This window comes from Bufo gargarizans, chromosome 3, assembly GCF_014858855.1.
Source record: "Bufo gargarizans isolate SCDJY-AF-19 chromosome 3, ASM1485885v1, whole genome shotgun sequence".
Classification (NCBI taxonomy): Eukaryota; Metazoa; Chordata; class Amphibia; order Anura; family Bufonidae; genus Bufo; species Bufo gargarizans.
The window spans coordinates 308,958,312-309,102,490 of NC_058082.1; the positions used below are offsets into that span (position 1 = coordinate 308,958,312).

General features: G+C 43.3%; 1 protein-coding gene across 1 annotated transcript; it reads right to left on the minus strand.

Annotated features, from left to right (window-relative positions):
* Window positions 1–21,388: 21,388 nt before the first annotated feature.
* LUZP1 (leucine zipper protein 1) lies at window positions 21,389–111,010 on the minus strand. Its single transcript, XM_044286766.1, has 5 exons — window positions 110,796–111,010; window positions 51,493–51,557; window positions 38,248–41,310; window positions 30,131–30,301; window positions 21,389–24,331 (listed from the first exon to the last, which is right to left on the minus strand). The coding sequence occupies exons 3-4, from the start codon at window positions 41,167–41,169 to the stop codon at window positions 30,158–30,160; spliced, it is 3,066 nt and encodes a 1,021-aa protein (XP_044142701.1). The 5' UTR covers window positions 41,170–41,310; window positions 51,493–51,557; window positions 110,796–111,010; the 3' UTR covers window positions 21,389–24,331; window positions 30,131–30,157.
* Between the last annotated feature and the right edge of the window lie 33,169 nt (window positions 111,011–144,179).

A 144,179-nucleotide genomic window follows, 5' to 3' on the forward strand; every position in this document is an offset into this window, starting at 1 on the left:
TACAGGGGGGGTGATCAGTGACAGGGGGGTGATCACCCTGATTACCCTGATCACCCCCTGTCATTGATAACCCCCCTGTAAGGCTCCATTCAGACGTCCGCATGCGTTCTGTGGATCCGATACATGTATCCATGGATCCGTAAAAAATCATGCGGATGTCTGAATGGAGCTTTACAGGGGGGGTGATCAGTGACAGGGGGGTGATCACCCTGATTACCCTGATCACCCCCTGTCATTGATAACCCCCCTGTAAGGCTCCATTCAGACGTCCGCATGCGTTTTGTGGATCCGATCCATGTATACATGGATCCGTAAAAAATCATGCGGATGTCTGAATGGAGCCTTACAGGGGGGGTGATCAGTGACAGGGGGGTGATCACCCTGATTACCCTGATCACCCCCTGTCATTGATAACCCCCCTGTAAGGCTCCATTCAGACGTCCGCATGCGTTCTGTGGATCCGATCCATGTATCCATGGATCCGTAAAAAATCATGCGGATGTCTGAATGGAGCTTTACAGGGGGGGTGATCAGTGACAGGGGGGTGATCACCCTGATTACCCTGATCACCCCCTGTCATTGATAACCCCCCTGTAAGGCTCCATTCAGACGTCCGCATGCGTTCTGTGGATCCGATACATGTATCCATGTATCCGTAAAAAATCATGCGGATGTCTGAATGGAGCCTTACAGGGGGGGTGATCAGTGACAGGGGGGTGATCAGGGAGTCTATATGGGTGATCACCCCCCTGTCATTGATCACCCCCCTGTCATTGATCACCCCCCCCCCCCCCCCCTGGTAAGGCTCCATTCAGACATTTTTTTTGGCACAAGTTAGCGGAAATTTTTTGTTTGTTTTTGTTTTTTCTTACAAAGTCTCATATTCCACTAACTTGTGTCAAAAAATAAAATCTCACATGGACGCACCATACCCCTCACGGAATCCAAATGCGTAAACATTTTTAGACATTTATATTCCAGACTTCTTCTCACGCTTTAGGGCCCCTAAAAAGCCAGGGCAGTATAAATACCCCACATGTGACCCCATTTCGGAAAGAAGACACCCCAAGGTATTCCGTGAGGGGCATATTGAGTCCATGAAAGATTGAAATTTTTGTCCTAAGTTAGCGGAAAGTGAGACTTTGTGAGGAAAAAAACAAAAAAAAATCAATATCCGCTAACTTATGCAAAAAAAAAAAAAATTCTAGGAACTCGCCAGGCCCCTCATTGAATACCTTGGGGTGTCTTCTTTCCAAAGTGGGGTCACATGTGGGGTATTTATACTGCCCTGGCTTTTTAGGGGCCCGAAAGTGTGAGAAGAAGTCTGGGATCCAAATGTCTAAAAATGCCCTCCTAAAAGGAATTTGGGCCCCTTTGCGCATCTAGGCTGCAAAAAAGTGTCACACATGTGGTATCGCCGTACTCAGGAGAAGTTGGGCAATGTGTTTTGGGGTGTCATTTTACATATACCCATGCTGGGTGAGAAAAATATCTTGGTCAAATGCCAACTTTGTATAAAAAAATGGGAAAAGTTGTCTTTTGCCAAGATATTTCTCTCACCCAGCATGGGTATATGTAAAATGACACCCCAAAACACATTCCCCAACTTCTCCTGAGTACGGCGATACCACATGTGTGACACTTTTTTGCTGCCAAGGTGGGCAAAGGGGCACATATTGCAAAGTGCACCTTTCGGATTTCACCGGCCATTTTTTACAGATTTTGATTGCAAGGTACTTCTTACACATTTGGGCCCCTAAATTGCCAGGGCAGTATAACTACGCCACAAGTGACCCCATTTTGGAAAGAAGACACCCCAAGGTATTCCGTGAGGGGCACGGCGAGTTCCTAGAATTTTTTATTTTTTGTCACAAGTTAGCGGAAAATGATGATTTTTCTTTTTTTTTCTTTTTTCCTTACAAAGTCTCATATTCCACTAACTTGCGACAAAAAATAAAAAATTCTAGGAACTCGCCATGCCCCTCACGGAATACCTTGGGGTGTCTTCTTTCCAAAATTGGGTCACTTGTGGCGTAGTTATACTGCCCTGGCAATTTAGGGGCCCAAATGTGTGAGAAGTACCTTGCAATCAAAATGTGTAAAAAATGGCCTGCAAAATCTGAAAGGTGCACTTTGGAATATGTGCCCCTTTGCCCACCTTGGCTGCAAAAAAGTGTGACACATCTGGTATCGCCGTACTCAGGAGAAGTTGGGGAATGTGTTTTGGGGTGTCATTTTACATATACCCATGCTGGGTGAGAGAAATATCTTGGCAAAAGACAACTTTTCCCATTTTTTTATACAAAGTTGGCATTTGACCAAGATATTTTTGTCACCCAGCATGGGTATATGTAAAATGACACCCCAAAACACATTCCCCAACTTCTCCTGAGTACGGCGATACCAGATGTGTGACACTTTTTTGCAGCCAAGGTGGGCAAAGGGGCACATATTCCAAAGTGCACCTTTTGGATTTCACCGGTCATTTTTTACACATTTTGATTGCAAAGTTCTTCTCACACATTTGGGCCCCTAAATTGCCAGGGCAGTATAACTACCCCACAAGTGACCCCATTTTGGAAAGAAGACACCCCAAGGTATTCCGTGAGGGGCATGGCAAGTTTTTAGAATTTTTTATTTTTTGTCGCAAGTTAGTGGAATATGAGACTTTGTAAGAAAAAAAATAAAAATAAAAATCATCATCATTTTCCGCTAACTTGTGACAAAAAATAAAAAGTTCTATGAACTCACTATGCCCATCAGCGAATACCTTAGGGTGTCTACTTTCCGAAATGGGGTCATTTGTGGGGGTTTTCTACTGTTTGGGCATTGTAGAACCTCAGGAAACATGACAGGTGCTCAGAAAGTCAGAGCTGTTTCAAAAAGCGGAAATTCACATTTTTGTACCATAGTTTGCAAATGCTATAACTTTTACCCAAACCATTTTTTTTTTTGCCCAAACATTTTTTTTTTATCAAAGACATGTAGAACAATAAATTTGGCGAAAAATGTATATATGGATGTCGTTTTTTTTGCAAAATTTTACAGCTGAAAGTGAAAAATGTCATTTTTTTGCAAAAAAATCGTTAAATTTCGATTAATAACAAAAAAAGTAAAAATGTCAGCGGCAATAAAATACCACCAAATGAAAGCTCCATTAGTGAGAAGAAAAGGAGGTAAAATTCATTTGGGTGGTAAGTTGCATGACCGTGCAATAAACCGCTAAAGTTGTGGAGTGCCGATTTGTAAAAAAGGGCCTGGTCACTAGGGGGGTATAAACCTGTGGTCCTTAAGTGGTTAAGCCATTTTGTTGTTGATTTACTTCTATGCTTTGGGTCGTTGTCCTGTTGCAACACCCATCTTCTGTTGAGCTTCAGCTGGTGGACAGATGGCCTTAAGTTCTCCTGCAAAATGTCTTGTTAAACTTGGGAATTCATTTTTCCTCCGATGATAGCAATCCGTCCAGGCCCTGACGCAGCAAAGCAGCCCCAAACCATGTTGCCCCCACCACCATACTTCACAGTTGGGATGAGGTTTTGATGTTGGTGTGCTGTGCCTCTTTTTCTCCACACATAGTGTTGTGTGTTTCTTCCAAACAACTCAACTTTGGTTTTATCTGTCCACAGAATATTTTGCCAGTACTGCTGTGGAACATCCAGGTGCTCTTGTACAAACTGTAAATGTGCAGCAATGTTTTTTTTTTGGGACAACAGTGGCTTCTTCTGTGGTATCCTCCCATGAAATCCATTCTTGTCTAGTGTTTTACGTATCATAGATTCGCTAACAGGGATGTTAGCATATGCCAGAGACTTTTGTAAGTCTTTAGCTGACACTCTAGGATTCTTCCTTACCTCATTGAGCAGTCTGCGCTGTGCTCTTGCAGTCATCTTTACAGGACGGTCACTCCTAGGGAGAGTAGCAGCATTGCTGAACTTTCTCCATTTATAGACAATTTGTCTTACCGTGGACTGAACAGCAAAGATTTTGGAGATACTTTTATAACCCTTTCCAGCTTTATGCAAGTCAACAATTCTTAATCGTAGGTCTTCTGAGCGCTCTTTTGTGCGAGGCATCATTCACATCAGGCAATGCTTCTTGTGAAAAGCAAACCCAGAACTGGTGATGTGTTTTTTATTGGGCAGGGCAACTGTAACCAACACCTCCAATCTCATCTCATTGATTGGACTCCAGTTGGCTGACACCTCACTCCAATTTGCTCTTGGAGATGTCATTAGTCTAGAGGTTCACATACTTTTTCCACCTGCACTGTGAATGTTTACATGGTGTGTTCAATAAAAACATGGTAACATTTAATTATTTGTGTTTTATTAGTTTAAGCAGACTGTGATTGTCTATTGTTGTGACTTAAATGAAGATCAGATCACATTTTATGACCAATTTGTGCAGAAATCCATATAATTCCAAAGGGTTCACATACTTTTTCTTGCAACTGTATGTGGTGAAAGTGTTCAGTGTCCTATTTCAGTACAAAAAGGAAAAATTATATGCACTTCACTGGTGCATTTATTTCTGCTAAAAGCATTTACTGGCCTTTTCCAGTACAAAAAGAAAAATATATACACATTTCACTTCTGCAGTTATTATTTAAGTACAAAAACAAAATATATTCAGCATTTTCAGTTATATGTGTAAAACCTTTAGTGACTTATTTCGGTAGAAAAAAATATATATATTCAGCGTTTACTGTTTGTTATATGTGGCAAAACCTTTAGTGATGTATTTCAGTCAAAAAACTAAATTTATTCAGCGGTCAGCGCTGCGGTTATATGCGGTAAAATCTCCATGATAAATCTGCAGCGTGGGGGTCCAGTGTGGCTTCTACACACTTTCAAAATAATCCTTCAGCGGGGCGAATAGATGCCGGATGACCGGGACGCTACGTGACCTTCCCAGGAGCTGCTTTTGGGAGCAGCGGTTCCTTTCTAAGACATACATATAGTGTGGGGAGAATCTGAAGACCCTCTCCATTTCCGTGCTCCGTTAGATGTTGTAAAATCTTTACTGACGTATCTCGGTCGAAGTTATACGTGGTAAAACCTTTTGGGACGTACTTTGGTCGGAAAACTAATTTTATTCAGTGTTCAGCGCTGCAGTTATATGCGACAAAATCTTTATTGACGTATTTCGGTTCGAAAAACTAATTTTATTTAGCGTTCAGCGCTGTGGTTATATGCAGTAAAATCTTCATTGAAGTATTTCTGTCGACAAACAAAATGTATTCAGCCGTCAGTGCTGCGGTTTTATGTAGTAAAATCTTTAGTGATGTATCTTGATGAACTTCGCGACTCTTCCGGGCTCAAAGCTATCTTGACGCTTTGTCTTCTCATTGTCTGTAGCTACTAGAGGTCTGTTCATGCCAGGCAGGTTCCCCCAGAAGTATCTGGGTCAATGAGCAGCAGATACTGCACTTGCATCAATCTTGACAGGATTCGTCTCCAGGTGGAGAGAAACAGTTTTTTGGAATGTTTTCTCCATCATAACCATGTCGTTGAATAAACAGAAGACTGGCGGATTCTCTCCTGTCTTAGGCAACACTTAAATAAAAATTTAGATATTGAATATTAAATTGAACCAAAACTTGATTAAAATTATAAGTAAACTTAAATTCGCCAATATATTATCCCAATCTTTGAGGACAATCAATTTGCCAAGCCTTTTCTGCCGGAGAACGTGTATTATTAAATCGTGTTTTAAGCAACACTTTATAAAGTTGAGAAATTTTAACCTTCTGTTCCATATTCCCTATAAATAAATAGACAAAGTGGCCTTCTCATGCTGCTGCCACCTCCACAATCTCTCGTCGTCGTGCCACTCTCTGACCCCCTCATGCCTTTCTGCCTGGCTGACATCATCATTTGTTTGACCCTTCTTCTGATCTGTCAGAAAGAAGGAAAATTGAGACGCACATCGGATCCTGTCTGTGTAGCAGCTGTAAGGCCTGTATAGTCCCATCAGAATTGGCTTATGATTTGGTAGCCAAAAGCAAGAGTGGGTACAAAACACAGAAGACATGCAAATATTTCATTCACGTGTCATCTCCGTTTTAGATCCAGTCCTTTTTTATTTGGCATTAGCAATACTGATGGATTATTAAGCAAATGCTGACCGAGTGAAGGCGTATGCTCCACAGACAGGATTAGTTTTTTGTGGGTTATTGTTCTGACGGATAAGAGGGAGGGCAAATTAATCAGTGACGTCAACACAAACTTACTGCTGACACCCTCTCCATGCTGTTGGGGGGGGGGGGGGGGGGGCTCTACTTGTATAAGCGTTTAATAGAACAGGTTCTAATAACATCGATGTGGAATCAGCTGGTGACAGTGTAAAAGGAGCGCGCGTCTTCTTGGCACCAATATCAACCTGTAAGATTGAGTTCATAGATATTTGGTCAGTTTTGGCCTCGTGTCTGCCCAAATAAGTGAAGTATACAGTCCGTATGACATGTCATCTGCATGTCATACGGACTCACAGTATTATTTCACTACCACAGCAGACTCCCTATTCATGTTACTACAAGGCACAGTGTTCTACATCACTATAAAGGCTCTTAGCAGCCAGGAAATAGACGTTTAACGTAATTCGCCACGAATATATTCGGATCAAAAAATTCGCTAATCTCTAATTGAGATCATTCTCTGTGTAATTATCTATAGAAAGATAGCCATTAGTCACTAATAGTTGTACACAGGGGAGGTGTTATCAGTAATTGATAGCATTCTCTGTGTAAGTGTGTATACATAGATAGCTGTCAGTCACTGATAGCTGTACGTGGGAGAGAGGTTATTAGTGACCGATAGCTGTGCATAAGTCTGTCTTAAAGCGGTTGTGTCACTTCAGCAATTATCTTCCTCTACATAATAAATGCTAATACAAGAAACTTACTAATGTATTGTGATTGTCCATATTGCATCCTTTGCTGACTGGATTCATTTTTCCATCACATTATACACAGATGGTTTCCAAGGTTACGACCAACTTGAAATTCATCAGTGGTGGTCGTGCTTGCACATTATAGGAAAAAGTGCTGGCCTATCTGGTGACCAGGACAGTGGTAGCACACACAAGCTAGTGCTTTTTCTTATAGTGTGCAAGCATGACCACCACTGATGGATTGTATCATGGAAACGTTTCTATGATCAGTGTATAATATGATGGAAAAATGAATCCAGCCAGCAAAGGAGGCAATATGGATAATCACAATACATTAGTAAGTGGCTTGTATTATCCTCCTCTACATAATGCTATTTGCTGAAGTGAAACCCCTTTAAATTACAAGTTTTGCTGAATCTTTTCCCACAAAACTATATATAAGTCTGCTGAGCTTTTCCTGCTCTATAACATGTTGCTTGCAGATTGCATTTTGTGGTGACAGCTCCTCTTTAAGGGCATGGCTACACAGCGACATTTCTCACGCAATAATAGGATTTTCGTCCAACTGTTGTGTCGCAGTGTGACACCATTGATTATGATTAGAAAAATGTCATGCAACAGTGCTACTATCGGGCGACGAGCCCTCATAGTAAACTTCCTGGCGACAGACTAATTTCAAAGGAGTTTTCCAGGACTTCCTTACTTAGGACATATCCTTAGGATAGTTCATCAATATCAGATAGGCAGAGATCCAACTCCCACACTCCTGCTGGGCAGCCATTTTCAGATACTTCAGCATCGGAAAGACACACCTCCATGCACGGTTTATTGGCTGTGCCTGGTCACTACAGCACTGCTTAAATTCAAACAGACAGACAGATCCGTTCTTGCAATGCATTTTTAAGATGGATCAGGATCCTCAGTAGTCTTAAAATGCAATCAGTTTGCATGCGTTTTGCCGGGGACGGAACTGCCTGCCGGATTCCTCTGCCGCAAGTGTGTAAGTAGCCTTAAATATCAATATATCATCCATTTTCAACAAACTTCTAACTTAAAGTCCACTCAACGGAGTGACTTAACCCCCATCAATAAGCAAGGCGACATTTTAGAACTGTTAGGGAGGGAAGGGAAATTTGTAAAATATACTTACGTGAATGCGCATTTACCATTGCCTCTTCTCTTTTATAGGTCCTGAACAGCAGTTATAAATTCATCCAATCAGGTTTCTTTATTCAGCCTCCTGCCAATTATTGCAGTTACCTTTGAAGCAGGTAAGTACAATTAATTTGAAATATTTTTTAATACAATGAGAGGTGTCATGACATCATGGCTCCCCTCATTGTATACACAATATGTGTCGCTCCATGATGTCATATTCTCCATATTATAAAATAAAATTCAAACACAACTCAATTAAGTTTAATTCAATTCTTTAATATTAAATGTTGGGATATATAGGCCGCGATGCTTATTATGTTACCTATATTAATTCACAAAATATCCAAATCCATTACTTTAAATATCAATATATCATCCATTTTCAACAAACTTCTAACTTTAACAGAGTGACCTAACCCCCACCGCCAAATCGCAAAGCCTAAAAATAAATATAATTGAAAGCTTTTTCAATCATATTTTGAATATCTGAATTAAATATGTTGTAACCTATATCAGATAACTGATCTTTCAACGGGTGGTAAAGACCTCTGGTGAATCCATTCAATTCCCAGTGCCTGTAAGAATTTTCCCTAATACTAAACATGAATTTTTTCATTTGTTTATTTATTCTTTTGCGTATTTTTTTCCATGAATGCAAGATCTTTGTAAGACCATGCAAATTTTGGTATAAGATCAGAAAAAATTACTTTAGGATTTCCAAGTAATTTACGAACTTGAATAATATTTTCTTTTAGCTCAAATATTATTTCAGGTGTTTTGATTTTTCCCATTTCATTTTAACCAAACTGCAAGATAACTAAAATTAGATCTAGACGATAGGATTTTGCATTCAGCTAATAAGTTGATACTTTTTAAAGGGCTTCTGTCACCCCACTAAAACTGTTTTTTTGTTTACTTATAATCCCTATAGTGCAATTTCTGCATACATAAGCTAAATAATCATTTCGGTTCAGTAGAATTTGTTAAAAACGTAATTTTAAAATATGCAAATTACCTTGCTACCAGCAAGTAGGGCGGCTACTTGCTGGTAGCAGCCGCATCCTCCGATCCTAAAGACGCCCCCTCCGCATATTGATTGACAGGGCCAGGGAACGGGATCGTCCTCTGCTGGCCCTGTTTGAATTCAAAATCTCGCGCCTGCGCCGTACCTGTCTTCAATGGCCGCAGGCGCACTGAGGCGGCCGCTCTATCCTCAATGCGCCTGCGCTGGGTGTAGATGTGACGTCATCGGCGGAGGCGCATTGAGGATGGAGCGGACGAGCGAGCGGCCGCCTCTCAATGCGCCTGCTGAATACAGTTACGGCGCAGGCGCGAGATCTTGATAGCAGACAGGGCCAGCAGAGGACGATCCCGTTCCCTGGCCCTGTCAATCAACATGCGGAGGGGGCGTCTTTAGGATCGGAGGATGCGGCTGCTACCAGCAAGTAGCCGCCCTACTTGCTGGTAGCAAGGTAATTTGCATATTTTAAAATTACGTTTTTAACAAATTCTACTGAACCGAAATGATTATTTAGCTTATGTATGCAGAAATTGCACTATAGGGATTATAAGTAAACAAAAAAAAAAAAAACACGTTTAGTGGGCTGACAGAAGCCCTTTAAACCTTGAACCGATCTCCATAAAATGGAATAGTTGTCTGGAAAACCCAAATTTATTGATAATTTTCTGACTGTTGATCTTCCTTATGCCAATTATACTGCTTGGTTTCCCAGGATCCAAATTATTTTCTTTGTTCCTACAATTTAATGAACAATTAAATTAGGACGAATGTAAAGCTTAAAATTTGGATTTCCATCTACCTACTGTAATTTTTTTTATAACGCTATGATCTAATCCAATTTGTACAGCGTAGGTAGCAGCTCCAATCCGGAAAGAATGTGCTGTTATTTTGAGTTCATTAAGGCCGATATTTTTCAAACACATTTTGAGAACATAATTAAATTGATATTGTCATTGGCATCCCATCCAAATGAATGAATAGGGGACTATTGATGTTCTAATTAAAAGTAATGTTTTCTACTAAGCAAACTGATTTAATATGGAACTTATTAAGATGAATAAAAGTTCCTTTACCCATTTGATCAGTTTTGGACTTTTTTTTATATAAAAGTATTGTTACAATTAACATCAGAAATGAATAAAGGTGAGTTTTTTTGCAGCCAATTCGCTTACTCTAAGAACTGCAAAAAGGCTAGAGAATAGGTCGAAGAAAAAAAAGGTACGTTTGGAATGACAAACTATAGGTAATTTAATTTTTTTTTTAATAGTTCTATAGAACTAGGCCTGGTTTTTTCCCTTCTCACTGATTTTTTTTACTGATACCTTTTATAATCTGTTTTATTTTGCAATTGTTAAAGTATAACTGTCATCTTTTTTTTTTTTCAAGTATTGGATTGTGGCGATTAATATCTCCTTGGTGGCCCTATTTCAACTTTTCACTGTGTACTCAATTACCCCTTAATTCCACATTCTTGTTCCCTGTACTGCCTACTTTTACCTCTGCTTAAAATCAGGTTGCTAGGCATGGTCCGTCTATGTGTTGAAGGACGGAGGACGCAGAAGCACGCAGCATGCAAGGTCAGATTACTGACAGCCAGGGACTGTAAGTAAATGATTAAAGCCAGGTCCTCCCCAGCAGCTGATAACAGTGCCTGGGCTGTGTGCACTTCTCCCTGTCCCTGTGCTTGACAGATGCTCCCTCACTCAGCAGACTGGGACAATGCAGAGTGGAAGCAGCGCAGAGCAGGGAAGGGAGATCTGCCATCTGCTCAGTGTATAAATGAAAGCAACATGTGGTAAGAGGACCCCTTTGTGCTGCAGGAGATTAACCCTTTAGGGGGGGAGGGCTCTGGTTACTGACACTTTTGGGGGGCTATTGTTACTGGCTAGTGAGGGCAGGTGGGATTAGCCTCAGGGTGAGGGCAGTGGCGGCCATCTTAACTGAATAGTGAAATTGCAGTTTTATGCAGACTGGTTGCTAAGGGCTGAATCTTATTAAATATGGGGTAAGTCAGTCTAATAGTAACGGATTCTGGAATATCATGTTATTAGTAACTACATATGAAAATTGAAATTAGGGTCTAAGTGTGACAGTTATCCTTTAATTAAAGAATTGAAACCTTCTAACTTAAAAAAATAAATAATTAAATGCCTGATAATTTTTTCAAAATGGCACCAGCTTGTAAACTTTTTCTGGAAAGATATAAAATAAAAGATATAATTTGATCTGTTTTGGGAACAGAATTGTCGATTTTTTTTTGATTTTTGCAAAAAAAGATCTCCATTCTAGCCATGCGGCTGAATATGAAGCCCATGTATTTACAGCTAATACATTTTTTATTAATTTATTAGTTAATTTTCTGTCAGATTCCATAGTTGAACAAGGCATGGTATTCCAATTTTCGGGGATTGAGGTACCATCGCAAAGAACTCTTTGAAACGCTGTAGAGATAAAGAATAACTATATTATATTTCCCCGGAATCCAGATGTTATTTTGTAAACAAATTAAAACCAATTTACCTAATAGTTTACTATGTCGGATTTGGAAGAAAGACAGTTAATAGCATATACTACACCCAAATTGTCGGAGTGTAGGAGAATTCTTCTATTTTGGAATTCATGAGACCAGATAAATAGTGAAACTAATACTGGAAATAATTCGATGAAAACTACATTTTGGGTGTAATTGTTGTTGATCCAATCTGTAGGGCAGTTTTCAGCTGACCAATTATAATTGTAAAAGGTCCCATAACCTGTAGCTTCTGCTGCGTCTGTGTATAAAGATAGTGTATCAGAATAGATGAATTCTTTTTGCCATATTGTGTGTCCATTCTTTTAAGAAATTGGGCCAAATACTGATGTAGTTTTTTTATATGTTTTGTTAATCTGATGTGAGAATTGCCGGCTGTAGCTGAATACATTCTTTTAGAAAAAAACTCTCCCCATGGAAATCACCCTTGTAATAAAATGTAAAGAACCTAGTAGTGATTGAAGTTTTCTGAGTGCTGTTTTTTTTCTTTAATAGTTTGAAGATTTTTTTTTATCAGGAATGCTGAATTCCATGGTGACAGTGTTTATATGAATACCCAGAAATTTCAACTGTGCAGTTGGATAAACTGTCTTGTCCATGGCCAGTAGAATATTAAAGAATTTTGCTATATTAAAAAAATTATTTAGCAGTGCTAAACAAGTATTAGATTCCTTTTGACCTATGAACAAGAAGTCATCCAAGTAATGTAGTATATAACCTTCATTTGAATGCAATTCCAACATCCAATGTGAAAATGTTGAGAATGCCTCAAAAGTAGTGGCAAGAAAAGGTGAAACCCATGGGAAGTGCCATATCATAAAATAACTTACCTAAAATTTGAAAACCTAAAAGAGTTGTAAGGAATTGGGTTAATTGGTAAAAGTCTGAAAAGCAGATTTGATGTCGGCTTTGGCAAGGAGAGCATTTTTCCCTGCCTGTTGAAGGTAGGACAATGCTTGATCAAATGAAGCATATTTTACGCTTGCTTTTTTTTCTTAACTATCAAATCATTTAAGGAATTATTTTTTGGGTAAGATAAGTTGTGAATTAGTCTGAAAGAAATTTTGTTCCTTTTTCGGCACTAATCCAAGTGGTGATATCCTGAAATTTTTTAATGGTGGTGTATTAAATGGGCCTGCCATTCTGCCGGCATGTATTTGATTGTATTTTTTATTTTACTGTGTCTAAACTGTTTCTTACAAAAAGAAGATTGTCTACCATAGTGTAGCCTGGACCCGAATATTCGGGTATGTAGAAATCATTGGAAAACCCATCAATTAATAGAGTGGACATCTGTTTGGGTACATTTTTAGCCACTGAATTATTCTTAAAGTATTGAGGAGTCACCTTGCTTATTTGATTGCTGTTCTTTAAATAAATAAGAAAAGTTAATGCCTTGTTTTCTGAAACATTTTGAAGCTGGATGTGCTCCAGAACAGTATGAGCATTCATGTCTGTATCTGCAGCTATTCTACCATTTGCAAAAATTGTCATTAAATGCAAAGCAGATTCCTTTTCTGAATGTGTTGTAATTGTTAGCGAAAGGAATGACTCCTCTGTGGTAGCATCACATTTAGCCAAGGTCCTACATCTTTACTACCCCAATTTAGATTTTTGTAAACCGATAATTTTTGTCTGAATAATTCATCGTAAAGAAACCATTCATATCCTCCAAAATTTTTGTAGGTTTTTAAAATTGTGTCTACGTGAAAAAACAACCCAGTACACAGATTGTTTTTCCCCTACGGCTGCATGTATGCAAAATGCTTGCATCAAGTTAAAAGTTGACTTTTGTGGGTTTCTTTTTATCTTAATCTGTTTTTTTCTCTTTTCTGAATCAATCCTTAAAATTTTCTCTAGCTGAAGGTAAAAGTGTAAAAAAGGTTTTTGTCTAATAAGAGTCATTATCAATGGCAATATGATCTGTAACAGTGCACTGTGGGATACAGTCACTTTGATTTAACATATGATATGTCACCTAGAGCAGGGGTTACCGTTGGAGAAGTGACTGTTAAAAGCTGTGATGACATCTTTTTTGCTGGACTGTTGATTAACGATATGTTCTGTCGCAGATGTGGCTGTAGAAATTACTTTGTTCTTCTTCCCATGTGGATTTGTGGTAAATTAAGACTGAGAATAACTATCTTTTCTACGGCGTTTCCTAGGTGGCAAAGTATCTTCAGTGTCACAGTGCAAGCGTGCGCCGGTGACAGAACAAAGATCGATGATCTCTGGGCTCGCGCTGGGGACTGCGCAGTGGACTGGATTAGTTGCTTGCAGATTCATCTCTTCTGTTTCCAGACTGAGTTGGAGGCAGCTGCAGAGCCATGCTTCACCTCCTTGTGATTCTGCTTTGAGAATCAGCTGTTTAAGAAGTTCTTCCATCCTGAAGGTTAGCGCAGGTCTTTGTGAAATACACTTATGTGAATGCGCATTTACCATTGCCTCTTCTCTTTTATAGGTCCTGAACAGCCGTTATAAATTCATCCAATCAAGTTTCTTTATTCAGCCTCCTGCCAAATATTGCAGTTACCTTGGAGCCGACCATTTCCACCTTTGAAGCAGGTAAGTACAATTAATTTGAAAGATTTTTTAATATAAGAGGTGTCATGACATCATGTCACTCCATGATAGCAGAATAGACCATCCCGGGACCCCAACAGATCTGATATTGATGACCTATCACTAAGTCCTGGCAAACCCCTTTAAAGCGGTTGTGTGCGCGCACTCTTCCCCATAATGCGACATCGGGAGTGGAGAAATGCAACAATGTTGGGAGGTTTGGTTGCTGAGGCAACCCTCCCAATGCCTATTGAGTATTGTGCATGGGTCCTATTCCAATTTATAGGACCTGTGCAAAAGATTTGCTAGGCTTTTAGTTGCCTTGGTAATGTTACCATCTAATGTGCAGTTGCCAAAATGTCAGATCAGGATGGAGTGTATACCTGCAAAATCCCTTTAATTTAATTGCTACAATATTAGCCCTAGTGCATGTATGTCTATTCTGGGATACAAAAGTTAATTAGACTAAGATCTAACGGAGACCATTTTAGGCCTTATGCACGTATTAACCACTTCAGCCCCGCTAGGTGAAACCCCCTTCATGACCAGAGCACTTTTTACACTTCGGCACTACACTACTTTCACCGTTTATCGCTCGGTCATGCAACTTACCACCCAAATGAATTTTACCTCCTTTTCTTCTCACTAATAGAGCTTTCATTTGGTGGTATTTTATTGCTGCTGACATTTTTACTTTTTTGTTATTAATCAAAATGTAACGATTTTTTTGCAAAAAAATGAAATTTTTCACTTTCAGCTGTAAAATTTTGCAAAAAAAAACGACATCCATATATAAATTTTTTGCCAAATTTATTGTTCTACATGTCTTTGATAAAAAAAAATGTTTGGGCAAAAAAAAAAATGGTTTGGGTAAAAGTTATAGCATTTACAAACTATGGTACAAAAATGTGAATTTCCGCTTTTTGAAGCAGCTCTGACTTTCTGAGCACCTGTCATGATTCCTGAGGTTCTACAATGCCCAAACAGTAGAAAACCCCCACAAATGACCCCATTTCGGAAAGTAGACACCCTAAGGTATTCGCTGATGGGCATAGTGAGTTCATAGAACTTTTTATTTTTTGTCACAAGTTAGCGGAAAATGATGATTTTTCTTTTTTTCTTACAAAGTCTCATATTCCACTAACTTGCGACAAAAAATAAAAAATTCTAGGAACTCGCCATGCCCCTTACGGAATACCTTGGGGTGTCTTCTTTCCAAAATGGGGTCACTTGTGGCGTAGTTATACTGCCCTGGCAATTTAGGGGCCCAAATGTGTGAGAAGAACTTTGCAATCAAAATGTGTAAAAAATGACCGGTGAAATCCGAAAGGTGCACTTTGGAATATGTGCCCCTTTGCCCACCTTGGCAGCAAAAAAGTGTGAGACATGGGGTATCGCCGTACTCAGGAGAAGTTGGGGAATGTGTTTTGGGGTGCCATTTTACATATAACCATGCTGGGTGAGAGAAATATCTTGGCAAAAGACAACTTTTCCCATTTTTTTATACAAAGTTGGCATTTGACCAAGATATTTTTCTCACCCAGCATGGGTATATGTAAAATGACACCCCAAAACACATTCCCCAACTTCTCCTGAGTACGGCGATACCAGATGTGTCACACTTTTTTGCTGCAAAGGTGGGCAAAGGGGCACATATTCCAAAGTGCACCTTTCGGATTTTGCAGGGCATTTTTTACACATTTTGATTGCAAAGTTCTTCTCACACATTTGGGCCCCTAAATTGCCAGGGCAGTATAACTACGCCACAAGTGACCCCATTTTGGAAAGAAGACACCCCAAGGTATTCCGTGAGGGGCACGGCGAGTTCCTAGAATTTTTTTTTTTTGTCGCAAGTTAGTGGAATATGAGACTTTGTAAGGAAAAAAGAAAAAAAAAGAAAAATCATCATTTTCTGCTAACTTGTGCCAAAAAATAAAAAATTCTAGGAACTCGCCGTGCCCCTCACGGAATACCTTGGGGTGTCTTCTTTCCAAAATGGGGTCACTTGTGGCGTAGTTATACTGCCCTGGCAATTTAGGGGCCCAAATGTGTAAGAAGTACCTTGCAATCAAAATGTGTAAAAAATGGCCTGCGAAATCCAAAAGGTGCACTTTGGAATATGTGCCCCTTTGCCCACCTTGGCTGCAAAAAAGTGTGACACATCTGGTATCGCCGTACTCAGGAGAAGTTGGGCAATGTGTTTTGGGGTGTCATTTTACATATACCCATGCTGGATGAGAGAAATATCTTGGCAAAAGACAACTTTTCCCATTTTTTGTATACAAAGTTGGCATTTGACCAAGATATTTTTCTCACCCAGCATGGGTATATGTAAAATGACACCCCAAAACACATTCCCCAACTTCTCCTGAGTACGGCGATACCAGATGTGTGACACCTTTTTGCAGCCTAGATGCGCAAAGGGGCCCAAATTCCTTTTAGGAGGGCATTTTTAGACATTTGGATCCCAGACTTCTTCTCACACTTTCGGGCCCCTAAAAAGCCAGGGCAGTATAAATACCCCACATGTGACCCCACTTTGGAAAGAAGACACCCCAAGGTATTCAATGAGGGGCCTGGCGAGTTCCTAGATTTTTTATTTTTTTTGCATAAGTTAGCGGATATTGATTTTTTTTTGTTTTTTTCTCACAAAGTCTCACTTTCCGCTAACTTAGGACAAAAATTTCAATCTTTCATGGACTCAATATGCCCCTCACGGAATACCTTGGGGTGTCTTCTTTCCGAAATGGGGTCACATGTGGGGTATTTATACTGCCCTGGCTTTTTAGGGGCCCTAAAGCGTGAGAAGAAGTCTGAAATATAAATGTCTAAAAATGTTTACGCATTTGGATTCCGTGAGGGGTATGGTGAGTTCACGTGAGATTTTATTTTTTGACACAAGTTAGTGGAATGAGACTTAGTAAGAAAAAACAAAAACAAAAAAAAACAAAAAATTTCCGCTAACTTGTGCCCAAAAAAATGTCTGAATGGAGCCTTACCGGGGGAGGGGGGGGGGGGGGTGGTGATCAATGACAGGGGGGTGATCAATGACAGGGGGGTGATCACCCATATAGACTCCCTGATCACCCCCCTGTCATTGATCACCCCCCCTGTAAGGCTCCATTCAGACATCCGCATGATTTTTTACGGATCCATGGATCGGATCCACAAAACGCATGCGGACGTCTGAATGGAGCCTTACAGGGGGGTTATCAATGACAGGGGGTGATCAGGGTAATCACCCCCCTGTCACTGATCACCCCCCCTGTAAGGCTCCATTCAGACATCCGCATGATTTTTTACGGATCCATGGATCGGATCCACAAAACGCATGTGGACGTCTGAATGGAGCCTTACAGGGGGGTTATCAATGACAGGGGGGTGATCAGGGAGTGTATATGGGTGATCACCCGCCTGTCATTGATCACCCCCTGTAAGGCTCCATTCAGACGTCCGCATGTGTTTTGCGGATCCGATCCATGTATCCGTAAAAATCATGCGGACGTCTGAATGGAGCCTTACAGGGGAGTGATCAATGACAGGGGGTGATCAGGGAGTGTATATGGGTGATCACCCGCCTGTCATTGATCACCCCCCTGTAAGGCTCCAATCAGACGTCCGTATGCTTTTTGCGGATCCGATCCATGTATCCGTGGATCCATAAAAATCATACGGACGTCTGAACGGAGCCTGACAGGGGGGTGATCAATGACAGGGCGGTGATCAGGGAGTTTATATGGGGTGATCAGGGGTTTATAAGGGGTTAATAAGTGACGGGGGGGGGGGGTGTAGTGTAGTGTGGTGTTTGGTGCGACTGTACTGACCTACCTGAGTCCTCTGGTGGTCGATCCTAACAAAAGGGACCACCAGAGGACCAGGTAGGAGGTATATTAGACGCTGTTATGAAAACAGCGTCTAATATACCTGTTAGGGGTTAAAAAATTCGGATCTCCAGCCTGCCAGCGAACGATCGCCGCTGGCATGCTGGAGATCCACTCGCTTACCTTCCGATCCTGTGAGCGCGCGCGCCTGTGTGCGCGCGTTCACAGGAAATCTCGCGTCTCGCGAGATGACGCATATATGCGTGACTGTGCACCAGCCTGCCACCTCCGGAACGCACATGTGCGTTAGGCGGTCCGGAGGTGGTTAAAAAACATTTTCTTTTTCCGTGTCCATTCTGTTTTTTTTTCATATATATGGAACCATTAACTTCAATGGGTCCGCAAAAAAAAAAAAAAAACTGAAGTTACTCCATGTGCATTCCGTTTCCGTATGTCCGTATTTGCGCTCTGCAAAAAAAATAAAAATAAATAGAACATGTCCCATTATTGTCCACATTTCGCAAGGATGGTACTGTTCTATTAGGGGCCAGCTGTTCCGCGACAGGATATTATATATACACACACACTACTCACAAAAGTTAGGGATATTTGGCTTGTGGGTGAAATTTCAGGATGAACCTAAAATGCACTCTTACCTTTACAGGTGAACTTAATGTGACTTTCTCTAAACTCTTTAATGCACATGTCTAACTGTTCAGTGTTTCACTACTTTTTGCACAACTTGCTGTTCTCTAACAGGGAGCTTAATGGCAAAATTCCCAATAGGTGTTTGATCCATGAAACGCCCAATACATTTCCTGGTTCAATTAGAATTGGTATTAAAACACTGCTGTTCACTGGTTAAAGTCAATTCATGCTGATCAGAAAGACCCTTTATGAATGGTGCAGTGGCAAGCCCATACTACTTGAATAACATCATTGTGCCGCTACATGAACAACACAGGCCTAATTTCATCTTCATGGTCGACAAAGTGCCAGCTCATCGAGGTTACATCATGAGGGAATGGCTGCTGGAGACTGAGGTACCTCAAATGGAGTGGCCTGAAAACCTATGGGATCAGCTGAGTCGCCGTATAGAGGCTCGTAACTCTGAACCCCAGAACCTCAATGACCTGAGGGCCGCCCTTCAAGAAGAGTGGGATGCCATGCCTCAGCAGACAATAAGTCGATTTGAGAACAGCATGAGACATCGTTGTCAAGCTGTAATTGTTACTCAAGGCCAAATGACAAGTTATTGAGACATTGACATGTTTTGTGGGGGTATACCCGCCACTGTTTGCTTTAGTTTCAATAAATTGAGATGAGGAAATCACCATTGCATGCTTTACGTAAAGCCTGACTTTCGTGATATAATATCACTGTAGCGTGACAACCAAATATCTCAAACTTTTTGTGAGTAATATATATAAAAGCTGCAGTATTTCTTTGGTTGTGACGATGCATGCCATTTTTGGAATAGTTTATTGAAAAAAAAAAAAATGTGTAATTTTTTTTAAAAATAAAAAACAGTGAATTATGCTACATGTCGATAAAGCCCAAGAAAAGAACTTCTGCACAATTTTTGTGAATTTAAAATCTACATCTTAAAATAAGTTATTTCTTTTTTAAGAAACCACTTTTTTAATAATGTAAAGTTAGCAGAATAAAACTAGACAGGCAGAAACTGCATCAAATTTATCACAGTGGTGCACGCTGTAAGATAAATTTGGTGCACTTTTCTGCATATATTAAGACAGTGTTGAACATTCACATGCGCCAATCTTTATTCACAAAGACGTCTAATTTATTAAGAGGCAGATGCCAGCAACTCAAATCTACGCCAGCCTGGGTCTGGTGTAAACTTGAGCTATAACTTATGCCAGTTTCTGGCAAAAATTATAGTAAATCCAGCAGGCTGTGATAGGCCTTGCCCCTCACTCTTAGTTTATGCACAAATTTAGAGTGCACCATAATTTGCGGCCTCTAATGCACATCAACATTTTGGGTGAAAATAATGGTAAACACAATTAATAAATCTAGAGCAATTTACAATTCTTCTTAGACACCCACATTCTTAGATACATTTTTAGACCCTTTTCAAATATGTCTAGTGAGGCATAACATTGCCCAAAACACAAATGTGGTACATGACTAGTATATCACTTTTTTTTTTTGCTAACTTGTGCTATAATTATGGCAATTTCTCAAGGTAGTTCAAAATTCTATGCAAGGCTTTATCTATAGGTGATGCTTACCCACCATTTCTCTGGATAGGTGAACAGTATCCGATCAGTAGGAGTCCGACCTGGGAACACCGCCGATCAGCTGTTTGATAAGGCACGAGCGCTGATACCTTCGTAAACGGCTGTATATTAGGGGTCATCGGTGTCTGACCCCCATTGATCAGATACCGATTAGCTATGCAGAGGATAGGTCTTCATTGTAAAAGTATCGTAAGACCCCTTTAAGATTAGCATTTTATACAAATAGACATGTAACACAAGCTCACAAGGAAATCAGTGCCGGTTGTTTTAGACGGCTTCGGAGACGCTTCCTGTTGATCACAGGTTCAAAATGCTACAAAAGGGCAGTTTCACTCAGTGGTGAAGAGTTGCCATGTATAGTAAATTGAGCTAAATTCATTACGTGTTTTAGACACTTGTGTTTACACAATCTCAAGATGTGAAAGAAACCTGAAAATTGAAGCCATGTGGTAGTATAGTATGGGCGCGATCTTATGGATTAGTACCTAATGCATCTATAAATGTCATGTACATGGAGCCTTAGGCCTCATGCACCAGCTGTAATTAGGATTCAATCATCATAAATATAAATCACTTATTACTATTTTACACAGAAGCAAACAAAAATAATCTACAAAACTATTGACATGTTAAAGAGAGCCTGTCAGCAGTTTTGACTGTGCTAAACTGCTGACAGCACTATGTAGGGCCTTGTGAGAGCTGGATAAATATATAACGTTTGTGGAGCTTTTGTCATCAGGATAGTGTATTTTTATTCTGTCAGGTTCTTCTTGGTGCACAAGAGGCCGATTTTTACTATGTAGTGCTCTCTGCATTAAAGCAGCTTCACAGCCGCTCTGAGTAACAGTTGTATTGATCTCCTGGTTGGATGTTACAGCTGTCACTCAGAGAGGAGGGGAGGGGCTGTGTGTCAGTTCAATGCGGAAAGCACTTCACAGCGGAGTACCACCTACTGGGCACTAGCAGGATCACCCGCTGGCAGAATAAGGCCGAATACTCATACTACTCCCGATAATAAACAAAAAGCTATTTTAGTCCTGCCCTCAGAGCCCCTACCTAATGCTGTCAGCAGTTTGGCATGGTCAAAACTGCTGACTTCCTTAAAGTCATTTATACCATACAAAATAGACAAAAACATACATATGTAAAAACATTTTTTTATTATCAAAGATTGATAATGGACAACTGTACAGGCAAATTCAAGTGAAACAAATGATAGGCAGAGCAACAACACAGGTTATTAGACATCTTATATGAAAATAGAGTTTTATTTTTTCCTACGTTATACATATGGCCATCCCAACATTGAGCTCCAGGATGCACTTGGATCAAACTATGAGTGCATGTGAAGTCAAAAGAGGATTTTTATTTATTTTTTATCCATGGAGATAAAGTTTCCTAGTCGATGCTTAGATACAAACCAGTTGGCAATAGTTTGATGTGAAGCATAACCAGACATATTGTGCATTAAGTCCAAGAAGGCAACTTTTAGGTCTCCTTCGGTAACGGTTAGTGGCGAACCACAGATTAAGTGTGCAGTACGCCGCTTAGTCCATAATACTTTTATGGATCAGAGATCATGTGCAAGAACAGGAATGATGTGGTTACATTGCTCAAATGCTGTGTGCCAACCAGTAGCATGACCGTTTAAGCAGACAACCATTATTTTAAGGAACGCCGCATAGTGGCAGAATAATGTACTGCAACAGTTTGTGACACAGATGCTATTGTTGTGCAGTCATTTTCCTGGTCCGAATTACATTCATGCACAATGTAACCATTTAAAAGCCATTCTTAAGCAAAGTGTTAACATTATTGTGATTTTCCACTGCGTTCACAGGTTTCTCGCAGCTTCCACTGCTGCAGTGTCTTCCCTCTTTCTTTTAAAGAAATCTGCTAGTTTCTATAGTCCTTATAAAAATATAGTGGAGATACAACTGTTCTATATGTACAGAGTAGACTGTAGCTTCCATATCCAGACTCACAAAAAATAAACTACTGCCCTGACATTATAAAGCAGCGGTACAGCATGTAACACGGTCAGCTGAAGGGGTCAAACCCCTCAAATATGATCGGGGAAGATTCCCCAACCCCCCCAGTTCTGGTTACAGCTGGAGATAAATTATACTTCTATACAATATAAAGGGTTGACATTAAGACATTACAACATTCGGAATGCACAGTTCTTATGCGAAATAGATTATGTTTAATGTTGGGCATAGCAGAAAATGCAAGCAACACCGATTCATGCATGCTACATTACTACTCCACGGTCACAAACCCCCATGTAGTTCACCCCATACCATTTGATGTTAATAGTCTAAAGGACTCACAAACAGATCGGCCAAACAATATACTGTAAGCTTCAGAAACATCTGCGAGAGCCAATCGTTTGGTGGCACAGGATAGAGTTTAAGTCATCAGGTAGTGACTTGGTCACATAAGGGAATCGGTCACCGCAACCGCTCCTGAATATTTTACACCTTTCACGTTTCCAAGGGGAACACATAAGGGATTATCCTCAATCTTGCTTTGGGTCATTTGAGACAGACTGGTTGCTAAGCAGACACTGTCTAAGCATCCCTAGTAACCAGACTGTCTCAATTCAAGGAGCAATGGCACTGCGATGAGAGGCGAGATGGGGCAAGAAGGCTTGCCACTGCCAGCGTTATACCCTGCTGCCTTTTAATTGGAATCTGTAATTATAACTTTAAAATTATGATTACAGTTATGGATAACGAAAGAAGAGAATTAGCGGCAACACGACAGGTATACCAGCCAAAAGTCCTCCTTCATAGGGACATCCTGTCACTTGTTCTCCTTAAGAAGTCATCTAACATCTGTAGTAAGAACAAGTCGACCAGTCCGATATTGCATTGCTAAATATAAGCCAGTGCTAAAAATGAAGCTTTAGAAAGCAATTTTGATAGGACTCAAATATGAAGTTGCCAATCTATATTTAATACAGTTAATAGAATTGATAATGTACAAATAAATACTGCATATATATATTTTTTAGCAAAAAAGTATGTAAATGACACTCAACGCTATCTGCTGGTGTAAGGGACAAGTCTTTGCTGGCCTTTGTACAAGACGACTCATCCATCAGCTACATGTCTGAAAAATATGGATTTCATATCTACATTCATGAGGATGTATGGAACCAGTGACATCATGGGGACTTTAATATATGAATGTTTACCAGCCACAAAACTGCTTGCCAATACCGAATATGTGCAGGTGACTAGTAGGTAAAAAATAAAAATATACCACTTTTAATATAAGTCACAATTTCTAAGTGCATATGATGCAAAATCATTTGATTCCTTTGGTTTCTCTTCCCACTGCGATAATCTTAAATATTAGTACATAAGACACAATACATTTTATTTAGTAGTCTTGTATACAATTTTGAATTTTAATAAAAATAAAACCATGTTTAAAAACAAAGAAAAAATCTGTTTTTAAAAACCTTTGCCGACAATAGGACCGCATCTATTGACAAATGCAAAAACGCTGGATGTGGAACAAATACAAGGGTGTTCACATGCTCCTATATACATACACAATGCGCTGCAAGAAACAATCTATTTACTGGTCATTTATACAAAGTTACATGCTTAGCGTTCACTTACACAACCAGACTGTACAGACAATATGCTCGCACAATTTCCTACTTGTCCTGCACATATTATAAGTTAAAGTGGATTTTATAACATTGTACTCTCAGTACCTACATAATTAGAAGCAGTAGCCATGCAAGCCAGTTTTCCAATATATAAAAATCTCTCTCTTTATATATATATATATTTATATATCCCACAAAAAAGCTATTTCACTACTTAGTATTATATACAGCTGCAGTATATGTGCCCTTGTTTTTACCCTGAGATCATGCATGCATTCCCTTGCCAATTTCATTGATAAAACTAAAAAAATAAAGAGGAGGGAGGGCACAAGCAAACAAGATGGCTGAGGTCCTTTCTTAGTACTAGGAAGTGCACATTGACGGGAACCCCAACAGGCATACACAGTGTCATCTTCAGAATTTCTGACAAAGTCCATTTTCTTCTAGAACACCGACCTGAAATCATAAGATGGGAAGGGTTAGATGAGACCTTTCAGAGTGCAACTGTACATAATACTCATTGTCTACCATGTGCATGACCACTGGCCCACTGTCAACCCAACTCAGGAAGGGTAGGCAGGTTTCTTGCTATGGGCAGAATACATTTTTTCCTTGAAAGTCTGTTCAATCATAGCAAAAGGATACCAAAATAAAACGGATTTCTATAAATCAATCATTCATGGTCATCAATAATTCGATTTTCAGAACCATCAGGGGAATCGGGCAGTGTCTCATTTCCCTTGCAGTGCATTTGCAGCAGTTCTCCAGTCTGGCTAGTGGATATAGGTTTCAAATAGGGGGACTGTCCACTCCGATAACCAATGTAACCCAGAGGATAACCTGTTTCTGGCAACAAATCCCTAGATAGACAACTTCATAGACCACATTGGTGTAATTTCTTTCGTAACTGCACCGGATAAACAACCCTCAAAGTGCCAATCAGTAGGTAGGCACTAGTAAAGCTCTTTCACCGATTAACCAAAACTAGTCTACTCACATTGCTTTTTTAATGACTGAAAGATACATGTCAAACAGCGACACAAATGCCAAATGGGAGAGTTTTAAATCAATTATATTGTATGTTCTTCTAGGTAACAAGTACACCCCAACAAGCCTTACAGCTACTGTTGTAAATGGCAATAAATACCAAAAAAGGGAATTTTGGAATATAAATCTGAGCAGCCATCTTTAGCTTTGGAAAATTACCACAAAAAGGTAATAAATCGGCTAAAATACAAAATGTATGGCAGGTAGACAAAGAAAGCACAACCTATCCCAAAAAAAGTATGTAAATGCTAAATAGGTTTGCCACCACTGATCTAGGACCTCCTAGATAATGGTAATGAGGAGTTGGTTGCTGGGGTTCAAGTGAAAGCTGAGCTACTAAATATGTTCTTTACAGAAGAGAGTAGCTGATGAGCTGATGAAGGTGGTGCCAGTGCTGTTAACCAGTAACATAGTTAATTGGCTGAATGTAGATGTGGCTGAAGCTAAGGCTGGGTTCACATATGAGTTGTGAACTCTGGTAAAGGAACAGACTACTGGAGTTCACCGTATAGGCATAGCCGGATACTGCCGTGCACCACTGGATACCATTGACTATAAAAAGGGATCAAAATGGGGATCTGGCCACATTCCAGCATAAATGCTGGCCAAAAATAGTACACGCAGTATTTTTTGATCAGCTGAAAGCCGGCATTTATACCGGATCCCTATTCAAATCACATTATAGTCAATGGGATCTGATGGTGCACGGCAGCATTCAGCTGTGCCAGATATAGTTCACTCTGGCAGTCTGTTTTTCTACTGGAACAGACTACTGGAGTTCACAACGCTTATGTCAACCCGGCTTAGGGCTCTTTCACACTTGCGTTGTCCGGATCCGGCGTGTACTCCACTTGCCGGAATTACACGCCGGATCCGGAAAAACACAAGTGAACTGAAAGCATTTGAAGACGGATCAGTCTTCAAAATGCGTTCAGTGTTCCTATGGCAGCCAGGACGCTATTAAAGTCCTGGTTGCCATAGTAGTAGTGGGGAGCGGGGGAGCAGTATACTTACAGTCCGTGCGGCTCCCGGGGCGCTCCAGAATGACGTCAGAGCGCCCCATGCGCAGCATGGCACGCATGGATGACGTGCCATGCTGCCCCGCTCCCCACTACACTTTACCATGGCTGCCAGGACTTTAGCGTCCCGGCAGCCATGGTAACCATTCAGAAAAAGCTAAACGTCGGATCCGTCAATGCGCCGAAACGACGTTTAGCTTAAGGCAGGATCAATTGGCATTAATTCTGGATTCGGCCTTGTGGCAAGTCTTCAGGATTTTTGGTCGGAGCAAAAAGCGCAGCATGCTGCGGTATTTTCTCCGACCAAAAAACGTTCCGGTCCGGAACTGAAGACATCCTGATGCATCCTGAACGGATTTCTCTCCATTCAGAATGCATTAGGATAAAACTGATCAGGATTCTTCCGGCATAGAGCCCCGACGACGGAACTCTATGCCGGAAGAAAAGAACGCAAGTGTGAAAAAGCCCTTAGGTTGAAGTAAATGTATACAAGGCTCCAGGTACAGATGGATTACACCCAAAAATCAACTCTGTTCAGTTATTGCTGTGACCCTGTTCATAATATTTATCGATTTTTTTTAATGAATGGTACAGTGCCAAGTGCCTGGCGTAAAATGCTCAATTTCAATAAGTGATTATTTTTTTCTGACTCCAAATCCTCTCTAGCCACCCTGCATGTTTCACTCAGTCTCACACAGTCCCTTTAAGGTCTATACAGTGGATATAACACGTCTACACATCCCTGTTAAAATGTCAGGTTTCTGTGCTGTAAAAAAATTAGACAAAAATCATTTTAGAACTTTTTCCACCTTTAATGTGACCTATAAACTGTACAACTCAATTCAAAAACAAACTGAAATCTTTTAGGTGGAGGGAAGAAGGGAAGAAAAAAAATATAACAATAAAATATGGTTGTACAAGTGTGCACACCCCTAAACTAATACTTTGTTGAAGCACCTTTTGATTTTATTACAGCACGTCCAGTTCTTGGTGATGTCACTGTTGTGCCATATTTTCTCCACTTGATGATGACTTCACTGTGTTCCATGGTATATCTAATGCCTTGGAAATTCTTTTGTACCCTTCTCCTGACTGATACCTTTTAACAATGAGATCCCTCTGATGCTTTGGAGCTCTCTGTGGGCCATGGCTTTTGCTGTGGGATGTGACTAAGAAAATTTCAGGAAAGACCAACTAGAGCAGCTGAACTTTATTTGGGGTTAATCAGAGGGACTTTAAATAATGGCAGGTGTATGCCGACTCCTATCTAACATGATTTTGAATATGATTGCTTAAAGGGGTTGTCCGGGTTCAGAGCTGAACCCGGACATACCCTTATTTTCACCCCGGCAGCCCTCCTGAGCCTGGCATCGGAGCATCTCATGCTCCGATGCGCTCCCGTGCCCTGCGCTAGATCGCGCAGGGCACAGGCTCTTGTGTTTTCAATAACACACTGCCGGGCGGTAACTTCCGCCCAGCAGTGTGTTCGGTGACGTCACCGCTCTGAGGGGCGGGCTTTAGCTCTGCCCTAGCCGTTTTACTGGCTAGGGAAGAGCCAAATCCCGCCCATCAGTGCCGGTGACGTCACCGGGGTTCCTGTCAGCCCCATAGAGAGCCCGGTACGTCACCGGAACTCAGAAAAATGCCTTTGCCCTGTGCGATTTAGCGCAGGGCAAAGGAGAGCATCGGAGCATGAACTGCTCCGATGCTCATGTCAGGGGGGCTGCCGGGGTGAAAATGGAGGGATGTCCAGGTTCAGCTCTGAACCTGGACAACCCCTTTAATTCTGAATACAGCTACATCCCCAGTTGCACACTTATGCAACCACATTATTTATTTCTTTATTTTTACTTCCCTCCACCTAAAATATTTCAGTTTGTTTTTCAATTGAGGTGTACAGTTTATAGGTCACATTAAAGGTGGAAAAAGTTCTGAAATGATTTATCTTTGTATAATTTTTTTACATCATAGAAAGCTGACATTTTAACAGGGGTGTGTAGACTTTTTATATCCACTGTAGGTTTAAAGATTTGTTTGTAAGTGGATTGAAAACAGGCTTAATGACTTTATCCTGAGAATTGAGGTAAATAATTCATACACTGAATGGTCCCCAGTGACAAGTGGTGTACCCCAAGGTTTAACATTTATTAAGGATACGCTGGATGGATAAATAGCACTGTTTCGGCTTTAGATGACACCAGGCCATATAGTACTGTGCAGCCTATGGATGACACTCAGATGTTACAGGTGCTTTGAATGCTCCACTTGGCAAACAAGGTTCAAACACAATGTGGATAAATGTAAAATTACGCATCTTGGTAGTAATAATGTCTGTGCATCATATGTCCTAGGGGGAGTACCACTGGAAAGGTTAGTTGTAGAGAAGGATTTGGTTGTCCTTGTAGATCATAGACTAAATAACAGCATACAATCTCAATTATTTGAATGCAGTCATGTAGTTCTTTTCTGGTTTGATGAAAAAGAAGCCCTTGAGTTAGAAAGTACAAAGACGACCAGTTAAACTGATAAGGAGCAAAGATCTTTGTAAAGAAGAAAGATTAGTCTTGGAAAGTGGGATCTAAGGGGAGGGACAAAAGTATACAGTGAAAAGCTTCACCTCCCCTCAAAAGACAAGGGGGGGCACTGCATTCATCTGTAGAGAAAAAAGGTTCAATCTCCAGAGGCGACAAGGCTTCTTCACCATAAGAACTGTGATTTTGTGGAATTGTCTCTTTTGGTATCTGGTTGCAGCAAGGATGGTTGATTGCTTCAAAAAAGGCTTAAAGAGGACCTTTCATGGGTCCAGACATAATGAAAAAAGTAGCAGGTTATGTAGGGCATAGTGCAGGGATGTAATATCGCTTACTAATTTGTCTGGGCGCCGCTCCGTTTGCCCCCTGGGCCCCCTATTCACTTTTCCCGCCTGGTATGCTAATTAATAGCATCTGTACAGGTAGGAGGAGACTGCCCTGTTTCTAAATGGGCGTCTCCTTCTCCCTGGCTGTAGCGCTGTCCAATCACAGGAGAGCATCACAGCTAGGGAGAAGCTGAGTTTTTTTTCCTCCCTGACTGTGACGCTCTCCGCTGTGATTGGACAGCGCTACAGCCAGGGAGAAGGAGACGCCTATTGAGAAACAGGGCAGTCTCCTCCTCCTTGTACCGATGCTATTCATTACCATACCAGGCGGGACAAACTAGTAAGTGATATTACATCCCTGCACTATGCCCTACATAACCCGCTAGTTATTTCATAATGGCTGGACCCATGAAAGGTCCTCTTTAAGGCCCCTTTAGAGTGCCCGATGTTCTAGCAGATTATCGCTAATGAGCATTCGTAGAAAGGTTTGCTAGCGATAATTTGCCCATTTAAAAGGTGTTGCCGATTATTCTTGACCATGATGAAAGTTAACCTCATAGACACGTCATTTCTTAAAGCCATACTAGGTATATTAAGCGATTTACTATTTTTTTGGGGTACCACAGGTAGATAACATTCTTCATTATTCTTTTAGCGCAGGGAGCCTGCAGTCAGCTTCAATACTCTGAGTTATACTAATTTGGGGCTAACCATTTCACTACCAAGGACGCATGTCAAACGATGCCTTAAAAAATGTAGGTGCAATATTTGGGTACAGCATCTCTCTCCTTGTAAAATTCTCTTTATGTTATCATCCCCCCCCCCCCCCCCCCCCAACAAAGAAGACGTATGTGTGCCCCCTCTGGTTGTCCCACTGAGTTCTGGATATAAAGATACGTGCAGGTGAATATTGACATAAGTAGCATGTATGAACTCTGCACACCCTGAGCTTTTATTTTTAGGGCGATCTGTGTGTCTCAGGCACTGCTTAGGTCAGTCTTTTAGCCACTAACATGAATTTTACACAATGTTATGCTTTGATACAAAACTGCATGAAGGCATCTACTCTGAAAAAAGTAACCTTATGGGGGAGTAGGGATATTATAATTTTTCTATTTCAGAATCCAGTTGAAAACTGTCCTGGCAGCGAAAGGGTTACATAAAAGACCAGAGGAAGAATTCCATTCTATTCACAATATCATGGCAAAAATGCTGGTCAGCCAGTTCATTTAACAATATAGCTTACAGGTCTTGGCAGACATTACAGTTTATACATAGGCTGGGACGACAGTCTAAGTATACCCTAACATTTACTGTGCTGGCGTTGTATACCTTATTATTCCAGTATACACTGACAATTTAGTGCTCTAACTGCCGGATCCGTTCCTCCACCATGCTCCTTTGATGCCTCTGGTTTGTACTTGCACTTTGCTTCCATCCTGTGGAGTCTGATCTATACATCTTTTCACTGGAATATTTTCTTCTGGAATTGAAATTATCATCCTGGGTGGAGAAAGAAAGCACCATTAGAAAAACAGCAAAAGGAGGGGTGTTGAGCGAAGCGGAATTCGGTCAGAAGTTTCACAACGAAGCCAAATTTCTTTGCGCTTTGTGGTAAAGAATAAGGTTTTCCTAAAATGGTTGCTGTTTCATACAGCACCCGTAGCTCATGTCAGGACATTTAACACTTCGGATACTGTGGTCAATCCTGACCACAGCATCAGAGCATGAGAAAACTGCACCGGCTCCCACTGGCAACGATCGGAGGAGCTGGAGTGTGTTTGCATCAGCCACTGCCAATGAGAATGACAGGACGCTGCTGCATAGTGTTTCCTATGGAGCTTCTGTCTGTAACAGGGCTCCATAAAGAAACTAGTACATTTCTCAGACTACAATGCTAAAAATGCTAATGCAAAGTATAAAAAATATATATATACCCTATATATGCCCTCATTGTCTAATAGGTGCGGGTCCCACCTCTGGGACCCGCACCTTCAATGCGAACAAAGCGGGGAAATGAATGGAGGGCGCACTGTGCATGCACCCTCCATTCATTTCTATGGGGCTGCTGAAAATAGCTGAGCGCTGGCTCAGCTATTCCGTCTGCCCCATAGAAATTAATGGGAGCAGGGGCCGCGCGTGGGAAATCTGGGGTCCTCAAGCCACAGTTCTCCCCACTCCGTTCTCGTTGTAGGTGCAGGTCCCAGAGGTGGGACCCGCACCTATCAGACAATGGGGGCATATCGTAGCGATATGCCCCCCATTGTCTGTGATGGAAATACCCCTTTAACCACTTCAGCCCCGCTAGCTAAAACCCCCTTCATGACCAGAGCACTTTTTACACTTCTGCACTACACTACTTTCACCGTTTATTGCTCGGTCATGCAACTTACCACCCAAATGAATTTTACCTCCTTTTCTTTTCACTAATAGAGCTTTCTTTGGTGGTATTTCATTGCTGCTGACATTTTTTGTTATTAATCGAAATGTAACGATTTTTTTGCAAAAAAATGAAATTTTTCACTTTCAGCTGTAAAATGATGCCAAAAAAACGACATCCATATATAAATTTTGCGCTAAATTTATTGTTCTACATGTCTTTGATAAAAAAAAAAATGTTTGGGCAAAAAAAAAAAAAATGGTTTGGGTAAAAGTTATAGCGTTTACAAACTATGGTACAAAAATGTGAATTTCCGCTTTTTGAAGCAGCTCTGACTTTCTGAGCACCTGTCATGATTCCTGAGGTTCTACAATGCCCAAACAGTAGAAAACCCCCACAAATGACCCCATTTCGGAAAGTAGACACCCTAAGGTATTCGCTGATGGGCATAGTGAGTTCATAGAACTTTTTATTTTTTGTCACAAGTTAGCGGAAAATGATGATTTTTAGTTAAATTTTTTTTTTTCTTACAAAGTCTCATATTCCACTAACTTGCGACAAAAAATAAAAAATTCTAGGAACTCACCAGGCCCCTCACGGAATACCTTGGGGTGTCTTCTTTCCAAAATGGGGTCACTTGTGGCGTAGTTATACTGCCCTGGCAATTTAGGGGCCCAAATGTGTGAGAAGTACTTTGCAATCAAAATGTGTAAAAAATGGCCTGCGAAATCCGAAAGGTGCACTTTGGAATATGTGCCCCTTTGCCCACCTTGGCTGCAAAAAAGTGTCACACATCTGGTATCGCCGTACTCAGGAGAAGTTGGGGAATGTGTTTTGGGGTGTCATTTTACATATACCCATGCTGGGTGAGAGAAATATCTTGGCAAAAGACAACTTTTCCCATTTTTTTATACAAAGTTGGCATTTGACCAAGATATTTTTCTCACCCAGCATGGGTATATGTAAAATGACACCCCAAAACACATTCCCCAACTTCTCCTGAGTACGGCGATACCACATGTGTGACACTTTTTTGCAGCCAAGGTGGGCAAAGGGGCACATATTCCAAAGTGCACCTTTCGGATTTCGCCGGCCATTTTTTACACATTTTGATTGCAAAGTTCTTCTCATACATTTGGGCCCCTAAATTGCCAGGGCAGTATAACTACGCCACAAGTGACCCCATTTTGGAAAGAAGACACCCCAAGGTATTCCGTGAGGGGCATGGCGAGTTCCTAGAAAAAAAAAAATCATCATTTTCCGCTAACTTGTGACAAAAAATAAAAAATTCTAGGAACTCGCCGTGCCCCTCACGGAATACCTTGGGGTGTCTTCTTTCCAAAATGGGGTCACTTGTGGCGTAGTTATACTGCCCTGGCAATTTAGGGGCCCAAATGTGTGAGAATTACCTTGCAATCAAAATCTGTAAAAAATGGCCTGTGAAATCCGAAAGGTGCACTTTGGAATGTGTGCCCCTTTGCTCACCTTGGCTGCAAAAAAGTGTACGGCGATACCAGATGTGTGACACTTTTTTGCAGCCTAGATGCGCAAAGGTGCCCAAATTCCTTTTAGGAGGGCATTTTTAGACATTTATATTCCAGACTTCTTCTCACACTTTCGGGCCCCTAAAAAGCCAGGGCAGTATAAATACCCCACATGTGACCCTACTTTGGAAAGAAGACACCCCAAGGTATTCAATGAGGGGCATGGCGAGTTCATAGAAATTTTTATTTTTTTTGCATAAGTTAGCGGAAATTGATTTTTTTTTTGTTTTTTTCTCACAAAGTCTCACTTTCCGCTAACTTAGGACAAAAATTTCAATCTTTCATGGACTCAATATGCCCCTCACGGAATACCTTGGGGTGTCTTCTTTCCGAAATGGGGTCACATGTGGGGTATTTATACTGCCCTGGCTTTTTAGGGGCCCTAAAGCGTGAGAAGAAGTCTGGAATATAAAGGTCTAAAAATGTTTACGCATTTGGATTCCGTGAGGGGTATGGTGAGTTCATGTGAGGGGGGGGGGGGGGGGGTGATCAATGACAGGGGGGGGGGGGGGGGTGATCACCCATATAGACTCCCTGATCATCCCCCTGTCATTGATCACCCCCCTGGTAAGGCTCCATTCAGACGTCCGTATGATTTTTACGGATCCACTGATACATGGATCGGATCCGCAAAACACATGCGGACGTCTGAATGGAGCCTTACAGGGGGGTGATCAATGACAGGGGGTGATCAGGGTGATCACCCCCCTGTCATTGATCACCCCCCCCCTGTAAGGCTCCATTCAGACGTCCGCATGGGTTTTGCGGATCCGATCCATGTATCCATGGATCTGTAAAAATCATACGGACGTCTGAATGGAGCCTTACAGGGGGGTGATCAATGACAGGGGGTGATCAGGGAGTGTATATGGGTGATCACCCGCCTGTCATTGATCACCCCCCTGTAAGGCTCCATTCAGACATCCGCATGTGTTTTGCGGATCCGATCCATGTATCCGTAAAAATCATACGGACGTCTGAACGGAGCCTGACAGGGGGGTGATCAATGACAGGGGGGTGATCAGGGAGTTTATATGGGGTGATCAGGGGTTTATAAGGGGTTAATAAGTGACGGGGGGGGGGGGGTGTGTAGTGTGGTGTTTAGTGCGACTGTACTGAGCTGCCTGTGTCCTCTGGTGGTCGATCCTAACAAAAGGGACCACCAGAGGACCAGGTAGCAGGTATATTAGACGCAGTTATCAAAACAGCGTCTAATATACCTGTTAGGGGTTAAAAAATTCGGATCTCCAGCCTGCCAGCGAGCGATCGCCGCTGGCAGGCTGGAGATCCACTCGCTTACCTTCTTTTCCTGTGAGCGCGCGCGCCTGTGTGCGCGCGTTCACAGGAAATCCCGGCCCTCGTGAGAGGACGCGTATATGCGTCATCGTGCGCAGGGCTGCCGCCTCCGGACCGCACATCTGCGTTAGGCGGTCCGGAGGCGGTTAAAGAGGACCGGTAACCACTCCTGACATGCCTGTTTTAATAGTTTCATGCATTCCCCATTGAACAACAAATCTGGAGCATCTATTCTTATTGCTCTATGTTGTGCCGCTCCTTTATTATTTCTTTTAGAAGTTGTGAATGAATTGCTAGCAGTCCGCAGTAAGGGTATAGAGGGGTGGTAACAGATTTGGGGTGTGTCCCTGCACAGACTCACTCTATCCAATTAGCACTGCTGGTGTCAGACTGTGCAGGTACACATCCCCAACTGGTTACCGCCCCTCTATACCCTTACTGCAGACTGCTAGCAATTCTTAAACATAGAGCCATAAGAACAGATGTCCAGAATTGTTATTACATGGGGAATACATGAAGCTATTAAAACAGGAATGTCAGGAGAGGTGAAAGGTCCTCTTTAAATAAAAGTGATCAAAAAGTCGTACACAATGGCATCAATGAAAAGTACAGATCGCCCTGCATAAAAATAGGCCCTCACACAGCGACATACACACACTACAAAGAAGTTATAGGGGTCAGAATACTGGTGCCGAAAAAATAAAACGGATTGTTTTCAAGGTTTTCATTATTTTATCATCAAAACGCAAGAAAAACTACACATAAAAAAAGGTATTGCTGGATTTGTACTGACCGGGAGAATGAAACTAACTGGACAGTTTTATCGTATATCGAACCTCTTAAATAAAAAATACCTGTAAAACTGTGGCAGAATTGCTTTCTTTTTTTTTACCCCATTTGGAATTTTTTCCTGCTTCCCACTATATCGTCTGGAATATTAAATTGTGTAATTGGAAAGTACAACTTGACCCACAAAAAACAAGCCCTCATACAGCTATGTGAACAGAAAAAAAAAAAAAAAAAAAAAAAAAAAAAAAAGTTATGGCTCTGGGAAGGTAGGGAGCACCAAAAAATGAAAAAACCTCCGGGTTAAAAGGGTTAATCAGCTGATTGGAGGGATGCCATGAGTTGGATTCTCATACATGGTACATTGGTGATCTAAGCATTTCAACATGCCTGATCTTTTTCTTCATCCTGGAAAGAACTGCTGCTGGGGGTAGCTGGCAATCTACTTTTCCCTACTGAACTGAATATGTACACTTAGATGAGACAAGTGATCCTGCTGAATCCTCGGCACGCTGAACTAACTAACTACCGTATATGCCGGCGTATAAGACGACTGGGCGTATAAGACTACCCCCAACTTTTACACTGAAAATATAGAGTTTGGGATATACTCGCCGTATAAGACTACCCCTTTTTCAACACACAGCAGTACATTACTGCATCCCACCACCATCCCTGGGTACCTCTGCCATCCCTGAATCCCACCACCATCCCTGGGTACCACTGCCATCCCTGCACCCCACCACCATCCCTGCACCCCACCACCATCCCTAGATACCACTGCCATCCCTAGATACCACCGCCATCCCCAGGTACCACCGCCATCCCATGGTATCACCACCATCCCTAGATACCACTGCCATCCCTGCATCCCACCGCCATCCCATGGTATCACCACCATCCCTGCATCCCACCACCTTCCTTGTCCTCCCTCCCTGCCTCCCAGACCCTAAACATGTTTCACCTATACCCTGAACATGTTTTTGTTATGTTATTCTTCATATTCACATATGCACATATGCGCCGCACTTAGATACGCCGCACGGAGATCTCGCACATGCGCAGGAGCGAGATGCGAGCGGCCGTGAGGATCTAGTGTATCCACGCTCGCCGCATGAAATCTCGCACATGCGTAGGAGCGAGATGCGAGCGGCCGGGAGGATGGCGGTACAAGGAGCATACAAGGTACAGAGCAGGGGGAGGCATACAAGGTACAGAGCAGGGGGCGGTATACAAGGTACAGCGCAGGGGGGGCATATGCCGTGGGTTACATCGCAGCTCTCAGCTGCTGGGGATACAAGGCAATAGCCCGGGCTCTCTCTGTTGATAATTCGGGCGTCCCGGCACTGCAGCGCCCGCCATACCCGGCGTATAAGACGACCCCCCACTCTATAAAATATTAGGGTGAATAGGATTTTGATACGCTTCCTGCTGAGCTGTGCCTCATGCATAGTTCAGCAGGGAGCCTACCATGGCAGGCTTTAGAAGCGTCCAGGCTGCCATGGTAACCAATCGGAGCCCCACGATTTCACTGCAGAGACTCTGATCGGAAGGCAGAGGGAGCCGCATCCCTCTGCCTTACCTCACAGATGCCACGATCAGTGTTGAACGCAGCATCTGAAGGGTTAAATGACAAGGTTCGGCACCATCGCTGTTCCCAGTCATTGCAGCAGCCTGCTCCATATAATTGCAGGCGCATGATGCTGTACATGTTCGGCATTATACATTAAGGGGTTAAGAAAAAAAACATAACTTATTTAAAAAATGGTGTAGGTTTTATTTATCTCTCTAACTTGACCAAATAAAACACTGAGTATTTCTAGGTAAGCATTAGAAAATATTTATATAGATATATGTACACCTGGCCAACAACGGGAATATACGCTAGTTAAAAAAATAAAGTCAAGAACAAACATCACTCATCTTAAACCAACATGATGCTGGTAATGCATACAATGTGTGGAGAAAAGAAAAAAAAAAAAAAAAAAAAAAAAAGAAGTATAGCGGCTCACCAGTCTCTAGTTATAGGTGCACTGTTGTAGGCTTACCCCACTGCCTTTTAATAATTTCTAAAATAAGAGATATTAACAGGCACTCAAATCACCCAGAGGACAATTATCACAGTAGATATAACTATCACAGCAGAAATAATCAATTGTCATATGTATATATAAACATTTCCTAATCAGGCACATGTCAACATGATTTATATAGCATAAATAAAATAAAAATATAAAATATTTACAAAATCAATATTAATATAATCCAGGTATTCAAATGATTAGTATTGTTAGGGGAAATTAATCGTGTTAGTTGATCCAGATAATTGATAGATGATGTTGTTCATAATTCATCTGATAATCAATGTTCATATTTAGGATAACAATAGATGGTTGATGATGTCACTTGATCCAGATTATTTCATTCAAGAATAAATGTTCATGATTATCCTTCCCCTATTAAAGTGCATACATATACATACATACATATATATAAAAAAAATTTCCTCATGACATTATAGATGGAAATTCCTTTGGGATAAATATTATCTTTATAAATATGGTTGTGCACATATACAACTTTTCTTTTGCTGATAACGGCTCAATTTCACCACATCCTCCAATAATCAAAGTTCATGATTAGAATAACAATAAATGGTCAGTGATGTTACTTGATCCAAATTATCCCATTCAAAAATCAATGTTCATGATTATCATCCCCCTCTTCAAAATGAGTATTATCAATATAATATATTTATTATATGTGGCTTTTACTGCCAGTAGCTTAACTTTACCAAATCGACGTCTTCACTGGGACAGGCCTCCCTCGTTAGCGGTGCTTCGCGCTTACAGTTAAGTCCCCTGGCTTCCCGTTTGTCAGCCAATACAAGTTGCCTTTCCCTTGGCATCCCACGTGAATCCCCTGATACAGCCAAGATATACAAGTGCAATCCCAAATCACTGGACATAACACGTGATACAGCTTGCAAAACAGCGCGCTACACCGGAGGACAGGCGAAGGTGTCAAAACACATGGGACGACACGTGTTTTGAATTGGGGGATGATAATCATGAACATTTGTTTTTGAATGGGATAATTTGGATCAAGTAACATCAATGACCATTTATTGTTATTCTAAACATTGATTATGTTGATATGCGCTTGATTAGGAAATGTGTTTATATATACATATGACAACTGATTAATTATTTTTGCTGGAATAGCTTTATCTACTGTGATAATTGACCTCAGTGTTTTTATATTATTTTTTTTTTACAATTTTAATCCTACTAATTGTTTTGTTTTTATTGTTTATTGTTGCATTAAATTATAAATTCTTAACGCAGTTCCGAGTGATTGAGTGCCTGTTAATATCTCTTATTTTAGAAATGTGTGAAAACTACTTTCAACCACAATAACAAAAAAACAACACCACCACCTACCTCAAAATTAGAACGAGTCCAAGAAGCTGGTCTTGTAGTTACAGATACATTTGGACTGTTTCTTCTTGTTAAAATTTCTGCTGCACTTAAACTACTTTGGCTCCTTTTAGAGATAAATTCGGGGGTAGTAGTATGACTGTTTCTACTTGAACTTTTATTTCTTGAATAAAACTCACTAGCACGTGATCTTGAAGGATTTTCTTCATCAAAACATGATTTTCGTCTAGTCTTGGAATCCATGTCATCCATTTCATTACCAAGTCTGTCAAGTTCCTCAGTGGAACCAAAACCTTCTTTCCTCCAAGAGCTTCTATTCGTTACACTCTTACTATCAAAATGGTTTGCTCCTCCAATTTCATGACTTTTCCAGGCGAAGGTGTCTATACTTACATCTTTTTCCTTGAATTTCTCGTTTTTATAGCTTTGGTCCAGATTCTTACTCACTTCCCTGTGATTTAATGCCATATCCTTATCTGCCACCTTTAAAATCAGATCATCTTTGTTTAAGGAGATTTCAAGTGGGATACTGATGCTGTTTTTTAGCAGTGGCTGATCATTTGCAGACAATCTAATATTACTTGTGGAAGTATGTCTTTCTTTTGTGATCTCATCTGTGTTCTTACGAGAAGACGTTTCAGATGGGTAAATTTTTATACTACTCACTTTGTTAGATGTTCTGTTCACATCGGAGCCTGACCTTCCTCTATAGTCACTCATAATTTCTTTCACTTCTTTTTCAATTATAATGGGCTTAATAACCACAGTGGACTGTAATGCCTCTCGTGGACTGCATGATCTTGGTGGCACTGCAGCGTGAGAATTTGTTTCTGTGTTTTCTAGACTATCAGAAGATATTTTCCTAGAACGTCTAGTCTCCTTTTCACTGGAGGAACTTTGATTCTCAAAAGAGGAATACCTGGTATTATCTAGACTGAACATTTTTTCTTGAGAACTTGACTGTCTTTTGGTGTGCAGTCCTAAAAGCCTAGTCCTTTTCTCAGGATCTTTGTGGTCTGGCATTTCTAAAATATGAGGTTTTTCGGGAATTTGTGGTTTTGAGGCTCTAGCTCTCGTTTTATCCCTACTATAGTAAGATCTGTGTGTACTTGAGTTCTGACTTGTTTGTGGATCGATTTCCTCATGATTTGAAATAGGTTTAGGGTTTTGTTCAACAATAACATTTATGACACTATCCTCACGTTCTAAAACACCTCCATATTTGGACAGTCTATCATAGGAGGATGTTTTTTCCACATCTCTTGCATTCATCTGCAGGTTTGAGTCAACTACCATATCAGGGTTTTCTTGAGCATTATTAAGTTCTGCGCTGAGGTTATGCATTTCTGGGTGCACTGCTAAGGTTAGCATGCTGTCCTCTGAAGTGTCACAAGTAGTTCCCTTTTCAACTTCACTTTCCAATGAAATCTCCTTTTTTGGGTAAGCTTTAACAGAATAATCCTCACCAAAAATCGGCTTTGATGTAGAACCTTTCCAGGACTTTTGTGGGGATTGTTCTTGAACAGCTGGTGGATATCGACTTAAAACTGATGGCTGATCTTTAGATTTTTTAGTGTCATTACGCACTATGCTAAAATCCTTACCAGTTAAAAAATTAGATGGCAGTAATTTGTCCTCTTTCTTCAGATTTCCAGTTGTATCAAGAGTTGACCTTGATTTTCTACTGTTTGAACTAGAGTTTGAAAGTTGTCTCCTAAGATCTGAATGTCGAACCCTTTCATTCCTCATCTGTTGAGGTGATAAATCTTGAGAAGTATATTTCGAAATGGGAGAATCAGTAGATGCAACTTTACCTCTTGTTCTGTCGTTTTTAATTCTACTTCGTGGAATTAGGTCTTCACTTTCAAGAGTCCCATTTTCAATCTCTTTATACTGACCAATTTGCCTTTGTGAAGTCTGTAATTCATTAACCAATTTGTTTTTATTCTGTTCACCAATATAGGTCTCTTGTAATTCACTGTGTTTTTCTTTAAGCCGTTTTAATTCTTGCTCAAGTCCCTCAAAGTGTTTGAGCTGATTTTTAAGTTTCTCAATTTCTTGGTTAAGTTCTTTTATTTTATTGTCTTCTTGGTACTTGTTTTTCTCATTTTCGTTGTTGCTGCTTGTCTGAATCTCAGACTGCATAATGTAATCAAATCCAACTCTTTGCAATGATTTAGAAGTTAGGCGGTTTTCAATTCTTAACTTGTTATGGTCTACATGTTGATCAGGAGATCTCTCCAAGGCATTGGATTCATTTCTACTTTGCTCTCCTGTAATTTTCCCTTTCAATTCCAATTGTTCTTTAAGTTCCAAAATTAATTTTTCATTTTGCTTTTCTCTTTCTAAAAATAGCTTCTTTTCATTAGCAAAACTAAGGCTCAAAGATTTTATTTTCTCCAGCTCACTTGTTAAAAACTGTTCAGCTTTGTCCAATTTGCTTTCAGAAGATTCCAGTTCTTTAACTCTGGTTTTAAGTACTTCCAGTTCAGAAGATAACTTCTTAGACATATTTTTTTCTTCATTCAAACTTAGGCTTAGTTGAGTACAATCACTTTTGCTCTTGTTGAAAGCCTCCTCTAGCTTCTCAAGCTCACCCATTCTTTTTTGGAGCTGCTCAATTTCCAGTTTGAGTTCTCGAGTAATATTTTCCTCATTTTCCAACTTTTCTTTTATCAGTCTACATAAATCTTCTGCTTTCTTCACTTCTTCATCTTTCCCCTCAATCTTTAGCACTCTTTTTCTCAAAGCTTCCACATCTGCTAACATGCTAGAATTACTCCCCTCTGCCTGTATAATTTTATCCTGGAGGTCGAGAACTTCATCCTCAGCTTTTTGTAAATTTCTCGTTGCTTCTTCCAAATCATCCAAACGTCGACTAAGACTTTGCAGTTTAAAACGTAGATGACGACTTGAATGCTCCATTTTATTTCCTCAACAAGAATTGAGACTCTTGAAAGAATCTTTAAGAAGTTCAACAAATTAGTTGAGGTGCCACTAGTTCCAAAATTATCATTTTTCTTCTTGATGAGCACACTCTGTAGGACATCCAGTGACCATCTTAATCTGCAGTACAAAGTAGAAAAAGCTATGTTACTTTACTTAATTCAGAATCATATAAAAAAAAAAAAAAAAAACAATATGTGTTGTGTGGTATCATATAACCAATTATACAAATATTAACATGGCATGTAAAATATTTATTTTAAAAAGTTAAATATATTTATGCTGCACCCTTTCAAATAATTATGCCGATTCTGCCACTGGCTCTCTGCAGTTGCGCCACTATGGCTCCTGTAGGGTGAGGGGGCTCTGAGTGGACTATGATGTTTATGTGCAATAATGTACAAGTTTACTCACAATCAACAAGGATTTTATACAAATACAATGTCTTTTGCAGGCCATGAGTAAAATGTCTTGAACTGTAAGAAACCTGAAGAAAATTAGTAAAAATTCATATATGTACCGTATTTTTCACTTTATAAGGTGTACCGAGTCTATAAAAGACGTACCCGAGGTTTAGAAAACAGAAAATTAGAAATTATATTTCATAGGTCCCCTTTGAAGGAAATGTGGTTTACTGAAGTTGAGGGTTCAAGGTCAGTGACTTTAGTGTGTACCAAGGAAAGGGGGGGGGGGGTTATAGTTTTGGTCAGCTCCTGCAAGTGGGTCATCTGCTGACCATTGTAACAACCAGCAATGGTGCATGTGGTCACCTCATTAAAAGTAGCTATCCAAATAAATGTGTCTCCTGTCATTGCTTTGTTGTGTCCTGCCATGCTTCTTGTTCAGCTAGATTATTTTTAAGTATTTGTCTGGGACACACACAGAGTTCTGGTACACACACAGCTTTGCTAAACACAGATAAAGCCCTACTACACACAGATACAAGCCTGCTACACCTATGCACATACTTATCTTTAAAAAATAACTCATATTTTCACTCAAAATAAAATTTTCATATAGGGTGTTGCTGCTGTGGTGATAATCCCTAATCACTAATTATTGTGTTCACATACCACTTGTTTAATAAGATTCCGTCCATAGCAACGCTCCTCACAAGACTTCTGACTATCTTCTCAAGATGGCCGCCAATGCCCTAACCCTGAGGCTAAGACTTCCCTCTCTAACTACCCAGAATTCATTTGGCGCATCTCGGGAACATGCAGCCTCACCCCAACCAATCGACTTTCTCCAGACTTAGGCTCCATTCACACGTCCGCAAAATGGGTCCGCATCCTTTCTGCAATTTTGCGGAAAGGGTGCGGACCCATTCATTCTCTATGGGGACGGAATGTGCTGTCCGCATCCACATTTGCGGATCCGCACTTCCGCATCCGTACTTCCATTTCCGCAAAAAAATAGAACATGTCCTATTCTTGTCCGCAATTGCGGACAAGAACAGGCATATTCTATTATGTCGGCAATGTGCGGTCCGCAAAATGCGGAACACACATTGCCGCTTTCCGTGTTTTGCGGATCCGTGTCTCCGTGCATCCGCAAAACACATTGCGGACGTGTGAATGGAGCCTTAGACACACCCTCTTCCGCCTGAGTAGTTGATCAATTTTTATCGCAAATATCAGCACTATCCTGATCCAATGAGTGTGCGCACGCAGCGTTCAGGACTGCCCGTCTTCAGTATATAGAAGATAGGAGACAGAGGACACCTGGCAACGCCGTTTTATCCGCACCACTGAAATGCCTGGGGGAGGAAAGGACATGCTGCAAGTACTAGGTAATGCAATACCTATACAAAAGTATTAACTAGGGAACTAAGGTAAACTTAGTCAGACCAATCCAATTACATTAAAAAAAAAAAAAAAAAAAAAAAAAAAAAAATAATATGAGTTACCCTTTAATAAAAACTCATATTTCCCTGCAATAGTGCCAGCTGTATAGTTCTTCTGTTCTGGCTCCTCCCATTGACGACATCAGAAGGTCCTTAAGCTGTACTTTGAGTTCTAATCTCCTTTCAGTACAGCGCAGGACCTTTTTCCCCCATGTGCCGAATGCAGCATTCTCCTGCTCAGTGTCGGCTGGAAGAGAGATGAGTGCAGATGCAAAGCTATCTCACCAATCCCAGCTGCTCTCAGCTGGATCAGGTCATCTCCCTTACTGCCATTTATAAAACTACAGGAACCTTTTAGCAGGATTTTTTCTTTCTTAAAAAAAAAAAAAAAAAAAAAGTGGTGTCTTATAAAGTGGAAAATACGGTGGGAACTTGAGATTTATCAAACTGGTGTAAAGTAGAACTGGCTTAGGTGCCTATAGCAACCAATCAGACTCCACCTTTCATTTTCCAAAGGAGCTGTGAAAAATGAAAGGCGATTGGTTGCTATGGACAACTAAATCAGTTCTACTTTGCACCAGTTTGATAAATATTCCACAGTATCCGATACCGTATGTCTTTTCCAAACAAAACATTTGGCGTAAATATATATGCTACCCAAAATTGTATTTTTATTGACTCTGCCTACAAATGTACATTTTGTTAAGTAATCAGAATTCTTAGTGCTCAAGCAAATAAACGCAGATGACTGCATGACCTGAATCAGCAATTATATGACACAGTAAACCCCATCTGTTAGACTGCTGCTGAGGAGATGAAAAAGAAAGGAGAAAAAAAATAAAAATAAAAAAATAGCTGATGCTTAGATATAGGCATAAATATGATAGCCTTTTTTCTTTACAAAAAAACTTGTTCAAACCAAACAGAAGGCGTCCGATGCAAGACAGATTCGAATAAGAGTTATCAAAACATGAAAAAATAAAAATATAATTACATACAATATATAGAGTATAAAACACATTTTACCATCTTAGTAGCTATAGACTGTATTTGGGGACCAGGCCATTTAAAAAAAAAAAAAAAAATCCCTTCCAAAAGCTTTTTTATTATTATTTTATTTTATTTTTTACTTTTCACTTCACAAAGCCATATGTGGACTCATTTTTTCTTAGATATTTTTAATTTACTATATCTTGTACTGAAAAAGTGGGAATCGAGACATCAGTTCTTACATAAATAGTAGTCTTTGCTAACTAATAGCCATTAGGTTATTAGACAGTTTTCTATGCCTTTTTATTTCCATTGCATTTTGATGTAATCTATATAGCTGAAACTAATACCATGATACCCGTAAATCACATGTTGGCTTATGTATACTTGATGGTATTTCATAAAAAACTCATGTTTACAAAAAAAAAAAAAAAAAAAAGAAGTACTGGTAATTTGCTTTTACACAACCCATGACAGCGCCAGAGCGAGATAGCTGCCCCCACAGCTGAATAGGAAGCCTTAGAGCAATTAGAAAGGCAACACACACTTCTTCCTTCAAAAGTATTCCAAAGTAGACCTGCATTCCTACAAATGCATTCTCATAATTAGAGATTATTTAACAATTAGATTTATACATATTTTTTTGAAACACGTACAAGTGAAAGCAAAAAAGACAGTTTCCATAAAAAAGGGTGCGGTCATGGGTTATAGAAAAATCAAAAATTACCGGTAAGGCTTCATGCACACGACAGTATTTTTTCACGGTCCGCAAAAACGGGGTCCGTAGGTTCGTCATCCGTGACCGTTTTTTCGTCCGTGGGTCTTCCTTGATTTTTGGAGGATCCACGGACATGAAAAAAAAAGTCGTTTTGGTGTCCGCCTGGCCGTGCGGAGCCAAACGGATCCGTCCTGAATTACAATGCAAGTCAATGGGGACGGATCCGTTTGACGTTGACACAATATGGTGCCATTTCAAACGGATCCGTCCCCATTGACTTTCAATGTAAAGTCTGGAGTCCCTTTTATACCATCGGATCGGAGTTTTCTCCAATCCGATGGTATATTTTAACTTGAAGCGTCCCCATCACCATGGGAACGCCTCTATGTTAGAATATACTGTCGGATATGAGTTAGAGCGTGAAAACTCATTTCCGACAGTATATTCTAACACAGAGGTGTTCCCATGGTGATGGGGACGCTTCTAGTTAGAATATACTACAAACTGTGTACAAGACTGCCCCCTGCTGCCTGGCAGCACCCGATCTCTTACAGGGGGCCATGATCAGCACAATTAACTCCTCAGGTGCCGCACCTGAAGGGGTTAATTGTACTATCATATCCCCCTGTAAGAGATCAGGGCTGCCAGGCAGCAGGGGGCAGCCCCCCCCCCCAGTTTGAATATCATTGGTGGCCAGTGCCCCCCCCCCCCCTATTGTAATAATTCGTTGGTGGCACAGTGTGCGCCCCCCCATCGGCCCCCCCTCCCTCCCTCCACAGCATTAACAACATTGGTGGCCAGTGTGCGGCCTCCCATCTCCCCCCCCCCCCCCCCGGTCATTGGTGGCAGCGGAGTTCCGATCGGAGTCCCAGTTTAATCGCTGGGGCTCCGGTCGGTAACCATGGCAACCAGGACGCTACTGCAGCCCTGGTTGCCATGGTTACTTAGCAATAGTACAATAGTAGAAGCATCATACTTACCTGCTGGCTGCTGCGATGTCTGTGACCGGCCGGGAGCTCCTCCTACTGGTAAGTGACAGTTCATTTAGCAATGCGCCGCACAGACCTGCCACTTACCAGTAGGAGGAGCTCCCGGCCGGACACTAACATCGCAGCAGCCAGCAGGTAAGTATGATGCTTCTATTATTGTACTAATGCTAAGTAACCATGGCAACCAGGACTGCAGTAGCGTACTGGTTGCCATGGTTACCGATCGGAGCCCCAGCGATTAAACTGGGACTCCGATCGGAACTCCGCAACCCCCGCAGATCTGATAATCATGACCTATCCTGAGGATAAGTCATTAATATCTTTTCCTGGATAACCCCTTTAAAGTTCTTGAAGAAGCAAAAAAGATGTCATCTAATAAATATATAATATATATATATATATATATATATATATATATATATATATATATTTCATAGCACAGAATTTTTATCTTTATAATAATCAAGATGTGAAAATAGGGCCAGTAGGTTTTAGATACATAGATATACAGGTCCTTCTAAAAAAATTAGCATATTGTGATAAAGTTCATTATTTTCTGTAATGTACTGATAAACATTATTTTAGATTCATTACACACAACTGAAGTAGTTCAAGCCTTTTATTGTTTTAATATTGATGATTTTGGCATACAGCTCATGAAAACCCAAAATTCCTATCTAAAAAATATTGCATATCATGAAAAGGTTCTCTAAACGAGCTATTAACCTAATCATCTGAATCGACTAATTAACTCTAAACACTTGCAAAAGATTCCTGAGGCTTTTAAAAACTCCCAGCCTGGTTCATTACTCAAAACCGCAATCATGGGTAAGACTGCCGACCTGACTGCTGTCCAGAAGGCCATCATTGACACCCTCAAGCAAGAGGGTAAGACACAAAGAAATTTCTGAACGAATAGGCTGTTCCCAGAGTGCTGTATCAAGGCACCTCAGTGGGAAGTCTGTGGGAAGGAAAAAGTGTGGCAGAAAACGCTGCACAACGAGAAGAGGTGACCGGACCCTGAGGAAGATTGTGGAGAAGGACCGATTCCAGACCTTGGGGGACCTGCGGAAGCAGTGGACTGAGTCTGGAGTAGAAACATCCAGAGCCACCGTGTACAGGCGTGTGCAGGAAATGGGCTACAGGTGCCGCATTCCCCAGGTCAAGCCACTTTTGAACCAGAAACAGCGGCAGAAGCGCCTGACCTGGGCTACAGAGAAGCAGCACTGGACTGTTGCATGTCATTCGGAAATCAAGGTGCCAGAGTCTGGAGGAAGACTGGGGAGAGGGAAATGCCAAAATGCCTGAAGTCCAGTGTCAAGTACCCACAGTCAGTGATGGTCTGGGGTGCCATGTCAGCTGCTGGTGTTGGTCCACTGTGTTTTATCAAGGGCAGGGTCAATGCAGCTAGCTATCAGGAGATTTTGGAGCACTTCATGCTTCCACCTGCTGAAAAGCTTTATGGAGATGAAGATTTCATTTTTCAGCACGACCTGGCACCTGCTCACAGTGCCAAAACCACTGGTAAATGGTTTACTGACCATGGTATTACTGGGCTCAATTGGCCTGCCAACTCTCCTGACCTGAACCCCATAGAGAATCTGTGGGATATTGGGAAGAGAAAGTTGAGACGCAAGACCCAACACTCTGGATGAGCTTAAGGCCGCTATCGAAGCATCCTGGGCCTCCATAACACCGCAGCAGTGCCACAGGCTGATTGCCTCCATGCCACGCCGCATTGAAGCAGTCATTTCTGCAAAAGGATTCCCAACCAAGTATTGAGTGCATAACTGAACATAATTATTTAAAGGTTGACTTTTTTTTGTATTAAAAACACTTTTCTTTTATTGGTCGGATAAAATATGCTAATTTTTTTAGATAGGAAATTTGGGTTTTCATGAGCTGTATGCCAAAATCATCAATATTAAAACAATAAAAGGCTTGAACTACTTCAGTTGGTGTGTAATGAATCTAAAATATATGAAAGTCTAATGTTTATCAGTACATTACAGAAAATAATGAACTTTATCACAATATGCTAACTTTTTGAGAAGGACCTGTATAGATAGATACATAGATAGAGGCAACGGCACATTTGGTGCAGTTGTGCCCTCAATAGATATGCGGTAGATACATAGATATGCGGTAGATATTACATAGATAGATATGCGGTAGATATTACATAGATAGATATGCGGTAGATATTACATAGATAGATATGCGGTAGATATTACATAGCTAGATATACGGTAGATATTACATAGCTAGATATGCGGTAGATATTACATAGCTAGATATGCGGTAGATATTACATAGCTAGATATGCGGTAGATATTACATAGCTAGATATGAGGTAGATATTACATAGATAGATATGAGGTAGATATTACATAGATAGATATGCGGTAGATATTACATAGATAGATATGCGGTAGATATTACATAGCTAGATATGAGGTAGATATTACATAGATAGATATGAGGTAGATATTACATAGATAGATATGCGGTAGATATTACATAGATAGATATGCGGTAGATATTACATAGATAGATATGCGGTAGATATTACATAGCTAGATATGAGGTAGATATTACATAGATAGATATGAGGTAGATATTACATAGATAGATATGAGGTAGATATTACATAGATAGATAGTACAGGGAACGGCACATTTGGTGCAGTTGTGCCCTCAATATTTTTTCAGCCACTCCACAAGTTTGTGCCATGCGTTCATCACTGATGTGCTGGTGAGTAATCCCCATTACCTGTACGCGGAGCTCTCATCTCGTGAGGGCAGCACGAACCGGCGGCAGCGTTTATTCGTCAGAACACAACATTAATTATCTCATACCAGCTATTTGCATCACACGTTGAATTCATGAAGTTGAACCTGTTTGTAATAACTAATCAAAGGGCTCACAACATTATTCCTTCCTACACAAATATCAGGAAGACCATCAGGTTGATAGCAAATTGCAGAAAAGTGTTTTTACAGGCAAAAAAAACATCATATAACTATTTCCAATATCCTTTAATACAACTGCTAGGCCCTTCGTTCATTAACCCATTAATGTGCCAGTGGATGTAAATTCATCATCTGCAGGCTTCTGCTGACAGCACTATTGGCAGGATTGGGTTTTCACGATTACAGCCTAAAGTACCTTTCATACGGCTAGATTATAGGCCACAATGAGCACCGATTGACACCTAAAAGCACTTGCTTGGCGACTTTACACAGGCCAATGAAAAGTGAATAGTAGATGAATGATCGGAGATGTGCTGCTGACCAGTGCGCATTTTCCAGCTCACACACAAGCCTGTGTGAGCTTGTCGGCTGACCGCCTACGCACCTCCTCCATCACTCATATTAAGGCTATGTGCACACGACCATATGTGTTTTGCAGTCCACAAAAAATAAATTAAAAAAATGGACGACATCTGTATGCCATCCATTTTTTTTGTGTGGATCCATTCTAACAATACCTAAAACGGACAAGAATAGGACATGTTGGGGCTACGGAACGGATATATTGATGCGGACAGCACACGGTGTGCTGTCTGCATTTTCGGACCCATTGAAAGGTCCGCATCCTAGCCGCCAAAAAAAAAAAACGGAACGGACACAGAAACAAACACAGAGGCGCAACAGTGAAAAAAAAAAATATATATATAAAAAAAAAAAAAAAATACTGAGGTGTCGTCTACTAATCACAAGTTACAGCCTGAGGTATTGATTTAATAAAGTATAAAGTGGTGAAAGGTTCATCTCTCAGCATTAGTTATTAAAAGCAGGAATATATGTATGTGTTACCACTATCTACACAAACTGCTGGCAGGCTTCCTGGTCTGGGTGCTGGCACAGCTGTTCCTGGGTAGCTCCAGCACTACACAACTCATCCATTTACTGGTTACTGCAGAGAAATGCACTGCAGTTACCAGCTCTGTCCACTGCACAATGGATGGCGCTGTGCAATTCCAGCACCTATTCCGGCGTCAGAGCTCTTGAGAACAGCTGATCAGTGGAGGTGTGGGGTGTTTTTTCATGTTGGTCTATAGGAAATTATATAGCATAAATCTTGTGTTTCTTGTAGTGACCGTTCCCTATCATTTTTCTGGTCCCTTGGCACTGCAAAATGCTCCAGGTGTGCGGTTCTTCAGGCATTTTTCCCATAGACTTCTCTGATGCAGTCATATCTAAGGCTATACTCATTAAGGTTCTGGAAAAAATTTAAGCTATGCTGATGTTTTAAAGGAGTTTTCGGGGGTTTATCATATTGATAACCTGTGCTCAGGATCGGTGATCAAGGTGAAATCAATAGGGGTCCGACTCCCAGGACCCCCTCCCATCAGCTGTATGAAGACGCTGCGGCGCTCGCTGAGCGCTTAGGTTTCTTCCTGGGCCATGTGATCTCACGTTCATCATCAGTCACATGGCCTAAATGCAGCTGAGTCCCATTCAAGTGAATGGACTGAGCTGAGATACCAAGTACATCCGCTATCAAATGGACAGGGCTGTGCTTGGTAAGCAGCGAGGAGGCAGCAGCACTCACCTGAGCGCTACAGTCTCCTCAAATGAATGGCGGGGTCATGGTACCCCAAACAATCTCATATTGATGATAATCCCAGAAAACTAATTTTCAACTCTTGAATTGCAGAGAACAACATGGAGCTCAGCAGCTTTCAATGAATGGACATAGGCCAGGATCTTCCAAAATTCTTTGCTTCGTTATGCAAGCACAACCCCCCCCCCCCCCCCCCAAAAAAAATATAAAAAGTACATGTATATAACAGTAGTCCTTTTAAGAAACATTGGTAAACGCCAACATTAGGTAGTAAAGAGTAAGTATTGGGTACAGTACTGCCCACTATGGTGGCCCAATATACCATATGTTCCAAATCTGCGCCACTGGCGTCCAGTTGCCAGAATGGCCGGGCCAGGCCTCCCTGTACAGGAGTGAGAATCAACCACAGCACTCGTTATTTAAAGTTGAATTAATTATGCTATTTTTTATCCATCCAGAAATGAATTATGAAAACTGGCCAACGTTTCGGTCTTCTCACAAGACCTTGATCACGTCCTTAGTTTAGGAGACATACTGTGTGTTGGATGGCATGGAAGGCCATGAGCAAGGTCTTGTGATAAGACCGAAACGTTGGTTAGTTAGTTTTAATTAACAAAAGCATAATTGAATCAACTTTAAATAACGAGTGCCATGGTTGATTCTCACTATATTTATCACAAATACCATCGAGCACCGCACTGAAGAACCGAGGAGTGACGTCCAATTAACTCTATCCTTGTACAGGAGAGCCGGCCAAAGGCCATGCTCGTACATCTTGCACCACGTGCCTGATGATGTGACATAACCAGTAAGCACAATAGGATGGCGTTACTTCACCACTCCATTCAGAAAGGAGATGGCGGCAGCAAGCTAGGTATTTAGAAGTTGGATTAGCTCTCACATTGGTGATCTGTTACTAATAAAAGTGAAGTTTTACACAGTAGAAAAGGACACGTCTCAAGCAAGGTAAAATAGTAGCCAAAGGCTAATGGAAAATAAGCAAATGCCAATACCTTACATTTGTCAGGGACTACAGATTTAGTAGTGAATATAGAACTATGGCAGGTGCTGAATCATGCAAGGACGGGTACATAGCAATGAACATATATAAAATACTTCAAATTTGTTTCAATGGTTCGAGGCATAAAAAAGGTTGACGAGCAAATCTAAAAACACCAAAGGGTACATACCAGTCAAGCGTTCCACATTCCGGGTAAGAGCGTGGCCAGTATACATCAGTTCTCTGTACCTCTATCTGCAGAAGAGAAATGAAGCATAGGTCAAATATACAGCACCGGGCGCCGACACCATGTAGACAAAGCTTCTAACAGTTACACCGCACATCATTATTGCCTCTGGAAGTATCCGCAAAATAAAAAACATTAGATATTCCGATAGCAGTATGGCCAAGCTACGAGCCCTTCCGTTTTATTCATGACACTGTGTGGGGACAGTGGAAACAAGAAAGACCCCAATCAGGGGTCACGCTACATTTTTCCAGAAAAGTAAAAATCCTCCAGTATTTTATTTTTTATTTTTTGGGAGGAGTATGAAATAAGACGCTTGGCAGCTGTTTTTTTGGGCGATAACTATTTCTGTTGAAGTGGCTGTATGAAGGCTTGTTTCGCAGGGCGAATTGTATTTTTTAGAAACACCATTTTGGGGTACATATAAAACTTATGAACTTTTCTTTTTTAAACTTTTTTTTTTAGGTAGTAATGGGAAAAAAACTGTTGCACATAGTTTTTTGCCTTGTGCAGCGCAACCAGTGTATTGTTATTCTATGGGTCAGTACAGTGATACAAAATAAGTATAGTTCTGTGTGTTTTTACTACTTTTGCACAACAACAGCTCGTCTCATTATGCTGCCTCATTTGGAGAGCCTGAACCCACTCATTTTTGCTCTGTTGCAGCCATATCAGGGCTTGTTTTTTGTGGGGTGAGAAGTTTTCATTGGTACTTGTATAAATATTTATTCATTTTTGGAGTTGGGATGAATAGGAAGACCGTTACATATGAGTTTTTTTTTTATTGTTCACAGGGAGGTCTAAATAACAGGTTATCTTTATTATTACACAGGTTGTGGTTTTTACCACTTTCACAATACAAAATGATTTTCACCCAAAAAGTTTTTTTTTTATATAAAAAAATAAAATAAATTATTTACCCTTATTTTTTTTTTAACTCTCACTAGGGAGGATTGCTTTTATAATGCAGTGGTTTACCTTGCATAACAATGCATTATGCCTAGGATTGTAACAGTGACAGGCAGTGTGTTAAGCTGTGTCTGCTGGGCAGTCTAACAGACATACACTAATATCAGGCATGGGGGCTGTTAGGCCCCCGGCTGCCATGGCTAATGGTGGCAGAGGAAGTCCTCTCTATCTAATTGCCTAGATGCCGCAGTCACTACTGACCACAGCATCTAGGGAGTTAAGCAACTGGCCTTGGCATTAATGCTGACCATTACAGCAGGAATTCAGCTTCTGTGTTGGGCTTCTGCAGTGATCCAGAGAGCTGTATCAGGGTGCCTGCCGCCTGCACCAGGATTAATGGTGTGGGCAGGGTCTGAACACAGCCCGCCCTGCGTAGAAATATGCTTGGGACTTTTTGTAAAGAGTAAAGTTGCCTGTACAGGCATTATTGCAACTGGTGCCAATATTTTTAATCTCGTTAAATAGCACACACAACCTCCCGGGACCAGAAGTGTGATGTCCGGTGATGGCGCTTCTGTTTCTTTAGCAGTCATGATCCGCTTAGGAACAAGTCACTGTTGAGGTCACATTTCAGGGCCACAGGGAAGCAGAAGCAGCAAGTTTGGGACCCTCAGTGCTGGCGAGCAGCTTTCCTTTCTTGTAAACACTTTATGGACAATAACTGATGGGAACTTGGGGATGGACAACCCCTTTAAAACAAAAGAAGGGTTGAACACTTGCATCAAACATCCCACATAGATCCATTCTACATGTTAGGAGGCAATCTTCCGCACACTTGTTTGGCCCCTCCTTTTTGTACTCTAAAGCCGCATTCACATGTCCACGATGAATCACTGACCATCTTATCACGGATTACATCTGTGCGTTCATTTTTTGCTCTCCATGTGTCATTCGTGTTTCACTGAGACCATACAGTTCAAAATTGTGTCATTAGAAAAAAAAAAAAACTATTATTTAACCCCTTTCTAACACTTGACATACATTTACAGCAGATGTAGGGACTTTCAATATATTACCCTCCCAGCAGCCGATTACAGACTTTAACTACTCAATTGCGACCATGGTATCTTTAAGGTCTTACATTAAAGGTGCTGCCCCAATGGCTCCCTCTGCACTGAGATCGGGGGAGCCGTTTAGTTACTATGGCAGGATCTGAGGCTTGCCACAGTGAAGTTCTTACGGAGCCCTCCCTTCTTCCCCCATATAAAAAAAAAAACAAAACACATGATATGCATCACCATGTCCCAAAGTGCTTGAACTATTAAAATATAGATGTATTTAACCTGTACAGTGAACGCAGTTAATGGCAAAAAAATTTGCCATTTTTTTTGTTGCTTCACCTCCACACACTGCAAAATGGCATCAATACAAATTGCAGATCACTCCGCAATAAATAAGCCCTCACACAACACCAAAGACGTAAATATGAAAAGTTATAGGGGTCAGAATATGGAGATGCAAAGAAAAAAAAAAAAAAAACTAGATTTTTTCCAAAGTATTAAAACTTAAGAAAAAAACGAATCTGTAACTGTACTGACCAGGAGAATTTATTTTACTCACTCACTTATATAGCATTGACACATTCCTCAGCGCTTTACAGACATCATCCCTCACTGCCCCTAGTGGGGCTCACAATCTAAGTTCCCCATCAGTACAGGGTGCACTAGGGTACTTTCGCACTAGCGTTATTCTTTTCCGGTGTCGAGTTCCGTCCTAGAGGCTCAATACCAGTTTTATCCTAATGCATTCTGAATGGAGAGTCACTGTACGGTTTTTGGATGAAGAAAATACCGCAGCATGCTGCAGTTTTTTCTCTGTCCAAAATTCCGGAACACTTGCCGAAATACCAGATCTGGCATTTTTTTTTACATTGAAATGCATTAATGCCGGATCTAGCCCTAAATGTTCTGAAAACGGATTTGGTGTTGTGGTCTACACATGTGCAGACCTTTAAAAGTGTGAAAAAGATAAATACGGGATCCGTTTTTTCGGGATGACAACCAGAGAGACGGATCCGGTATTGCAATACATTTGTGAGATGGATCCGCATCCGGATCAGTCTACAAATGGTATCGTTTGCATACAGATTGCCGGACAGAACTGCCTACCGGAATCCAGCGACGCTAGTGTGAAAGTACTCTTAGACGGGCAGATTTGTATGAACGCTTGTTAGAAATCTTGCAGTGCAATACTGCCGCCGACTGCACAATGAATGAGCAAAAGGTCGTTCATCGGGCAATCCAGATCATTCAGCATGCTGAAAGATCAGGATTCGCCGGCGACAGATTGTGCTGTCTAATTATGATCTGTCGCTGGCAAACCACTGTACAGTATGGGGATGAGCAATGGCATAGCAATCACTCCTCCCCATGTTGCTGAGGAGATCGCTGCATGTAATAACAGCTGTCTCCTCAGCAAGCAGGCAGGCGATTGCCAGCAGGGAACGCACGGGTCACAGAGCATGTTTAGAAAACTCTCCCATATTCACACGAACGTATGGCTTTTATAGTTTTTTACGGTCTGTTTTTCACGGATCCGTTGTTCCGTTTGAGTTCCGTTGTGTTTCCGTTTCAGTTCAGTTTTTCCGTTCCTTTTTCAGTATGGCATATACAGTATACAGTAATTACATAGCAAAAATTGGGCTGGGCATAACATTTTCAATAGATGGTTCCGCAAAAACGGAACGGATATGGAAGACATACAGATGCATTTCCGTATGTGTTCAGTTTTTTTTGCAGACCCATTGACTTGAATGGAGCCACGGAACGTGATTTGCGGGCAATAATAGGACATGTTCTATCTTTCAACGGAACGGAAACGGAATGCTTACGGAACACATTCCGTTTTTAATGTGGAACCATTGAAATGAATGGTTACATATACGGACTGTATACGGAACACCAAAAAAACGTCCCGTACACTCGCAAAAAAAAAAATTATGATCGTGTGAGCTAGGCCTAAGTCATTGAATCTATAGCCCATGGTGGCTGCTACGAAGTATACCTCTAAGTGCTGTTAAGAACAGTTCAGGAATGATGGCGACTCCATAATCATGTTCAGGAAACAGAATTAAAAAAACCTGATAAAGAAGCAAAACGCTCGTTCATGGGGTGATCCTGTTGTTGTCACCACCAATCATCATTTCTGGGAAGCAGATCGTGCTGCCTAAACAGCGATCTGCTGCCCATAAACAATGCTTCTGTATGAGGACGAGAGATCGCAAGAGCGATCCCTCGTCCTCATACTGTGAAGGAGATCGCTGCATGTAAATGCAGTGGTCTCCTTCACTGAGCGAGCAGCGGGAAGGAACCCTTCCATCCTGACAACTGGCGGCTCCATCTTCCCATCTAAACTCGCCTTAAATAGGTTACGTTTCTTCGCAAATGAAAAAGATGCAATGCGGGAACTTTTCCATCTAGAATTTTATCCTGTCCAAAAACGGCCTCAGCATTTACTACTCTTATGAGACGCCGTTTTACTTGCATACGTTTTGGCTTCAAAACTGAATAACGGTGTTTGCAGCATTCAGTCTTATGCCACATTTATTTTATTTTAATTTTTTTTACAAAAAATATATGAAGGCCATTTTGCACTCTCTCCCAATTTCTTCGACGGACTCTGTTTTAAATGAGAACACCACTTGTAATTATTTACTTTATTAACGAAAAGTATCCTGCCTAACACTATATTCGCCACTACCACGCAATTGGTTTGTGCAGACAAGCAGAATATGTGCACTGCTCGAAACAGTCTGGTAGAATAAAATAATGGCCGAACGTAGCTCATGTACACCAGTGCATTATGGTCCTACAAAACTTATTTTCCTTTTACACTTACATGTATATAGGAGGCCAAATACCAACTTAAAACCTGATTTTTTATTTAAACAGCCTAAATTAAGATAATTTTGCTTTAGGTCCAAGTGTCCAGAAATAAAACTGCTTCCCAAATGTTTTGTGTGGTAAGACATAGGGAGCAGCCCAATATCCTAATACTCGGAACTGCATACATTTAGCCCCCATCCTATACATTAGCACCAAGAAGATCTGATGCCACGAACAGACATTTTCAACAAGGCGGCCCTTAAAACACCAGTGTCACAGCACTGCTGCAGTAACGTTGACCACATTTGAACTTCAAGGCAGAACCTATTACCTCATAGCAGGCAAGAGGAGTCTCCTTCTCTACCTACTGACGTCTGGGTCACTCTTTTACTCCCATATTTCATAACTTTGTGTCACAATCAGTTCAGATCCATTGAATAAGAGGGTGGAGATGTGGAAGTAATTCATATATAACATGTGAGTCATCTAAAGATATCGCATCCCCTCTTCCAGTCACTGCATGTTAGAAGTAAATGGTCTAGAGAAGATAGGCTTTTGTTTCCAAGCTGTGATCTACAAGTCCAGGTATGCAAAGTCAGAATATGGTTCAGCATCACAGTAGTGTGCCATTAGTATCAGAGAACACTAAGGCTCCATTCACACGTCCGCAATGTGTTTTGCGGATACACGGAGCCACGGATCCGCAAAACACGGAAAGCGGCAATGTGCGTTCCGCACATTGCCGGCACTAATAGAATATGCCTGTTCTTGTCCGAAATTGCGGACAAGAATAGGACTTGTTCTATTTTTTTGCGGAAACGGAAGCACGGATGCGGAAGTGCGGATCCGCAAATGTGGATGCGGACAGCACATTCCAGCCCCATTGAAAATGAATGGGTCTGCACCCGTTCCCCAAAATTGCGGAACGGATGCGGATCCATTTTGCGGACGTGTGAATGGACCCTAAAGGGAATCTGTCAGCAGTTTTCTGCAGCCCTCACTTTCAAACCCTAAGGCCCCTTTCACACGGGCGAGTTTTCTGCGCGGATGCAATGTGTGAGGTGAACACATTGCACCCGCACTTTCAATGGGGCTGTGCTGATGAGCGGTAATTTTCATGCATCACTTGTGTGTTGCGTAAAAAAATAAAAAAAATAATCACAGCATGTTCTATATTCTGCGTTTTTCACGCAACGCAGGCCCCATAAAACAGAATGAGGCTGCAAGAAAAATCGCAAGCAAGTGCTAATGCAGTGCTTGTTTATAGTAGGAGGAGACTACCCTTGTTCTGCTGCAAGTCTTTTTCTCCCAGGCTGTAGCACTGGCCAATCGCAGCGCAGAGCTCACAGCCTGGGAGAAAAAGACGCCCAGGAGAACAAGGTCTCCTCCTACTATAACCCAGTGACCGAACATACCGGAGGGCATAGCAGGAGAACGGAGCGGCACCCAGGGATAATAGTAAGTGCAGTGAGATCCAGATCATGACACTTAGTTCACAAATGTTTTGCCAGATGAAAGGTCCTCTTTAATACAGAATGCTTACTAAAATGTCGATTGAGGGGTTAAAAAAATAAAATAAAATTAACTCACCTTATCCATTTGATCGCGCAGCCGGCATAGTCTTCTTTCGGAACCTGCAAAAGGACCTTTGACGTAATCGCGCTCACCACGTGATCCTTCTATCTTCCTTCAGCAGGACCTGCGCTGACGTCACCACGTGTTGAGCACGATTACGTCATCAAAGCTCCTTTTGTAGGTCCTGAAAGAAGACCATGTCGGCTGCGCGATCAAGTGTATAAGGGGGGTAATTTATTTTTTATCTTTTAACCCCTCAATCGACATTTTAGTAAGCATTCTGTATTAAGAATGCTATTATTTTCCCTTATAACCATGTTACAGAACACTTAACCCAAACTCGAACTTCAGTGAAGTAGTCTGGGTTCGGGTCTGGGTACCACATTTCGTTTTTCACGTGCGTGCAAAATGCATTGCACCCGCGTGATAAAAACTGAACAACGCAATCGCAGTCACACACAACGCTTCCGGAGCAAATCCGGGACCCCCGTGTGAAAGGGGCCTAACAGCTCCAGCCCAAGCTAATGAGTCCTCATATTAATGCGCTCACGGCTCTCCCCGCCCACCTGCCTCTGACTGATGAATTAGCAGCAGGTGTGTGAGGAAAGCCAGGAGCTCATGAATATTTGGTACTCATCATTATGTACTGGAGCTGTTAAACACAAGATTTTGGCAAAATGGCTGGAACAACTTAAAAAAAAAAAAATTAATAAATAAAGGCCCAGCATTTTGCTAAGGAGACTTGTCACTGTGTTGCCCTTAGTTAGGACACCATAAAAAACTGCTGACAGATTCCCTTAAAGCCATTTTGAGTCCTATCAGAATTTTGACATGTATTTGGGAATTTGAAACATTCTGAATGATGGCTAAAGCTGGCCATACATATTAATATTGGCTGAAGCTGCAAACCATCTAACATATACACGGGGACCTCCTGAATCTCCCTGTTGTGGAGAGAAGGATTGGACAGCTGGATTTCAAAATGCCATTACATGCAATGATCTCCTCCACAGTATGCAGGGGAGTGAACGCTAATGCCACCACTTGTCCCCGTAGAGAATCATTGTTTGCCGACAGCGGGCCGTGATTAGACGTCACAATGTTCCGCCAGCAAACAATAATTTTTCAGCCTGCTTAAAAATTGCGATTACCCGATGAACAAGCGTTTGCTCATTCACTGGGTAATTAGCGGCAGTATTACACAGGCAGATCACTGCTAAAAAGAGTTCATACAAACACACAACATCGATCTGCCCAACTATCTGCAGGTCTAATACAGGCCTTACGCTGTCCATACACATTCAATAGCTGTTGGCCAAATTATTGTTCGGCCGGCAGCTCTCTTCTGCCTCCCAGTCGGCTTTCTCATACACTTGGCCAAAATTGTATGTGTATTCTTAGATCCAAACTCTGCTTCGGTTCCGAGGTACCAGTCGGAACCGAAGCAGAGATTGGATCCAAGTTTTAAAGTGGTTTTCCAGTTAAAAAATAAAAATCACATACCGAAGTTATTCACTGAAGTCTCGCGAGACTTTGGCTTTGCCTCATAGCAGGCCGTACAGCGTTAAAGGGGTTGCCTCATCTCGCAGTCACGAAAACACAGTTACGACCACCTCCAGGCCGTAAAACAGCAGAGCGCTCTGGCGTTCTGCCGTTTCAGTAGATCTCATTGCCGTGCACAAGACCTACAGAGACAGTGTAGAACAGTAAGCTATGCCGTCTCCCCAACTTGTGCTACGCTGTTTCAGTAGCTCTCATGCATGGCAACGAGTTGTTTCCCGGCCTGGAGGTGGTCGAAACTGTGTCTCATCTCGACTTCGTAACGGAGAGATAGGGTTGGACGATATCAAAAATATACCCACGATAACGATATTAAGAAATTTATCGCGATAACGATATATATCGCGATAAATGCCCATTTAGAAGAAAAAAACACTTGGGGCCACAAGGAGACGTTACACTGTATGGGGGCAGCCAGGCAGCCACAGGGAGACATTACACTGTATGGGGGCAGCCACAAGGAGACGTTACACTGTATGGGGGCAGCCACAAGGAGACGTTACACTGTATGGGGGCAGCCACAAGGAGACGTTACACTGTATGGGGGCAGCCACAAGGAGACGTTACACTGTATGGGGGCAGCCACAAGGAGACGTTACACTGTATGGGGGCAGCCACAAGGAGACGTTACACTGTATGGGGGCAGCCACAAGGAGACGTTACACTGTATGGGGGCAGCCACAAGGAGACGTTACACTGTATGGGGGCAGCCACAAGGAGACGTTACACTGTATGGGGGCAGCCACAAGGAGACGTTACACTGTATGGGGGCAGCCGGGCAGCCACAAGGAGACGTTAATTGTATTATTGGCCACAGGGTCCCCCTCCCATCATTGGTGGCAGTTGGCCCCCCTCCCTCCCCAGTATTAATCATTGGAGGCCACAGGGTCATCCCCCCATCATTGGTGGCAGTGGGTAGTTCTGATCGGAGTCCCAGCAGTGTAATGCTGGGGCTCCGATCGGTTACCATGGCAGCCAGGAAGCTACTGAAACCCTGGCTGCTATGGTATGTTAGTAAGCAGCATTATACTCACGTGCGCCGTGGCCGCCGGGCGCTCCTTCTTCTGTCTGTGCGGCGCATTGCTAATGCTTATAGCATTAGCAATGCGCCGCACAGACCTATGAGAAAAAGAAGCGCCCGGCGGCCACTGCGCACGTGAGTATAATGCCGCTCACTAACATACCATAGCAGCCAGTGCTTCAGTAGCTTCCTGGCTGCCATGGTAACCGATCGGAGCCCCAGCATTACACTGCTGGGGCTTTGATCGGAACTGCCCACTGCTGCCACCAATGCAGGGACTTAAGAACATTCCCGGCACCCGACCTCAGAGGACGCTGTGATCACCGCGCTGGGATTAATTGCGCGGATCACAGAGTCCTCTCAGAGGTCGGGTGCCGGGAATGCGAGTCACAGTATTCCTTCCCTCCCTCACGCCGGCCGAATGGATAAGAGCGCCGCAAGTACTCTGTAAATGTGCCGTACGGTACTTCACGCTGGGGCGGGCGGCCGCGGATTTAGAAGCGGTCAGCGAACATGACCGCTTCTATGACATCACGAAATACCGCGATATTTAGGAAACGGCGATATCGCCATATCGCCGTTTTTTTAATACCGCGGTATATCGTGATACCGGTATATCGCCCAACCCTACGGAGAGATGAGACCACACCTTTAATCCAGAGTTTTGAGCAAATCGACTTTGGATCTAGGATCTGAAGTTCGCTTTGCTCATCACTACTCCATTACAATCAAGTGGAAAAGGCTGAGCTGCAATACCAAGTACGGCCACTATCCAATGGATGGCACTGTGCATGGAAAGCTGCCAAGGCACACACCATAGAGCGGCGGACCCCTCAAACAGCTGATCAGCACGATCCCTAGTGATGGGCCACAACCGATCCGATATCAGAAGCTTGGAAAACCCTTTTAAGCAATAGTGGATTTTAATGCAGCTACCCACCTCACAAATATCTGAATTTACACTGCATTTACCTAGCCCTCTCTTCTAATGGAGCAGAAATATCCCACACGTCCCATTATAGCTTGTGACATAGAAGTTTACGTTCATGATTCACATACTTCCCCCAATTCCTTTTTTGTCCATTTGTTAACAAGCCATTTCAATATCTTCGGAGGAGACTTGGCAGTACAGGAAGTTTCGAGGTCTGGTCAGAACGATTTGTCTGCATAGTTTTCCAGCTACTAAGCTTTGTTCTAGAAGTGATTAATTTCCTTTGAAAGAACTAAATGCATTATATTAACACTTGCAAGGCTAGTCAGGCAAGTAAAAGATAATGGGATCATAAAGACAGGCAGTGTGCTGCAAAACACATATTGCTCAAATCTGAACTATGTTCTATTAGAGGTGCCTGAGCTTTAGTGGAGCAGATCACGAAATCCCACGTCTACAAGCAATGAAAAGTCCATTGTCACTGATACCACGGGACAAAAAAGGGACTACTCCGGCCCATCGTGTCACAGTCAACACTGCATCTTACCAGTTTGCAGGTGGCTAGGATGCAATGCGTTTGGCTATACCAATGTGAATATCATGTACAATGTCATATTGTTGGGAATATTTGATATATTACGTCAGGCTTTAAGAAAACTGGCTGCAAAAGGAGCCTCCCCACAAACGTGGTGCCCTGTTGGCAGTAGGACATAAACAGTATAAAAGAACTGGCCTCCATACTTATTTTTGCACTTAAAGGCACTCATTATTGCTTACAGCCTGCTGGTCTAGTCCCAAAATGGCCACTGACATACAGGGTCCTGTGACCGGTCCCATCCATAGGTAGCCCCTATTGACCAACACTGTGCATGGGGTTAGAAACTAGGGATTAGCAACCTACAGCTGTTCGGAAACTACAAATCCCAGAATCCTCCTTTCACTTCTGTGGGAGTTACAAGAACAGCCAAGTAAGCTTGCATGCTGGGAGTTGTAGTTTCTCAGCAGCTGGAGTGCTGAAGGTTGCTGATCCCTGAACAGCGCGTGTGCAATGCTGTGCACACAGTGTTAGTCAATGGAGGCCACTGATGGACAGACTGGTCACATGACCCTCCATGAGCAGCCATTTTGGGATCGGAGAGGAGCAAGCATGGAACATACATAGACTGTGCCGGTTTAAAAAAAAAAAAAAAAAGTCTCACCTCAACTGCTGTTCCCAGAAATAGACCTATAATGGTCATCCCCTTTAAGCCCTATTCACTTTAGGAGAACCCAACCCTCAGAAAATCCTGCAGACTGCAATAGTGGAGGCAAAACCATCTCCTGGCGACTTATCCTTCATTTCCAGGTTTAGTGTCCGTTTAATGCCAATTATCTGAAGGCAAGGGTTGCTTGTTTACCCCTGCCCTAGATGGCTAGATAATCTGACGACAAGCCTTTGATCTGATAAAATGAAAGACAATGGATAGCAGGTAGAAAGAGAAAATAAAGGGCCCACCACCGCGGCACTGAACGGGGAGAGGCAGACAGGGAACTAGGCATTTGCTGTTAGAACAGAGACATCAGCATTCTGCATGCCATCTACGTTTGGCACCACAGCAAGAGGAGGCTGGTTCCTTCTAAGCCTTGCCCTGTGAACAGTAATAACTACCCACCCGCCACGCCCTTGGCAGGATAACATGACACAGGCCAGTTCACCTATTCCCATAGCAGAATGGTTCTTAGCGTGTAGACAGACATCGGCTGTGGGGCAGAGGAAGTCTGACCACTCCCAAGACTCATTGTTTGCACAGACATGAAGTGAAAAACAAGTAACTGTGTATGGTTTTAATTTAACAGTTTCATTAGAAAAACAGTGCGTCACAGGATAATGAGGAGTGGAGTCATTCCTTCACACCTTCATGACAGCATTGTTGTGTTATCTGCTCCTCTGTCCTTACACCTTACATACCCAGTGTGATGTAATGAGAGGTGAAACACATGTCTGACAACGGACCTGACTTCAAGGGTGTGTGCAGAAAATCTGCACCCAAACCCCACACACACACACACACACAAATCTGCACCATTTGTTGCATTTTTGGTGCGGATTTGATGTGGATTTTCCGCAGATCCTGCCATTCGTTAGAAAAGGGTGAAATCCGCACAAGAAAAAAAAATATAACCTGTCCTATTCTTGTCCGCGGTTTGCGGACAAGAATAGGCATTTATATTGCTGGCGCCCATTCCGTTTCGAAGGTTGCGGAAGGCATCACGGGCGGCTTCCGTTTTTGGCGGATCCGCGGTTTGCGGACCGCAAAAAACGGCACGGCTGTGTGCATGAGGCCTAACCTTTGCATTCCTTCAATATTAAAGTTTTTCCACCCTATTACCAACAAAACCTTTAGCCACGCTGTGCTCTGTGCCCTAGCAAATCACAAATAGCAATAATTTAGGTTAATAATGCACAATCGCTATAGCAAATACAAACTTATTTAATAAACGTCATTTTTGGGCCACTCGGTCAGGTTCTACTAAATACTGAAGCTTCACCAATTACATTTTTGTTTCAAACTGTTCACACCAACACAACATTACATTTTTGAAACAGACCAGAAAAATGGATGCCATAATGGAGAGCTTTCAGTAAAGAAACCAGACGGCCAAAGCATATTGTACTGCAGAAGGTCATTAAATATTTGTTGGCACACCCAAGCTAAGGTCTGTTGCACACTGCCGGCATTAGTTCTGGCACAGAACAGCCTGCCGGAGGAGCTCTCTGGGTCTGGATATTACCAGAATGCCCGCCAGCCGGACTACAATGGATTCTGGTGGAGATCAGTCCTCTTCTCGGCAAATATGCTGAGATTTGGCAGGACAAATACCACTATGTTCATTGTACTTTTTTTTTTTTTTTTTTTTTATATAAATAAAATCCGGAAAAAAGGCATAAAGAAAACAACTTTTTTTATTTTTTTTTTTAAATACACAGTGGCACAATTTAGCACATTTAGGGTTTCAATACACCCCCCCCCCCCCCCTTCCCGACAAGCTCGAAAAGAGGACAGGGTTTTGTGGAAAGTGGACAGAGCTTAACAGAAAAGAGGTTGTGCAAAAGATGTGCCACGATTCTGACATAAAGAGTCATTTAGCATTCAGCCTGAGCCCCTGTGATACATCTGGTGCAGATCTAGATAGCCAGTCTAAGCTTATGCCATCTTTAGGCCTCTTGCACACGACTGTATGTATTTTGCGGTCTGCATAAAATGGATCTGCAAAAAATACGGATGACGTCTTTTGCGGAAAAGAACAGCTGGTTCCTAATATAACAGTACTATCCTTGTCTGTACAATAAAATAGGATAGGTTCTATTTTTTTGTGGAACAGAAATACGGAAATGGAATGCACATGTACCTTCCTTTTTTTTTTTCCGGATCCATTGAAATGGATGGTTCCGTGTACAGTCCGAAAAAAAAAAAAAAAAAAAAAAAAAAAAAAAAAAAAATTTACAAAAACACCAGTAGTAGAGGGGAAAAAATAAAATAAAAAACACCACGTGTGTGTCTTGCATTTCCTATTTCTTTAGCCAACATCTGGAGTAGGGATGAGGGAATCGACTTCGGATGAAACCTCCAAATTCAATTTGCATAAAACTTTCTTTCAATACTGTACGGAGCAAGCGCTTCGTACAGTATTAGAATGTATTGGCTCCGATGAGCCGAAGTTATTACTTCGCGAATTCTCGCAAGACTTCGCACAATAACTTTAGAAATTGATTTAGACTGTATAAAACAATTACCCGAACTCAGGTTCGGTTCCAAGTGGTGTAAATGCTAGAAAAATAAAATTTGAAATGAAGTATTATATGGAGTATAATAAAAATTAAGAAAGTGATGGTGTCCTCATTAGCAGCCATCAAATCTAAACTGATTGGTGTAATGTTTGCAGTAATCTGAATTTCTTCTAAGGACACTAGATTCTCAAAAAAGATGGCCAGAGAGCTATTTAAGGTGTATGGCCAACTTGGTTTCCACTAAGGCAGAGCCACATACAGTGGTATACATCATGCACTGACTACTATCCTATTGGTATAAGTGATTCATTTTTATATGCATATACCGGTGGAGGATATTCCGAGACACTGGGTGCATGGAGCCCTATAGAGATGTTCAGAATAGGTCATATGCGTTCACAGAATATGTAAACAGGCCTGAACGGGACGAGCACTATACAGACGAGCCTGAGACGACGCGCAGTCTAATCCCGAACAGGAAGCAATGCTCACATGAGCACCACTGCCTGAAATTGGACTCCCACCGATCTGACATTGATTACCTATCCAGAGGACAGGTCATCAATATGTAACGCCTTTAAGATTACCTTAGTGTAATGCCTATGGGTAATAATTGTAATGATCTCGTGCACTCCACTATCAGACCCCTTCATGGTACAGTAACATGTATTGTGGAGCAGGCCCATAATGATTTAGAAGTGAGAATATTTGTTTCTATATGAAGGCTTAGAGGTTGTCCAAGATTTTTTTTCTCATTTGCATCCCAGTCTGAAATACCTGTGAGGAATCTATATTCTTCGCCTCGGCTTCCTGACACTCTTCACAGGCCTTCAGTTCCCATCTGTCAACTTCTGCACGGACAATAGCCACTGACTGTCAACGGCTAGATGTCTTCAAGCAGGATACCTCCGATGGAAGGCTCCAACGTATGTGTACAACAGTTACATGGAGCAGTACATATTGTGTGTTGGACAGCCAAAAAGGGCACCATTTTGTGCCTCCATCAAGTGAATGGATATATTTGGTATTTATGCTAAGAGCCATTTTTGGCATATATGCCAAATATAGGGCTCAAAGGTGGGCAGATCCTAGCACAATGTAGACACCAGAAGACTAAGCATTTCTATGGCAGAACACCATCATATAAAAGCCTGGGTGGGCAGAGCTCATTGCTTGGATATCAGGTTTAACTGTGGTCCACAGGTGTATACCAGTAATACTAGACCAAGTAGGCCTACATAGAAACCTAACATTTAATAGGAACTAGACCTGCAATCTGTGTGGCCACAGGAAGTAGGAGCCAGGTGGTGAACAGAGCTGCATTATTTTATCGTTATCTGAACAATCCTTCTTGTTTATGGCATGGCAATAACCAAAAGACATTATCTACTGATGTACTTGGACCTACAAGATCTTCATATATGACAGCGTTGCAGGCTAATCTTTAACGACCAGAAGGTGGGGGTGGGCAGTGACTCAGCAGACAATAGGATGTGCTGCAAATAGCGTGAAAACACAAGGACAAACCTTTCCGTGACATGTTCGCAGCCACATTATTAACAACGTAGAAAAGTTTTCTAGAACTTTGATATCCTTTTCCTCAAATTCAGACAGACACGTAAAGTGACAAAAATTTACTGCTGTGGAGAAAGAGGGCAGCAAATTGAATTCTGCTCTCAAAGCCGGCAACCAAATCAAGACATTTCCTTTTTCACAGACCAAAATAGAACAGTTTATCTGAATGAAAACAAAGTGAATATTCAGACGGAGCCAGACAAAGTCCAGACCTCCTTTGTGTTTTGGGGGTTTGGTTTAGCTCTTCATTTCATACATTTTTACAGGGAAAAAAAAAAAAAAGAAGGGAACTGGCTCTTATATCCCACTTCTATTATACAAACCCGGCATGGCAAGACGGCGGACTAGAGCACAGGTATAGTTTGGAGCCCATCCGGATAATGAGTACTGAAGACGTAAATTAGCACTTGAGCACCTGGGATGAAGTTATATTAGTCGAGATGAGGGGTTGACTCATATAATGAGTGGATTAGCTTCTATTAATACCTAAAAGGAAGTTAATATGGCTACAGAGAATATTTTACAAGCAAATTACACAGAGACAAGGCTGTGACAGTAAACAGCTGACCCAAGCGAAAGGTTGTAGGCCGACGAGCCTAGTCTCAAACTAGCAGACCTGGAATAGGACTATGGAGAGATACTCCCTTCTACATAACTACTGTAGATGGATCCTTCGGAAGAAAGTGGATGGCGAATCATCAATGGTTTGATAAAAAAAATAAAAAAAATAAAAATCAGATGATCACTGTTCGGCGCAATTGTTTTTCACAATTTCTCACCTTTTAGGTAATTTTGGAAGAGTCAACTTAGAGCTTAATATATTCACCAGTTTCTAAAAGCAATATATAGAGATGAGCGAATTTCATGTTATTAAATTCGTTCACTCTCCGTTTGGTAGTAAAAGCAGAATTGCGTAATGGATTCCGTTACCACGGACTATAACGCAATTCTATGACGGAATGCATAATGGAATGCCTTTAGAGGCATTCCGTCATAATAGACGTCTATGGCCTGCAAAATGGATCCGTCTGGGTTAAGTTATGCAGGAGAGGACTCCCCTGCATAACGGAAATGAGACGGATCCGTTTTGCAGCCCACAGACTTCTATTATGACGGAATTAATAACAAAATGCCTCTAAAGGCCGTCCGCAAAACACGGAAGTTGCAATTTGTGGAACGGAACGGGTGGCACACTGTAGACATGCCTATTCTTGTCCGCAAAACGGACAAGAATAGGACAGGTTATATTTTTTTTGCGGTGCAACCGAACAGAGCAACGGATGCGGACAGCACACGAAGTTCTGTCTGCATCTTTTGCGGACCCATTGAAGTGAATGGGTCCACACCCGAGCTGTAAAAACTGCGGCTCGGATGCGGACCCGAACAACGGTTGTGTGCATGAGGCCGTAACTGAATCCATAACGCAATTCTGCTTTTACCACCAAACGAAGCGTGAACGAATTTCAAAATATGAAATTTGCTTATCTCCAGTAATATACACAACTGCAATGCTTGCCATTTATGAAGCTTTAAGGTTTTCAGTGGTCATTAGGCACATATGGTTAGCCATACTGGACATGGAAGTTATGTACCTGTACTGCTGGACACTTCTATGGGCAGATATGTGTGTAACAAGTGCAGAGCAGCGATATGGCATGGAGCAACCATCGTCCCAATCGTTCATCCCTGTATAGCTTGCATTATTGTTTACACTGAATGTCATATCCGTATAACCATGGATTCCAGATGATATGCCATCAGTATTGTCATCCATATTGCTTCAAGATTTCATCAGGATTTACATGCGTATTCCTTCCTCCCTGCATAGATATGCTGAAAACTCAGACATGCTGTGGATTTCAAATACTGACGGAAATTATAAGCTGGTGTTAAAGTGGCCATTATTTGGGTTTTTGAAACCTAGATGCATGCTGGCCCAATAACAGAAAACAAAGGACCCACGCGGCTCAGAGCTGCATCTGAGCGTACCTACTATGTAGTGCATGGAGGAGTCTACTGATTAGCAACAGGTAAGGAAAGTCCTCAGACTTCAGATCCAGCTTCCCTCATCAATAATGAACCATTTAAGTCCTCTATTTTTAGACGGGTGTAAGAAAAGTCAGCAGCAGGAGGTAAGTAGGTGACGCCAACCCTCCACACATCCAGCGAGACTGTTTAGTAAACATGGACTCTAATACCTTGAAGAATGATGTGGCAGCACAAGGAGACGTTAACAGCAAACAGACGCTAACATAACTGAGAAAAGCAAACAGAGGAGACCCATGTGGATTTCACGGTATCATGTGTCAAGTCTGCACCTTACAGCCAGAAGGAATGGAAACTATGGAGTCCTGAGTATGTTAAATATTTTAGGAATTGGAACGCTCCCTTGCCAGCACTTGTAACGTATTTCCACTAATAAAACGTCCTAATAAAACTGCCATCTTTTACAGTAGTGCCCGGCAATTAATCTAATTAATTGGACTAATTCGCCCTTTTAGTGCCTGATGATATAGATTTTTTTAAAATTGTCACATTGATTTTTTTTCCTTCTACAGCGCTGTATTGTAATAATTTACAAAATTCCCTTTACATTCGAATTGACGTCTTTCGCTGTAGATTGAGAGTTACCACTGGTGTCGGGAGTAAGGGTACTTTCACACTAGCGTTTTTCTTTTCCGGCGCTGAGTTCCGTCCCTAGGGGGCTCAAATCCGGAAAATAACTGATCAGTTTTATCCCCATGCATTCTGAATGGAGAGCAATCCGTTCGGGATGCATCAGGATGTCTTCTGTTCAGTCTTTTTGACTGATCAGGCTTTTCAGAAAACCGTAGCATGTTGTATTTTTACCTTCGGCCAAAAATCCTGAACACTTTGACTGAACGCCTGATCAGGCTTTTTTCCCTATTGACTTGCATTAACGCCTGATCCGGCGCCGTGTGTTCAGTCAAACCGGATCCGGTTTTTGCATGTTAAACCCGAAAAATGTGAAAAAAAAAAGTTAAAGTCCATAAATGGCGGATCCGTTTTTTCCAATGCATTTTTTCCTGATCAGGATTCAAATGTAATCCGTTTTCACACGTTTTTCCGGATCCGGCGGGCAGTTCCCGGGTTGGAATTGAACGCCGGATTTAAACAACGCTAGTGTGAAAGTAGCCTAAGGGTTTTACTTTTCCGGCATAGAGTTCCGTCCTAGGGCTCAATACCGGAAAAGAACTGATCAGTTTTATCCCCATGCATTCTGAATGGAGAGCAATCTGTTCAGGATGCATCAGGATGTCTTCAGTTCAGTCATTTTGAAAAAGATAACTGCAGCATGCTACGGTTTTATCTCCGGCCCAAAAAAAACTTAAGACTTGCCTGAATGCCGGATCCGTGACCGAAAAGAAAAAAGAAAGGTGAAAAATATAAATGCTGGATCAGTTTTGCCGGATGACACCGAAAAGACGGATCCGGCATTTCAATGCATTTTTCCAAATGATTCGGATCCTGATCAGTCTTACAAATGCCATCAGTTGGCATACGTTTTTTCCGGATCCGGCAGGCAGTTCCGGCGATGGAACTGCTTGTCGGATCTCTCTGCCGCAAGTGTGAAAGTAGCCTAAGGTTGTGCACATGTGCAGCAGAAGGTCCTAGCAGCTTGAGGGCACTGTATGCAGCAAGGTGCTTAGAGCCGGGATTGATCTTCTCTGACAGTCACGATACGCAAGATGCAGAAGCTCTAGGCCGAGGAGAGGCAATTAGCAGGGTGTGCTGCTCTCGGACAGGTGGGAAAAGGCCTAAAGAATGGCGTCTCAGCTCCTGAGGTATGGGAGCACTGCTGTGAGGATAGATGCAGCATGTGGTGACCAGTGGCATCAGGTGCACCTTGTCGGCAGAGTCACCAGCTGCACCACAGTCGGCTATCAGTGTCAGAGGCCTGGCCTTTACCTTCTCTAGAGAGGCCTCATCCGTAGTTTTAGTTCCTGTACTATACTAGATGAACACATTGGTCTTAAAACTGTAGTTTTATTGATTAATCCTGCACACAAATGTGTTAAAGTTTTGAGCATGTGATTACTGTATGTTACCAGTCACTGAAAAATAAACATTAAAGCCAGAATAAAAAATATAAATCTTTGTTAATATGAAATTAATCAAGATTTTTTTTTTTTTTTGCAAAATTGCTCAGCCTTACTTCATAGGGAAAGTTTGGTCTATACAAAGGTGGGCTGGAAAATAACCAGTTCCGCAAATAGAATTAGGATATCCTTAAAGAGGCCTGGACAGCTCCCCCGACATAATTATTATATTATATGCTCATGTGAAAGAACCCTAAGCTTCACAAAGGAAGTTTTTGAGAAAGTTTCTCTCCTGTCCAGGAAGATGGGAACTCCTGAACACAAGTATGTATGCAGCATAAGGCCTCTTGCACACGGCCGTCCCATGCATTGGGGACCGCAATTTGCAGTCTCCAATGCACGGGCCCCATCCGTGCGGCAGCCGTGACAGATCCAGACCCATTCAACTTGATTGGGTCCGTGACCGGTTCTATTTTTTTTGTGGTGCGGAGGCACGGGCAGAAACACCACGGAAGCACTCTGTAGTGCTTCTGTGGGGTTCCATGCCTCCGCACCACAGCTCCCACAGACCCATTCAAGTGCTGTGTGCATGAGGCCTAAGATATATTAGGTTTCAAGGATTATTCCAGTATAAAAAAAAATATAATGTTGGATAAAAAAAGAAAACTTGTACTCCTTTAGCCGGTCCCCCACCGCTGTCATTCTGAGAGTGCCCATGTCCCTACTGTGCTCCATTTCCTGCCGACGTCTTGACACATGCACTGGCTGAGGCGGGTCATGGCCACCCAACAGCATTTTCTTTGTACTGAAATACCTTTTTAACTAGACTGGATCATCATCATGAGTTGGATCTTCTCATCCTAAGGCTTTTTTCACACGGCTGTTGTGCTCCCGTGGCCGCAATACACGGGGCACCGGCCGCGTGAATTCCGCATCACGAATGCAGACCCATTCACTTGAATGAGTCCGCAAATCCGGAGGTGTGGTGCGAACGGAAGCATGGAATTGAACCCTATGGAGTGCTTCCGATCTGTGCTTCCGTTCCGCAAAAAAAAAAACAAAAAAAAAAAAAACACAGAACTTGTTGTCTCTTTTTGCGGAACGGATGGATCACGGACCCATTTAAGTTAAATAGGTATGGATCCGTCCCGGCTCCCGCACGGACGCTGCAAATTGCTGTCCACAATGCACGGAACGGAAACAAAAAAAAATATGCATTTTATTGCAGCTGTAGTAAAAGGAAAACTGAAGCTTCTCCGAGCACATTTCTGGCCTCCATAGCCATTATTCAGAAAGGGAGACGTAAAGCAGCGAAAAAAACTATACTAGAAACACCACTATTTCAAATATATAGTTGGAGAAACTAAACTAGTACTACAGTGTCGTCCAGCAAGATTCTTACAATGCAAGTCGTTGGACAGATCTACATAAAATGTCCTCTGTACAAATATTAAGCAATGGAAAATCTGTGCATTCCTAGGCATCCCGCAGAAGCATCATAACCAGAAACATGTTCTTCTTAAACATCTGCTTATTCCCCAATTCCAGAGAGACACGTAAAAAAAAAAAAAAAAAAAAAAAAAAAAAAACTTCCACCACCAGATTATAAGACTACAAGGCTATAAAAAGACCTAGGTCGGTGGTGCCACACCTTCCCATTAAAGGGATTCTGTCACCTCCCCTAACCCAAAAAACGATTTTAAAGCAGCCATGAAGCACAGCTTACCTTGATTAGGCTGTGCTCTTTTATCTTGTAATTCGTCCAGCAGTTTCTGCAAAAAACGACTTATTGATCTGCAAATGAGTCCTGAATGTGCCCAGAGGGGCGTTTTGTTCCTCTTAGAGAGCCCAGTACCGCCCCTCTTACAGTGCCTAGCCCGCCTTCCTTGTACTGTCTAACCGCCGCCCCCAGCCTGCCACAGCCTCTCCTCCCTCTCCTCCCCCTCCCTCACGGCCGAACGAACTCTCGCACAGGCGCAGTACCCACTGAGGGCTGCGCCTGTGCGATCAGCAGGAGACTGAGGGCAGGAGCTTCATCCTCATCACTGGGCATGCGCCGAGCCCAGTGACGTCCGATGCTCGCTCTTCCCTCAGTCAGCAGGGAAGAGCGAGCATCGGACGTCACTGGGCTCGGCGCATGCCCAGTGATGAGGATGAAGCTCCTGCCCTCAGTCTCCTGCTGATCGCACAGGCGCAGCCCTCAGTGGGTACTGCGCCTGTGCGAGAGTTCGTTCGGCGTGAGGGAGGGGGAGGAGAGGCTGTGGCAGGCTGGGGGCGGTTAGACAGTGCAAGGAAGGCGGGCTGGGCACTGTAAGAGGGGCGGTACTGGGCTCTCTAAGGGGAACAAAACGCCCCTCTGGGCACATTCAGGACTCATTTGCAGATCAATAAAAGTCGTTTTTTGCAGAAACTGCTGGACGGATTACAAGATAAAAGAGCACAGCCTAATCAAGGTAAGCTGTGCTTCATGGCTGCTTTAAATCGTTTTTTGGGTTAGGGGAGGTGACAGAATCCCTTTAAGTGTCCAGGTACCAAAACAAGGTGGGGGGGGGGGGGGGGGGACATACACAAATTCAGGGTCAGGAAACACCATTTATTCCTTCATGGAGGGGTGGGGAGTTTCAGGCACCCTTATGAGCAGTGAACGGTCTAAACTTTCAGCTACACTTTTACACAAATTACAGTAGTAGCCAAAACCTAAATGATAGATATGAATCACTTGCCAAAAGACAGTTACAACCACAGTGCACCCAGTGGTAATGAAAGAGTACCCCGAGGGGGTGGAAGACTGTTAACCCTGGAAAACTGTGCGAATGCAACAGTAAGTGATGGCAGGACGGCACTCAATAGAACAGACCTTCCGGAAATCATAATATGGCAGGGATATTCCAACATGTGCCATGAATTCAGCACCCACTACCTAGGATGACCCTTTAGGCATTCTCAAACTACATTTCAGAAGTTATTGCCGAGTTTTGCCTTATCCTGTGCTTGAGGAAAATGCTCAAATGTTTTTTTTACAGAAATATAGGAGGAAGGAATTCTACTTCTCCTTCCTGCTGGATCCACACTTAGCCACAAAATCCTGTGTGGACCACCACCCTGTGTGTGACACAAGGCCCGTATCGACCTGCCAATTATTCAATGCTAAAATACAACTAAATAAGAAGATACCAATCCTGACATTGCAAGTACGTGACCATCAAGGCTGGCGCATTTCAAATCAAACTCCATATAGATTTCCTACTATACATGTGTGGGCAAAAGTGTGGTCCCAAATCTCCATTCAGTACACAAACGATGGTCTGTGGACTTGTAGAATGTCACCCACATGTTTTAGTGATAGGTAACCTCCAGCACTCCAGCTGTGGTGAAACTACTGCTCCCAGCATGCGCCATTAATTTCTATAGAGTTCTGAGAACAGCCAAGCAAGTGTACATCTTAGGAGTCCTAGAATCTAGGAGACCAGGACATAGCCACTCAATACAAAGGACAATCAGTCACAAAGAAAATGAGTTTGTAGATTAACTACACGTTGCAAATGAACTAGCATTTTTGTCAAGCCTTTTATAAGTGATAGCCTATCCTCAGGATAGGTCACCACCAGCCGATTGGCAGGGTGATGATGCCCCACAATCCGTCAGCTGTTCAAGTGTAGCTCTGTTGCCAGAACCACACAACACTGTCAACATTGCAATGGACAGCGGTCATTACTGCAGTGCTGGTCCTACTGACTTCAACAAGTGCCATCTATAAAATGTTGACAGGGCGGTGTAGTTCCGCCATGGAGCTACACCCAAACAGCTGATTGGCAGAGGTGCTGGATGTCGGACCCCTGATGATCAGCTAGTGAGGGCCTATCCTGAGGATAGGCCATCACTTAGAAAAGGATTAAGATATTTGTCCCTCTATAATAATGTTAAAGACGCTGTCTGGTATAAATAAAGCTCCAGGGGCAAGCAAAACTTTGCAAATGCATTGAGGGGCCAAAATTACATTAAGACAGCTGTTAGAGTCCTAATAATTCAGAAAATGACCATATAAGATGCAGTCTGCCTAAATCTACTATAGGAAGGCCAAGATGGAGATATAAAAGAACTAAGGATGGAGCAGCCATTGTAACAAACCAGGAGAACCCCCCAGAAAGTCAAAAGCTTTCACATTATACTCTATAGCATAACATAATGAACTTGACTTATTGCTGAACTGTGATTCTTAAGGGGATGCAAGAATCCCATCTAAAGCATACTTTCCATTCCATCCCGACCGTGAGGTTTACAATATAGACACTGGTTATTTCCTGAAGCGGTGCACACTGAAGCCTGACTATGTACTTCAAAAAGGTCATTTGTTTTATTTATCACTGAGTAATATTTAATCTATCCAATGATCAAGACAGAACCCAATGATGGATATCAGAGATCAAAGGCGAAACGTGGTCTTGACAGTTGAGGGAAGTGCCTGTTAAAGGAATAAAGACACTTTAGGAACTATGTAAATAACCACATTTTTGATATGTTCTAGATAAGTCCTCACTTTTCCTACCACAGTGTTAACATAAAAGCCACATGTTAAATGTAAACTGTAAGCTCTCGCCAAATACTTTACTCTACTTTTTCTAGCGGGTTCCAGTTTTTTTTACTCTGGGTATGTAAACTATGTTACCTTGAACGATCTACAGCTCTCCATTTCAAAAAATTACTCAAGAATATATTACTTGTACATGGAAAATCCACTCCGGGAAGGTCATCGCTTTTCAGTAGCTATAAAAGCGAACACAATAAAATCCAGAGAACAACGTCTTCAGTCATAAGAATTAATATGACCCCGATATTACATATTAAGCATTAATAAGTGTCGTTGTCAGGCATCTGGACAGACATGTGGACCTAATAGGTCACTACTGGAATCAGCGAGAGCTAAAATGGATGGCGGTGTCAAAGTTATTTAGAAATGTTCACCTTAAAAATGTCCCTTGTGGGAGTATAGACTTTTGGCATTTCTGAAGTGAGGTGTCAGAATCGATGACCAGAAGCAGACGTATATTAGTCTGTGGTTATGGCAGGCAGATTTTGGGCACCATGATAAGACAGAAACAGGTCAGGACAGGCAGCAATTCCAAGGCAGAGTTAGGAAACAGTCCAGGTCACAAATGAGCAGGATACAAAAGACCTTGCCGATCAGGGAAGGTGTGGCTGCTCTAAGCTGGCTTAGGCCTCATGCACATGAACATATATTCTTTCAGTGTCAGTTCCGGGGTTTTTTTGCGGACCGTATACAGAACCATTCATTTCAATGGGTCCACAAAAAAACCTGAAGTTACTCCGTGTGCATTCTGTTTCCGTATGTCCGTATTTCCGTTCTGCAAAAAAATAAAGAACATGTCCTATTATTGTCCGCATTACGGACAAGGATAGGACTGTTCTATTAGGGGCCAGCTGTTCCGTTCCGCAAAATACGGAATGCACACGGATGTCATCCGTATTTTTTGCCGATCCGTTTTTTGCGGACCGTAAACTACATACGGTCGTGTGCATGAGGCCTTACAGAGAACCTACCATTTAAATGCTGTTCAATCTACCAGCATGTTATGGAGCAGAAAGAGCCAAGACTGGTAGACTGATGTATAGTGTTATAGGAAATGATTCGGTATAAAGTATAACTTATACCTTATTGACCAAAATCCCTGCTCATTCTATGCCTAGAAGTCCAGTAGGTGGTCCTGCTCATTGATTAACAGCTGTCCCTGTATAGGTGTGACTACAGAGGTCAGTCATTATCTAGGACCACCCACTGGACTCCCAAGCATTGAAAGAGCAGGGCCTTCTATCAATAGTTAGACTGAATTACACATCTATACATCAACCTACTCTGCTACTCCTGCTCTATATCGTGCTGCTGGGATACTGGATGGCAATGTCACAGGTTCCCTTTAAATAATAAGGAGGTGATTAGCCAACCATCTAACAATGGCCGGTCTGAAAAATGTAGCAGAGCTTACACACTGCTATGAAGAGGTTGGCAGTGGCGAAAAAAAAATAAGTGGGGTGTCAGCTGTACAAGTATGCAAAATGCCCAATTTCCCATTATAGTAAGTTGGGACAACAGAAGAAGAAGTCCAGCGCCACACAGGAGTCCCATAAGAGCATTATTTTCAACACATGTCCAGAGGCTTCGAGAAATGCGTAGCTTTTTAAAATGCATCGAAAATAAGCTGGAAAGGTTTTATGGGACTCCTGTGTGGCACTGGACTACTTCTATTGTGTACAAGGCTGGACTCCCGGTCTATCGGTGCGCCCCGGGACTGCCATGCAGTGAAGTGGTATGCTGAATTTGCACAACCTCCGTTTTATTATAGTCATTTACAGTACATTTAAATTGTTGCGCCGAAATTTTACGCAAAAAAATAATATAATATTCAAATGTGTATGCAAACTTGTGCTCCATGCACTGTATACACTCACCTAAAGAATTATTAGGAACACCTGTTCTATTTCTCATCAATGCGATTATCTAGTCAACCAATCACATGGCAGTTGCTTCAATGCATGTAGGGTTGTGGTCCTGGTCAAGACAATCTCCTGAACTCCAAACTGAATGTCAGAATGGGAAATAAAGGTGGGCTACAACAGCAAAAGACCCCACCGGGTACCACTCCTCTCCACTACAAATAGGAAAAAGAGGAAAAAATATTGCCTGGTCTGACGAGTCTCGATTTCTGTTGAGACATTATAATGGTAGAGTCCGAATTTGGCGTAAACAGAATGAGAACATGTATCCATCATGCCTTGTTACCACTGTGCAGGCTGGTGGTGGTGGTGTAATGTGTGGGGGATGTTTTCTGGGCACACTTTAGGCCCCTTAGTGCCAATTGGCCATCGTTTAAATGCCACGAGCTACCTGAGCATTGTTTCTGACCATGTCCATCCCTTCATGACCACCATGTACCTATCCTCTGATGGCTCCTTCCAGCAGGATAATGTACCATGTCACAAAGCTCGAATCATTTCAAATTGGTTTCTTGAACATGACAATGAGTTCACTGTACTAAAATGGCCCCCACAGTCACCAGATCTCGACCCAATAGAGCATCTTTGGGATGTGGTGGAACGGGAGCTTCGTGCCCTGGATGTGCATCCCTCAAATCTCCATCAACTGCAAGATGCTATCCTATCAATATGGGCCAACATTTCTAAAGAATGCTATCAGCACCTTGTTGAATCAATGCCACGTAGAATTCAGGCAGTTCTGAAGGCAAAAGGAAGTCCAACACCGTATTAGTAGGGGTGGGCGATATGCGATATAAATTTGTGCCACAATATGCATTTTGAGCATATCGCCGGACCGCGATATGATCGCGCTCTGTGCGCACCGGGGGAGGGAGGAGGAGGAACTGACAGTAAATCATTGAGTTTTCACGATCTCAGTGAGAGCGTGAAAACTCAAATCCGATGGTATATTCTAACCCCCAGGCGTTCCCATGGTGACCGGGACGCTTGCCTGGGGGTTACAATATACAGGGCCACGCCGCTCACAGGAGCACATTTATAAACTAAACAGTAACTTTAATCAGCGACTCTTTACTTCTATACCGTACTCTGTCTTAGCTCCGGTAACAGCAGGCAGTGCGGGCGGGCGGCGCTCACTCACTGACGTCACGCGGCTGCTCCTCCCACTAGGCGGCGCAGGAGTGTGACGTCAGTGAGTGAGCGCCGCCCACCCGCACTGCCTGCTGTTACCGGAGCTAAGACAGAATAAGGTATACAAGTAAAGAGTCGCTGATTAAAGTTAAAGTTACTGTTTAGTTTATAAATGTGCTTCTGTGAGCGTCGGGGAGGGGGATCTGTGGGTGTCACTGTTTAGGGGAGGGGGATCTGTGGATTGCACCATTTAGGGGAGGGGGATCAGCTCCCTGCTGTTGTGTGCACTATGCACAGGGCAGCAGGGAGAGTGTAAAGTCCTATTCACCCTAATAGAGCTCTATTAGGGTGAATATGACAAGGGTTCTAGCCCTTAAGGAGGCTAAAATTATATCACAATATAGATTTTAGGCCATATCGCCCACCCCTACGTATTAGTATGGTGTTCCTAATAATTCTTTAGGCGAGTAGTTTCCAGCACCGCTGCCACCCAAACAGCAGGGGTGCCAAAGCGTCAAAACCCCCAGTGATCCGACACCAATGATCTATCCTGAGGCTAGAGGAATATCTTTAGCTCGGAAAATCTCTCACACGCAACAGTTAACTAATAGCAGTGCCACAGCAAAACTGCCTGTGGTTTGCATATGGTTTTAACCACAACTCAACTGCTACATGCATGTGAATATACCCTAAGAGAAAAGGAGGAAATAAATATTAAGATGGAAGTGTGCCGTCACATGTACCGCTCCCATGCTGCCAGTTGCTGCAGGTCCTTAGTAATTGTTAATGAAGATGTGGTAACCCATTGCGGTTTGTTAATTTGTTTTCGGTAAACTGCGTGGTCATTAACATACTGCAAGGAGTTACGGTATGCTGGCTGTTGAGTGACAGTACCCTGAAGATATATCTGTCTGGAAATAAAAAAAAGCATCTTTAAGGCTGCGTTAATGGAACCGGATTTCTCATACAGGCACATCTAGTGAGACTCGTCATTTGTAAATTACAGTTAACGACTGGGTTCATTGAAAGGAAATCATAGCAATCATTGCATGTTAGATATGTCATGTGAATGGCGATTTTTATATGCGGGCAATGTCACAAAAAGGGTGTTTTGATTCGAACCTAGAAGAGGACCCTTCAGGAAGGGGAAGACAGTGTTTTTCCTTAATAGTTCTCACTAACCCACTTCTGATATGAGCATAAAAACCTGACCCAAGAATAGAATATAACTATCAGATCGGCGAGACCCTCCTCCAATCACGAGAATGGGGGCCCCGTACCACCTGCTGCTCCTCTGAAATGCCCGGAGCGGCCGGTCGCACATGCGTGGGGCTGCTCCTTTCATTTCTATGGGAGTACTGGAGATAGGCGAGCGCTGCACTCTGCGGAACTGCCATAGAAATGAATAGAGCGGCCAGTCACACGCGTGTGGTCATTACCTACCTGAATACCCCCTTTAAAGTGGCTGTCCACTTCTTCTATCCTCAGAATAGGTCATCAATATCTGATTGTACTCCCATGAGTAGCACTGGAAGTAGGTGGCAGAACTACCCAGCTCAGAGGTATTGGGGAAACCCTTTACCATTATACAAAAAAAGAATAATAATAAATGCTGCATGTAAACCAGCATAGGGTCACAAGTCACACATCTGAGGCAGCTCTAGGTCTACAACAAACCACAGCACTGGTCTCCCCCAACAGCAGCAAAAATGTACAGGAATGGCTCACTTGCCCAAAAAAGTGCAGTACGCAAGTGGTGTCTGGCGGCGAACTACTCTTCTCTCACCAGTCAGACACACACTCGGCTAGGCCAATACATGTTTTTGGGGTCAGGAAAGAGGGTTTTTACCTGTTGGCCAAAAGAGTATTTGAAAGTGTAGTCGAAGTCCAAACTTAAAAAATCTGAGACTTCCGGTTCAGGCTTTAATAATTCCAATGGCATTTTTAACTTTCATCCATTTACTAGAATTCATTTAACATGCAGATTTTGCCTAACCACTGCGGACAAAAGCCACATATTTGACGTTTTAGTTCATGGAAAAACACAGTGCAATTACTTATTAAAGCATAATAATATAGCCCCAAGGATCAAGAGCTTATGCCGTCAATCCAATCCACATGAAAACCAGACAGGCAGATTTCAGGAAGCATAATTTAATATTGCAATTGCTATTTGAAGGGCATTTTTGCCATATTTATTTTAAATTGAAGAAAGGTTCTGGTGACAGTCACCTCTGCAAGGGCACTTCATGTCCTAAAGTATGCCCGTTATAAAGGGGGCTTAAAACTATAACTGCCATAAATGGGAAAAAAGTATTATTGACAATCCAGGAAATTTATATACATTATATCCACATCTAGATAATAATAATAATAATAATAATAATAATAATAATAATAACACCCCTCATCGCACTCTCCGATACAACAAACAATTCTTGCTTCTGAATAAGAAGGCTATACAGAAACGGAATGAGATGTGAACTGAACGGTAACTGCATAAAAGGACTTCAGAGCAATGGGCAGTTCAGCTAGACTTCAACTGGCTGTGTATAATACTGCTTTTACTCCAATACATTTCCAAATGTAATTAAAAAAGTGGTTTTCCAGACCCAAGGAATTTTTTTTTGAAATAAGAAAGAAAGAGGGAGATATACTACTCTTACCAATCCTCTACAGCTCCTGTGCAGACGCTTCCCTGGTCCCTCACCAAACTCTAGTGATGATGTGACTGCTGCCACACTAAAACGCAGCAGTAGCCAATCACTACATTACTGGAAATGTAAGGAAAAGATAGTTGGGTTTGGGTTGGGAAAACCATTTTATGTCTGCCTTGTTCACAGGAGCCCAGAACTGTACACAGTACTCCATGTGTGGTCTGACTAGCGATTTGTAAAGTGGTAGGACTATGTTCTTATCACGGGCATCTATGCCCCATTTGATGCAACCCATTATCTTATTGGCCTTGGCAGCAGCTGCCTGACACTGGTTTTTGCAGCTTAGTTTGATGTTTATTAAAATTCCTAGGTCCTTTTCCCATGTCAGATTTACTCTGGTTTCACACCTAGGCGTTTCTCAAACGCGCGTTTTTGTCGTGCGTTTTTATGCGCGTTTTTTTAATAGTGAACGTGCGTTTGACGCGCGTTTGGGTGATTGACAGCAGTGTTGTCCAAAGAGTCTATGGCCCAAACGCGCGTCAAACGCGCCCAAAAAAGCTCCTGTACTTGTTGAGCGTCGGGCGTTTTACAGCGCGATCGTACGCGCTGTAAAACGCCCAGGTGAGAACCATTCCCATAGGGAATCATTGGTTTCTCTGTGTTGAGCGTTTTACAGCGCGTAGGAACGCGCTGTAAAACGCTCAGGTCTGAACTTAGGGTTAGGGCTCGTTCACACGAACTTATTTTGCGTGCCGTATATGAACCGTTTTGCGCGTTCTGCATATAGTCCTTATAACGAACTAATAATTTCAATGGGTGCGGAAAAGATGCGGACAGCACTCAGTGTGCGGTCCGTATCCGTTGCTCCGTTCCGTGGCCCCGCAAAAATTAGTCTGGTCCTATTCTAGTCTGTTTTGTGGACAAGAATAGGCATTTCTATATTAGGCCTCCTGTTCTGTTCCGCAAATTGCGGAAGGCACACGGGCAACGCGTTTTGCGGACCACAAAAACAGCATAGTCGTGTGAACGAGCCCCTACCCAGTGTTTTACCATTTAGTATGTATGGGTTCCAATGAACATAACCTTACATTTGTCAGTGTTAAACCTCATCTGCCCAAGCCTCCAATCTATCCATATACATCTGTAACAGTATACTGTGCCCTGAAAGATTATCAACATTAGGGTTATTCACTTTAGAAAAAAGACGACTGACGGGAGATCTAATTACTATGTATAAATATATCAGGAGTCAGTACAGAGATCTCTCCCTTCATCTATTAGTCCCCAGGACTGTGACTGTGACGAGGGAACATCCTCTGCGTCTGGAGGAAAGAAGGCTTGTACACAAACATAGAAGAGGATTCTTTACGGTAAGAGCAGTGAGACTATGGAACTCTCTGCCGGAGGAGGTGGTGATGGTGAGTACAATAAAGGAATTCAAGAGGGGCCTGGATGTATTTCTGGAGCGTAAAAATATTACAGGCTATAGCTACTAGAGAGAGAGATCGTTGATCCAGGGATTTATTCTGATTGGAGTCGGGAAGGAATTTTTTTTCCCCTTAAAAGGGTAATCCCATCTCAAACAATGGGGGCATATCGATAGCCTATGCCCCCATAGTCCGATAGGTGCGGGTCCCATCTTTGGGACCCGCAGCTACAACGAGAATGAAGCGGGGAGAGCTGTGGCTGCAGGACCCTGGATTTCCCGGGGTCCGTCCACCACCAAGCGCTGCTCCCATAGAAGTGAATGGGAGCGCACGCACGGCCCCTGCTCCCATTCATCTCTATGGGCAGACGGAAATAGAAATAAATGGAGGTCAGCTGCGCATGCCCAGTGCATCCTCCATTCATTTCCCCGCTCCGTTCTCATTGTAGGTGCGGGTCCTAGCACCAATTAAACAATGGGGGAATAGCTTAGCGATATGCTCCTATTGTCTGAGATGGGAAAAACCCCTTTAAGTGGGGAAAAATGGCTTCTACCTCACAGTTTATTTTATTTTTTTTTGCCTTCCTCTGGATCAACTTACAGGATAACTAGGCCGAGCTGGATGGACAAATGTCTTTTTTTGGCCTTATATACTATGTTAACAGTTGTATGTTCTTTCTCTTATTTCTTTGACCTGCTCACTGAGAATGGCCGCACATGCTCAGTTTCATCCTTTAACTGCCTCCTGAGCTGCAGCAGAAAAGACACTCCCCCAGCCTGATCTAAATCTAGCAGAGCAATGAATGGGGAGATCTCTGGATCCATGTCAGGTACAGGGCTGGTTCTAGCTTTGTTAGAAAGAGGTTGTCCCACCAGTGCGACCTATCCATGGCGACTTATATCTGTGATACGACATTTGGTTAACGCTGCTCGGGCATGTATCCCTTGCCTTTGGAAGCAGACGACTGTGCTTACGATGTCTCTGTGGCTGGGTAAAATTCAGGAAATAATGAGAATGGAGGATCTAACCGCTTCACTAATGAACACCGAAAATAAGTTTCTTAAGACGTGAAAAGGCTGGATGACATTTCAAACTACCCACGACTATAAACTTCTTCTCGCTGCATAGGCTATGAGGCTCTTGTGCATCTCTTGGCCCTCCTTTCCTTTTTTGCTCTTTCTGGGCTTTTACCTTTCTATTTCTGTCTCTCCCGCTCCCCCCCCCCCCCCCCTTCTCCTCCCCTCGCCTCCCTTCCCCACTTAACCTGGTTTTTCCTTCCCCCCTGTGAACTACCTGAAGTTTATTGTTTACTGGGCTGCACCTTTACCGACAGAATACCCAGATATCGCCCGGCATATGCTGGCATTGCATATTTGCCATTCAATTTTCCTTGGTGCTTTTCTGTTACATATTTTATGTTTACTTTTATAGCACTTTATGTGTTTTCTATTGTATCACTCATGTCTTATGGAGGCAACTCTCTTGGGCTGCATCCCGAGGTGTCCTCCCCTTGTGATACCTTAATTTGAAAATGAAAATTTATAAAAAGAGAATTGACAATACAGAGGTTGTCATGTACTATATGATTTTTTTCTTTTTTGGGGCATTAATCATGGATAACCCCTTTAAGTAATCAATATTGGATCGGCAGAGATTCAACACAAAGGTTCCAAAAAAATAATCATTTTCTCTCTGGCTGTGACGCTCTCCTTTGTGATTGGACAGCGCTACAGCCAGGGAGAAGGAGACGCCCATTGAGAAACAGGGCAGTCTCCTCCTCCCTGTACAGATGCTATTCATTAGCATATCAGACGGGAGAATTTAACAGCGGCACAGCGGGCGAACAGAGCAGAGCCCAGAAAAAAATATATAGTAAGCGCTCTTGCCCTACATATCCTGCTACTCATTTCATAATGTCTGGACCCATGAAAGCTCCTCTTTAAGAATCAAAATTTCCATCATGTTTGGACTTAATCATTTTTTTTTTTTAAATCAGTTTCACCAATTCTAAGAAAAGAAAGATAATTAGATTGGTACGTTGTAGTGCATAGCTGAAAGTAATCTGAAAAAAATGTGTGCTAACAGAACAATCTGTGTTGGAACATGCAACACTCCTTTAAATATTCTGAATAATTACTTGTGCACAGGTTGGCAGTAGAAATACTTGAACTAAACATGTTAAAACAAGACTTTTTTTTTGTTTGATGGCTAGAAACAACTTAACTCATTAAGAACTGAAAAACACTTTCGGTAGTGCACCTAAGAAACAAGAAAAAGAGGACAAAGACATAAAAGACAAAAAGCTAGCAGGCAGCAGCTCTCCAAAGTTGGCGAAATATGTACAATTTTATCCACCCCTGTGTTCCAGGCATGGGTCGCTCCTGTGGGCACATCCCTGCTGAATCCAGTCATTGGCTGCAGCAGTGCAGATGCTCACGAGAATATAAACACATGGGAACCAATGCCCAGGACCGAAGCTTCAGGGGGCAGGGGAGTAGGAATCTCTTAGGCCTATTGCACACAACTGTATGGCTTTTTCAGTATTTTGCGGTCCGGAAAAAACAGATCCGCAAAAAAATACTGATGACGTCCGTGTGCATTCCGTTTTTTTGCGGAAGGGAACAGCTGGCCCCTGATATAACAGTACTATTTTTGCCTGTTATATGGACAATAAAAGGATATGTTCCATCTTTGAAATGAAAAGGAAAAACAGAAATAGAAGGCATACGGAGTACCTTCCGTTTTTTTTTTTTGCAGATCCATTGAAATGAATAGTTCTGTATACGGTCCATATACGGAACAAAAAAAAAAAAAACGGAACGGAAAAAAACGTTCGTGTGCAAGAGGCCTTACACAGTGGAGGCAGGCGGCACCGGTGAAACGTTACACATTACCAGACAAGCCTTTTATGACCAGCAATGAATATAGCAGCTGCACTTTTTACATGTTTCTTTCGTTCCCATTTAGACTTGCATAATGCTCTGCAACTCCAGGACAGACAGCTTTTCTGACGACAAATTCATAGATTTTTTTCTAATTATTAAGTGTATAACAGTGCTTTCCAGTTATTAAATGCATAGTGCATTGCATATTTACTTACAGGAATTTAGAAAATATCAGGAATTTCAGAAACTGTCTTCCAATAAATATGGTTTACGTTCTAGGTAGAGATGAGCGAATTTTATATTTTGAATAACATGAAATTCGCTGATCTCTAGTTTTAAGTAGCCTAATTACATGGTAAGAAAGAGCCCAAGGTTCCTGTTTTACTACAGGAAATTGGTTACTACTAAATTATTGGCCAATTATGAAGGAGTGCGAGCGTAATAAAAAGAAGGAGTCTCTGGCTGACTCCACAAGAAGTGCTTGGTCTGTACAGGCCTATTAGGGTTAGTAGCCAGGGTGAAAAAACTGCAACATTTTATGTATTTTTTTTTAATTTAAAGTGTAGATATTGACATGAGAAATGAAAAATAAATCAAAAATTATTTCTAAATACGTTGCTTTGGAAAGTTACACTTTGGACTATTTTTGCCCACTTCCGGTTGGATTGCACCCAATGGTAAAGCATGTTTGTGTGACTTGATTCAAAAAAGACAAAAAAAAAAACAAAAAAACACAACACTAATATCGAGGGGGGGAAAACGGTCTAGACTCGTTTTATTTACTCTGAAAATAGTGGCTGCATATTTCTGTAAATAGGAATGACTAATAAGCCACCATTTAATTAAATAAAATAAATCTGTAATTTCCCATCTAATGTATGAATGAAAAGGTCATCTATAACAGCTCAGTTACATAACTTTGTTTGCCCCGTTTGTCTCCTGGTATGGATCCCAGCTGGAATTTACATTCCAGAGTCTGACAAAAAGAATAAATAATAACTGCTCTAATGAGGCTTCTATCATCTATGGACAGGAACGTCACTGGGACCACCAGCACCAAGAAAGTTTGACAGTAATTTAACAAGTTGCAGACAGGCCCTATAGTCCAGGTTTCCACATAGCGGTCACAGAGAGGTGAACTTGTGAAGAACCCATGGCAGTTCGCTGGGCGGTCCATTACCACCCCACAGCCACTAAGTGGAACCCAGACATTAATAGGAGTTTTTTAATTTAATTATGCTAAATAAAAAGGAATTATAGCAGTGGGTACAGGGTCGAGAACTGAAAAGATAATAGTTAAAAACCACATAGAAACGCTTGTTAGCGATGATCTGGCAGTGTAAATGCACCGCCGATTACCCGATGAATGAGCAAAATGCTTGTTCATAGCGCAATTGGATGGTTAGTGCAGCACAAAAATCCTTGTTTTCCAGTGGCAGATCGTGCTGTGTAAACTTCATCTGCTGCCGGGAAACAACGAGACAGTATGGGGAAGAGCAATGGAATTAGTGATCGCTAAATGCACCCGACTCCTCCGCTGGTGATCAGCAGATTGTTAGGAAGGAATGCTCCCTTCGTGACAATCTGCTTGTACATTGTCCCATGTAAAGAAACCTTAAGAGACTTGTAGAAACGTACCTTTGATAGTTAGTTTTCAGTCAACCTCATTCCCAAAGGCAAATGAGCTCACAAGTGCCTAGCAGGCGGCCCCAAGCCCAGTAGGTGCTTGCGCTCCACTCAACTCCTTCCAGTACTGCACAGTATAACACAACGAGGACGGAATCAATCAGCACCAATGGGGAAGGTGTTGTGGACCACCTCGCTAGTAACTTGTGAGTTCACTTGCATTCGGGAATAAAATGTGTTTTCTCTGAAAGTCTAATAGCGGGTTTAGGCTACTTTCACACTAGCGGCACGGACCTCCGGAATAAAACTACGACATGTCTGACATTTATTCCGGCAGCCTTTTGCCGTGCCGGAACTCCCCCCCCCCCGCCTCCATTATAGTCAATGGGGATAGATCGGCAGTACGGAGGCACATGGTCACTAGCGGCAAGACTGATCCGACAGGCTGTTCACCCAACGGAACAGCCTCCCGGAGGTCCGTGCCGCTAGTCTGAAAGTAGCCTTACATGGCCCTATGTTTGCATGATGCTCGTTCCAGATAATTTGCCCATGTAAAGGTGCCACATATACACCACTCTGTGGCCCAGAAAAAATAAATTAGTATGAGTGATAGCAGTAACCCTCATACAGTGGAGGTGATCTCTCCATGTACATGCAGCTCTTCACCTACACTAACGAGGAGGTAATTATCAGGAAGGAACATTTCTGATCGCCAATGCAGTGTAAAATTCGCCTTTTAGGTAACAAAAGATATGTTTATACATGTGTTCAAAGGAGTTCTCCAAGCTTTCTTGAAAATCTAGCTGTGTGCTGACCTGTGCAGAGAGGATAGTCAGCTCAGTACTTACCACTCGCCACCGATTCCACTGTGCTTGCGTTGAATCGGCAGGAATTTATGCGCGACCCTCCGCTCAGGTCTCGACCAGATGTGTACCTGAATCTTCCTGTTCCAGTACAAGTGAACAGAAAGACTCAGGAACATATCCGGTCGGGAATGGAGTCTGCATCCAGTCCTGGCAGTCTTGTAAGTGCAGTAAAAATGGCGAGACAGAGGGGCAAGAACCTTCCCTCCACAGGTCAGCACACGGCAAGATTTTCAAGACAGGCCAAAGAACCCCTTTAGGTAAAGTATAAAAGGGAGTTCTTTAATTTTACATTTTGACACCAACCGAAGAACTTTATCTCACTAGACAACCCCTTCAACAAGGAAAGAGTTTCCAGTTTTATATATTATGCTGTAGATCGTACCCATGCTTTCAGCAGCAGTGACAGCTTTTGATGTACACAGCAGAGGTGGTTGGTACCCCACAGGCATTGGGCTCTGTCAAGGTTTTGTATGAAGGCACAGATACTTGTCCTCTGTATACCAAAAACGCCATGTTCTTGTTGAAGCAGGAGAAGAAGAAAAAAAAAAAAGGTATGGACATTGTCACCTGCTGATATGCAAGTCATTAACTCTCCTCATTCAAAAACCATTTCCAGCATATTCATCACAGATATGACAGGTCACTTAAAGAGATATGTGCTTGGCAATACAACGCTGTCACACGTCATAAGGACGCGTTGAGCAACACCACAGTTGGAAATGCGTGTAAATTTACAGAAAAGATAGGCACAGGTTGAAGGAAAAAGAAAAAACATTCACAGTTGCTACAGAAGCTGTCTAAGGCTAAATTGAGAAGTGGCCGACAATTTCTGCACAGAATTTTCCTGAAAATCTACAAGTGTTACACGCTGATTAAGTGGTGGATTTTCACTCTATGTATGCCGTGCCATGCTATGGCTTTTCTGCAAAAGAACGAGACTACTAAGGATTAGAACATTTCCAAGCAGATTTTCTCTTTTCTAGCTCCTGTGAATGGGGTTTGCAAGTCATACTCTAAATTGCTGCGGACATCGGAGTATAACCTTAGTCTACCAGCAGCCATAATATACATGTGTTAGGGCTAGAAATATTTAGGACACTGAAAAATGGATACACCGGGGCAAAATAACTACTGCTAATACTGGCTTAAAAACATCACGCCATGTTTATTGCATATTGCACACCATTTCTTTCTCACCCGATAAGGAGGCCTGACCCATGACTATTCATAGGTAGGGTGCTACTTTATAAACTTATTTTTTTTACCATTATGCTTCAAGACTCATTTTATTAACTTACATCTTTAGAAAGCGATTACCATCCTGTATACTATGGAAGCAATTTTGGGCTGTTATATTCAATGATAGACTAATTAAATACACTGTATATAAACATAAGGTCATCACTGCAAGCAGTGTTCTTAACTATAGACGAAGAGCCTAAACAGTTTAGTTCCAAGATTCAGAGGTCAGGCAGATGAATTATTGACTCTGGTGCACTTCAGCCTGATATTTACAGAGTCATAAATACCACTGGAATAGAATGCGATTGCCTACATTTCAGAGGGATGCGATGATGAGCCTTGTAGGACCATTATGAGCAGAATGCGGAATATGAAGTACAAACTAGTTACTTGCCATTGACAAGGTCATTATTGTGCGCCACCCAAATGATTTGATGATTAGTAATGGCAATCATTCTGTGCACGGTAATTAAAAATTTAATCTGCTTCGGTGACCATTAGCCTTTTGGATTGCAGTATTGCAACTGCACAACATTTCCAACCACTTGCTTTCCCAGTAGGCACTGAAAAAAAGTGCTCATTGTGTCATGGCAAAGGCGGTCAGTCGTGGTCAGGCGGAAATCTGTTCAGCCTTGGTGGCGGTATTAGGAGCCCCCATCACAGATTAAGTCAATGCCAGACAGAATTGCATGCAGTACTACATGACGGACGCCCATCAGGCCCTATTATAGTCAATGGCGTCCTTCAGGAGCCGTTTGTGCTCCTATAACAGGGCAAATCAAGGAAACTCATGTGAACAAAGCCTTACGTTCCATAATACAGAGCCAGAGTTAGGGTCCTTATAGATGGACCAATGATATGTCAAATTATAGGGGAAGAACATATGTCTAAACACTAGTTCATGATAATCTGCCAGTGTAAAAGGCGCCAGCTATCACTGAGCAAACGCTTGTTCATCAGGTGATGGTGGGGTTCAGGCAGCCCCAAAAAAATTATAATCACTGTCTACACAGGAATCTGCTGGAACAATGATTTTCTATGGGGATAAGAGACAGCTGTATAGATCACTAGTCCCCATACAGCGGAGGTGATTGCAGCCCTCATCTCCACTGATGATCAGGAGCATCTTCTTAGGCTACTTTCACACTTGCGGCAGAGTGATCCGTCGACGGAACTGCCTGCCGGATCCGGCAAAACGTATGCCAACTGATGGCATTAGTAAGACTGATCAGGATCCTGATCAGTCTTAAAAAAATGCATTGAAATGCCAGATCAGTCTTTTCGGTGTCATCCGGCAAAACAGATCTGGCATTTATTTTTTTTCACATTTTTTTCGGTCTGCGCAGATCAGAAGGACGGATCCGCCATTCCGGTATTTTGAATGCCAGATACGGCACTAATACATTCCTATGGAAAAAAAAAATCCAGATCCGGCATTCAGGCAAGACTTCAGTTTTTTTTTCACCGGAGATGGGGTACTTTCACACTATTGTTTTTCTTTTCCGGCATAGAGTTCCGTCACAAGGGCTCTATACCGGAAAAGAACTGATCAGGCATATCCCCATGCATTCTGAATGGAGAGTAATCCGTTCAGGATGTCTCCAGTTTAGGGATCGACCGATAGATTTTTTTAGGGCAGATACCAATAATTTGTGAACTTTCAGGCCGATAGCCGATAATTTATACCGATATTCAGGGAATTTTCATTTTTGAAAAAAATTAAATTAAATTCCTACACAAATCTGCTGAAAATTAATGTTTATTGTTCATGTGTAGTTTTTTTTGTAAATCTTTCTTTTTCATTTATACTTAATATTTTGGTGTTTTATTTTTAATTTTTTTAACTTTTTTTTTTTTACTAACTTTTAGCCCCATTAGGGACTAGAACCCTTGTCCTATTCACCCTGATAGAATAGGAGCTCACACTGTCTCTGCTGCTCTGTGCACACAGCAGCATGAAGCTTACCATGGCAGCCAGGGCTTCAATAGCGTCCTGGCTGCCATGGTAACCGATCGGAGCCCCAGCATTACACTGCTGGGGCTCCGATCGGAGGAGCAGGGGAGAGGGGATCCTGTGGCCACTGCCACCAATGATTAATACTGGGGGAGGGGGGGGGGGGGGGGACTGCGCCACCAAAGAAGAGAAATCTCTCATTTATTCATATACAGGAGGCGGAAGCTGGCTGCAGAATCACATAGCCGGCTCCCGACCTCTATGAGCGGTAGCTGCGATCTGTGGCACCTGAGGGGTTAACTACCGCAGATCACAGCTACAGCTCAGAGGTCGGGAGCCGGCTATGTGATTCTGCAGCCAGCTCCCGCCTCCTTTTTAATTTGAATGAATAAGAGATTTCTCTTCATTGGTGGCGCAGTGGCCACAGCCCCGCCCCTTGGCAGCGGCAGCAGCAGCACAGGGGGAGGGAGACACTGCTTCCTTCTCCCCTGTGCTGCTGAGGGAACACGGATCGCGCTGACAGCAGCGCAATCTGTGTTCCCCATAAGCTATCGGAATATCGGCAAAATAGATACCGATACCGGTCAAAATCCTGAATACCAGCCGATAATATCGGTAAAACCTGCTACGGATTTATCTCCGGCGAAGAAAACTGAAGACTTGCCTGAATGCCTGATTCCCCATAGGAATGTATAGCATGCTACGGTTTTCTCTTTTGCCTGATCAGTCAAAATGACTGAACTGAAGATATCCTGATGTATCCTGAATGGATTGCTCTCCATTCAGAATGCATGGGCATATGACTGATCAGTTCTTTGCCGGCATTGAGCCCTTTTGACGGATCTCAGTGCCGGAAAAGAAAAACGCTAGTGTGAAAGTAGCTTTAGTTTCTGATAATTTGACAGTTCATCTCTACGTGTAAAAGGGCCCTCAGTCACCTTATCCCTGCGATTTCATAGTCAGTCACACTTCCTTAACATAAAGCTTCTTTCACACCTGCTACTAGGTGTTCTGTCCGGCAGACAATGAAAATGAATATTTTCGCCCGATCCTTTTGTTCTCCCAGAAGATAAGGTGCCACCTGAAGTGTCTGACAGCCGCTTTCTCCACTCTCCCCATAGCATACACAAACACGTTCAGCCACGCCGACCACGCATGTGTTTGGGGAAACCAGGAGGGAGACTAGAGAGATAGCTGATGGCAGACAGCTATTAAATGTGCATGGGCAGCTTAAGTTTACATGGTCTACATTTCAGAAAGGATTAGTTAACCTCCTGCAATGAGACTGAAAAGAGAAAGTCTACCATAGATATCTCTTATTTGTAGGCTCCTATGTATCTGTTACATACTTCAGACTAAATGAAAGGCTGTAAAACATTCTTCGGGTGACACCTAAAACATAATTCTTAAACGACTTGCTTTCAACTTCAAATAATGGACACATTCCTCCGAGTCAACTAGAGAAACAAACCGTCCCTGCCCGGAGGGAGATTTCACTGCTTTATGAACCACAAGAATCTAATGGTTTGTCTGGAATAGTGTACGGCTTAGAAAACCATCTGGTAACCGCCAGGGAATCTTCACCTTCACAGGTACCTTAAATAGCACATTCCTCTGCATATAACATCATTACTGCACCTTTACAAAGGCATGCACAAGCAATTGAGACACATTTTTTTGTCCACCTTGTGCTTTTAAAGTCCAGAACAGAGTAACCTGCCCTCAATGGCAACCTAACCGTTTACTTTACTTGATGAGGGCCACCAGGGTTTATTCAAAAATTCATGTCACGGTCCTGTTAAAAATAACTACACTTTCAGGGACATTCCAAAGGTTTTGATCAGTGAGGACTGAGTGCCGAGACCCTCTGTGATCGCTAAAACAAAGACGTCTCTCCTGGCTGCTGAAGATGGTCTCATACACATTCCACTGAGGAGGTCTTCAAGCCATCTCTAGCAGTGAGGAGAGACTGTGCTCAGCTAAGTACATCTACGTTCTCATTTTAGCCATTGGTGGGAGTCTCAGCATTTGAGCCCCTACCAAATCTCTGCTGTATTAATAAGTCATGACATCTCAAACGTTTTTCGAAAGTGAAATAACTCTTCCGAAGACCTGGTTGACAACTGATCTAGTGACCTTTACGGTCTCTCAGCTGGCCCAGACTACCTAAAGGGGTATTCCAATCTCAGCAAAGATAAATGGTATCCTTTGTATAATGAAGAAGTTAAACAGTTTTCCTATATAACATTGTCGCCATCCTCACAGTTTTCTACATCTCTGCTTGCTGTCATTCCATTTAATTCCAGTGGATAACAGTCTGTTCTGGCTATATGATAGCCACATGAGTACATGTCTTGTTATATTCTTTATATCAGAACTGTGTCTCACGTGACAAGCTGAGGACGTCTATATCCATCACATGACCATGGACAAAGAATATTAAGTACTGAATAAAATTATTAGTTGTAAATGGTATATACTCAAAATGGGCTAAAGTTCACAGCAGGGTAGGCCCAGACCTTTATAATACCTTTACCAATGACCTGGTTGACAAGACATAGTGAAGTGCCAGTTTTTGACAACGACACAAAGCTTTTAAGGATACTTAAAACTCAGTGAGATAACCTGACAGCATGGGAAAGAAGATGATGCCATAGAATACCGTTAGAGTAGTCAAACTGTGGAAAACCTGTCTCCGAGATGTACTAATGGCAGATACTACGACAGGATTTAAAAAAGGGCTACATTTTTGTTTGTTTTTTTCTGCTTCCTACTACATGGTATGCAACTGTAAATGGTGCCATTAGAAAGTACAACTTGTCCAACAAAAAAAATAAGCCCTCATAAGGTTATGTGAATAGAAAAATAAAAAGTTAGGACTATGGGAAGGCGGGGAGTGAAAAATGAAAACGGAAAAATTGAAAATCTCAGGGTCCTTAAGGGGTTAATGTTATTATACTTAAAAATCCTCCTAAGTATGGTGTTTCATCTGCCAGGCGAAAACTAGAGTTCAATTGAGTAATTCAAGCCAAATCCCGCCATAAGCAGATGTACATTTTCACATTGCAGACATGATGCCTTTGCCATGGTAAAAGACACCGAGCATAAAACACAGGCTGAACTTTCAGCTCTAACCACGGATGGTATCTTGTGAACTCGAGCACCAGGTTCATAATTAATGCAATAGGCAAAGAGAATTACTGCAGCGAAGAATACAGAGGGGAAAGAAATACAACAACTCAGCACAAAACGTATCACTGCAGTAGGCAATGAAAACTGAGGAAACCCAGACGGAAGATCATAAGAGGCTGTGTTCTGAGAAGACACACATGAGAGATGACATTACAACTCATGGTTGGTGCTTAAAAGGGGTTTTAAACTTTTCTTCTTATTTTTTTTTTTTAGTAGTCTTAGGCATCTTTTACACCTGCAGCCAGGTGTTCCAGCCAGCAGACAATGCTGCGAATAGGTCACATCTCCCATTATAGTCAACTGGGTCCAGCAGGAAGGGAGTAGTACCAAGCCATGCCAGATCCAGAGAACTCCATCAGGCTGTTTTCTACTGGCCTTCTGAATTTCCCTGCTTCAAGTCTGAAACTAGCCTAACCTAGGTAGAACTGTATTTAAAAGGGATTAGCCCCTCTCATACATTAAATCGCATATTGCTAAGATATGGCATCAATGTCAGATAGGTGTGCGTCTCAACTCTGGGACCTGCTCCTTTCTCTAGAATGGACAGCATACCACATGTGTGGCGTGCTCTCCATTCACTGCTGTTGGAGATCTAATAACAGCCGAGCAACTATTTTCTGTTGTGAATGCACTGTGCCTACATGGCCACCTCTCTATTCACCGTTATAGGACTGCTCGAATAATCTTCAGAACTCTCATAGTAGTGAATGGACGGTGGCAGTGCTTGAGCAGTGTGTTCTCCTTTACTTTGGGGGGCCTGTTATGGAACTAGGAGCAGGTCCCAGAGGTGGGACCCGTATCTATCTGACCTTGATGGCATGTCTTAGCAATATGCCATTAATGCCCGAGATGGGAATACCCCAAAGGAAAAAACTTGGTGTGCTTATAAATATTCCTGGATACAACGGCTGGTGGACAAAAGAAGCAATTTTGTGGACTTGCTTCGGCACCTGTGAAACATACAGTATTTTATTTTTATGTAACTGACAAAAACAAGCGCCGATTGACAATACAGAGAGACGTCAACACTCAAAGCACATGCATTCACATGCAACAATTGGATGTTTTCTGAGCCTGTGTTTCCTCCTTTGAGGAGTCACTCGGGTCTTATCTACTAACCACTAGCTGATGCCTTTTTACACAAAGAGACATCACACCCACAAACTATACTATGTAGGTCATAAAAGATTCGATCAGTGCCAAGTGAGCAGAACATATTTACACCAGTCAAGGACTGCAAACTTTTACTCAAAATTACAATATTTTACGTAATAATTGCCTTGTCCAACAGGCCCTTTATTCAGAAAGGAGTCACAGTTAAAGGCTATGAATACCTTGACTTCAATTTTTTATTGAAATCACATCCATTATGAATCAGAGCTAAAGTCTACATAGAGCTCACCCGATGGACTTCACCCAGAGCAGACTATACTGTATACGGTCACATGGAGGCTACAAAAAATAAATAAAAATTTGTACACATTGTAGATGTCATTCATAAAAAATGAACATACAAAAATAATTTGTTGGCAGCACATCGCCTCATCAAAACAGGAGATGTGCTGCCAACAATAGGCAAACCGCGTAGGGATGCCTGACCGTACTGACGATTGTTCAGCCTCATCCTGAAAGATGATCTCTCCATTTTAATATACTAAATGAGCGCTGATTGAGATGCTATGCCAGGGGCCAGTAACCTTCGGCACTGAAACTACAATTCCCAGCATGCTCCAATTATTTCTATTAGAGTTCTGAAAAGCAGAGCAAATACGCATGCTTGGAGTTGTAGTTTCACAACATCTGGAGTGCTGGAGGTTGCCTACCCCTATGCTTTACTGTTATGTGTCCGTGCAAGAGAGCCTTAGGCCTGTTTCACACTGCCGTTAGGGCATTCCGACAGGCTCTTCCAGAATAGAATGCCAGGAAATGGCAGGTCAAAAAACACTGCGTGCCAATTCTCTGCATATTTGACGGATTTCGGCCAGATCTCCGCCGGACCCCATTCCGGCAGTATCCATTCAGTAAACGGCCTGCCGGACGGATCTGTAAACGCTAGTGTGAAACTAGCCTTAAAAGGGGTTGTCTTCAGCAAGTGGCATCTATCATGTAGAGAAAGTTATTACAAGGCACTCACTAATGTATTGCGATTCTCCATATTGCCTCCTTTTGCTGGCTTGATTCATTTTCTATCACATTCTACACTGTCATGGTTACGACCACCCTGTAATCCAGCAGAGGTGGCAGTGCTTGAGCACTATTGAAAAAAGTGCCAGCCTCTCTGCAGCAGTGGTGGGATGTAAAAATGAATCAAACCAGCAAAGGAGACATGATGAATGCCATTTTCTGCAGTAAGACAACCCCTTTAAGGTCATTCAGATGGCCGTATGCTGTCTGCAAAAACGCAGATCCATTTTTTGCGGACAGTTCAGCATGTCCGCAAAAAAAACAAAAAAAAAAACGGATTGCATTCCGCATTTTTGCGGACCCATAGACTTCAATTGGGCCACATCCTGATTTTCACTGACAATTATAGGACGTTTTACTTGTTTTGTGGAGCATTGGACGAAAGAAAGGGGCCCCATAGAACTGTATGGGTCTGCATCTAATCCCAAAAATAAAATATAAATAAATAAAAAAGATCCGAATTTTTGCAGACAGCATACGGACGTCTGAATAGGCCCTAAGACAGGAACCGTTCACTTCAATGAAAAAAAAAGAAAAAAAAAAAAAAGGAAGGAAGGAAGGAAGGAAGTTACTCGATGTGCATTCCGTTTCCGTACGTCCGTATTTCCGTTCCGCAAAAAAATGTCCTATTACTGTCCACATTACGGACAAGGATAGTACTGTTCAGTTCCGCAAAATACGGAATGCACACAGATGAAATTTTTGCGGATCTGTTTTTTTTGCGGACTGCAAAATACATACGGTTACGTGCTTGAGCCCTTAGACTGCTTGTATCTGAGAAACTCTTGAGGCTGTCAGCTTATTGGCTCGAATCACTAGGTCTTCCTCTTTGTGGGCAGCATATGGCAGTACAGTGACATCTCCGATGTCTTACATGGAAATTCTGTTGTAAAGCAGTTTCCCATTGTAATTACTCATCAGGGAGTCAGAATATCTGAGCAAATCGCGAGCCTTCTAGGAATCACTTATGGGAGGTTAGGAGGCACGGGCCAAGCAGAGGTGACCACAGCATAGTCACTTCTATATCAGACAAAGACATTTGGTTATTATTATGCAGAGGTCGCACTACATTATTTCCGGAACAGTAATAATACTCTTCTTAATATTTTTGAGAAGTATTTTCAGCTGAGGAGGAGTACAAAAGTTGCAGTAATTCAATAACATAATACACAGGCCTACATAATGTTAAGAGGTTGCCATTTATGCAGGAAAACCATTACTAGTCTACTCTTCCATGCATAAGTAGCAAAATTTAGACACAAAAAAATAAATAACACAACACACAACTGACATCATACACTAAATATAAGAATTACTGCCACCACAACAGAGGGTCTACCCTTGGCTACAACCTGGGAGTGTGGGGCTTTATTACAGGATGTTTCGGGCACCAGCAGTATTGCTGTGCGGGCCATTCATAGTGCCCTCATTGAGTACAGGGAAAGCATATTGATACGTATGACATTTTTCTCCAAGTGTAAAAGTGCCTGTACAGGCAGCTATTACGCTTGAACAGGCATTATTGCGACCACTGTTATGACGCTTTACATATGAAGGCCCATATCTGCCTGATATTGTGCAATTACACTGTTCTTACACCTTTATGTGCTTAGAAGGCATTAAAAAAGTTAAAATAAAATATTGATATATGGTAGATATATATACGGGCAGCACTCCATGAAGTAAAAAATAAAATGTTGTTCACCCATACAGGCAATGCGACGTTTCGGCTCACTACTGGTGCCTTCCTCAAGCAGAGGAGGAAGACACCAGTAGTGAGCCGAAACGTCGCATTGCCTGTATGGGTGAATAAACTTTTTTTGGACAGAGACAGAGACGTTTTCTGAAATTTCTTCTATCCAAAAACTGGGCAGTGCCAAAGAGATAAGGGTTTCCAAGTGCTCCATGCAGAGCTTCTCTTCTGAAAACCTGTGCCAACCAAAATCAGACTTCATCAACTCTGGGTTTTCCAATTATGTCAGACACAGAAAAATAAAATAAAAAAAAACTGATCCCTTTTATTTTACAGTTTCAGTCATTTTTCACGGAAGAAAAGTACAACACGCAGGACTTTTTCTTCGGTCAAAAAAAATCTCAAACCTGACACAACGAATGCTCAAAATAACCCATACAAACAGGGGTTAAAATGGATAAGGTTTATTTTTTTTTATTAAGGCCTCTTGCACACAACAGTTATGGTTTTCTATCCAACCCGTATCGTTTTTTTTGCATCAGAGTGTATTCAGTTTTTCACTGATCCTACAGACTTTAATGGGCTTCTGTCACCCCACTAAACCGTTTTTTTTTGCTTACTTATAATCCCTATACTGCAATTTATGCCTACATAATCTAATTAATCATTTTGGTCCAGTAGATTCTGTTAAAAAACGTGCTTTTAAAATATACAAATTACCTTGCTAACAGCATCCTCCGATCCTAAAGACGCCCCCTCCTCATGTTGATTGACAGGGCCAGGGAACGGGATCGTCCTCTGCTGGCCCTGTCTGCTATCAAGATCTCGCGCCTGCGCCGTAACGGTATTCAGTTGGCGCAGGCGCACTGAGAGGCGGCCGCTCGCTCGGCCGCTCCATCCTCAATGCGCCCATGACGTCACATCTACACCCGGTGCAGGCGCATTGAGGATGGAGCGGCCGAGCGAGCGTCCGCCTCTCAGTGCGCCTGCGCCGATTGAAGACAGGTACGGCGCAGACGCGAGATTTTGAATGCAAACAGGGCCAGCAGAGAACAATTCCGTTCCCTGGCCTTGTCAATCAACATGCGGAGGGGGCGTCTTTAGGATCGGAGGATGCGGCTGCTACCAGCAAGTGGCCGCCCTACTTGCTGGTAACAAGGTAATTTGCATATTTTAAAAGCACGTTTTTAACACAATCCACTGGACCAAAATGATTAATTAGATTATGTAGGCATAAATCGCAGTATAGGGATTATAAGTAAACAAAAAAAAAAAAAAAACGGTTTAGTGGGGTGACAGAAGCCCTTTAATGGGTGGATTGGATCAGTGAAAACGGACATGTTCTAAAAATATCAGAATGGATATATACAGATCGGTTAAAAACCCTGTAGGGGCCTTCCTGTCAGTAGCTAGGGCTCCAGAAGTAATCCCATTGAAGCAAATGAGAGCAGGCTATGGTAACCAGCTCTGTCCACTACACAAAGGATGGTCGTTCTGGCAACAGAGCTGTTCAGCAGAGGTACACCCCACTGATCAGATAGTGATGGCCTAGCCTGAGGGCAGATCACTTGTAAACGCTTGGACAACCCTTTTAAGCAGATAAATGAACAACGTAGATTGCTGTACTAGGTGGAGTGGAGCTAGAAGTCTAAGCAAACCCCTAGGAGTCCTCTAGATGTAAACAAGATGGAGCAAACTGCCTAAGGCATAAGGTTCACCTTTTAATCCTTAATAATTTTTCCACCCATTTCATTATATCTAGGACAAATCAGGCTTTAAGAAGTCTGATGAGTAATAAAGCAGCAATCGTGTTCGTGCTTTAAGAAACTAACCTTTCCTGCCATTGTAGGAACCTGTCTGACAGGATTAGAAGTCTTCGTGCACTTTCTTAATGTGAAAATACATACAGCATGATGCTTAATATTACGCCCTCCCCCACCCCAAAACGTCAGAAGCTATATAGTTTCTAAGGCCACTTTGGAAAGAAAGGGATGCAAATGAGCTCTTAACAAGCTCTGCCTCTAATGCCACCAGATGTAAGGCAGCTATCCTATAAGTCAATGTTCTTCACACCATCAGTGATTTCCATCCACGATTGGGAGCCAAAACTAGGAGTGGAGGCTACACAGAGATAAGTGTAATGGAAAGATCTGTTCTGGGTTTTTGGCCCACCGCTTGGTTTTGACTCCCAATCGCTCAAACACTAGAGCAGGCGTTACTTCCCGGCAGTCGCCTGCTCTGTAGCAGAGGAGGAGACCATTGTTATTACATGCAGCAATCTTCTCCTCAGTATGAGGTTGAGTTAGCGCTAATGCCCATATTAAATCATTGTTTGCCAGCAGCAGAGTGCCGATTACACAGCCGCCGGCAAAAGATGATTTTTAAAACATCGAAGACACCGATTACCTGATGATGCTTGTTCATCGCTAATAAACGGTCCTACGAACGCTTGGTAGCAATGATCTTAGAGATTATCTTCTGGTGTTATAGGGCCGCCCTAACATCTACAGTCAGGTAGCCCTCATACACATAAGATGGTCATCTGGTCCCACAGAAAATGGCAGGTTCAAGAGATATTTGGAGGGCTGTAAAGATGGCCACAAAGCTGAAAGTTTTGTGCCAAGACATGACAATTGATCCCACATTTACCATTAAAAAGATACCCTCTGCAACTTAAAGCTGTCATAGCCATAGGACTAGCGTATTTCCAAACAGCCCTGCCATCTCAATAGCAAATTCACCACTAATTTGTTGGCATCCATCTTTCTGCCTTCCAAATTCTGATTTTCTGAGACACAGACGTCCATGGTTAAAAAGCCAAGTAAGGCCCCTTGCAGACGAGCGTGTCCGGATAAGGTCCGGATGTGTTGCGGCAAACCTGCACGAATAGGTACGCAATTGCAGTCAGTTTTGACGGCGATTGCGTTCCATTGTTCAGTTTTTATCGCGCAGGTGCAATGTGTTTTGCACGCGCGCGATAAAAAACTGAATGTGGTACACAGACCCGAACTTCTTCACAGAAGTTCAGGTTTGGGTTCAAGGTTGTGTAGATTGTACTATGCATTCTGTATTCAGAATGCTATTATTTTCCCTTATAACCATGTTATAAGGGGAAATAATACAATAGGGCTGGAGGGGTTACATTTTTTTATATAACTCACCTTAATCCACTTGTTCGCGCAGCCGGCATCTCTTCTGTCTTGTTCTTTGATGAATAGGACCTTTGATGACATCACTGCGCTCATCACATGGTCCATCACATGATCTTTTACCATGGTGATGGACCATGTGATGAGCGCAATGACGTCATCAAAGATCCTTTTCCTGTGCACAGCAAAGAAGAAGACAGAAGAGAAGCCGGGCTGCGCGATCAAATGGATTAAGGCGAGTTATATTATTTTTTTAACCCCTCCAGCCCTATTGTACTAAGCATTCTGTATTAAGAATGCTATTTTCCCTTATAACCATGTTATAAGGGAAAATAATAATGATCAGGTCCCCATCCCGATCGTCTCCTAGAAACCGTGCGGGAAAATCGCACCACATCCGCACTTGCTTACGGGATGCTTGCGATTTTCACGCAGCCCCATTCACTTCTATGGGGCCTGCGTTGCGTGAAAAACTGCTCGTGTGCACAGCCCCATAGAAATGAATGGGTCCGGATTCAGTGGCGCGGAAAACTCGCTCATGTGAAAGGGGCCTAAGTGTACAGCTACACTGTAGAAATGAAAGGAGTCGCAGTGCAAGTCGCATGTGCGCCACGAATGTGGCCCTTGAATCGCAAAGAAAATACAACTATGCTCGAATTTTTGCAATTCAGGGGTAACTCGCATGCAACCCCGTTCATTTCTATAGGATCGACGCTATACTGAGATGCTCCTGCGATCCTGTCGTGCAACCATTGTCGCCATACCCTAAAGAAACTTTGATAAACTAAGCAAAAGTAATAGAACCAGTGAAGCAAATAAGCTCCATAGCAATTGCATCTCTGAGTCAATGCTGTTACACCCTAGAACATACACATTTTTTTTTTTACTGAAGGCACAGGGTGTGTATACAAAAGGTGGAATACCTAACTATATCAGTCCTGAGTTTTAATCTGTGTGCACGCAATATTAAATAAAAATTCATTCAATGCAGCTCAGTATATAAGAACATACAGGAAGCACTGTCCCTACAAAACCTGCTTTATGGGTCAGACACTTGCTGTAGAGTGCCTGGTCCAGGAGAAGTCTGGCCAGACACTGCTTGACAGTAATGTAGCCTCTTATCTAACCAGGAGCCAGGGTCTTAGGGACTAGCAGAGGAAAAAAACAAAACAAAAAAAAAAAAAACGCCTTAAGGTCCTTAAATGGCAGATGAACCTACCAATTTCAAATGAAAGTCTAGTGGGTATAAGGCCTCTTTCAGACGAGCGTTGCGGGAAAAGGAGCAGGTGCGTTGCAATGGGAACATGCGCGATTTTTCCACGCGGGTGCAAAACATTGTAATGCGTTTTGCACGCGCGTGAGAAAATAAAAAAATAAAATAAATCGGCATGTTTAGTACCCGAAATTCTTCACAGAAGTTCGGGTTTGGGTTAGGTGTTCTGTAGATTTTCCCTTATAACATGGTTATAAGGGAAAACAATAGCATTCTGAATACAGAATGCATAGTACAATAGCGCTGGAGGGGTTAAAAAAATAAAATAAACGTAACTCACCTTAGTCCACTTGCTCGCACAGCCGGCATCTTTTCTGTCTCTTTCTTTGCTGATTGCAGTCAAAGGACCTGTGGTGACGTTACTCCGGTCATCACATGATCTTTTACCATGGTGATGGATCATGTGATGACGGAGTGACGTCACCACAGGTCCTTTGACTGCAATCAGCAAAGAAAGAGACAGAAAAGATGTCGGCTGCGCGAGCAAGTGGACTAAGGGGAGTTAATTTTTTATTTATTTTTTAACCCCTCCAGCACTATTGTACTAAGCATTCTGTATTCAGAATGCTTTTATTTTTCCTTATAACCATGTTATAAGGAAAAATAATTAAATGATCGGGTCTCCATCCCGATCATCTCCTAGCAACCGTGCGTGAAAAATCGCACCGCATCCGCACTTGCTTGCGATTTTCCCACAGCCCTATTCACTTCTATGGGGCCTGCGTTGAGTGGAAAACGCACAATATAGAACATGCTGCGATTTTCACGCAAGGCACAAGTGATGCGTGAAAAATCACCGCTCATGTGCACAGCCCCATAGAAATGAATGGGTCAGGATTCAGTGCGGGTGCAATGCGTTCACATGACGCATTGCACCCGCACGGAATACTCACCCGTGTGAAAGGGGCCTAAGAGTCAGGTGTTCTCATTCGAGGGGGGCAAATTAGGCTACTTTCACACTTGCGGCAGTGTGATCCGGCAGGCAGTTCCGTCGTCGGAACTGCCTGCCGGATCCGCTGATCTGGATGTGACTGAAAGCATTTGTGAGACGGATCTGGATGCGGATCCATCTCACAAATGCATTGCAAGAATGGATCAGTCTCTCCGCTTGTCATGCGTCTATCTTTTTTCACATTTTTACCGGTCTGCGAAGATCCGGGATTTTGAATGCCGGATTCGGAACGAATACATTCCTATGGGGAAAAATGCCGGATCCGGCATTCAGGCAAGTCTTCAATTTATTTGCTGCGGTTTTATCTTTTGCCCAATCAGTCAAAACGACTGAACTGAAGACATCCTGAACGGATTACTCTCCATTGAGAATGCATGGGGATATGCCTGATCAGTTATTTTCCGGTATAGAGCCCAATGACGGAACTCTATGCCGGAAAAGAAAAACGCAAGTGTGAAAGTACCCTACGCTGCTGCCAAACACCTTCCCCCACATCTGCCAGACACCCCCAACGTTCATCTAGGGTGGTGTTAGCTATTTACAGCTACCGTTCTATGTGCCAATTATAGTTGCAAGAATAGTACATAAACCAATACTGTAACCAACAAGATGATATAGCAAAAAGGGCAAAAAAAAAAGTTCCTAAAAGGGGAGAAAATGGGTAACTGTACAGGATTCTAACACAGAACAAAAAAGCTTTCAACCTCTCAAAACGGCCATTGAGTCAGTACAGTCCCTTCTTTACTAGGAGGTCTTAGGAAAAGCGGTAAAACAAAGGGGTCAGCCAGGTAACATACCCTTTGAGAGTAAGCCTAGATGACTGGTCCATGGGGATGAATAGGGTTCTACAGGTAATACAGCGTGAGGCCGAAGTAACATATTGGCTGCAGGGTTGTGTCCGGAACATCCCGAATCAATGATCTCGGTTTTCTCAGCTTACTCTAAAGGCTGACAGAGGACTGCCACTCAGACCAACTGTACAAACTACAATGTTTTTTACATCTAGTCTTAATGGGATTCTTTTGGGCAGACCCCCTCCCCACACACACATGGCCGCACCTTTGGAGGGAATCATACTTACCTGTTCTTCGCTGCCTCACTCCACACCCAGCGTAACACCAGTTTAAGGCTAGGTCTACACAACGACATTTGTCGCGCAACATTTTGTTGCACCAATGTCGCGCGACAATTTTTATAATGGCAGTCTATGGTGTCGTACTGCAACATGCGACATGTTGCGACGGTCGCAGAAAAATCCATCTTGAATGGATTTTCTGCGACAGTCGCAGCATGTCGCATGTTGCAGTGCGACACCATAGACTGCCATTATAAAAATTGTCGCGCGACATTGGTGCAACAAAATGTCGCGCGACAAATGTCGTTGTGTAGACCTAGCCTAAGGCTACTTTCACACTGCAGTTTCTGGGTCCGCCTGTGAGATCCGTTTCTGGGCTCTCACAAGCGGCCCAAAACGGATCAGTTCAGCCCCAATGCATTCTGAATGGATAAGGATCCGTTCAGAATGCATCAATTTGGCCGCCTTTGGGCTCCGTTACGCTTTTGAGGCGGACGCTAAAAGGCAGCTTGCAGCGTTTTGGTGTACGCATGACGATGAGTCCCTGTCATAGAGGTTAGATAGCACATTAGATAGCTGTTGGCTGAATTCTGCACAGCCGAGCATGCATGTGTTCTCTATGGGAAAGTGCAGAAAGAGTCCCTGAGAACAAAAAGATTGGGTTGTTGATCTTTGGGGTCCTTTAGGCTCCCCTTCCTTCCGTCTGCGTTATTCATGACTTACATTGAAAGTCAATGGGGGACGGATCAGTTTTCAATTGCACCATATTGTGTCAGTAAAAACGGATCCGTCCCCATTGACTTACATTGTAAGTCAGGACGGATCCATTTTTACTGACACAATATGGTGCAATTGAAAACTGATCCGTCCCCCATTGACTTTCAATGTAAGTCATGAATAACGCAGACGGAAGGAAGGGGAGCCTAAAGGACCCCAAAGATCAACAACCCAATCTTTTTGTTCTCAGGGACTCTTTCTGCACTTTCCCATAGAGAACACATGCATGCTCGGCTGTGCAGAATTCAGCCAACAGCTATCTAATGTGCTATCTAACCTCTATGACAGGGAGCTGCAATCAGCGGCAGTTAACCCTTCAGGTGCGGTACCTGAGGGGTTTACTGCATGCGCAGACCAGAAGGACGGATCCGGTATTTTGAATGCCGGATCTGGCACTAATACATTCCTATGGGGAAAAATGCCGGATCCGGCATTCAGGCAAGTTTTTTTTTGCTGGAGATAAAACCATAACATGCTGCGGTTTTATCTTTTGCTTGATGAGTCAAAAAGACTGAACTTAAGACATCCTGAACGGATTGCTCTCCGTTCAGAATGCATGGGGATATCCCCAATTTTACATATAAAATATATAAACAATAAATAAACATATTACATAGCGCTGTGTCCGAAAAGTCCAAACTATTAAATTATTAAAAAATATCTCCTATGCGGCCAGCACCGTAAAAAACATGCGATAAGCTATTTTTTTGTCACCTTGTCACCCCAAAAAATAGGATCGGACTGTTTCTATTATGGGCCGAACGTTTCATAAAGTGCAAAATGCACGCAGCTTTTTTTGGTGTTTTTTTAATTAATTTTTTGCGTGGTATTGAGTATCGCAATACTTTTTATGGTGAGGAAAGCAAATCAAAATTTTGGTATCGAAACAACCCTACGCCGATCTGATACCCAAATTTTGATTTGGTTTCGATTTGGCGACTAAAAACTTAATTTGGCCCCTAAATTTTTCAGTTCAGGAGCCAATGGCTACTAGCTATTTTTTTTTTGTCTGGAGCACTGCACCATACATTGTCGATTTAAAAACCGCATCTACAACAAGTGGTTTTACCACAAGTCTCCCCATTTCAATGCAGAGCAACCTTTCATGTGTGCCCTGCTTGCCACCAGCAGTGAGGTGGGACCTCCCCAATCAGTATTTGATATGCCATCATAAAACACTATGAGGGTGCCTTTACACCAGGGATGTTCAACCTGCAGCCCTCCAGCTGTTGTAAAACTACAGCTCCCGCCATGCCCTGCTGTAGGCTGATAGCTGTAAGCTGTTCGGGCATGCTGGGAGTTGTAGTTTTGCAACAGCTGGAGGGCAGCAGGTTGAGCATGCCTGCTTTACATGCTGCAGAAACTTTCTCTGACCGTCATTTCCATTCATCTGGAGCAGCAAGCACATGGATTTCTACAAGTCCCATCAGGTGAAAGGAACCAGTTTTCTGCAACATCTGCTGCATGTAAAGGCTGTCCGCATCCGTTACTCCGTTCCGTGGCCCGCAAAAATTATGAGGCATGTCCTATTCCTGTCCGTTTTGAATAGGCATTTTCTACAATGGGCCTCCTGTTCCGTTCCACAAATTGCGGAAGGCACACCGGTCGCATCAGTTTTTTGCGGATCGCAAAAAAAAAAAAAAAAGGGCACAGTCGTGTGCATATGCCCTAAGATTAGGAGTGGTGGGAAGGCCTGCGGGGCTGTGGAATGGATCTACGGATGTGGACAGCACATTCTGTGCTGTCCGCATCTTTTGCGGCCCCATTGAAATAAATGGGTCCGCACCCTTTCTGCAAAATTGCAGAATGGATGCGGAGTCAAAAATACGGTTGTGTGAATGTAGCCTTAATTGGAAAGCATAGGACACATGAAATGGTCCACTGGCAGCATTCCTGTCCGGTAGAGGATTTCCCCTTTCCCACTGAAAGCCTACACGCTTGGCCCAGAGGAACACGTATGTGCATACAGCAGGTCTGGAGAGATAGTCGCTGGCTGAACAAGCATTTGGCCGACAGTTATTGAACGTGTATGGGCAAATTAAGGCCATTTTCACACACAAGCGTTTTTAAGACAAAACCAGATAAGGGCTCTTTCACACTTGAGTTCTTTTCTTCCGGCATAGAGTTCCTTCGTCGGGGCTCTATGCCGGAAGAATCCTGATCAGTTTTATCCTAATGCATTCTGAATGGAGAGAAATCCGTTCAGGAAGTCTTCAGTTCCGGAACGGAACGTTTTTTGGCCGGAGAAAATACCGCAGCATGCTGCGCTTTTTGCTTCAGCCAAAAATCCTGAAGACTTGCCACAAGGCCGGATCCGGAATTAATGCCCATTGAAAGGCATTAATCCGGATCCGGCCTTAAGCTAAACGTCGTTTCGGCGCATTGCCGGATCCGACGTTTAGCTTTTTCTGAATGGTTACCATGGTTGCCGGGACGCTAAAGTCCTGGCAGCCATGGTAAAGTGTTATGGGGAGCAGTATACTTACCGTCCGTGCGGCTCCCGGGGCGCTCCAGAGTGACGTCAGGGCGCCCCACGCGCATGGATGACGTGATCACATGGCACGTCATCCATGCGCATGGGGTGATCTGACGTCATTCTGGTGCGCCCCGGGAGCCGTGCGGACTGTAAGTATACCGCTCCCCCGTTCCCCACTACTACTATGGCAACCAGGACTTTAATAGCGTCCTGGCTGCCATAGTAACACTGAACGCATTTTGAAGACGGATCCGTCTTCAAATGCTTTCAGTACACTTGCGTTTTTTCCAGATCCGGCGTGTAATTCCGGCAAGTGGAGTACACGCCGGATCAGGACAACGCAAGTGTAAAAGAGGCCTAAAAGGTGTAAGGGCTTGTGCACACAGACGATATAAAACTCACACGAGTTCTGTCAATGAAGAACTACCATTTTTTCTTCAGTTTTGCTTCAGTGTTTTCTATAATTCTGCCAAGCTCTTGTTTTTCCCCCATGTGGATGCCATACATTTTATCTTTTTTATGAAAAATGCATAAAAAGTAATTTTTACGGGCAAGTCCTGCATGAAAAGTACAATAAAACGCATGCCCTGTGGGGTGTTTGTTACATAGACCTGCGTAGGGTTTGGAAGATGGCAACACAGCACTTCCTTTGGGAATACAAATGCAGATCCACAATGCCTTGTAACCTCGGCCTGACAGAGTTTGAATTTGGCTAAGGTCACACTGACGTCACACCACAGATTCCATTAAAGCATACTGAACCATTTTGTCCGGCTCAACTGTAATTGTCTTCTATCATTATGTGATCTTATTCAGCTGTATGGAAACTAATAGGGTTCTCCAAAGAGCTGTTATCCCGTTTTCTCAGAGTCCTGGATGGCATCCTGTCTAGCAGGGGCGTAACTACCATAGCGGCAGACCATGCGACTGCTATGGGGCCCAGGGCAAGAGGGGGCCCAGCTGGGATTAACTCTTCTACTGGAGGTGAAAACTTGGTCAGAACTCTACCTTCTAAAAGGAACAACTTTTAGCAAAGGAGGCAGTGGAAAAATGGCCCAAGGGTCACTGAAAGGGGTTTAGGTGGAAACCCTTCTGTCCTGTGTGGGAGGCCTGGTTTGATCCTTGCTATGGGGCCCTTCTCTACGTACACCACTGCTGTCTAGTTTTGCAGTAATACATCCCTATATTGCTGAAAAACAAAGCCACATTAACCTTTCGGGATACTTAGATTTGGACGACCACCACTCTTGAAGCTGTAGCTGGGACCAAACTGGATGTTATCAAACTTTCCAAGAAACTGACCATACACATCAGACAGAAACAACCAGGTGACCGTTCACAGACACATCCATATATTTTACTGCCCATTCATGTTCAATGGACGAAAGATCTTTCTGGGAACGTTCTATCAAAGGAAGAGCTTTCATCCATGAACAACCTTTCTTTGAAGGAAAGATCTTTCATCTGACTACTGGATGAAAATATTAACCATGGCCGACTTCTTTTCAGATGTTGGTCTGATCAGTCGGTTGTTAAATTTTCAAGTGACAAACGTTCTTTTTGGTTGAAAATGTCCATCGTGTGTGGCCACCTTTAGGGTTTGACAGGAGAGACCATCTCACTGGCCTATAGACACAGAATACTTCTTGAATATATATCACTAGCTGCCTCATATCTCATGCCCCTTGCGTTTGTATACCCATGTTCCTTCAGTACGGCCAGCATGCGTCATACGAAATCAAGGCCCTCCATCACGTTTCCTCTGCACCAACGTCTTGGACCTGCAGATTAGTGCTCAGCGAGCGACACACTGACAGAATTCACATAAGCAGGAGATTAAAAAAAGGTAGACGTGCCGGATTAATATCCAAATTCCAGCTGAAAGCATCAATAAATTATCTGAAAACTCCGATTTCTCTGGAGATAGCAGGAAACAGAGCTACAGATCCACTCGTGACCACCCGTTCCTTGTAATTATTTTTCTGCTGAAGCTTGCAGCAGGCGTAAACGAGAAAGTGACCTTGATGCCGTTTCTGGTAAGGAAGATGTTTTCTAAAAAGGACAAATCAAAAAAACTAAGTTTCACCACCCATCCATTGATAGGTATAGGCAGCCCATACCTACACGTCCTTGGGGAGGGGGGGCGAATCCGCCGCAGCGTCCCTACTCGTTTAACAAAATAGGCCTTAAATGCAGCGTAATGGATTAGCCAGAGAGGAGAAGGTCTTGGTGCACACCTTCATTCTTGAACTTTTTCCTTCAGGCTCCACTGCAGGCAACGAGCGCTCATCACATTGCAGACGGAGGATTCAAGCCGAGCGCACAAGTCTAAACCCAGAACATTATTGCGGCAAATGAAACCAACTCGTCGACGACCGCACAAAGAAAGGCAGCGGATATATCAGCCGTACACCACGGTTCCCATCTAGCCCCACGGTAAAAATAAGCCAAAAAAATTATATATAAAATAAACTGACACGGAAGTGACTTTGTAATCGTCCATAGGAGGTTCGGTCTTCGAGGTTGCCAAAAGCCGGCATAAGGAATTCATAATGGCTGGTTCGACGGGTTTAACCCCTACAATGCCTCAGTCCCACTACGGTTCACAGTTATAGATAGATTTCCCATGAAATGCCTTAAATTCCTCCATGGACAATGAGGTCCCCTGCCATGGGGACAGGCAGCCACCTGATCTCCCCCTACTAACCTCTGCACATACCACAGGATCCATCACATTCCTTCACACCAACCACAAAGGAATAATGCGGCTCTAATGGATCCGAAGAGATCCAGCCCATTGACAAAGTAAAGTTATGTGATCCGCACAGTAAACTTCCACAGGGGTGACCACATGTGATCCAGCACAAGCCCTCAGAGATCCCCGATCCTTACCTCGCCATGCAGAAAGTGTAAAGTCCCTGAGAGAAGCGATTTCCTTTGCTCAGATCCTCTCTCCCCCTTCTCTTCCCTTCCCTGCAGTGCAGGGCTCAAACATCACATTCCAGGCAGGGGATAGTAACAATGTAAGGTGGGCTTCCCTTCCCTAGACCAGCCTCCACACTGCTGCCGTCAGTCCTCGGCCATATAAGGAGAGGCTGGGCCGAGTCCTCGTCTTTACTCAGCAAAGGCGGAGCCCCGCAGCGCCCAGGGGAAGGGATAGACCGGGGAGTGGGAGGAATTCACAGGAAACGTCACGATATTAGGTGACATGCCTGGGTCACGTGGGTCGGCGGCCGGTGCGCTCTGCTAGGAGGAAGGACAGGGATGGCTGCCCAGCAGCGTCTGTGGCACTGAGAGGGGAGAGAGTGTGACTACTGGGGGGGTGGATGTGACTACTGGGGAGGAGCTGGGAATTGTATGTATACTGGGGGGAGGGGCTGAGAATTGTATGTATACTGGGGGGGCTGCTGTGTGAGATAATATACTGGAGGGCTGCTGTGTGTGAGATTATATACTGGGGGGCTGCTGTGTGTGAGATAATATACTGGGGGGCTGCTGTGCGAGATAATATACTGGGGGGCTGCTGTGCGAGATAATATACTGGGGGGCTGCTGTGCGAGATAATATACTGGGGGGCTGCTGTGCGAGATAATATACTGGGGGGCTGCTGTGTGTGAGATTATATACTGGGGGGCTGTTGTGTGTGAGATAATATACTGGGGGGGCTGCTGTGTGAGATAATATACTGGAGGGCTGCTGTGTGTGAGATTATATACTGGGGGGCTGCTGTGTGTGAGATAATATACTGGGGGGCTGCTGTGCGAGATAATATACTGGGGGGGGCTGCTGTGCGAGATAATACTGTGGGGCTGCTGTGCGAGATAATATACTGGGGGGGCTGCTGTGTGAGATAATATACTGGGGGGCTGCTGTGTGAGATAATATACTGGGGGGCTGCTGTGCGAGATAATATACTGGGGGGCTGCTGTGCGAGATAATATACTGGGGGGCTGCTGTGCGAGATAATATACTGGGGGGCTGCTGTGCGAGATAATATACTGGGGGGGCTGCTGTGTGAGATAATATACTGGGGGGGGCTGCTGTGTGAGATAATATACTGGGGGGGCTGCTGTTGTGAGATAATATACTGGGGGGGCTGCTTTGTGAGATAATATACTGGGGGGCTGCTGTGTGAGATAATATACTGGGGGGCTGCTGTGCGAGATAATATACTGGGGGGCTGCTGTGTGAGATAATATACTGGGGGGGCTGCTGTGTGAGATAATATACTGGGGGGGGCTGCTGTGTGAGATAATATACTGGGGGGCTGCTGTGTGAGATAATATACTGGGGGGCTGCTGTGCGAGATAATATACTGGGGGGCTGCTGTGTGAGATAATATACTGGGGGGCTGCTGTGTGAGATAATATACTGGGGGGGCTGCTGTGTGAGATAATATACTGGGGGGGCTGCTGTGTGAGATAATATACTGGGGGGCTGCTGTGTGAGATAATATACTGGGGGGCTGCTGTGCGAGATAATATACTGGGGGGCTGCTGTGCGAGATAATATACTGGGGGGGCTGCTGTGTGAGATAATATACTGGGGGGCTGCTGTGTGTGAGATTATATACTGGGGGGCTGCTGTGTGTGAGATAATATACTGGGGGGGCTGCTGTGTGAGATAATATACTGGAGGGCTGCTGTGTGTGAGATTATATACTGGGGGGCTGCTGTGTGTGAGATAATATACTGGGGGGGCTGCTGTGTGAGATAATATACTGGAGGGCTGCTGTGTGTGAGATTATATACTGGGGGGCTGCTGTGTGTGAGATAATATACTGGGGGGCTGCTGTGCGAGATAATATACTGGGGGGGGCTGCTGTGCGAGATAATACTGTGGGGCTGCTGTGCGAGATAATATACTGGGGGGGCTGCTGTGTGAGATAATATACTGGGGGGCTGCTGTGTGAGATAATATACTGGGGGGCTGCTGTGCGAGATAATATACTGGGGGGCTGCTGTGCGAGATAATATACTGGGGGGCTGCTGTGCGAGATAATATACTGGGGGGCTGCTGTGCGAGATAATATACTGGGGGGGCTGCTGTGTGAGATAATATACTGGGGGGGCTGCTGTGTGAGATAATATACTGGGGGGGCTGCTGTTGTGAGATAATATACTGGGGGGGCTGCTGTTGTGAGATAATATACTGGGGGGGCTGCTGTGTGAGATAATATACTGGGGGGCTGCTGTGTGAGATAATATACTGGGGGGCTGCTGTGCGAGATAATATACTGGGGGGCTGCTGTGTGAGATAATATACTGGGGGGGCTGCTGTGTGAGATAATATACTGGGGGGGCTGCTGTGTGAGATAATATACTGGGGGGCTGCTGTGTGAGATAATATACTGGGGGGCTGCTGTGCGAGATAATATACTGGGGGGCTGCTGTGTGAGATAATCTCACACAGCAGCCCCCCCCCGTATGTAATCTCACACAGCACCCCCCCCCCCCCGTATGTAATCTCACACAGCACCCCCCCCCTATGTAATCTCACACAGCAGCCCCCCCCCTATGCAGCCCCCAGTATATAATCTCACACAGCAGCCCCCCCCCGTATGTAATCTCATACAGCAGCCCCCCAGTATATAATCTCACACAGCACAGTAGCCCCCCAGTATATAATCTCACACAGCAGCCCCCTCCCCCCGTATGTAATCTCACACAGCAGCCCCCCAGTATATAATCCCACACAGCAGCCCTCCTCCATACAATCCCACACAGCACAGCAGCCCTTCCTCCATACAATCCCACACAGCAGCCCTCCTCCATACAATCCCACACAGCAGCCCCTCCTCCATACAATTCCACCCAGCACAGCAGCCCTCCTCCATACAATCCCACACAGCACATCAGCCCTCCTCCATACAATCCCACACAGCAGCCCTCCTCCATACAATCCCACACAGCAGCCCCTCCTCCATACAATCCCACAAAGCACAGTAAACCCTCCTCCATACAATCCCACAAAGCACAGCAGCCCCTCCTCCATACAATCCCACACAGCACAGCAGCCCTCCTCCATACAATCCCACACAGCAGCCCTCCTCCATACAATCCCACACAGCAGCCCCTCCTCCATACAATCCCACACAGCAGCCCTCCTCCATACAATCCCACACAGCACAGCAGCCCCTCCTCCATACAATCCCACACAGCAGCCCCTCCTCCATACAATCCCACACAGCAGCCCCTCCTCCATACAATCCCACACAGCAGCCCCTCCTCCATACAATCCCACACAGCACAGCAGCCCTCCTCCATACAATCCCACACAGCAGCCCCTCCTCCATACAATCCCACACAGCAGCCCTCCTCCATACAATCCCACACAGCACAGCAGCCCCTTCTCCATACAATCCCACACAGCAGCCCTCCTCCATACAATCCCACACAGCAGCCCCTCCTCCATACAATCCCACACAGCACAGCAGCCCTCCTCCATACAATCCCACACAGAACAGCAGCTCTCCTCCATACAATCCCACACAGCAGCCCCTCCTCCATACAATCCCACACAGCACAGAAGCCCCTCCTCCATACAATCCCACACAGCACAGGAGCCCCTCCTCCATACAATCCCACACAGCACAGAAGCCCCTCCTCCATACAATCCCACACAGCACAGGAGCCCCTCCTCCATACAATCCCACACAGCACAGCAGCCCCTCCTCCATACAATCCCACACAGCACAGAAGCCCCTCCTCCATACAATTCCACCCAGCACAGCAGCCCTCCTCCATACAATCCCACACAGCACATCAGCCCTCCTCCATACAATCCCACACAGCAGCCCTCCTCCATACAATCCCACACAGCAGCCCCTCCTCCATACAATCCCACAAAGCACAGTAGACCCTCCTCCATACAATCCCACAAAGCACAGCAGCCCCTCCTCCATACAATCCCACACAGCACAGCAGCCCTCCTCCATACAATCCCACACAGCAGCCCTCCTCCATACAATCCCACACAGCACAGCAGCCCCTTCTCCATACAATCCCACACAGCAGCCCCTCCTCCATACAATCCCACACAGCAGCCCCTCCTCCATACAATCCCACACAGCACAGCAGCCCCTCCTCCATACAATCCCACACAGCACAGCAGCCCTCCTCCATACAATCCCACACAGCAGCCCCTCCTCCATACAATCCCACACAGCAGCCCTCCTCCATACAATCCCACACAGCACAGCAGCCCCTTCTCCATACAATCCCACACAGCAGCCCTCCTCCATACAATCCCACACAGCAGCCCCTCCTCCATACAATCCCACACAGCACAGCAGCCCTCCTCCATACAATCCCACACAGCACAGCAGCTCTCCTCCATACAATCCCACACAGCAGCCCCTCCTCCATACAATCCCACACAGCACAGAAGCCCCTCCTCCATACAATCCCACACAGCACAGGAGCCCCTCCTCCATACAATCCCACACAGCACAGAAGCCCCTCCTCCATACAATCCCACACAGCACAGGAGCCCCTCCTCCATACAATCCCACACAGCACAGCAGCCCCTCCTCCATACAATCCCACACAGCACAGAAGCCCCTCCTCCATACAATTCCACCCAGCACAGCAGCCCTCCTCCATACAATCCCACACAGCACATCAGCCCTCCTCCATACAATCCCACACAGCAGCCCTCCTCCATACAATCCCACACAGCAGCCCCTCCTCCATACAATCCCACAAAGCACAGTAGACCCTCCTCCATACAATCCCACAAAGCACAGCAGCCCCTCCTCCATACAATCCCACACAGCACAGCAGCCCTCCTCCATACAATCCCACACAGCAGCCCTCCTCCATACAATCCCACACAGCAGCCCCTCCTCCATACAATCCCCACACAGCAGCCCTCCTCCATTCAATCCCACTCAGCACATCAGCCCCTTCTCCATACAATCCCACACAGCAGCCCCTCCTCCATACAATCCCACACAGCAGCCCCTCCTCCATACAATCCCACACAGCAGCCCCTCCTCCATACAATCCCACACAGCAGCCCCTCCTCCATACAATACCACCCAGCACAGCAGCCCTCCTCCATACAATCCCACACAGCACATCAGCCCTCCTCCATTCAATCCCACACAGCTGCCCTCCTCCATACAATCCCACACAGCAGCCCCTCCTCCATACAATCCCACAAAGCACAGTAGACCCTCCTCCATACAATCCCACAAAGCACAGCAGCCCCTCCTCCATACAATCCCACACAGCACAGCAGCCCTCCTCCATACAATCCCACACAGCAGCCCTCCTCCATACAATCCCACACAGCACAGCAGCCCCTTCTCCATACAATCCCACACAGCAGCCCCTCCTCCATACAATCCCACACAGCAGCCCCTCCTCCATACAATCCCACACAGCAGCCCCTCCTCCATACAATCCCACACAGCACAGCAGCCCTCCTCCATACAATCCCACACAGCAGCCCCTCCTCCATACAATCCCACACAGCAGCCCTCCTCCATACAATCCCACACAGCACAGCAGCCCCTCCTCCATACAATCCCACACAGCACAGCAGCCCTCCTCCATACAATCCCACACAGCACAGCAGCCCCTCCTCCATACAATCCCACACAGCACAGCAGCCCTCCTCCATACAATCCCACACAGCAGCCCCTCCTCCATACAATCCCACACAGCAGCCCTCCTCCATACAATCCCACACAGCACAGCAGCCCCTTCTCCATACAATCCCACACAGCAGCCCCTTCTCCATACAATCCCACACAGCAGCCCCTCCTCCATACAATCCCACACAGCACAGCAGCCCTCCTCCATACAATCCCACACAGCACAGCAGCTCTCCTCCATACAATCCCACACAGCAGCCCCTCCTCCATACAATCCCACACAGCACAGGAGCCCCTCCTCCATACAATCCCACACAGCACAGGAGCCCCTCCTCCATACAATCCCACACAGCACAGGAGCCCCTCCTCCATACAATCCCACACAGCACAGGAGCCCCTCCTCCATACAATCCCACACAGCACAGCAGCCCCCCTCCATACAATCCCACACAGCAGCCCCTCCTCCATACAATCCCACACAGCACAGCAGCCCTCCTCCATACAATCCCACACAGCACAGCAGCTCTCCTCCATACAATCCCTCACAGCAGCCCCTCCTCCATACAATCCCACACAGCACAGCAGCCCCTCCTCCATACAATCCCACACAGAACAGCAGCCCTCCTCCATACAATCCCACACAGCAGCCCCTCCTCCATACAATCTCACACAGCAGCCCCTCCTCCATACATACCCACACAGAACAGCAGCCCTCCTCCATACAATCCCACACAGCAGCCCCTCCTCCATACAATCCCACACAGCACAGCAGCCCTCCTCCATACAATCCCACACAGCACAGCAGCCCCTCCTCCATACAATCCCACACAGAACAGCAGCCCTCCTCCATACAATCCCACACAGCAGCCCCTCCTCCATACAATCTCACACAGCAGCCCCTCCTCCATACATACCCACACAGAACAGCAGCCCTCCTCCATACAATCCCACACAGCAGCCCCTCCTCCATACAATCTCACACAGCAGCCCCCCCAGCATACAATCCCACACAGCAGCCCCTCACCCTCAGCGTACAATCCCAATCCCATACAATCCTAGTTATCATGTCTTCCCTGTCTGATATCTTCTCCGCTAGGCCCAGCCAGAGCCCAGGCCTGAATCCGATTGAAAATCTGTGGGGTGATCTGAAGAGGGCTGTGCACAGGAGATGCCCTCGCAATCTGACAGATTTGTAGTGTTTTTGCAAAGAAGAGTGGGCAAATTTTGCCATGTCAAAATGTGCCATGCTGATAGACTCATACCCAAAAAGACTGAGTGCTGTAAAAAAATCAAAAGGTGCTTCAACAAAGTATTAGTTTAAGGGTGTGCACACTTTTTCTTCCCTCTACCTAAAAGATTTCAGGTTGTTTTTTAATTGAGGTGTACAGTTTATAGGTCACGTTAAAGGTGTAAAAAGACTTTTTATATCCACTGTATGTTCCCATGAAGACCGTGCCTTTGCATTGGAGTCTATGAGAGACACAATCTAATGATTGCTGGTTCAGGTTACCTGGGGCAAGTATTAAAAAGTGTAACAAAAGGGGAAAAAAAACGCATCAACGCATGTGAAACAGGTATCAATGCTTGTGAAACCGCCTGTACTATTAAAATATAAAAACATACACGGCGAATGGCATAATGGGGAAAAAAAAATCTAATCACAGATTTGTCACTATTTTGTCATTTCACCTCCCCAACAATTTTTATAAAAAGCAATCAAAAAATAATATGGAATTAGTAAAAAACAGCTCTGTATATATAAAAATAAAAAATGTATGGGGAGTCATTTTTCATTTTCACAGCTGTGTGCTTGTAAATCCCTTGAGAAGTTTTTCTGCCTTCTGTGAGACACCTGTTTGCTGAAAATTACCCTTTCCAGCCCTTAAAATGTTCATATGGGATGCACTTTCCAAAATGGGGTCACTTCCTGGGGTTTTTAATTTCTGAGGACATCAGGGATTTTTTAAATGCGACATGGCATCTACAATCCATGTCTGCCAATTCAGGCCAGCAAAATCCATATTTTGCTGTTTGCCTCTAGAGCCCTGCTGTGCACCCATACATTAGTTTTTGAGCACATATAGGGTGTTGACGTATTTGGGGGGGGGAAATGGGGAACAAAATGTGGGGTACATTTTGTCCTGTTACTCTTTGGGAAAGTGAAAAATGTGGGTGTTAAACCAACTTTTTGGTTAAAAGAGTGCAATTTTTCATTTTCACTGCTAAGTTATTCTAGGAAACACCTTTTGAGGTCAAAGTGCTCACTACACACCTTGAAAGATTCCTTGAGGGGTGTAGTTTCCAAAATGGGGTCACTTTTTGTGGGTTTGCACTGTTTGGCCACCTTAGGGTCTCGTATGCGACATAACTCCCAATTACCATTCCAGCTAAATCTGCTCTCCAAAAGCCATATGGTGCTCCTTCTACTCTGAAGCCTGCTGTGCGCCCATACATCAGTTTTTGAGCACATATGGGCTGTTTCTACAAACTCCCAAATCAGGGTAATAGATTATGAGTTTTGTTTGGCTGTTAACCCTTGATGTGTTGCAGGAAAAATGGATTAAAATTGAATATCTTCTAAAAAAAATGTGAAATTTTGAAATTCCATTCCCTTTTTTCTTTAATTCTTGTGGGACACCTAAAGGGTTAACTAAGTTTGTAAAATCAGTTTTGAATAGCTTGAGGGCTATAGCTTATAAAACAGGGTAATTTTTGGGTGGTTTCTAATATGTAAGCCCCAGAAAGTGACTTCATAACTGAACTGGTCCTTTACTTTATTGTGTTTCCTTGCTGGCTTGATTCTAGGTGACCCTGACTCCATCCGTATTAAGTGCAGGGAACCGGTGGTCGTGTCCCCTCACTATTATAGGGTTTTCAGGTGTCACACAGACTTGGGTACGTGGGCATGCAATCGTCTACCATCGAGACCCTTGCATGTGCATAGCAGTCAGGGAGAGCTCTTAGGGTTTTATAGGGCTCACCTATAAGCTCCTTAGTTTGGGATCAAGCCAGTTGCTTGTTTATTCATAAGTTCCAGCTATCTGCAAACTTCACCCGTGACAGTCAGATTTGCAAAAAATGGCCTGGTCCTGAAGGGGTTAAGTAGAAGCATGCAATAGTAATTTCCTCATGTCAAACAATTTATTGAAACAAAAGCCAACACTAGTGGTCGGTATACCTCCACAAAATGTCAGTGTCTCCAGAACTTGTCATGTGGCCTTAAGCATTAACTACAGCTTGACAACTACATCTCCTGCTGTTTGCAAGTCGACTTATTGTCTGCTGAGGCATGGCATCCCACTCTTCTTGAAGAGCGGCCCTCAGGTCATTGAGGTTCTGGGGTACAAGCCTCTACCCGGTCCCCCAGTCTCCAGCAGCCATTCCCTAATGATGGGCCTCGATTAGCTGGTGCATCGTCCTCCATGAAGATGACATTAGGCCTGTGTTGTTCCTGCAGAGGCACAATGACTGGATTAATGATGTTCTTCAAGTACTATGGGCCATTCACAAAGTGTAGGGAGGTTCTATCTGCCCACGCTGTAACAACACCATCACCAAAAGCTTATCTGGTGACAACAGTGGCTGATGCATAGCGCTCTCCTTGACATTTTCAACAGCGTTTGCGGCCATCATTTCTGCTCAGCGTTAATCAACTTTCAACAGTGAACAGCGCTGAGGCCCACTGGTCCCTTGTCCAGCATAGATGCTCCCTGGCCCATGCAAGACTATGACTTCTGTGCCTTGTGGAGTGGTCAGTTACCCTTGCAGATCGTCGAGCACGCATACCGCGCTGATGTGAACGGTTTGGAATGTTCTGACGTGACACTTGGGTGCCTCTCACCTCCCTTGTGCCTGGAGTTGTGTGGCATTCATCATCCTGTTCCACAGGGCATTAGTCACAATAAAGTGGTTATCAGTATGGGATGTGGCCAAAGGATGTCCACTTCTCTGCCTTTCTGTGACTCTTCCAGTCTCTCTGATACAACCTGCTGATGACACTCTAAGCTCAGTGGCCACTTCCATCTGAGAACATCCTGCTTGAAATGGCGAAGTACTGCTGATCAATTGTTAGGTGTCGTCTTGGTCTCATGATGGTAAAATGTGAACAGCACGATGAGGGAGACTGTTTAAATACCAATTCTTATTGAACCAGGATATTTTTTTGCGTGATTCATGGGTCAAACACCTGTTATGAATTTTGCTGTTAAGCTCCTTGTTAGATAACAGAAAGTTGTGCAAAAAGTCCTGAAACACTGAACAGTTGGACATGTGCATTTTAGGTTCATCCTGAAATTTTACCCACAATCCAAGTGAGTGGTGTTGATAGTGTGAGAAATTTAGTGTGTGATTACAAGCGAATATTTATTTAAGTAATAGCTGGATAGATTCAGGGATAGTGAAAATATAGTGTGTTCAGGGAGGGAGTAATTTACACTGTCAAGCACACAATCTATCTGTGCAAAAGAAAACTGACAATTAACTGCGTATTCTTTATTTAGTGCAGTGGCAGCTACATTTTTTTTTATTTATTTTGTATTAATTTGAGCAAAACCTGTATTTTTTACAGCAGACAGTCATCACAGGTGTAGGGTAAAAAATAAATAAATACAGTGGGATGCGAAAGTTTGGGCAACCTTGTTAATCGTCATGACTTTCCTGTATAAATCACTGGTTGTTACGATAGAAAATGTCAGTTAAATATATCATATAGGAGACACACACAGTGATATTTGAGAAGTGAAATAAAGTTTATTGGATTTACAGAAAGTGTGCTATAATTCGCCAGGACCGGATGGCATACACCCCCGTATCCTAAGGGAATTAGGTAATGTCATAGCCAAACCCTTATTTCTGATATTTGCAGATTCTATACTGACAGGGTTGGCGCATAGCAAATGTGGTGCCAATATTCAAAAAGGGTCCAAAAACAGAGCCTGGAAACTATAGGCCGGTAAGTTTAACATCTGTTGTGGGTAAACTGTTTGAAGGTTTTCTGAGGGATGCTATCTTAGAGCATCTCAATGGAAATAAGCAAATAACGTCATATCGGCATGGCTTCATGAGGGATCGGTCATGTCAAACTAATTTAATCCGTTTCTATGAGGAGGTTAGTTCTAGACTTGACAGCGGCGAATCAATGGATGTCGTATATCTGGACTTCTACAAAGCATTTGACACTGTACCACATAAAAGGTTAGTATATAAAATGAGAATGCTCGGACTGGGAGAAAACGTCTGTAAGTGGGTAAGTAACTGGCTCAGTGATAGAAAACAGATGGTGGTTATTAATGGTGCATACTCAGATTAGGTCACTGTCACTAGTGGAGTACCTCAGGGGTCAGTATTGGGCCCTATTCTCTTCAATATATTTATTAATGATCTTGTAGAAGGCTTGCACAGTAAAATATCAATTTTCGCAGATGACACTAAACTGTGTAAAGTAATTAACACTGAAGAGGACAGCACTACTACAGAGGGATCTGGATAGATTGGACGCTTGGGCAGATAAGTGGCAGATGAGGTTTAACACTGACAAATGTAAAGTTATGCACATGGGGAGGAATAATGCAAGTCACCCGTACATACTAAGTGGTAAAACACTCGGTAACACTGACATGGAAAAGGATCTAGGAATTTTAATAAACAGCAAACTAAGCTGCAAAAAACAGTGTCAGGCAGCTGCTGCCAAGGCCAATAAGATAATGGGTTGCATCAGCAGGGGCATAGATTCCCGTGATGAGAACATAGTCCTACCACTTTACAAATCACTGTCAGACCACACATGGAGTACTGTGTACAGTTCTGGGCTCCTGTGAACAAGGTAGACTTAGTAGAGCTGGAGAGGGTCCAGAGGAGGGCAACTAAAGTAATAACTGGAATGGGGCAACTACATTTCCCTTAAAGATTATCAAAATTAGGGTTATTCACTTTAGAATAGGGGAGATCTAATTACTATGTATAAATATATCAGGGGTCAGTACAGAGATCTATCCCATCATCTATTTGTCCCTAGGACTGTGATAAGGGGACATCCTCTGTGTCTGGAGGAAAGAAGGTTTGTACACAGACATAGAAGAGGATTCTTTACGGTAAGAGCAGTGAGACTATGGAACTCTCTGCCGGAGGAGTTGGTGATGGTGAGTACAATAAAGGAATTCAAGAGGGGCCTGGATGTATTTCTGGAGTGTAATAATATTACAGACTATAGCTACTAGAGATGGGTTGTTGATCCAGGGAGTTATTCTGATAGCCTGATTGAAGTCGGAAAGGAATTTTTTATTCCCCTAAAGTGGGGAAATTTGGATCCACCTCACAGTTTTTTTTTTCCTTCCTCTGGATAAACTTGCAGGATGGCAGGCCGAACTGGATGGACAAATGCCTTTTTTTCGGCCTTATGTACTACAGCATTTTGGTGTGTATTTGAAAAAACTTACATTTCAATATTGCATTTTCTTAGGCAATTCAATTTCTTGCATCACTCTGTGTACGTTTCTCACACTATCAACACCACTCACTTGGATTGTGGGTACAATTTATGTGTGTATTTAAAATAAAAACGTACACTGGAATATTGCATGTAGTACAGGAAAATAATAAAAAAATAAATAAATGGTGTGTAGTTAAAAAAAGAGTCATATCTGATTAGGATATGTTTGGCAACAGAAAATGAAAAAGGACGGGATAATGGAAGAAAAACCACATCATCCACCAGTAATGTCCATGGCTGTATCGGTGGTGATGGCACTGTCAGACTCGGCACTAACCTCCCACTCAGTATTAACCAATGACTCCACTAACTGTTGGACGACTGTTATTATGGATGAAGGAGATGAAAATGTGGAAAGGACGAGCCATCAACAACATCATCTGATAACAGGATGATGTTACCTCTGACAGTGACGTCATCAATTTTTTTTCCCCTCTTCCTATTATTGCCTTCACTGACATCTCATTTCACTGCCCTGGTCCACTAGTAATGTGCAGCTGCCATCTAGGATCTGCCCCATCTGTAGGGATGCATTTTGAAAGGCCATTTAAAAAAAAAAAGCTGCTTCTTCATTTCTGAACCACGATCATGATCACTGTCACAGTATTTTATAAAGTTTGTGTAACCACTCCTAGTTAATAGATGCAAAAGGTCCTTTTGGGGTAAGGAACATAGTCACTTCTATGTAAGTAAGCTAAATCCCTGAAAAGGACCTCAGCAGGAAAAGGACCTAGTACATAATGGATGGAAACGGTCCTTTTGGGATACGGGAAATAGTCACTTCAGTGTGAGTCGGCTAAATCCTATCCCTGAAAAGGACCTCTGCTGTATGAATATTACCTAATGCATAATAGATAGAAAAGGTCCTTTTGGGTACAGGAAATAGACAATTTAATGTGAGTTGACTAAATCCCATACCTGAAAAGGACCTCAGCAGTATGAATCCTCCCTAGTACATAATAGATGGAAAAGGTCCTTTAGAGGTATGGGAAATAGCCACTTCAGTGTGAGTCGACTAAATCCTATTCCTGAAAAGGACCTCAGCAGGAAAAGGACCTAGTACATAATGGATGGAAACGGTCCTTTTGGGATACGGGAAATAGTCACTTCAGTGTGAGTCAGCTAAATCCTATCCCTGAAAATGACCTCTGCTGTATGAATCCTAACTTATACATAATAGATGTAAATGGTCCTTTTGGGGTACGGGAAATAACCACTTCAGTGTGAGTTGGCTAAATCCCATACCTGAAAAGGACCTCAGCAGTATGAATCCTCCCTTGTACATAATAGATGGAAAAGGTCCTTTTGAGGTATAGTAAATTTCAATGTTTTTTTAAACAAATAATGTTAACGGGGTTATCCCATATCTGAAATATCCCCCACAATTTCTAGGCCGCTTGTATGGATTATACTTGCCTGCTCCTCGGTACCCACGTCCCTTCGGATCCCTGCATGGCTGCCGCTGCATTTCCCTGACGCTCAGATCAAAATATCCGGCGACGGACAGAGTAGCCAATAGCAGGCCGCGACTGGGACAAGCCCCCTTGGGACTGGTCACCGTTGTGGCCTGCTTTTGGCTGCTAATATTCCCTGTTAGCCCTCAGGATTGCCCTGGAACAAGGAGCAGGGTAAGACGACCTGTTCCTCCTAGGCACGGAGGAACAGGAGTTTCACTGGCCAAGCTGCAAGGAGAAGGGGTACAAAAACAGACCTATGGATATGGCAGGTGAACTGCACTAGTTCCACCTAACTGCCACAGCCTTGCTGACTGGATCCCTGTGCTGATACGCTGATGTCCACACCATACTTAAATGGACACAGCCAACATACATCCACACACAGGAACCCAGATCCATAGCTGCATTAAATAACAAAAGGAATACAACATCAACTGAACATATAAACATCTATGACCACAAGGGTGGCCCTCACTGGCAGATGGTATAAAGTAGGAGGACGACTCCAGCAGACCATGGCTAAAGTACCCCGCTGACTACTGCTCTCAGCAGAGGCTATATAGGCCCAAGTAGCCACACCCACACTCACACACACTCAGAAAGGATTTAACCCTTCCTACACCAGGCATAGGAAAACAGCCACATAAAGGGGAAGTGAACAAACACCTATCACACAGCAGCTGTTATCGCCGGCAACAACATGCGTGGCAACCATGTCCTGGGAGCCAGCCAAAAGGCCGAGACACTGCCACAAGTGAAGGAAAAATGTCACAGTGCACACACCCAAACCTTGTGCACACCAAACATATAAAAGGCACACCTACAAAGACAGATTGCCAGGTGCAACCGCATACATAATGTTGCCAGCGGCAACCACAGGTGAGGTAACATACTACAGCCCTCACCTGTGAGTGACAACAAGACCAAACTGCAGACAACTGCATGCGGTTCCAGGAGTCACTACCATAACCATGGTCGTGACACAAGGTCATTGAGAAGCAATTAAATCCTAACTGTCATGGAACCATGAACCAGACGTACAACAGAGATGAGTGGAAATAAGAAGGCTTTATTGGAAATCAAGCCGTAGCAAAAGTCCAAACGGATGGCTAAACCGAAGCAGGGTCTTGCGTAGACAGAGGTCAGGAACCAGGAGGGTGGTCAGACGAAGCCAGGATCAGGAACCAACGGGGTAGTCAGACGAAGCCAGGATCAGGAACCAACGGGGTAGTCAGACGAAGCCAGGATCAGGAACCAACGGGGTAGTCAGACGAGGCCAGGATCAGGAACCAGAAGCAGCAGCAGTCTTAGAAGCATGTGAACACAGGAGGACCAAGCAAGGAACTGAAGCCACAGACCTTCTATATATATGAGCTAGGCATCCAGCTCCTCCCAGTGGGAAGGAGAAGCCGCAGGGTGGGAGGCTACAAGAAACCCAGAAACCAAGATGGCCGCCAGCACATGTCAAACGAAGGTAAGACCATGACACTAACACAGTTCAGCAGTGATGGCCAGTTCGCATTTTTCGCTCGCGAACATATGTGGGCTGCCATATTTTTTCACAAGTCCGGCGAGGCACAGCCAGTCTGAAAACAAATGCGGTCAGCAGGAGCAGGGAGTTCTGAGAACAGCCACCGGGGGCCTTCATCGGGCTGTTCTTTGAACCGCCTGATCCCGGTGACCGCATTTGTTTTCAGACCGGCTCGCGGCACAGTAAAGGGCTTACCTGTGCCTCGCCGGACTTGTGAAAAAAGATGGCAGCCCGCATATGTTCACGGGCGAACAATGCGAACTGGCCATCACTGCAGTTCAGTAACCAGATCAATGAGGCAGAAGAGGTCCCTACAAATGATGGGAAATAGCCAGCTCCTGTAGAGTCGGCTATTTTCTATCACTGGTAAGGACCAGGTCCTTGCTGAGTATAGTATTTAGCCACAACCGTGGAGGAAAAGGAGGGCTGAGTTTGTGTGGAGAAAAAGCGCAGGATGTGGCATGAGGGAAACGACTTCCCGGGTGGTGAGGGCTTGGGGTTGGTATCCAGTCAGTAGCTGAGGTGACATTTGGAAGTCATTTAATTCTGGCGCCTGTTAGTGGTAGAACAGGGCATTGAGGGAGGCACGGATGTGGCATGTATGGCGGAAAAACACGGTGGCCATCCATTCAGAAGTCCTTCCATTATTATTCTGGCAGTCACATATGAATGTCCTTCATACAACACCTTGGGACCTGTTCATTAAAGGGGTTGCCCACTTTCTGGCTACTTTCAACCGATGTGTATTTAGGATGGCGCTTACTAATACAGCCATTGTTGATATTCTGTGCCATTTGCGATATTTAATAAGCCATGTCCCCTTGTTAGGTAAATCTTTGTGCTGCCTGGATAGAGGTCCTGTCCGTAAAGGTGAATTCACATGACCGTAAGCCCTCCATACCTGTATTTCGGAATAGGACTATAAAGATACAGTGCAGAATAGAGGCACGAATCCGAAGCGCTTCCGAGGGCTTTTTGGTACATGCCTCCGCACCGTAAAAGATAGGACATGGCCGCATATTGCGGATCACGGACCCATTCAAGTATGCAATATGGGATTCACAAAGCCTGTGCATTGCACACCCCAATTTGCGGTCTATAGCACAGGCACGAACGGCTTACATTCATGTGAATGTACCCTAAGATGGCTGCTGATGGAGGGTTATGTGACCAGGCAAAAATACCTAGACACGGCACTCCATTCTGCCTTCTCCACTCAAATGCACTGCACCTGCCATCTGTACTTACCCTGTTGGGAGTTCAGTGCAGGTGTACTTATTTGAATGGAGGAGGCTGAGTGATTTGTCTGGTCACATGACCCTCCATCAGCAGCCATTTTATGGCCAGGACCTATATGTGGACAGCACAGAAGACTTGGCCAACATGGGAGAATACCTTATAAAATATAGAATATCAACAGAGACTATATTAGTAAGTGCCATATTGTCACCCCTTTAATATCGGTGTACTGCAGAGCTTTACACCAGTGAGTAACTTTCACCTGCGCTGTAATGGTCGTCTTGGCACTGATAAATACGGCACGAAAACTGAAACTTTATGCGCACTTATTCTGGTTCGCAAATGACAAATATGCAAAATTTGCTATAGAAATGGCTATTCTCATCTGTAAAGGAGACAAGAATAAGACCTGATATATAATTTGTGTACTGCCATAGGGAACCAGAAAAAATAGATGTGTGTATGACCCCATAGAAATGGATAGGTCAATGTGCTAGCAGATGAAAAATACTGTTGCGTCTTCCGACAGCAGGGCGTGTCACAACACTTTTTCACACGGCAAATTGGCAGTTTTTTTTAGATACATCACACTAAAAATTTTATAAATGGTGGAATACCTGAGAAATGTGGTATTATTCTTTAAATTGTGCCTAGGGGCGGACTGGAGACATAAAATGGCCACGGAAACAAAACCTAAAATTTTTGTAAGTGGGTACAAATCGACAGAAGGCAGGGCCAACATAAGTGGGCCGGGACAACAATACTGTAGTGCATCACAGAATTCCAACCCAACAGAACCAAATATACACTGCTGCAGCATTTAGCTCTATCACTGTCCTGAGGACGGCAATACAGTTGAATGTAGGAGGGCACATTCTTCTGCCAGCCAGGTGTATAAGTACCTGATGCTCCTATACTCCTAAATTGATGCTTAATCAGATAGTTTTTAACCCGACTGGCGACCATGAGGAGGGCTTTGGCAGCCCTCTAGACATTAGCCCACCGGGAAATTTCCCTGTAAGGTCTATGGCCAGTGCGCCCCTCTTCAAGAAAAATATTCACATTAACTGGGGGAACAATCAGAACACTTTTCATGGTTCCCTTATTTCTCATCTTTTGCGCTGCAGATCCGTCAATTCCCGGGAGCATCTTCTGTCATCCAAGATGGCCGCACTGCTTCTCAGACCACCTCATGCATACTGCTCATTTGGTAGTCCAAGACACTTCCTGGTGCCCTTGGATTGGACAGCACTGCTCACAATAACAGGGCTGGCCAATCCAAGAGCAGGGCGAACAAGTAGGAAAGGTGTTTGGGTTACCAGTGCACAGTGTGTAACAGAAAGTCGTCTTGAATGACAGACGAGCAGCCCGAGAATTGACGGATCTGCAGCTAAATAGATAAAAAAAGAGGTCATCATGGAAGTGTTCGTTCTCCAGTTATTTTGAATATTTTTTTTTCCTTTAAATAATGGTCCATTATTTTCTCATTTTAATAGGTATCCAAAGTATTTGTAATGTTGATATAAACTTTGTCATAATAATAATAATCGAAGTTGACGAAGTGGAATTCGATCCGAATTTCCAGAAATATTTGATTTGCACCGAATCCGAATTTCCTCACGGGAGCATCTTCTGTCATCCAAGATGGCCGCACTGCTTCTCAGACCACCTCATGCATACTGATCATTTGGTAGTCCAAGACACTTCCTGGTGCCCTTGGATTGGCCAGCACTGCTCATATGAACAGGGCTGGCCAATCCAAGAGCAGGGCGAACGAGTAGGAAAGGTGTTTGGGTTACCAGTGCACAGTGTGTAACAGAAAGTCGTCTTGAATGACAGACGAGCAGCCCGAGAATTGACGGATCTGCAGCTAAATAGATAAAAAAAGAGGTCATCATGGAAGTGTTCGTTCTCCAGTTATTTTGAATATTTTTTTTCCTTTAAATAATGGTCCATTATTTTCTCATTTTAATAGGTATCCAAAGTATTTGTAATGTTGATATAAACTTTGTCATAACAATAATAATCGAAGTTGACGAAGTGGAATTCGATCCGAATTTCCAGAAATATTTGATTTGCACCGAATCCGAATTTCCTCACGGGAGCATCTTCTGTCATCCAAGATGGCCGCACTGCTTCTCAGACCACCTCATGCATACTGCTCATTTGGTAGTCCAAGACACTTCCTGGTGCCCTTGGATTGGACAGCACTGCTCACATGAACAGGGCTGGCCAATCCAAGAGCAGGGCGAACGAGTAGGAAAGGTGTTTGGGTTACCAGTGCACAGTGTGTAACAGAAAGTCGTCTTGAATGACAGACGAGCAGCCCGAGAATTGACGGATCTGCAACTAAATAGATAAAAAAGAGGTCATCATGTAAGTGTTCGTTCTCCAGTTATTTTGAATATTTTTTTTCCCTTTAAATAATGGTCCATTATTTTCTCATTTTAATAGGTATGCAAAGTATTTGTAATGTTGATATAAACTTTGTCATAATAATAATAATCGAAGTTGACGAAGTGGAATTCGATCCGAATTTCCAGAAATATTTAATTCGCACCGAATCCGAATTTCCTCACGCTTCTTTTGATACGGGTAGAATTAATTCAGGCACAATCAGATTTTGGAAAGATTCAATGAAGTGGACCTGAAATGAATTTCAAGAAGTTTAAATGAAAAAAAGGCATAACAAGCTATGATTAATCTTTTTCCAGAAAACAAATTTGCTCAGCTTCTCCTGCTCTTATAACATGCCGCCCACAGATTACACTGCATTCTTTTAAAGACATGTTGTCTTTAGGATGTTTTTTGTGTTTCTTTGTAAATCAAAACATGGCATGTGAACCTGTCCTAATGAGGTTAGAACAACTAGTAGTTACAGTATTTCCTTTTTTTAGTACTGAGTATTAGAGATAAGCAAATCGAAGTTGACGAAGTGGAATTCAATCGGAATTTCAGGAAAAATTTGATTCACACCGAAGCTGAATTTCTTCACGCTTCATGGTAACGAATCAAATTTTTTCCTAAAATGGCTGTTGTACGTATGAGGACATTGAGCAAGGAACTCTGGGAACACAGGATCACCCATAATGCCATGCATGCAGCCAATCATCAGCCAGCCAGCCCTGTAATGTCACAGCCCTATAAACAGCCTCAGCCATCTTGGATTCTGCTATTTTCCAGTGTACTTAGTGCAGTAAGAGACGTCAGGGACAGTGCTAAAAAAAAAACTTAATCGTGCTAAAAAAAAACTATTTACGAGTTCAGGGATTTATGTTAAAGAGGGTTCAGTAGGGGAGGTTACAGCCTGGGTAATAGGAACAATCCTATTACACCTTGCTGCACTGACTGGGGATCCAAATTGCCATTATACAGCTCTGTAATTCCATCAAACCGTTTTTGTTATTGGCCTGCAAGTACTGTTTGATACTGTCGCGGAAGGTGTATAGAAAACTAGAAGACACAAAATGAAGATCCGACTGACTGGATCCAAAACTAAGGAACAAAAGGGAGAGCCCTGCAACAGACCTGGCTCTCTCCCTAACTGCTCAGCCTATGCAAAAATCTCAATGGTAGATGATCGCATATCCTCGTACCTCGACTGTATAACACCTGAACACCCTATAATAGTGAGGGGACACGACCACCGGCTCCCTACACTTGCTACAGAGGGAGTCAGGGTCACCTGGGATCCAGAAAACAGGAAAACACAAATGAATGAACAAAACTTATCTGTAGAAGACTCAGTAGTAGCATCCAGCATGCATACACTCCAGGAAGTTGTATAAACCGCAAAGTGATGCAGTATGGGAAGGGATTTACAGGGATGCAATCAGTGCAACTACATGACAGCTGAGAGAGGCTAACGAGATGAGAAAAGGAAAGCAAAACAAAAGGAACCTCAAGGAGGAGGTTCTGAAGGACGTCTGTCAGAGCTTCTCAGATGTCTGGTGGTGACAGATACAGCCATTAACAGGGTTTATTGCAAGGAAATATTTCTATGTCTTATTTGCCCTTGTTCGGTGCAGTTATATGTTCTAAAGCATTTTTTGGGGCTTATTATCCGTTGTCTGGTGAAGTGCGAAAATGACAGCCCTTTTTGTTGTGTATTAGTGGAAAAAGTTAAATATATTTGCTGTTCAGCGGTGCAGTTATATGTTCTAAAGCCCTTTTTGCCATGTATTAGTGGCAAAAGTAAAATATATTTGCCGTTCAGAGGTGCAGTTATATGTTCTAAAGCCTTCTGTGGCGTGTATAAGTGGAATAAAATAAGGGCCTATTTGCCCTTAAGCGGTGCAGTTATATGTTCTAAAGCCCTTTTCTGTTGTGTATTAGTGGCAAAAGAAAAATATATTTGCCGTTCAGCAGTGCAGTTATATGTTCTAAAGCCCTTTTTGTTGTGTATTAGTGGCAAAATTAATATATTTGCCGTTCAGCGGTGCAGTTATATGTTCTAAACCCTTTTTTGCATGTATTAGTGGCACAAAAAAAGTATTTGTCGTTGTGTGGTGAAGTGAGAAAATTACAGATTTTTTTTAGGGTGTTTTAATTTTCTTTTTATTTATTTATCTGATCTAACAGTATGTCAGTGTCACGAATAATGGGGAGAGGAGGGACACCAGAAAATCAACAGAAGGGAGAGGACAAAGAACTAGCTAGGAAACCCCTAGATCCGACCCTGACTCCTGTCAGTATGTATAGACCCTGAAGGTGGGAAAATACATACAACGTAACCTAAACCCTAGGAGCCCTGAGATTCACTAAAGGTAGTGAAAGGAGAATGAGACTACTGGTTCCTTCCCAGGTGAATGAACCAGCGTCTCCCTGAGGCCTAGTAACAACAAGCACTATCGAACAACCAAATACAAGAGCAGTACAACCTATCTTATAGAAAATGGATGAGTAGTAGGAACACAAGCAAGGTCCACTCACCAACTCCTCGAAATCCAAGAAGAGAATATTAACCGCATGGTATGAAGTGTGAAACCAAACTAATACTTATGACCGCCAGCTGCAACTGACAAGAGGTGTGGTCATTACCAAACAACAACACTGAGAATCAAGAGACTGTCAGTTAACCTCACGTGCAGTCAGTCTCTCTGATCTTCTAACCCCCGTTACAGAAGGTACCATTTTTTATTTTTCTTGACATCTAACAGAAGGTACCATGACAGACAGAGAAGTGCCAAGCCCTGCACAGCGGAGTGGCAGAGGCCTAAATGTTTCTGGCGCAGGCACAGGTTGCAGCAGAGTAAGTGGGCGTGGCAGCAGGAGCCGCAGCGAGAGGCCTGAGCTCCCAGTGTCATCTAGCGGTCGTGTCTTGACCAGCAACCCAGCGGTTCTTGAATGGTTGACTCGGTCATCTCTGTTTTGGATCCACTCCTGTTTTCTTGGGCATTAGCAATACTGATGGATTACTGACCAAATGCTGACCGAGTGAAGGAGGATGCTCAACAGACAGGATCCGTTTTTTGGGGTTTATTGTTCTGACGGATCAGAGAAAGGGCAAAATAATCAGTGATGTCAACACAAACTTACTGCTGACACGGTTCTACTTGTTTAAGCGTTTAATAGAACAGGTTCTGTAGACATCTATGTGGAATCAGCTGATGACGGTGTAAAAGGAGTGCGCTTCTTCTTGGCGCTAACATCGACCTGTAAGGCTAAGTTCATACTTGAGTTATTTGGTCAATTTTGGCCCCGTGACTTCCCAAATAAGTGAAATGTGCAGTGATTCTAAGGCCCCTTTCACACAAGAGAGTTTTCCGCCCAGGTGCAATGCGTGATGAGAACGCATTGCCCCTGCGCTGAATCTGGACCAATTCATTTTAATGGGTCTTTGTATATGAGCATTGTTTTCACGCATCACTTCTGCGTTGAGTGAAAATCGCAGAATGTTCTATAGAAGTGAATGGGGCTGCGTGAAAAACGCATTGCATCCGTATGCACTGCATTGCGTTTTTAACGCAAGTAACTTAGCAACACTCAAGGGATATCAGACAGGAAATAGTGGTTTCTCAGCGTCTGGCTTGAGGCAGCACATGAGGGAGAAGTTTTTTGAAGCATTTTACAGCCCTTGCGGAGCCAAATTGAACCATGCCAAAGACACCACAAGCAATGGATGTGGAGAGGCTCATTGTTCTCGTGCAGGACAGTCCCTGCCTCTGGGATCTACGTTCTGGGGAGTACCAGGACCGCTATAAAAAAAGATGCAGCCTGGGTGGAGGTAACCCAGGATCTATTTGCCACCATCTGGGAGAAAACCTAAGGCCAAAGTCGCAAGAATTTGAGTAAGCAATTTATATATGCTTGATCCTTGCTGTCCTCCCTAGTATATAGGCCATGTGATACATTATCCTCCCTAGTATATAGGTCACTTGATACGTTATCCTCCCTAGTTTATAGGCCATGTCATATGTTATAATCTGGAAAATTGTATGTTTGCCTAAATTTTCCTTTCTTGTCTTTTTATTACAAGTTGAAGAGGTCAAAGAAATGAAGCAGCTTGGGCAGAGTGGTTTCCGGGCCCCCCAAAAAGGCCCTATATATTCAAAGAACAGCTGATGTTCCTCCGTAAAGGAACAGCATGGAGCTGTGTCCGTAAGTGAATGCTACACACTTACCACTACATGTTTAGCAATACACACTGTATGTAGACTATGTAGGTACTGTGATTGGTAAGAATAGTTAGATTTTAAATGTCATAGTTGCCCATAGCAACCATTCCGATTACTCCTTAGTAGGTGAACAACATGACAAGTGGATTATGAATTGTTGCTATGGGCAGCTATGACACTTCTAATTTACCCAATGTTGATAAATGACCCCATATGCTAATATGTAGTTTAGTTCATGTAGTACTAAGTGATAAATGTATTTTCATGATGATAGTAAGATGTGACATTAATATTTTGAATCGTAAAATAGTGTTTATATAGTAATGTTGTATGTTTTGTCTTTTTTTTAGAACGGAGGACAACCTAAATGAGGAAGGGGAAGAGACACTATCTCTGGGGCTGCGCAGATGGAGAGTTTGCCAGGACCCAGCACCTCAACATCCAGGCCTCCAGCTGCGTCAGGTGGTGATTCCCGCCCCCCCCCCCTCTACCCAGCCGGCCCAAACGACGGGCGATGACTCCTGCCGAAGGGGACATTAATGCTCAGGTTTAGATTACTTATCTAGATCCCGGCAGGAGGATCATCACGATATGTTTGCCTGGAGTCTGGCTCATTATATGTGCCAGCTGCCTCCAGAACAATTGTTCAGAACAAGATCAGCTCTCGAAATTGTTCTGGAGGCAGCCACTCCCCCCCCCCCCCCCCCCCCACGACCCTACAGAAATGTTTTCCGCCCTGGAATATTTGCGCCTCCATGGGCACATGTTTGGCCCCCGGCCAATGCCAAATATCCAGCCCTCACATAGTCCTCCACAATTTAATCCTCCCAGGGATCAGTATGGCCCACCCATTCGCCCATATGGGCCCCAGTATCAGGGGAAGTGTCATATGGCCAGCATGATCCCTCCTCCTCCCAAGCTGGGCCATCCCAGTACTCCGTCCCCCGTCCCAACAGGGCTAAACAAGCTACCCTGGGTCTCAGTATCAGGCTCCCCCTCACCATCTGGGCGTTATGTTAATTAATAGAACTTTTATGTTCAACTTTTTTTATTGTATTTTAATTATTTTCAATATTTTTATTGTTAGTTCCCTTTATTATATACAGTGCATAATGATCTTTATGTCGCACCAACACATACACAACATTAATAATTGTACACTTGTAGTAAACATTAATATGACCCGGGGGCGTGGCCTGAGCATGCAGCCGTGAACACGCACATTTCAGAGCTCCCGGACCCTGGGCCCTTTTATCTGCTTCTACAACGATCTGGATGTAACTGGCCTGAACAGAATGGTCAGACGTTCGGGCCGCCGTGGGTCCACATATATGGCCTCAGAACCTCACATCGCGAGGTATTTTTCTGCCATGCCGGCTCCCGTGCCAGAACCTCACAAAATGGCGCCGATGGAGGAGGACACAGCGGAGCCGACCGCTCCTTTGAACCAGGCTGTTTGCTTATCAGCTCAAACACAAGTGGTCGCCCCATTGCAGCTCTCACTACGCTCAGACTCGCCTACAGTGACTCCCGCAACCATAAGTCACACGTACTTACCAGGCAAGAAATCGTATGTCCACTTTTTTGGTCGGCGTGATGACGTGAACACGTCACGTCTCGTTCTCCCCTCTCGCTGGCCTCCTCCGTCCGAGCTCCCGGCTCCATCCAAACAGCTGCGCTGCGCTGACGCCGAACAGCTGATGCTTTGAGCCGCGGCGCTGCGCTGGCCTGCCTGCTGGGTCTCCTGCTTTGTCCCACGCTGCTGGATGCTGGACGGCTTTCGGCTGTTCTTGCGGTTGCGGTTGTTGGGTGCCGCGTCTCTGCCTCTGATCCTGGATTGTCTGGGGGTCCTCCTAACTTCTCTCTCCGCTGCCTGCTTTGCTCTCCTTCCCTGCCCTGGACTCGGTCGCCGCGTGGATCTGCCTGCAGCCCTTCCTTCATCGGTGTGCGACGGGCTGACGTCTGGACTGCTTGCTGCCCTGGGGATTAGGGAGGACGTTGTCTTCTCTGCACAACTTTAATTCTCTGACACGGCTGTAGTGCGCACCAGGACTGAGTTTCTTCTAAACACGTGAGATTAGTTTATTGACTGCCTTTTTTTTTCTCCATATGTTTTGTTCTCTTTTTTTTTTTTTTTTTTTGTGCGGGACTGCCGGCTTCCCTGCTGCTTTGCACTGCTGCACTGCTCACTGAGGAGATACACTTCTGTTTTTTATGTAATTGGGAAAAGGAAAGGGAAAAGGGGAAGGAAAGGAGAGAAAAAAAGGGAGAAGAAAAGAAGAGAGGGAGGGGCTAAAAGGAGGAAGAACAGAAAGGAAAAAAAAAAAAAAAAAAAAAAAAGAAGCAAACGGTGATATAAAGCAAACGGTGACATAAAGGGCAAAATAGAGGAATAGGAAGAAGGGAAAAGAATGGCCCCTAAGCGACGGTCTGTTGACTCCACTGTAACTAAATTGGGGGTTAAGACTCCAGAGAACAAAATCGATAAGTTTTTGAAATCACCTTTCCTAAACGAAAAGAATCCAGCTAAAATTAAACCCTCTGTTAATTTGAGGAAATTTGCTAAAACCTCCCAAATTGTTGACCCCTCTGAGGATGGATCAGGGGTGGTGGATCCGGAGGCAGGAGAGGAAGGTCTCTCTGCACAAATGCAAACTGAATGCGATCCATCTGTTTTGGATAGAATCCTTGGCGCTGTGGAAAATAACGGCATTCTAGTGCAAGGGATGTCCACTCAATTGGGGTCGGTACAGAGTGATATTTCTCTAATAAGAGAAGATTTGCTAAAGATCCGTGACCGAGTCCTCAATGTGGAAAAAACAGTCGACCTTCTGCAAACCGACATGGACATGATAAAATCTAAATTTCTCCTTCTCACTACAGAAAACCAAGCCCTACAAAATAAGTTAGAGGACCTGGAAAATAGGTCTAGGCGAAATAATGTACGCATAATTGGTTTCCCAGAAGGAGTTGAAGGCCGACTCTTAGAGGCACAACTCAAAGAGGTGGTCATGCACAACATTGGCAGCGATAACTTTTCCTCCATGTTTCAAATAGAAAGAGCCCATCGAATTCCAGGAGGGAAACCCACCCCATGGCGGCCGCCGCGTGCAATTTTAATGAAGCTATTACTGTCCGCAGACAGAGATATGATACTGAGAAGAGCAAGAGAATGTACACCCATTTAATATCAGGGTACTAAATTGCTCTTCTTTCCTGATTTTGCGCGGCAGACTCAGGAAAAAAGAAGAAACTTTATAGAGATAAAGAAACGCTTGGCGGCTAAGGAGATTAAATATTCTTTACAGTATCCAGCGAAACTAAGAGTGATCCATAATGGGACTTCTTTTTTGGCACAAAATTGCTGTTTTGGCACCGTTTTTTTTTTTTTTTTGACTGTATTCGTCTGAGGGGTTATGTAATAAGTTATTTTTATAGAGCAGTTTCATACGGATGCGGCGATACCTAATATGTCTATGTATATTGTGATGAATACCACACCTCGTACTACGTCGAGCTCACGAGTGGTATGGTCATGGGTTTACCAAAAACGTGAAGTTACGCCCTCCAGAGGAGTACGTAAGGTTAGGTTGGTATAGTTTACAAGCTGAGAGAGCCTTTTCACTGCCGCAGTGAAAACAGCGCCTCCTCACCCCGGGTATCTGCCACCAGTTCTCGTTTGATATAAGCCCGGTCCGCTAACGGGATTATATAGGGTCAGAAACCAACCCGTGGTAGCTTATAACTAGGCCAAAACACGGACGTGGGGATTCGTGATCGAGATACAAGATAGCACAAGATTAAATTATAGATTTTTTAGCCATAGGGGCACACTAGATTTAACACAATATACACAGACAATATATACAGTGGTCTGAGGTTACAGATACAGGTTATATGGCTACAACAGGGTTAAGCAGTGTAAAAGTCAGTTACCGGGTATGATGGACGTTCCTTTTGGTTGTGAGATGTTCTTTGCTGGAGTCCACATGAAGGGCCGTGATCTCATCTATTTCCTGGGTCCCTCTAAACACATTTGTAAGATGTGACCCCTCTTCAGAGAAAGACGCGCCTACTTGCTGGCACCAGACTTTTAACCTGTAGCCAGCCCCTCCCCTCCCGACCTCAGGGAGGGGTCCACTCCCCCTCTTCTGGGCTGGCAGCAAATGACCCACAAAGCCCTTTAGGGTTCATAGCTCCAGACCAGAGGGTCACAGGGAGATGGTTCTGGGACCAATGTACCTGCCTGGGTTTTGGCTACAAGTAGAGCCTAAACCTGGTACCGTTATGTGGTTTCTATGGGGAGATATGGATATCTCCCTCCCCTGACCTCATCCCATTAAACAAAGACCATGGGAACATACCTCGTGGCCATCGGGACACAAATATGTATCCGGTTTGCGCCTGCGAAGGCCAGGCGATTCATAATTCCTTGTGAAAGGTAGGTGCCAACATGTCTGGGAGGTCTCATTGATCCTGGGCAAGGGCGGATACCCCATGCTGGGGTTTTCCTGCAGGATTCAGCTTGGTTCCAAACTGGTGGACTGAGGTGTGACCTCCTCCTTGAAGCCTGGACCCCCTGGGGCTTTCTTCCTTGACACTCAGATGGGTGGGGGGGTGGAAACTTATTTTGCATGTACACTGAACATGCCAAGAGGTGCATCAAATGACAATCAGGGCTGGGGGCTTTGAAGCAGGGCCCTCCTGTGGAGTTCACTACTTCCGCTATCTGTCAGCAAATGGGGGTGTGAGGACATGGCTGACCGTAAATATTAATCCATATTCCTCACATATATTTATTTAGGTTTTGCACTATATTATCCTTTTTTAAGAAAAAAAAATACATTTTAGTATCTCCATAGTCTGAGTCAAGTTTTTAGCTGATTGTCTTAGGTAGGGGCAAATTTTTTGCAGGATGAGAGGACGGTTTTATTGGCACTATTTTGGAGGGCATATGACTTTTTGGTCGCTTGCTATTACACTTTTTGTGATGTAAGGTGACAAAAAAATACCTTTTTTTGCACTGTTTTTATTTAATTTTTTTGACCATGTTCATCTTAGGTCATGGGGTATTTTTATATAGCAGATTGTTACGGATGCGGCAATACCTAATATGTCAACTTTCTTATTTATTTTAGTTTTACAAAATGTCATTTTTGGGAAAAAAAAAATTGGGGTGTGCTGTGGACCCAGACACCCAATCAGGGTGATGCAACAATCAAACTTTTTTTTTCCTCCCTAAACTTTCCCTGAAAATCCCTGCCTAACCTAACCTTTTAGTGCCAGCTGGCACTGTGAAGGATCAGAAAGGGGGTGCTGTGCACAGATGGGGGTGCTGTTCCATTGCAGGCTGCTCTCTCTCCTCCCTCCCGGACGCAGAATGGAGGAGGAGAGCTGGGGGGAGTTAACCCCAGCCCGCCCGTGCAGCCAAAAGCAAGCGATCCTGAGAGGTGATGTCACCATCACCTCTCAGGATCGCAGGATGGTAATTTGTGGTGTATTACCACACCACCGATCACCATCCTATTCTGGGTCACCAGAGACCCGAATAACCTGGAAACGCAGCAAACCGCAGGTCTGAATTGACCTGCGGTTTTCTGCGATCGCCGATACGGGGGGGTCACAGGACCCCCCTCGGCATTGTCCCAGAGTGTCAGCTGAATGATTTCAGCAGGCACTCTGTTCCGATCAATGCGCGCCATGTGGCGGTGATCGTAAATACACATGACGTACCGGTACATTATGCGTCCTTAAGTACCAGGGCATCATGACCTACCAGTACGTCATGTGTCCCCAACAGGTTAAAGAAAGGAATAGCATTTAGCTAAATCAACTTCAACACCATTACCATATATACACCGGTGACATATCATCATCATTACAGCCAGGATTAGAATAATTAACCCCTGCAGAAGTTGAATCTGGTGTGACTAATCAATGACTTGGTAGTACAACAAGTTACTTTAGAGAAAGTGGCTGGCCCAAAAACACTCACAATTTTAATGAATAAAAATGAACTATATACAATACATGTTTACTACTATTAAGTACTTATACATAGAACAGGTAAAGTTATGAAGACACAGGCCATTTTATGTATTTCTCAGACAGTGGGTCATTCATGTATGAGTATGATAATATATAGACTTACCTTAAAAAAATAATAAGACGCATGTTAGTGTCCTGGAAAGTCAAGGCAGGCCTCAACTCCCCCAACAGCCGATGAAACGTAGCCACCGACATGCGGCAATAATTAAAGAACTTCTCACGGAGGTCAGAGTACAAGCCAACAAATTGACCTTTGCTGGCCCACTGCAAAATTATAGGATGCACCCACATACGCTTCCTCCGCGGTTCCTCCTCAATCATTTCTGGCTGCTCTCCAAAACAGCGGAAGACCATCAGGGATGGTACAGTGAAAGTGGACATCCTGCAAATGGAAATCCATTCACCAAACACACACACACGCTAAACGACCAAAACTCTCCAAACAAATGGAGCTGTCCAAAAAACCAAGGCATGCTGGGAGCATTTAGATGTGTTTGCAGTAACAGGTAAATGTAGAGGATGGACAGGCACTTGCTTCCGGATGGGTTTTTCACTGAAGCTCCATTCACCTCTATGGGGCCAGGGCTGCGTGAAAAACGCAGAATATAGAACATGCTGCATTTTTCACACAACGCAGAATGATGCATGAAAAAAAATGCTCATGTACACAGACCCATTGAAATTAATGGGTCAGGATTCAGTGCGGGTGCTATGCGTTCACGTCACGCATTGCACCCGTGCGGAAAACTCGCTCGTGTGAAAGGGGCCTAAGAGCGACGCCTGTCACCTGCATGTCATACTGACTCACAGTATTATTTCACTACTACAGCAGACTCCCTATGCGTGTTACTGCAAGGCACAGTGTTCTACACCACTATAAAGGCTCTCTGCAGCCAGGAAATAGCAGTTTTTAACGCGATTCGCCACAAATAAATTCAGATCGAACCACATTTTTTCCCAAAATTTAGAAAAATTCGCTCATCTCTGGTATTGATATTCATCCGTATTCTGGCTCTGGATTGTGCACAGATTCCAGATGATATACCATCAGTATTGTCATCAGGATTTTGTCAGGATTTACATGCGTATCCTTTCCTCCCTGTATTTTGATGCACTCCCATCATACACTATAATGTGCATATTTGGAAACAAATATGACAAAACACAGACATGCTGCGGATTTCACATACGGATTGAAATTATACGCCCTTTTGAATAGCTCTATTCATTAACATTAGCAGCGGATTCCGGTACATAAAATCCGGCCCATATACGGATTGCATCGAAGGTAGGCACTATATAGGTCTTTTCTCATACATGAGCCCAATCTTCAAATACTGTGACTGTTTCCACCACAGTTAAGGCCTCTTTCACACTAGCGATACAGATTTTGTGAGGATCTGTTCAGGAAAAAACTCATGGTTTTTCACGCAAGTTCAATTAGTTTTGTCTGGGGTCATTTCCATACATACAATCCAAGAGAATGTGCAAGAATGCTTTAATAAAGGGGTTGTCCACTCAAATTTTTTTGATATTAGGTTGAGTACCACAGCAATCAGATGCAACTAAGGGGACCTTGTAAGAAAATGGTCAATACAAAAATCAGACTGCCTATTGAAATAAACTGGCTATCTTTGTAGTAATATGCTCTAATAGGACATATGGACAGTGGTTGTTCCTAGTAAAGATAGATTTATTTGGTCACAGTGTCAGAAGACAGCATTTGATACCAACTGTAAAGCATAAGTTAGAAATGTTATGGTTAAGGGCTACTTTTTTGCTTCAGGCCTGGCAGCACCCATTATGAATTCTTCATTGTACCAGGGGGTGCACGAGGATATTGTGAAATTATCTTTCAGAACAGTTGTCCTCAACCAGTGGCTTAAAACCGTTTCTGCTGTGTGACTCAACATGGGAGTCCTCGGGTATGACCATATGTAGAGGCAATTTCATCATTGTAGACCTACCCTAACCAATAAACAGTGCCAGTTTGGGTGGTATAATTTTAGTGCCCATCATGTGCCAGTGAGAAAAATTGATCTTTTTGCTACCAGGTCAAACAAAAAGGTAGAATTTTTATTTTCTCTTTCCCCAAAAGAGCAACCGAAAGCAGTGGACGCATTTGCCCAATCCTGGGAGCGGGGCCTTCTATATGTCTTTCCCCCTCTAAAAGTGTTACTGAGGGTCCTCAGGAAGATCAGTGAGGAAAGTGCCACGGTGATAGTAATAGCTCCCTTTTGGCCAAGGAGGGTATGGTTTTCCTGGCTTCGCAGGATGTCCATTGCCACCCCTTGGGTTCTTCCCGAATCCCAGGAACTTCTGGCTCAGGGGCCAGTCTTTCACCCAGGAGTAAAAAATCTTCACCTGACTGCCTGGCTCTTGAAAGGGAAATTGTGAGGAAAAGGGGGCTCTTTGAGGATGTTATTACCACTCTGTTGGCCAATTGTAAGAAGGAGACTTCTGATATCTAGCTGAGAGTTTGGGGGGCTTTTTACAGATTTGCCAATTGAAACGTGGATGTGTTAGATGTTCTGGACATTCCACTTGTATCACATTTTTTACAGGAGGGATGGAGAAAAAAGCTTAGAACTAGCACTTTGAAGGTACAGATTTCAGCATTAAGTGCTTTATTTGAGTTTAAGTTAGCAGAACATCCTTAGATTAAGAGATTTGTGACTGTAGTGTCTAAGTTATCCCCGATCTGTAAAAATAGGGTGCCTCCCTGGGATTTAAACTTGGTTCTTTCGCTATTCACTTAGCCTATTGATACGATTTCCCCCAAAATGCTCTCCCTTAAGCTTGCGTTCCTCTTGGCCATTACCTTCGCTTGGAGGGTAAGTGAGATCGCTGTGCTCTCCATTGACCAACTCTACTTGGTAATCTTGGAGGATTGGGTGGTGATTTGTCCTGATCCTTTTTTTTACCAAAAGTCTCTTCCCAGTTTCACTGTTCCCAGGAGATAGTATTACTATCCTTCTGCTCTTCTCCTAAAAATGAAAGGGAGTCAGAATTCCATTGTTTGGATGTTAGGAGGTGTATTATTCAATATCGTCAGGTCACTCAACCTTTAAGGTCCTCCTACCATCTGTTGCTTTTGTTCCAAGGTGCAAAGAAAGGCTCTGCTGCTTCATCCCAGACTATTGCTAGGTGGATTAGACAAGCTATTTCCATAGCATTTTCTTCTAAGGGAGTTGTCTGGCCCTCGTGGGCACAGAGGGCCCCCACATATTTTTTTTAGGCACTATAGACTTCAACTTGAGGGTCTTACATTTGGCCATAAGGTGCTTCAAGCTGTTGTCCCGCCCTAGACTAAATTCTTGCCTATTCTCCAGGGGTGCTGTCATAGGCGAAGGTAAAAAATTTGATTACACTTACCAGTAACCGGTTTTCTTTGAGCCTATGATAGCACCCGATTAATTCCCTTCCGAAAGAAAAAAAAGGGAGTTTTTTGTCTATGATGTAATAGAAAAAAAAGAAAGGAATGTAAATAATGATTAGGTTTATTAAGATGTTATGTTCCTTCCTTCTTGGAAAATAACTCTCTTTTAAAGAGGTTTGGTTTCTATTTCCTGTCCTGAGGAGGTGGAGGGCGGTCTCTTCTGTGATAGGCCCAAAGAAAACCCATTACCGGTAAGTGTAATCTATTTTTTGGGGCTTTTGCAGTGCAGATTTTGATTGGATTGGTTTATGCACAATGAAGGACATTAAGCCTTTTACGCCATTATTATGGCATAAAAAATTTGCTAATTATGACTCACACAATATGTGCACCATAATTTGCAACTTTTTAAGCTTCTCGCCACTTTTCCTAAGAGCCGAGAAAAGGGGGCAGGGTTTTGTGCCGCTAGGACAGTGATTATAACTTTCACCAGAAAGTGGCAGGAGTTATGTTAAAGTCTGTTCTAGCCTGTAGCCTTCATTATCTGGAGCACGGCAGGTACATCTCACGCCAGTGCAGGGAGATCAAGACTGGTGTATGGATATGCCAGTCTTGATAAATTTCCTTCACCATGTTGCTTTTAAACATCCTCTGAGCTGCCAGTACAGCCATTTTTTGAGAACCATGCATTTTTTTTTCTCTTTATGTAGCGGTGTAAGGACTTATTTTTTGCAGGATGAGTTGCCATTATCTTTGGTACTATTTTGCAGTACATAAGACATTTTTTATCAATTTTTATTGTTTGGGAAGCAGGATAAAGAAAAGGCAGCAATTCTGCCATTCCTTTTTGTGTTGTTTTGTTATTACGGAGTACACCGTGCAGGAAAAATGACTGTAATCGTACTGACCAGCAGAA

Bases quoted from the DNA above. Each gene is read 5' to 3' on its own strand.
- LUZP1 (XM_044286766.1), bottom strand. From the start codon at position 41,169: ATGGAGCATTCAAGTCGTCATCTACGTTTTAAACTGCAAAGTCTTAGT. The intron at 30,302-38,247 runs GTAGGTGGTGGT...TTCTCCACCCAG, and splicing joins GGACTCGTTCTAATTTTGAG to GATGATAATTTCAATTCCAG.